At 41.3% G+C, this 144,179-nt stretch overlaps 2 protein-coding genes across 7 annotated transcripts in view; one reads left to right on the forward strand and one right to left on the reverse strand.

The window, feature by feature from the left end:
- Nucleotides 1-333: 333 nt before the first annotated feature.
- Nucleotides 334-97,326, reverse strand: ARNT2 (aryl hydrocarbon receptor nuclear translocator 2). Of its 5 annotated transcripts, none has more exons than XM_039723331.1 (20): nt 97,178-97,326; nt 72,565-72,676; nt 66,871-66,918; nt 63,724-63,768; nt 61,023-61,236; nt 58,943-59,156; nt 41,740-41,842; nt 39,703-39,768; nt 39,236-39,321; nt 32,114-32,190; nt 30,163-30,297; nt 29,290-29,364; nt 25,203-25,354; nt 19,315-19,387; nt 19,034-19,157; nt 14,964-15,060; nt 12,288-12,426; nt 9,678-9,843; nt 7,055-7,191; nt 334-4,731 (listed from the first exon to the last, which is right to left on the reverse strand). In XM_039723331.1, the coding sequence occupies exons 1-20, from the start codon at nt 97,206-97,208 to the stop codon at nt 4,633-4,635; spliced, it is 2,193 nt and encodes a 730-aa protein (XP_039579265.1). In that variant the 5' UTR covers nt 97,209-97,326; the 3' UTR covers nt 334-4,632. The 5 variants fall into 5 exon arrangements, with proteins under 5 accessions (XP_039579265.1, XP_039579264.1, XP_039579268.1 ...); XM_039723330.1 differs by having other exon boundaries at nt 14,964-15,063; XM_039723334.1 differs by lacking the exon at nt 97,178-97,326 and adding an exon at nt 78,809-78,830 and having other exon boundaries at nt 14,964-15,063.
- A 26,172-nt stretch (nt 97,327-123,498) lies between these two features.
- The window catches only part of CTXND1 (cortexin domain containing 1), a 35,017-nt gene continuing 14,336 nt past the window's right edge, over nt 123,499-144,179 (forward strand). For both annotated transcript variants that reach the window (XM_039722719.1, XM_039722718.1), the window contains exon 1: nt 123,499-123,705. The gene's annotated coding sequence lies outside the window, so the exon portion shown is untranslated. The remainder of the gene's footprint in view (nt 123,706-144,179) is intronic.

Raw genomic sequence — 144,179 nt, forward strand, 5'->3', positions numbered from 1 at the left:
CAATTGTGTTCTAATGAAATCCTCTACAATACAGCCACCAATTCACACACCTCAGCATCATCAGTAGAACAGGCTGTTAATTAATGTTTTTCTGGAACACTTTTAAAAGTTGAGCTCTCGAACTATCATTCCTCTCCTGCTCCCTCTGGACAGCCTTTACAAGACAGATAAAAAGGAACATCCTGTCCCCAACCACACACCACTGGAGGAGATTTCAAAGACAAAGATCAATGCCTCATCTTCTGATTTTTGGCATGGATCTTATAATTCAGGGTTTTTTCTTACTTGACAATTCCCAACAGCACATTTTACTTATTTACAGAAAGACAGGAATTAACAACAGCTCATGACATTTTTATTTTAATGAAATTTAAAAAGGCAGTTATTAGTTATACATACACACAACTGATTCTGTACTTGTTAGTCATAAATATAGAACATTCAGAAGTACAAAATACACTTTATCCACAGCACAATTTCACATCAATATGAAGAGTTTAAACAGATACGTAACCAAGTGCCTAACAATGACAGAAGCCCATTTTTGGAGTTGTTTCCTTTTTCCCCCTTTCCCTTTCTTTTTTAAAGACCATTAATCTACACAAAGTAATCAGTGCCCACAGCCATCAGTTTCATGAAATGCACTCTGGTTTAGAGTAGGAGAAGTCTGACCTTTTAAAGACAATTAGATGCCATCACCTTTTCTTTGCTCCATTAACAGCAACAAGCCCAAGCCCACATTCTCCTCTTCTCACAGTTAACAACTGTGAAAAATGGGGCTCTGGCAAAAATCACCTGAAGCCAAACTTGAGCACTGCCAGGAAAAGTGAAAATATCTGAACTAGAAATTAGTCCACTCGATACCTTGCAAACAAAGAGCAACAGCAGTATGACACCCATAAGGCATTAATGACAAAATGGCTGTATTATTCTTGAAAAAAGAGTACACCTATGTATAAAAATATATGTCATAGCAATTGGGTAAATCCAACACTATTTAACACTGTGCCAAAAGTAATTAAGAGTTAAAAAGGCAGTTCTGCAAGAAGTATTTACAGTTTCATACTGTACTTCAAAAGAAAAGAAAAGGCAACAAAGCTACAAATGGAACTATCTGGTTAAAGCATCACTGTAGGTACTGCCAGTAGCACTTGCACAAGTAATGTGATGGAGTCTTGGATTGTTCACCTGAATAAATGAATATAAATATTTTAGTATCTAAAACTGTCTCAGTCTACATGTCTGCTCCTTGAAATAACTCACCCACACCATCACTATTTGCAGTTTCTTGCTCCATGAGTTTAAACCCCAAAAGATTCCAATTCAAGAAACACTGTGTTTGCAACAGTTCAAGCAGAAATCACAGCTTTATTTCCAGCTTAGAAAAAATCCACAGAAGAAATGAGAAATCCACCACCTATGAAATTCTGGAAATTGGAAGCCAAAGTGCCAACAAAGCTACACCGACAGCACATAATAAAAACATCAGCATTCCCAATGCACCTTGCAGCTGCAGCTACAGGATAAGCCACGTCGCTGTAGCAGGGAAACACAAGATACAGCACAGCCAAGGCTACACAGCTCTGTCAGCCACAGCACCCGGGGAGGCTGGCTGGGAGGAGCAGGCAGGACCAGGGCAGCAGCACAGCAAAGCCTCTCCTGCTGCCTCAGAAGCACAAAGCTGCCAAAACTGTGAATTGCTCCCTCCTCGCCGGCTGGGAATGGCAGCCCAACGCCTCCACCCGGGCTGGGGAGATGGGGTGGCCAGGAATGGCAGAGGAGCAGGGCAAGGGTGGAAATGCCAAGAGTAAAGGGCTGCCTCGGGATGGCACAACAGAGAGGCTGACAGGGAAAACCCAAACCCAAACCTGGCACTGTCCACGCCGCCCTGAACAGAGCAGCCACCTTCCAGCCAGGAAGGCAGAGGAGCCCACAGGGTGAGAAGCAGTCCATGCTCTGATCCCTCAGGCATACTGATTTCGAAAAAACAACAAGAAAAAAAAGATGTGCTTAAATTTCTTCTAACAGTGCACTCTGAACTGCATAACCAAAATCTGTACACGGGAAGCCTTCTTCAGTAGTAAAAAACCCACAACACACTGAGGAAGTTATCATTGCTGATGTCAGGAGAAAGAAAATGGCTTTAAAAACCTTATTTTTAAATTGAATTCAGGAAGTAAAACTATAAATATACTCAGAGCAGTTTGTTGGGTAAAATAAAACACAGGAACAGCACTTTTTAGCTGAATTCATTATTCACTTCACGGAAAAATTTATAAAAATTTCAGAACTGACGTTTATCATGTCAAGCATCTTCTGTGGGGAGACACAAACTGCTCACCTACTGTTCCCTTCCTCATGAACAGCCCCTTTCAAACCCTGCACAGACACTGAGCACCTCACTGGTGCAGCACCCAGGCACCACTTAGAGACACCAGTGAACTTCACAGCAGAGCTCTGCCTCTCCAGTTCCATGAGCAGCGTGAGGGGAAAGGGGGATGGCTCCAAGAGAATAAATCCATGGATTTAAAAGCAAAGTGCATAAGCACATGGCTTGCTCACCTCAGATGGTATTTTCCTCATCTCTGGGGGAGAAGAGATAGGGAGATTTTTGTTTGTATTCAGTGTGATTTGGTGAGGCAAGTGCAGACCAGGAGATCCGAGGCCTCTCCAGTACCTCATCTAGAGATATACAAAACTGTCCTAAAAAAAAAGATTCCCTAGCCCCACTTGCACATAGGGTAAGAGATTGGTCCCAGATTTAGTGAGATAAATAGTAAGGAGGACTCTTCCTGGCTACTGAACATGACATGCTGATCTGGGAGAAGGCTGGGACAGCAGTGTCAGATGGGCACAGCCCCATCTGTGCCAGCCCTGTCCCTGGGCCATGCTCACCTGAACCAAAAATACGGATTGTGGTGATGTGCACCCACTCAGAGACACCCCAGAATTCCACAGGGGCCATGAGAAGGCAGAGTTTAATCTTGTGAAGTCTAAGAATCACTGCACACACAGATCTTCTGGATGGGGTCTCTGCCCTGGGGCTGCTTTCCCCAGGTCCATGACAGCCCCTGAAGGTCCAAAAGCTGAGAGAAGCTGATCCTTCCTCCTCTGCACCCAACCTCGAATGGTATGAACAACCTGCATGCAGGAACCTGGAGCTTTGTGAGTAATTCTTTCTCCTCTCATCCCGGAAGAAATGATCAGGATAAAATCCTCACAATCCAACCTCTGTAACTCATCATGCATGTGAAATACTGAACAAAAAGATTCCTACCACATCTCTCATGAAGACACATGGCAGGTGACTCGCCCAAGAGGAAGGTGATTAACTCACCTCCGTGGAAAAGCATACAGCATTCAGAGCAGTCAAGAGTCCTCAACAAACCTGGCATGCTGAAAATCCCATTTTTAACAGAACAGGGTTAACAGAAGCACTTGCTTGGGAATCCAAGCCAAAATTCAAGTTATCACTGTGTAAGCAGTGGACAATAGTCCAATCAATATCTATTACCAACTCACTTTAAAAAAATTATACACTACAAAATCATCTCACTGTTTGCAGCAAATGAGCTTGAACAATTTCCTAGTAACAGGCCACCACCTTCCACTGTTAAAATGTGAGGTTTCACAGTATAAAAAGTACTTCACAGAAAGGAAATGCAGCTAATATAGAAAATGCAATCTCGATGTGTTTACAGTCATTTTTTAAGAGGCAACATTTTTGGGAAAGCAAGAGCAATAATAATTAAAGCAGCCAGTGAGAAATGTACAAGGTTATAGGCCTCAATTCAGTGCAAAACCAGACTAATAGCTTATGTAAGTAAATGTTTGTTCTGAACAGAGAACCACCTGAATTAAAAGTAAGAACACCTATGTGAAGTGATGGAGATTCCCACGATATTCAAATCCTTCACATACATCATCAACCTTTTCAGTACACTCCAGAATGGACCCTTTGTAAAGGCAAAAGAAACCAGTACAGGAAATCACTTCATACAGCACAAGATATACATAAAGTACCAAAATGTACACACATTCAAGTTTAAGTTAGAAAAGGCAGAGCTGAATCTTCGGGTGAGAGAGGCCTACATTATGTTGCTTAATCTCAACATTTAAAGTGACCTAAAACCTACAAGAATCAAAGAAAACAGAATATTGTGTCTGCTTTCAGAAATTTAAGCTTAAAGCAAGGCATCGAAATTGAGCGGTAGGCACTGTAACAAGACACGACCTTACCTTTTCTCTGTTAGTCTTTGTTACTTTGTTATCTATTGAAAAATTACCATTCAAAGGAAATATTATGCATCATTCACATTCAAATATTTGAGACTCAGAGATATTTTTTTTTTAAACAAGCAAAATTTTTTATCTCTGAGGTAGATGACAATAAAATATAAAAAAAAAAAACAACAATGGAGCTGTCAATGAACACTAACAAGTGCTGGAGCTCCTCTGCTGGCACTGATGCACCCCAAGGAGGAGAGAGCAAGCTCTACACCACTATCTGAAACGTGAGAAATGAGTCTTCTGGTTTAGTAGCTTCTACAGAAATGCAACACAGAAAAAGCAGCGCCAAAATCACACTGAAATGGCCTTGGAGAAGAAGAACTTCCATTTCTGCTTCACAAGCTACTCAGAAAATGGTGGAAACATGCCCAGGTCAGCAAAATCTTCAATGTTGTAATTGCCAGTACCCTGTGTTGGATCCCCAGGCATCGGCAGCATGTCCTGCATGATAAGGAAAAATCAAAGTGAGGTCTCATTTGCCAACACATTATCTAGACACAAACTGTTTCCTGTTCATCTTTTCAGTGTAAAACCAGAAAGGGCCAAGTTTAGATAAATAAGGTGAAAACCAGACCTGTGCAGAGGGCTGGGCTAAAGTTTATGTGCTACTTTTTTGCTGGAGTGTTTCTGAACAAGAGGTGGGACTTAAGCAGGGCAGTTTTGGATTGCTCCTCTGAAATAAAACACATCTGAGCTGCTTTCTACTCCTCCCAGACTGAAACAGCTCCCCTTGGAATGGGAACTACATATGGAGAGAAGAAACTCTCTGGTTTCACTGCATGGGGAGTGTACAACACCTCAACTCCAACTCCATGTGTCAGGATGGGTTTGGGCAAGGTCTCACCTCCTACCAGTACTCTCTAGGTGAACGCTGCTCTGTGGAACACTCAAGCCTGGACATCTCCCCAGCTAACAAGGTGCCCAAGCAGCTTCATAAACGTACAGAGGCAGAGGAAATAGCAGGAACTTCTCAGGAGAAATGGGATTTCATGGTAATTTCTCTTTGTGTCTTGAGCCAAGTGAGGTCTCTGCAGGAGGCTTCAAAAAACACTCAACTGTTCCTCAGCCAGAGACTGAAGCCACAGGGAGAAGATATCCCTTGCTGGGAAAACCAGAGTTTATGCTTGCTTTTCCTGTCAGTCCTTAGAGCAATAAGCTCTTACCACAAAGCCAACTCTTGCCAGGGATGGTTCACTATCCTCACAATAAAACAAAACCAAAAAAACAAGTAAGAAAGCTCACGGGATGTGCTCTGTGAAAGAACTGAGAGCTGCTGAGTACTGGGAAGTTCCTCCAAAATAAGACTGATTAAAATCCATCCAAAATCTTCACAGCATCCTTGCCAATGTGGTGAAAGAGACTGTGAGCACTGGCAGTGTATGAGCTGCCAGGGTCAGCCTTCATCTTCTGACCAAAACATGGACTTATTTGATGTTTTCCCACATTCTCTCCCAGCCAAAGGGAAACTGTAGCTGCTCCCTCCTGTCTACACTTCCATCTCTGAAGGCATTTCTGCTGCTGGGACCTCTGTGGCAAAGTCTCCTCAGGCACAGACCCAGCAAGGTCTCCTCTTGAGTCTGCCTCTCTCCTTAAGCCCAGCTAACCCAGGGGAGACTCTGGGCACAATCCAAGCAACTTCTTGGAGGCCTTTAAACTCATCCAAGTTTCTTATCCCATCCAGATATTATCCTACCTCCCTCCAAACACATTGCAGATGAGCCCAGCCCTTCTTTTATCCCATGCTCTTCCTTTCCACTAACTTCATGAGAAGTTTGTTAAGAAACAAGCAAGACACTGCTTGGAGCCCCATGTCTCTGCTGGCCATCAAACCATGCTGTCAGCAGCACTGGAATTACCCTGAATATCCTCTTGGACAGCCATTAACCTTTGCTAACGCAAAGAGATGCAACAGACCAATCTTGCCTGGGCTGTGGGCTAAGAGCACACAGACAGGCAGTTACTCCAGATGAAGGGCTGTTTGATCTTGTGTGAAAGCAATGGTTCATCCACACAGGAATATTCCCATGCTCCCAGCTCTTCTGCAGCGTTCTTGCACACGAGCCCAGTCTTGCAGGTGAATTTACTTTCCAAAAGACAAGGAGGCACCCCACTTCTAAACTTGCTTGGGGCTTGAACTGTCTTTCCTGCATTTATCTGCATTGTTTTCTTGTAAACTGTCTTCTTCATCTAATTTAAAAACCAGTTATACAAGGACAGATATGTCATTAGTCAACTTATGAAGTCCTACTCTATAGTAGGACTTTGCCATCTGTAGTCAAGACTCAGAATTATAGTTAATTAGGTAGTTGAAGATGATTTTTTATCACCTATCTGATATCTGACCAGGTTTAACCTTAAATAATTACTGTCCACTATCTTCTGTGCAGTGTCACACTCCTTTCCTGCTTGAACTGTCAAAGAGAATGACATTGATATCTAATTGAACTTGAGATGTCAGAGGCCAGCACCAGGATAAGAAAGACATTCCACTTGGGAACACCTCATGGATTCCCTGCAAAACATGAAAGCCCTAAGTATAGGGTGCAAAGAGAAGGGAAAACAGCGTTCTGCATAGCAAAGACACTGTTGTGTGGCAGAGACCCAAACCACCTGAGGAGCCAAGGGCAGCTAAGGGCAGTGCAGGGCAGCACGCAGCAGCAGGGGAAGGCTCCAGGCCCTGCTGCGCCTGATCCTCAAGGGCCACGGCTCTAACTCAGAACTGAGAGGTGGCCAGAGGGACGCTGGGCTGGGTGGCACTGCTCACCTGGAACACCTCGCTCTGGTTGGGCTGCGGGTGCGAGTGCTGGTCCCCGCTCTGCTGGTTGTGGTGCTGGCTCTGCCACTGCGACCACACCTCGGACGGCCGGCCCTGGAACTGCCCGCTGCTCTGGCCGCCTTCAGCTGCACGGGGGAAGAAAGGGCACAAGTCAGAGAGCAGCTCCTCCACAACACCTGCCTGCTTTGGGGCGGCATCCATCAGCGCTGGATTGGCAAAGGAGCCTTGGAGAAAGGCCCTGGGTGACACCAGCCCTGCGAGGAGGAAGCTGGAGGGTGTTTCAGCCCCAGAGCAAAGCTCAGGGCCGTGGCTGCACAGCCATGAACTGCCCAGGGCAAAATGCACACTGACATGGTGAGCCAGGCACTGCAAGACAATTTTCAAGCATCCCCCCATCATTTTTAAATCATAATAAGGACTATTTTTCATTTCACTTAAAAACCAGACTTCACCATCTGAATGCTGTTTCTCTCAAAAACACTGAATTCTTGTGGAGCAGTGGCTGCACAGTTTGGTACTCATCTAAGAAGCATGTAAGCAGATCCAGGATTTTTTTAAGCAGATGTAGGAACAGTATGATCAACAGACAACAGCCTTGCTGATTAAATACAGGCATTTCAGGACTGTCCTGTCCTCCAGTGATACATCTGCAAAGTGATTTATTTAATATGCAGTTCATAGCAAATTATTATCCTGTCAATATGGTGATACTTCCCTAGAAGTCTCAGGCCATTTACATTTGACAGAGCAACATGAATAGCAAGGCTTCATTGTAAATACACTTTAAATGATGATTTCAAGGAGATTAATTTCTTCTAAATGGTCCACCATAAAAAAAGTATGTTGCCACACATTAATTTGGTTACCTATTACACATACATTTTTCATGAGTACAGTAACAGATGACACTTAAGCTGAACTCATTTTACCCTACACTTCTACAGACTGCCATTGCATTGTAATATTTTTGGATAATTTTCCATTCCTTAGTCACAGTATCTCCCTCTAAGAACTAGCATTTTAGAAAGCTTGCCACCAGGCTTATGCTTTTCCTCCAAACATTTCTTCCTCTTTTTTTTGTTAATGTTTTTCTCTATAACTGCTCCAGCTATTTTTGCTTGTTTCCCTCTCACACAGAGGGTCAAGCTGTGCATGTCTGGTTCTTCCTGAACACCAGCATCCTCTGCCAAGAGTGCCAAATTTTCTGTGCCAAACTTCCACACCTGTGCTATGCCAAGTCTTTGATATCCAGACTCAATCATGTCAAATCAGCCACTACTCATAGTCACGACTTCAGAAAATACAGACACATATTTAACCAAATCACTTTGGCCACCAGCTAAGCCATGCAAAACAGATAAAGGGAAGGTTTTACAGGAAAGTAAACAGGCTGTAGTGATGCATTTCTATCACATCTGAAGTACATGATTACAGTTCTTCCCTCACTGACATTACCACAACCAATAATCCAGCTGACTCAAAAACCCTGCAGACATTTTAAGAGCCAAAACAAAATTCATTTAAGTTACCCTTTAAAAGCAAGCTGCAAGTTTGTTTTGTTTTATTTCTCCTCAGAACAACACATTGAAATTAAGTGAGTGAAGCAAATGATACTTCTTTTCAGCAGAACAGCCCCTGCCAGCCGGCGCTCGAAGCCGCTCGTCTCCGTGAGGGCTGGGTTATTAATAGCACCCAAACTGATGTAGGTCAGGAGATGTTTCTCATTAAGTGAAAGGGTTCTTGCCAAGTAGCTTAAGCCTGAAATACAAGGCTGTCTCATAAACAAATGTACAGTGCCTGGTGGGAATGGAAATGGAGGGAGGAATAAGCTGTGTGGGAAGAGCTCCATCCCAATGCCCTTCTTCTAGGCACAGGTCTGTGCCAGGTCTGTTCCCCAGGGACAGGAGCAAACAGCACACATCAGCACACTGCTACCTGTGCTTTTTGGGATTGCACATTATTGTCACCCTGTGACATTTTCATGGAATCCATTATATATTTTATTCCTGAATATTATTCTTCTGGTGGAGCGCAAAAAATTTACCAAGGGGTTACCTACTGGGTCACGGTCTGAAAGCTACCAAATTAGCCTATAATAGGAAAAGAAAACCCTTTCAAAACATGGCAACTACTCTGATTAGGTTGGTAGCACTGGGGGCAAGAAATAAATCCTGTTTTCAGCCAAACTCTAATGTACAATCTCAGTGCAAGAGGACACCACCATGAAGACGAAAAAAGAAGGAAAAAAAAAAAGGCAAATTGAACCAGTTGACCACAATTTGGGAGGATGATTACTAGTCATATAAGCAAATTTTGAATCTTTCAGGACACCATTTACTGGGGGAGGAAAAAAAAAGTTCCCTCATACCATAAAATGACAATATTCTGAACATGTTGGATGTGGAGGAGATGGAGCATGGAGGGAACAGGTCAGTTCTGTCCTCTCTACTTAGCAGCAGAAAGCAAAACCCTTTCACCACCTGGGCTTCCCAACCAAAATAACAATAAAAATCAATTTTTACTGATTAAATATTGGAAGATTTTTAATGAAGTTAATGCTGAAGAGTTTCATTTCCATGTGCATTTCTGTGTTACACCATTTAAAACTCACCAAAGCCTGCACTTCGGTTTGCCAAGCTGGAGTAGGCATTCCCACTTGGAGAAGAGGTGGCTGGGCTGGACAGAGGGCTGTAAGATGATGGGTCAGCTGGGTAGGTGTGACTTGTTCCAATGCCAAAGGGAGATGACTGAGCCTTGCCAGACTGAGATGGAATTTGCTGAGGAATAAAACGTAAAAGAAGGAAAAAGTTTTATTGTTGGGAAACAGCACAGCAGAATCATAACATAAAGCAAAGACTAAATAAACTCTGTGGATGCTAACATGTTTCTCCTGTCTCAGCTGTATTTAATTTCTGTCCAGTCCAGGTTACTGCTGCAGAAGGAGTACAACAGAGTATAAACCAACACCTACAGCTCTCCTGCTGATTAGCTCACGGGTACTCTGTATCAGAGCTATGTGGAAAACCAGGATTTCTTTTACCACTATTATGAGGATTAATCTCAAACTCAACAAGTATGAAGAATTCATCTTTATTTTCCAGGTGTACTGATTTTGCAGTGCAACAGTGAAATCAGTTATCTGGATGTCCTGCAGGACACGTGCAGGACTCAGATGACCAGAGTCTCCAGTGCTTGGGACTAAAGGGCCAAAGCAGTTTCAAAGCTAATGTGCTGCTTTCTCTCCCTGCCTACGAAATACAGGCAGCAGTTACTTTGCCTTGTAAAGGGCTTGGAAGGGTGAATCACCAAGTCCTGGCAGAAGGGAAGAAACAGCCTAACACTGCTTTAATTGGGCAGTTTAATTCAAAAGTACTAAAATCCAGTTTACTGTCATTTCACCTACATAATGGCTCTGTCAGAGGATCTCCCAGAATGTTACACAAATGGTTAAACACTGCAGAGGCTGCTTTGAGACATGTACAACTGGTGCACTGGGACCAAAGGGAGTGAAGTGTTCCATCCAAAGCCATGGGCTAATGTATGGTGCACAGACAGGATCTGATTATAAACCATTTCCCACATGATGAGTAAGTCCAGCAGTCCCAAGAAAAACTCACTGCCTAACCATGCCCACAAAGAGAAACTGAAGGTGATTACATGATTACATCTCTGGATATCTGTCATGATGTGCACTGTTACTGGCAATCAGTGCAGGCAAAGGAAGCTGCTCTTCCCTGGAAGAGAGGGACAGGGAGCAGAATGAAGCCCCCACAATCCAAGAGGAGAAGGTCAGTGACCTGCTATACCACTCAGACACACACAGGTCCACGGGCTGGGCAGGATCCACGCAGGGCACTGAGGCAGCTGGCAAAAGTGCTCACTGAGCCACTTCCCATCACTCCTCAGCAGGAAAAACTCCTTCACCAAGAGCTGTCAAGAACAGGAAGAGGCTGCCCAAGGAAGAGATTGAGTCACCATCCCTGGAGGTGTTTAAAAGATGTGTGGATGTGGCACCTGGGGATGTGGGTTAGTGGTGAAATTGGCAGCAATGGTCGGACTTGAGGACCATAAAGGTCTTTTCCAAACTTAATGATTCTATGATTTTTGGGCAAATGCATTGGAGCTGGGGGAGGAAAACAGATCCCAACAGGCATATAACATGTGGAAGATGCTATTAAGTCTTCAGTTCAGTTCCAAGCTAAGAAACTGTACATTTCTGAAGGTTTCCACAATGGCAGTGGGAGCTCGGCATGTCACTTCTGCAAGGGCTTAGCTCCATTTTACTGTATTTAAGATGGAAGAATTAATTCCAATTTCCTTACACTCACATCCAAACTCGGTTGATTTGGACAGAATTTGTGCAGTAAGAGGGATGAGTAATTTGTTTTAGTCATTTTCAGCACCTTCCATATCATTTGAAGAAATGAGTTAATGTTGTAACTGGATTTCATTAACCAGGTGTGACAGAGAACCATGACACTCTGGGGCTGGGAATAATCAGTGATTAATGTGGAAACAATTCACTTATTGGAAATTTATTTAGTGACCACCGCAACATGCCATTCCAGCCTGCCAAACAACGAGAACTCAGGAGGCATTAAGAGCAGCATTATTAAGATCAAACTCATTTCATATTATTTGTCTTTTAATAGAGTTTTGAACCATTTTTTAACTGTTACACAGAACAAGAGGTGATTTCTGGGCTAACACTGACAAGCACAGTGCATCTGATGGAGGTATGTGCTGTTTCCTCCAGCACACAGCAGTGTGAGCTATGCTGGGCAGTGCTAATGGAGGAACACCAGGCTGATGAGCAGCCTCTGCTCCCAATCCATGCCTGGCTTTGCACCTGCCCCTTCTGCCCACCCTGATAACCATGGGTAACACTGCTGGGTGCAAGGTTGGCCCAAGAGAGATTTAATTCACAGGCTTAATACTAAAGCAGATGTGTCCTTCTTCCTTCATCCAGTGCACACATAAAACAAATGCAGGACAAGAACTTTCAGCGGGGTTTGGGTCAGTGCAGCCACTGCCACCTCAGTGACCACCACCCCAAACAAGAGCAGCCACACACAGGGCAGCTGCTCACACTGCCACACCCCCACCCCAACCACAAATTAATTACCCTGAAACCATAAACGGGTTTACTAACACTTCTGTAAAAAGCACAGAGAGTGCAGATCTTTAAAGCCCATGAAAATGAGTCACTTGAAGTGCATACCTGTCCTGGAAACGGTGGGCGATTTCCCGTCCAGGCCACCTGGCTCTGGTTGAGCTGCCGGGATATCTGGGTCAGGTTCTGGCCCGTCGAGGACGAAGACTGGATGTCGTTGACACCAGGCACATGCACCACAGATGAACTAAGGGGCCAGAACAGACACAGAGCCTCATTTGTAGGGCCTGTTCCCAACGCGCAGATTGTATCCCGGATAAAGAAACACTGACGATACATTAAAGCTAATTATTCAGTCTGTCTTGGTAAGAAAAATGACTGAGAACCATCACAAAACTATGAAACACACTGGCATTCTAAATGTCAGTCCTAATAGACACAGCAGGCAGAATTATTTTGAATTAGACTTCAGCAATCTCTTGGAAAGGGCTTCTAAGAATAAATACAGTCCCAGACATGGTGCATACACACTTAGCCCCACACCAGTTTAACATTTAATGCATAAAAAATCTGGCTAGCAGAGAGCATTCAAGCAGGTACTTCATCACAAATTTGTGCTTAAAGTCAACAGCATTTAAGCATTTGCTTAAATGCCATTCTAAATGAAGATGGGCACAAAAGACGATACTTATAAGCACTTCCTTATTTGTTTCCTGCCTGGGAAATGAAGAATTATGTACTACATATTAAAAATAAGGGCTTTTAATTCCTTTTTTCACCAACTGATGCTAAAGAAGAACAGGCAGTTATATACCCTGGCAAAAGAATAATCAAGCCAGGAAGTTAAATTCATGTAGTAACTTTGGAACACTAATAATAGTAAAAAATAATATTTTAAATTTCTTTATGTTAGCTGTTTCCTACTTACTGAATTTCACTACAGATAAATACCTAAAAATTCCTAATTTTAAGAAAAAATTTATGAAGGAACTGCTCCGCTTCACCATTTTATTCTCATGGAAGTCTTGAGCAATGGAATCTATACAACTACACATTGTGACTGTACTTTTATATATAAAACCATATTTTTTTACATGTCATATAGAAATGAATAGAAGTGAAGACAGCATACAAAACCACTTTTGTGGATCCACTGAAACAGCTTGTTCTTTTCTCCAATCCCATCCCTATTGTTTATTTTCACAATCTTACAGAGAGAGAAGAATGCAGATTGGGAAAAGAAGTAAACAAGGCTGAATCCTTGGAAAAGGCTGACAGAATCCCTCCCAGAGTGTAAGCTAAACGTGGCAGGCATGTGAATATGTGAGTTGTTATTCTGGATTTCTTTCTGCCTAAAAGCAAAGCGTATGTTTAGAAATGCTTTGTGTTTTCTAATTTTTTAAAATATGTGTTTTATTTTATATTATCACAGAGTCTCCAAAAAGGGAAATGTAGACCAGAAAGTCCATCTAAATCTGGCTGGAGCACACAGCAGCTGCTGGGGAGAGCTGGCCCTTCTGCCAAAACCTTCTCAGCTGGACTGGCAAGTCCCATCACCTAAGGAGCTTGGACAGTATCTGGAACTGTACTTTGAAAGCAGATTTCTGCAGAGCAGTGCCTAGAGGCTGCCCAGGCTCAGTGACTGAATGGCCAGGCTGGAGATTGTACAGAGGGCAGTGCACTGAGAGTGGAAGTGCTGGCAGAAATGCAAGCCATTACTTGATGTAACAGAATAGCAGTAGGAAAAAAGCTACAGTTAAAACATCAGGAATTAGCAAAGGAAATGAACAAGAACACAAGCCAAACCCCCAGATGGCAAGTCAGTCACCCAGTAATACATAATATCCAATTAAAAGACATTTCATTTTATTCTCATATCTCCCCAAGTTATACTTGGTTTTAATTTGACAAAACACACTCACATGGATCTTATTTCTCTTCACTCAGATTATTAGCAATTATGACTTTAAGAGCACATTGGTTTAAATAAAATGGGTGTTTGCCAATGTTTTCCAGTCTGAGGAAGTGGCAGGTTCTCAGTGGCTGCTCCTTCACTTTCACAGCCTTGGCTGGTTTGAACAGGAGAATTAAACTCCAGTAAGACAGTGGTGATATCACAAGGCACTAAGGTCAACATGATTGCTGTTACCACACTCTGCAAAAGCAACTGGAACCCATATTGCCAGCTGGTGGGCAATGACACACACTTAGAAGAACTCAAAAATGCCTTGGAACATTCCAGACCACCGCCTTACGTGTATTTGGAAGCTGCCTTAGAAAAGTATTGATGAGCCTGTCCCAGTCCTCACCTGGGACTATGGATGCAGCATCCCTCTGTTCCCTTTGACACCCACATCAATGCCCTTCAAGGCAGCCCTTCAGCAGGAGCACTTCAGAAGTGACAGCTGAAGTGCAAAACAAATCTTTGCACCTTCCCAGCTTGGTTGAATGCTCCTCAGATCTCTGACCCTGTGCTGTCACCTCTCTGAGTTATTTCCCTTCAGAATTTGTTGCTGCTCCTTAGCTTTTTTCCAATTACAGTATCACAGCAAAAAATAACTACTTATCAGACAGTATTTTTAAGAGAGATACCCAAATCATCTCAGCTTGTAAGCCCAGTGTAAGTGCTGAAACATCACCAGCAGTGAAGTGTACACAAAGTAAAATTCATTCATGTAAAGAAAGCTCTTGCACCTTGGGTTGGTTTTGTTTCCACAGTACTGCAGGGGGACAGTTTCCCCCTCTCAGACAGGAACTGACACATTCAGGATCTGCACCAAATACCTGAAAGTCTTTCCCGAGTGTCCTGGCTGAAATGGGCTTCCCTGTGAGTAAAGCTGCTGGTTCCCTGCTGTGGATGCAGAGGCCATCATTTTTTTATCTGCTACAAGAGAAAAGCAAATCACAGGAAAAGAATTAATTTAGGGGGTGAGATAATGAAGAAAAAATATTTAAAGACAATTGCAATGTATGTTTTCTTCCCTTCTTCAGGCTTCATGAAGAAGCCCTGTGGAACACATTAGGAAGGACACAAAGTGACAATTTGGTGTGAAAGCAGAGGCACAGCTGGTTTGTGTATGCTCTACACTCTCCTGAGAGGCTGTGGGTCGTGAATGCCACTGTTTGCATGGAACATTGTGCTGGTTGTGCCCTCTGGCCACACAGCCCTGACCTGCTGGAAGCTGCTCCAGGTGGGGAGTCAGGGGTGCCCCAGGCACAGGCTGGAGAGGGGAACAAAGCTGTTCTGGAAGAAAGGTGTTTGGGGCTGCCCAGGGGATGGCACAGGAAACTAGCCTGGTCTGGAGAGGGTGTGAGGCACAAGCACCTCTGTGGCTCAGGTGAGGGCACACTTCTGCCACCAAGAAAAGTCCTCCACTGCTGTAACCACAGCCTGTCTGCACTGAGGTGACAGCTGAGAGCCCCCACCCTGCTGGGTGAAAGAACCCAAGGGTGTCCAAGAGCTCTCTCCTAACCAGCTGACAATCTGCTCCCCAAGGAGCACCCACCTCCCCAGCACTGCCTGCTGATGTTGGGGTGACAACCTGCAGCCCCACCTGCATCCCAGGTGGCTGGAGGCCCTTTGCTCCTGAGTGTCACAAGACCTGTGAACCTGAGCTGTGCCAAGGCAAAACACAGCTCTGTTGTGGAATTTGCTGTCCTCATGTGGCTTGGGGGAGCCATGAAAAAGGATGGGGAACCATGAAGTAGAATGGAAGTACCCCAGAGGGGTGGAAGACAAATGAGTGTAGTGAATAAATTGCACAAAGAGACACCATTAACTTTTACAGTCTACCCTTAATGTGGGAACTGGAGATCCATCTCTAATTGAATGAAACAAGATTAGGTGAACAGCACCATTTGGTCCCTTAATTTAATTTTCTGGTACTGGATTATTCCAAAGCTCAGGGAAATCTCACTAGTACTTCTCTTAAAATAATTTACAGGTCTGCTACACCACCCTTTATTCACCTTCTCCATCTCCCCTCCAAGTGCAAAACACCCTGCAACTCGCTGATGGTTTTGCACCCATATGTTGCCATATATTTGACAGGCCTAGAAATCAAGTCTGCCCCCTCATTTTCCCCTTTGCTCTTTTCAGATTCCCACTCATTTCACAAGATGCTCTCTCGGACAAAAGACCCACTCAACTCACAAGTAACAGAAGTATTTTTTAGGTGTTTAAATTTTTTTTAGCTTTCCCTAGCTTTTAGAGACCTCCTGAGTGTGACTCACCAAAGGCCTCCAACACACAGCAGCTCTTCTCTGTTACCTAAGTTGTTCTTACATTATGTTCCTAACAAGAACCTAAGCTTGCCTCTCAAAAGAAAAAAGTCACCTCAAATTCCCTCACAGGAGTCTTGGAGTGTGGATGCCACACATGCAAGCTGGCATTGCTCGTCTTTGTAATGCAGAAATTTGTAGAAATTCCTCCCTGGCTACTTACTGCCCAGCACAGAAACCAAAGCTGGGCTGCAAAGCTGTGCCCTCATATTTAAAAACAACAACAGGGAGAAATGGGGACGAGGTGTAGAAAAGGTTGTGCATAAAGCAGGAAGAATTGAGAATGGGTTGGCATATCTCTGAGAAGAAGAACAGATGAATTTGTCTTTTTCTGCAGTAATGTCATTCTTGCATGAGATGCCCCATTTTCTAAGGCCACCCTTTGCAGGGAAACCAAATTCTCAGGGCTGGAAGAGTCTGAGCCAAAATCCTGCGGGTGCTTCAGATATTTGAGAACAACTCACCAGAAAAATTGAGAGTGCCCCAAATGAACTGGAATTCCTCAAGTGGAGCAGAGTTGCCATGGCAGCTACCAGGGTCTGTGCCACAGGATGAGGCCAAGACAAAGGGAACAGCTAAACTAATAGCAAGCAGCTAATTCTCCTTCCTGAGTTACCCTGAATGCCCTTTAGCCTCTGAATTTGGCCCACATCTCTCCAAGCTGTATTCCTACAGGATTTTTCACACAATTCTCTGCTCTCACCTTTGGTAGAGCACTGATTTTTTTTTTTTTTTGTGAATTTTACCTTTTTCTCTCTAAACTCCACTGGGCAATGATGTCCCTTCCCCCAGCAGGACGAGTATCTCCAATATTTCTGCCTCTTAAGTGAATCTCTCCCTAAAAACTGCATCATCCCATGCTTCAAATCACTTGCATGAATGGGTGAAGCCAGGCTTCCTCTCCCAACTTCTGGGGTTCTAATGAAGTGTGGCCACTACATGGAATTATAGCAGCACTCTCCCTGTGTCAGCCCATGTTCTTACAGAACAAGATCAGGTATCAACATAAGGCAAATGTCTGGCAGGCAGCACGCAGGCTTGTCAATATTGGTTTTGGACAGGGTACCTCATCCCTGACTGGGAGCCATCCTTTATCATTCAGAGAAGACCTTGATCACAGCTCCCATGAGACATTCAGAGAGGGAGAATGTCCCAAAAAAAGCACAGCCTGTAAATTGGTAAGAATGAAAAGAGAAATGGCATTTCCAAGAGCATAACCTCCCAGCTACCTCACAGCTTGTGACACCCTTAACCCTAACCCCTTCCCACAAACAGCTGAGAGCTGCCTGAAAAAGAGCCAGTAAGGCAGCCAAAAAGCAAGATGTTCTTGCTTGGAAAAACATATTCTGGTGTTTAGGGTTGGAGTCTTGCTACCTTCTAATGGACCCCTTTTATGGCCTCAGTTGTTGACTCCACTGTTCAAGTAAACAGAGAAGAATGAACAGGAATAGCAGAGAAGTCCTAGCAATGGGAGGACAGAGCATCAAGTACATATTGCAGTTACAATGTCTTCTCCAAATGAAAAAAACAATCCAGACACAAGAAACCAACAGCGAGGTCACCTTCCAACACCCCTGCAGTCAAACCCTGTGGGTTGTTTCCTCTCTGCACTGCATGACACTTGCACATTGATTTATTTAAAATAAATGTAAAAATTCCTCTTTTTCAGTGAGGACAGTTAAGAACAATAAACAATAAATGAGCTCTTCCACGAGCCATGGCATTGGCTGGATTCCTACAGATATATTTCATATGATGCCTTCACCTGCCAGTCTCAGTGGTTTCTGTCTGTTTGGGCAACAGGCAGCACAGGCTGGGGCTACTTTGACACAGCTCCATCTGTCTGACTGGCAAGCTGGGTTACCTCTTACAACAGGCCTGGGAAATCCTTTGGTGAGGGCACCAGTACGGACTCTGTCCTCACAGTAATTTCCAAGGAATACAGAACAACAAATTGCTCCTGAGAGTCCTATCACTCTTAGAAGAACTTGCTAAAAATTTTAGAAGTTGTGGGAAAAAGAGCAAGGACTCCTCATAACCAGGTAACATGACTGGAGATGCCTCAACTGACCAGAGAACAAGTATACTGCTGGCAGCATATGATTCTGAAAACACTAATACAGAAGCTGGTGATTTGATAAAAAACTGCAGCCTATCTTAAGACTATCTGGTAACTTTCTTGTCCCTTTTTTAGAGAAATATGTCCCTATTTAGAGAAATAAATTTACATATGCTGTTTAGGAAAGAAAAATATACTTAGAAATGGAATGTTCTGCTCAGTATATTTAGTATCTAGGAGCACTGCCTAAGGTGTCCCTGTGAAATGAAAAGAGAATCAAAACCAGGCAGCTCTGGTGACACTAAAGCCATCTTTCCCTCTTTGAATTTACTCCATCATCTTTAGGGAAACACCAACTAATGACAAATGCCAGGAAATGACCCAAAGACTGATGCTGCTTAGAAAATTCTCTGCCACACAGCAGTTTCTCTTCATTCTCTTGAAGCTGTGCTCTACACCATGTAACCAAGCTTATCACAGTATTATAAATTAAACATCAGGGACATTCACTTACAAGCAGTTATTCCAGCAAACATCTCAGCAAATCTAGGATCTCTCTCTTGGGAGAAGATAGCATCAGGCTTTTCCACAGACTTTCCACCCTCATGAACATTAGCTGGTATACTTGGAACAGGCACCTGTTGAGATACAGAGAGAAAGGTGATTCTCTCTACTGTATTTGACAAAAAGGAATTCAGGGACAGTCACAATGTACTTTTAGTTTTGCTGAAATGTGCTGTTGTTTTACATCTTAAATGATCAGAGGCACAAAAAGAAAAATCTGAGAAATTTCACCTGAGATAAGTCATAGGATGACAGCCCATCTCTTTGATGTACTTCGAGCTCTGCTTGCTGTTGCTGAAGTTGTCTGCAAGGGAGACAAAATGACTTTCTTACAAAAAACAATTAAGGTACAAAAAGGAATAGTCATGGTCTCCTATTTTACACTCCCAGTGAAACGTGTCTCAGACGATTTACAAAATCCTTTCCTGTGAGATCCATCTGTTTTTACAGCTTTCTCATTGAGAAAACCTGCACCACAGGAATGCAACAGAGCACAGGAAGCTGCTGTGACAGCACAGAAATGTAGGTGGGTAAGTAATGGAGGATGGAACACAATCTCCTTCTAAAGGATTTAAAAATTCACTACTCTTAATTCATTGTCTTCCTTGTGTTAAGGCCGAACACAGCAGAACCCCCTCTGATCCTGCTGAAGGAAACAGAAAGCTTGCTCTCCAGGAAGATGCCTAATGACAGAACACCTCAGCAGCTTGAAGTTATCCAGATGTTCTGCACCTCTGATTAACAGCTGCTTTTTGCTGCTTGGTCACAACAAGCAAGAAAACTTCTGGCCTGGAGATGCAGGGGTAGAACACTCACCTTTGTGAGGCTCTTGGCTCAGTTAGCAAAGAAGATATGAACCCCCACAATTATGCTAGAGCTCAGAGATTACAACAGGATTGGACTTAAACTGACAAAATACTTGGATTTGGTATTTGTAAATTATCCTTGACAATGCTCACAGTTTGTGTACATTCCTGGCTTCCTTCTGAAGGAAAAATCACCCAAAAAACAGGAATTACACACCATGTGTGTCTTTCCCCAGAGAGATGATACTTGGACAGGCAGGAATAGATGAGATTTTGCAAAACAGCAAGATCATGGATTTGAAATTCTGGAAAATGACAATGTATTTTTAGCCACAGGCTTAAATTTCAGGTTTTCATCCAAATCTTCTTTTAAATTTTGAAATATATTCAAATGCCAAGGGACTGAGAGATAAACTTGCAGTCAAAGTCAAATGACAAATTAGACACAAACTGGTGGAAATGTGAGGAATCACTCAAACAAGCTACTGAAGTAAGTTACACATTTTGCTATCCCTTGAAGCTTTTCCAGGAGACATTTGGGTCAGTTTTTATTCTCCATGGCAAAAATCTGTGTCCTGCAACAAACAGCAGGTCAGAGTAAGTGGCCAAAAGCCTTCTGCAAGCCTTACAGTGTGAGAACACATAATACAGGGAACAACTTTTGTCCTAGCAGTAACATGCAAAAAAAAGGCAGTCCTCCAAGCCATTAGAGAGACATGGATTTTCCCTATTATTTTAGCAAACAGAAAATTCCTAAAAATTACCTCCGGAATGCAAAGACATTCTTTATTCACAAGCATAAAATGCAGACTTTTCCAACAGAACTACGGGAGGCAACGGAATCGTGGGGAATCTATGGGGAAGTTTCTAAACACCACCCCGTGGACAATAAACACCCATTAAACCCCGTTGTTAACGTGAAAGCTAATTACACTCTTTCATTTGTTTTTATTACCACCGACTCCGTGCGTGTGTCAATAAACAGCACATTAGGCTCTGCTCTGTTCCTAATAAAGAATGTTTTCTTGATTCAGCCATATAAATACAAATGAGCCAAACCAAACAGCACACTCACTCGTTATTTGTTTTGTAGGCACTTCTCTAACTTAGTGCTCCTTCTCCCCTCTCTATCTTTCATCTCTAATACTCATTAAGCTGCACTACAACATAAACACCACATTGTGCTAACAGCACTGAACTTTGGGAACAACCTCCCAAAATCCATTTCCTATAAAAACAAAATAGTTGTGTGTATCTCTACTGAACCCTGTGCAAGCTATGCTGCACTTAATTAAGACTGAAATGCAAAGCCAAGGTAGCATCTTCTGTTGTTGTTGGCTGCTACTGCATAAATAGTTTAAATGGTGCTTGAAACCTGAAAGAAAATGTGCAGCAATTCATGGAGCAGCCGACCAGGGAGGGCTCAGAGCTGCTGCTGTGGCTGCTTCAGACCCTGCCATTCCACCAGCCCTTCTGGCAGCCAACACGGGCAGGTCCCTTCAGTCACCCAACTGCTGGACAGTAAGAATGAAACAGAACAAGGGATCATCATCAGTTTGGGCAAAACTCGAAGTTGCCTTCTAACTTTGAACCCAAAAATTGTCCTTGGTTTCACTTTCAGTTTCAAGGGTTCAAGGAGTAAATAAACAATTTCTTGGCTCTACAGTGCCAACACAGCAAGTGTGGCATTGTCTGGGTCAACAGTGGATTCTGTCTGTACTGATCCACAGGTTCAGTATGAAACTGGGAAAGCCCTTGGCTTGGACAAGAATGGTTCAGCAAAGCTGAAGGCTTTGATAGTTACTTCAAATTTACCTTAGTACATTCACATGGAGGAAAAAGGAAGACAGTGTGGAAGTTCTCCTGACATTTGAGAGGATATTGAGCTCTCTCTATGAAAACTGAAGTCACTGGTTCTCTTTTCAGGCATCAGAGTAAACAAAAAATTATTTGAACTTTAACAGGCTCTTTGGTGGGAGAGAAACAACAATCCTGCATTCCTACCAAGCTATTTTTATGTAATACAGGCACATATGTTTCCTGTGTCTGGTTTGGACAAAAGCAGAGTAGTTAAAGCCTTGGGGCGGTGGTTGTAAAATCCACTTTCAGAAATTCTCAGTATCTCCCTCTTTTAGCCTAGAGCTTCAACTCAGCCCTGTGAAAGGGTCTGTCTAACAGCAGTGTCAGACCACAGATGACACAAGAGCACGATAAAGTCCTTACCAACACCATCACCAACTGCAATTTTATCAGCATAGCTGATCTCTTCAGTATTTTGGCCCAGGAGAGCCCAGAGCAGAGAGCATCTCTCCCACAGGCTGATTCATCCAGCAGCAGCCTGGGCCAACTCACTCCAACACAACAATCTCGAGACTCAGGACAACCACAGGACTCATAAATTCACACAGTGCAGCCCAGGACTTGCGTCTTCCAAAAATGAAACATCAGATATTCCATACAGACCACAAAAATACATATCTTCTTTATTTTGATGTATACATATATATATATATAAAAAAAATATATACATATACATATATACACACACACATACATACATATAAGACCTTTATATAACCTGCCACCACAACGTTCTTTTATTCAAACACTGCTCTGTCTGTATAATAAATAAACAGTGATAACAATTATTTTTTTCTCTTTGGAAATCAAACAATCCCAACTACACAGGAAGACGTGGTCAAACAGGGGACTCTTCTTCACAGCCCAACACAGCACAAATGTGAAACGTTAAATGCTTCATTTCTCCAGGAAGTTTCTCTTGGATGACTACACCCAAGTGAAACTAAGAGAAGTTTTATTTTCTTTTTCTTTATTTTTTTTTTTTTTTTGCAAAGAACCAAGTGAACATTTGAACCTAATTATTTCCTTATCCTTCTGTACCAAAAGCAAGTTTGGACATTCCACTGTGTGAAGCTCCAAAGGAGTATCTTTATTTAAAAAAAAGGAGAAAAAAAAAAAAGAAACAAAAAAGAAACAAAAAAAGAAACAGAACAACCAAGCCAACAAATAACAGTAAAAATCAATAAATCCCTCCACAACTGGAATCATCACTGCCCTCTACAGTCTTTTGGGAAAATGCTGTTCACTGACCAGCTTGAGCTATTCTGTTAACAGACACACACAGATGTATGCACTGTGGCTTTAAACTATCCTCAGTTAAAAACTGATTCAAACCCACTTTTTTTGGCTACATTGTCTTTACGATTTCATGCTGAATTTTTAACTACCTCAAGCCTGTTTTTTATGGTGCTGCCTAGGTTACCACAGTGATAGGCATACCAAATCTGTCTCTGTGCCTCCAGCTGGGCAGAGCAAGGCATCCCAGCCTGGTCTCCATGGGAAGCACCTTGCTGGACCCAGAGCACCTTCCAGGAACACGTAAGGATGGCCACACACACCAGGGCTGGTGCCAAACCACCAGTCCCAGCAGCAGCTTCAAGAGCAGCTGGAAATCACCATGACGTACAACTCTTCAGGGCAGCTAGGAAATCAGAAGTCAAAACATGACCCCAAATGTAGGGAGGAAAAAAAAAATCCAAAACCAGGCAGGAACTGCAGTACTTTACAGTAAGTTCTCTTTGGAAATCTGAAAACTGGGAGAGAATAAGGGGAAAAACCAAAACCGGTTTGAATAATGCATTCTTTCTACTATTCAAAAGCAGGAGTATAATGGGCTGTATCTTGCCCATTTCAGAACATTTTCAACATGACAGGAAAGAGGGAACATCCTCTGTCAAAGTAGCAGCAGGCAACTTCCATATTAGGTCAGCATTTCTGGGTTGTTATTCAAACCTAGCAAGAGAGATGGAAGCAGAGCCAGGAGCTGGCACAGTGCTATTCATCACAGGGAGTGCTGTGGTGCCAAGCTGAACTGTACAGTGCAGGCTCAGAAAAAAGCATTCCCAGAGTCAACACAACATAAGCCTCCAGCCCCACTTTTTCCTCTGTGGCCTCTTGGGAACAAAGCACAATATTAAGCCAGCCTGGGACAAACCTCAGAAGATGTTTTTTACTTTGCAGGCCTGTTTTTGCATATACAAATTATCTGAAAAAGTATTATGGGACAGCAGAAATGTGGAAATAGCTATTTTGATGCACAGTGCAGACAAGCTGTCTGATTTTAAGACACATTTGCCTGTTTTCAATGAGCTTAACTATTCAGTTTAAGCCCAACTTTTTGGGTATGCAGAAAAACACGAAGAGGAAAACAATTGTGATGCTGGGTTCCATGTAAGTGAATGCACAGCCCTTCCAGTCCAGGTATGTGCCATGGCTAAAGAAACAAGACAAGGAATGCCCAGAGGCACTTCCAAACTCCAGCGCCAAAGCCCCAGAGGTTTGGTTTTGCAGTGGAGCTCTCAGCAGGCACCTCCAGCAGCAGACTGCTCGTTCAGCATTTCCGATATATGGTCTAACAGGCTGAGATCTCAAACACAGTCATTTCCTCCCAGCTAAAGACTTGGCAAAAAAATCTCTGGTCAGACCAGAAGCAGATTTAATTTTAAGAATAGATTAAGTTTATATTGGAAAGAAGAAAAAATATTAAAAAACCCTCACAATATAAAGCAATCAAGGCCAGATTAGGTTCTGCAGTTACTGGCTGAGAATTCAGCAGGCTCCAAAAGCATCTCTGCTCAGTCCACAGAGATCAACCTCCACCATACTCTGAGTGTGACCTCCTCCTAAGAGGCCATGAAATGAAAGATTTTTGAAAATATTAATTCCAAAACAGGATGATTTCATTTTCCTCTTAAGATAAGCAGTTGGATCACCCCCTTACTTGGAGATATTCTATCAAATCTAAACTATCAGGAACCCTTCCCAATCAAACCTCCTAGGAAATAATTCTGCCAGCTTCCTTAGGTCGTAAAATAGACACAGCTGAAGCAGAAGAGCCCAGAACTACAGAATGCTATGATCACAATGAACATGGACACAGAATTTTCTTTTGGCTCAGGAGTCAGGCCAACCTTCCTCCAGTATCAGGACAGCTGCTGTGCTGCTGGAAGCTCTGCATTAGTTCAAGGCAGCCTGGACTGAGATCAATGGCCTTGTCTAATGACATAACAGATAAGTGACGTTTCCCCCCAGTGCAGCCAGGCCCTGGAAGCATCACAGGATAATGACACAGAGAAACAGCTACACAGGGAGATCTCCTGATGCAGCAAAACCCTGCACTGTTAGACAGAAACAAAAAGTATCTGTAAAAAAACTGGGATGTGCTTCACAGGGAAAAAGAATGGTTACAATTCCTTCAAAAGCACAGAGGGGAGCACCCAGAAAGGCACATACTTGACATTAGTGTTGGTGCAGATGATGTATTCAATCTCATCAGAATAAGGGTTCTGAAACGTGAAGCTGCTGGTCCTGATCAGCATCCACTCCCGGTTTTTGGTGCGAAACCGATACATCACAGACAGGACTTGACCTTTCAGTTTCACCACCTGCAAAGCCATTTGGAAAGGTTAATAACAGGAGATTGCTATCTGCTCTGCAAATGAATAGTCAACAGCAGCAACTGGTGCATTTTAAACTTGAATTCCAGAAAGCTACGGGGACAGCAGAGGAATTTTTTATTTGGAGAGAATACGCAAAATCCTATCCATGTTTACAGCTATCTCCTTCAGGATGAAATCCTCATGCTTTGTCATATAAAATGCCAGTTTCCAGCCTGCTTACAAAAAGAATACAGACTCAGGACAATCATCAGGTTGTGCTGTTATCCCAACACAGGAACTTTAAGATTGTTTTAATGCAAAACACTATCAAGAGATTGACAGAAACCAAACTGAGGATCTTTTAAATGTGTATCTGTAAACCATAAACCAATCACTGCAGCTAAACAAAAGCCCACAAGAAAAGTCATTTTGAGGTTGACTGCTTTTCTGATTGGATACCCAGGAATACAATTAATATATGTGATAAATCAGTAGCAAAATTAGGACAATGCTTAAAAACAGTGGTGTTCATGTTTTGTTTTTCTAGAAACCACCAGGGGTTGGTTCCCCCCACCCTAAACATATTAAAAAACTCTCTAGGATGGCAAATTGCTAACAAGAATCACTTGCTTCTGGCTTAAAAAAAGTGAGCCAGTGTTTGAATGGAGAAAACACTGATAAGCCACTGGCCATTTTAACAGTATAAATTCCTTACTTGCACAGGCTATGTGTTTCTAACTAAGAATTCAGATGTCCAGGTTTGGTAACTGAAGTTTTGTTCAAGTCAACAGCTGGGCACCAAGTGAGGATTAAGAAGCAGCCAAATAAAGTACATTCAAAGCAATTTTCTCACACTGGCCCTGCAACTGCACTTCACGTGTTATCCAACAACCTGGGGTTAAGCCAGAAGAAAACTTTCATGGGTCAGCTGGCACTTACCTGGCCTATCTCTGTTTATATTTTACAGCTTTTCCACCAGGCTATCTCAGGGCTGCCTCAAGGAAGGAAAGGGAAGGTCTACTGCAAATAAATGCCACATCTTGTGGATTCTTAATCATTAACATCTGGAAATTACTTTTTATTAGCTATCTGCAGCCTGTATTCTCTAGAAGTGGAAGTCCCACTATTTACCCTCTGTCTTCATTGACAAGCAATTAGATTAAGAAAAATGTTCCAATCCTGCTTTTTTCAGAGGTTTGCACTTCAAATTAATCAACTGGATATGGGACTAAATGGAAAGAATGCAAATAGAAGACAATGCAAATATTAGACACAAGCTTTAGCAAAGCCCAGGAAAGTTCAAAATCCTAATGAAGTAAATGAATTTTGGTTGGTTTTCTTGGGGGTTTTTAATGCTTTTATAGGGTTTTTCTGAGCTCACTGAGCAACATTCTTTTATCAGCAATTTTCTACTACCACACCCAGGGCAGCAACCACAGAGCTGGTGTGGAGTGTTCAATCTGAATAGTATTCTACTGGGTATCCAACAGCTGTAGACTGGACTCTTTGATATTAACCTATATTTATTTGTCTTAGCCTTGGGACTATCTTATTCTGGCCTGATTTTTCCCACCCTGATGAATGAATTTATCTTCCCAAGGAAATAAAGCTCTGAGATAGATACTGGCAGTTGACCAAAAATTGCAAAACCCACCCTCTCCCTCCCTCCTCTGTTATGCACCAGCCTGGTTCTGATACTGTCAGCAAATAAGAAGTGTCAAGTTTTCAGGTTTTAGGAAGAAAAGAAAAAAGAGTTTATTTGAAATCACAGTTACCTTTTTAATTAAGAGACTTCTAAGTCCAAACTAACAATAATAAAACGAAGAACGATCTATTACCCTGAAACCCTGATTAAGCAAACAGTAATTCTGTAATAATCCATAAAGCAGAGAGATTGCTGGTGGGAAAATCCTGAACTGTCTTAAGACAGAGCACACAAACAAACCAGCACAAAAAATTTCAAAGCTAATGATTAAACTTTACTTTCTTATATTCTTTGGAAATAAAAACCACCTGGTGGAAAGCTAAACTGTTTACTTCAGTCTTTTATTGCATGATGGGAATAACAGCCCAAATGACACTGCTACTGTACGGAACCCAAGAAGGCATTGCCTGCTAAGGAAACAACACACCATTTTCATAGATTGGACATAGATTGAGTGAGCAGGAACTTTCACTTCTAATTGCATTTTTTCCTGCTGTCTTTCTGTATGACCTTAAGCAAACCATGTAGGTCCCTGATCCAGCAAATCACTTATGCACATGCCCAGCAGGGAGTGGTGACAGTGGAGTCCCCAGCAGCCGAGCTCAGGGACACACTGGCAGCCTGCCACAGCCTGATCTCCCTCCCAGGGAACGTGGGGAGGACCAAACCATTAACTGCAATGTTAGCCAGCCCTGCTGAAACCCAGGCAATCACTGGATGGATTCCCTGCAGAGGATGTTTGACAGGCCATTATCCGGCAGCTCTCTGTCACTGTCCCTTGGACAGATGAGTGGAATCAATCATTTGGGCACCACTGACAAACAGCATATGTGTTCTCACTGCTCCGGCGCCACTGGTGCCGCCAGGCAGCAGTTCAGGGAGCTGAACCAGCCCCAAGCTGGAAGTTCCAAGCAGAAGGAATTAGGGCCTCAACCCTCCCAGCAAGTCCATGCCAGCACCAAGGCAGCAGGAAGGAGGGGAGGGGGCAGGAGGGAGAGAAGAGCTGACTCCTGGTGACAGACCCTGCCAGGAGGATCCAGCATCACACCCCCAGCCAAGCTGGGGCAGAAGAGATGTTCTGGGTGCAGTGACCTGTTTAAAGCATTGAACTCTCACAGCCTGTGAACCAACATCTTGAATTTAAAACGGCTGCTGCTTGCACTCAGTCTGTGCAAGGGAACTGGAGGCACACTTGGCCATGGGCTGATATTCCCTGTTGAAGGGGGGGATGGTGAGAAACAGCTCAAGAGGAGAGTATCTTACACCATCTCCAACACTTCTGCAGAGACCATAACCTCCGTTTCACAGTCTGTTCTAGGGACACAGCATTTAGTTGTTTTTCCCCCAGAGGCTCTGTCTGTGCATGCCATGCCTGAACAAACAGTTGGCTATACAAATTACTTAGAAGTCACTTCATATCCACATTTCACAGCTGAAAATACATCTCAGCATCCAATGCAAGATGGATCAACACAACTCGGTTGAGCTATTGGCTGTTGCTAGAAAATCTGGAACCACTTAGATCAACTGAGCCTCAGCAATAGGTTAAACATCCCGTTCTGGGTGTTCTGGTGCAGCAGGAAAGGTACTGAAAAGCCCAGCAATAAGGAGACAGCTCAGGGAAAACCCTGCTAATGCATGAAACAGCAAGCTCTGCAATGGAATAAATGTCACTGATTCAGCTGATGTAAACATGGCCCATGGTAAAAATTAATCCAAACCAGTAACTCTTCCTGTATGTTGCATTTCTTTTGTTACTTCCCTGTACATTTCAATTTCTAACAGAGAAAAAGGGCCAAATTACATGTTGATGTAAAGTGATGTAACTCCATTAAAATACATGAAAAAGCAAATCATCTGTGCTAGCAGAGAACTCAGTTACAAACAATCGAGCATCACAGAGGGATGTAACTACTTTCAAATCAACAGCCCATCTTGGAAGGTAAATAATTTTGGTTACCACTTAACATAGGGGGATCAACACAGGCATCTCCAAAGCAGTTCACTCTGTGCAGCAAAAAACCAAATATATAACTAAAAGATTTATTTCTGAAAATACTGTCAACCCATGTTACCATTTATTATGCCGCTTAACCAATCAATAACTGACCAAAAAATTGTTTTGTATCTTGCCACTTCTTCTCCTGCATAATAACAAAATAAAATAAAAACTACTTCTGTGACAAAATAATAACAAAACAATAAAGTGTGGAACAAAAGGAGCAGGACACAGCACCTGTTGGAAACTCTCTCGCAAATGGCTTTGGTCTTCAGGATGGCAGAACTCTAAAATATCTTTCCCCAGAAGATCCTACAATAAAACATAAAGCTATGTAAAAAACCCAAACTACAACACAAATCCACATGTAGACCTGCAAGTCATTTTTGCAAACACAAGATCTACCACATTTAACGACACTACTCAGATAATGAGGGAAGAACCACACAAACAAGGTTTGTAGGCATCATGCCCCAAGTTTTTACAAAAAAGTTGAAGCTATTTTCTAATTTTTCTAATACCTGTGAAATGGTGTCTTGAGAAGACTGACATCTGCTACTACAGCTCATTTTACGGCACTAATCTTTGTAAAAACACTTATTATAAAGTTTATTATTATAAACTTAAAATTTAAAAAATATTAATAAGGAAATGAACAAGGAACTACTTTTGCATCTAAATTGCAAGTGCTGGGAGTTATCTGAGGGAGAGCCGTGGTTCATTTGCTATTCTACTCAGTTCTGGACTAGCCTGCTGTTCAGAGGAGCAGATGTAAGCCTAAAAGAAAATAGATGCAATAAATTATATTTGCTTACTGTTCAAGAGATTGGCAGAATCAAAGGTCTACAGGACTAAAACTCTCTCCAAGCACTGTTAACTTCCTATCACAGAAATGTCTTCATTGGAAAGCTGTGCAAGGTTCAGAGCACTCTGCTGTTCGAATTTTAATCAGATCTAAACAGACACCCCACACAGAGGCGTGGACAGCAAAGAAAAACAAACAGCATTCACTGCCTGATGTATGAATTATCAGCTACAAGTTCCTCATGTCTGCAATGGCATTTTCTGCACTAGCTGCACCCATTCTCCACACTCCCAGTGGCCACAGACCTGGGGCTGGTAGCCAATGACGCTGATGCACCTTGGGTCCACAAAGGTGATGACTCCATCCGAGTTGTGGCGGGACAGGAACTCCGTGGGCACCGACATGCCGTTCATGTCCATGCACACAGGAGAGCTGGTCACCTAGGGCCAAGAGAGTCACACCAGTCACCCAAAGCCACGGCTGACCCACAGCTAAAGGACAGAATCTGCCGGCAGGCTGCTAGCAGCTGAAGGAAGTAAAATGAAACAACAGCACAGATAAATGGCAGAAGAGCCTTCAGGCCAGTTTGTAGGGTAAATATCTCACCCCATGGCATCACTGAGGATTAACAGCACAGCAGAGAAACAAACACACCAGAAGTTCCCAGGAAGGGAGGATTTACTGAGGATGAATGTCCAGCTGGATTCATCTCACTTTGCAGCACATCAGGCATTGTGGTTCCTATCTCTGTCAACCATGAATGAATGACTTGCAGAGGACAATGCAGTCCACCCGTCCTAGGATATGAAACCAACCCATTATCTAACCAACAGAACTGCTCAGACTAAATACTCCTGTTTCAGGTAACATGAACCTCACTTGAAACACCTACAGGACCTGAAACAAGTCCTCCAGAGGCTGAGGTAGGGGATATCAGACTAGTAAGTGGCTGCTTGTGATGAAAAACACTGTTCTTTAAATATTTCTCAAATATTTCTCAAATCTCAACAGAGAGGAACTCTCTGCCTGAAATCTGTGCTATCAGGCCAATTCATATCCATTCTTTCCCACTGGAGATACAAAGGAGACCACTGATTTTTTTACAACTTCCAGAGCTATCTCTGCTAACAATGCAAAATGAGCAAAATCTTTTTTTTTTTTTTTTTGCTAATTCAGAGCTGATTAGCCAGTTAACCATCTGCAAGGTTTCAAATTGCTGTTAGAGAACAAGAGTTTTTAATTTGTGCACCCTGACTCCTTTCTGATTTAACCCACCACAGAGCTTCCTCCTGCCCGCCCTCACATACCACAATGGCTCCTCTAACGTAACAGACATTTTGGCATTACTTGGAAATCATATTTTTTTGGAAGCTGTAACACATGAACCCCCATAACTTCCTTCTTTCCCTTAGTGGAATAGATTACTCTTGATTATGAAAGCATGATTAACCTGCAACTCATCCTGCAGTACTTGTGTAGCTCTGCCGTGGCCATGCAGAGCCACTCTGCAGACGTGCTAACACCTGCAGGGTAACATGGGTATGGCTAACACCTGCTCACCTCGGGTAAAATGGGTCTGGTCCCTGTGCAAGGGTCATTCCACCTTGTCAGGAGGAGTGATCCCCTCCTAGCAGATGGCAGCAAGTGCAGGGGATCATGCAAGAGGCTCAAGCATGTTCACCCATGGCAGAATTCCCAGACCAGGAAGATAAAAACTGTCCTCCCTGCTGTGGGGAAGGAGATTCACCACAGCTGCTTTAGCTCAGAGCTCTGAACTCTGCTCAGCAATGCACAAAGGAAGAAATGCACTACAGCAATTGCAACCCTCTACACAAAAAAAGGAAGGAAAATGTTTTTCTCCCAGTTCCTTCAGCTCACATCTCATCTGAATGCATAACACAATACATGCTGAGAATAAAGCTATGATTTCTGAAGTGCCTCTTGACTGCTTTATCTTTACCATTTTCAGAATAACTCCTGCAACCACAGTTTTTCAAGCAGTTGATTAGTCAGAGAGTGAATGACTGGAAAAATGGCAGGGAGCATGTCCTGGCTCTGGGGGTCACATTAACCCACCACCTGCAGCACCTGCACTGCCACGTTTCTCACTACCTCAAACACCCCAGCCATACACACCCTGGAGGCATGTTAAAACTTACAGTCTAGTAGCAAAACAGCGTGCAATTATTTTAGAACCACACCAGAACAAGGATCATGCTCTCAGAAATAGTTTGTATATGGAAAGACTGGCATTACCTGAAGCCTTCCTATTGCCACGAGGCAGTATTTACTACCTTGTCCCACATCAGCATCTTCTTCTGGTATAGTCATTCCTGGAGTAAACAATAATAAATACTGTTATAATTAGGAAATTGGGATAAACAGAGATGCTGCTGTCCTGGCTCTGTACTTTTCTACATGCTCTAAATCTTACAAAATAACCTCATTTTCTTCTCTAAGATTCAGTCATTATTTCTGGGTTCAGATTAGATGATGCTTCTCAGTTGTGCTCAATCCTATATACCTCACATGTATACACAGTACTCACAGCAGCAATTTTAGCTGCTGAAGACAAAGCAGATAGTAAAATTTCATTATACACCAAGATGGAAAATAACATTTAAATGAGTGCTGCTCCACCAGCACGTTATGGAACCATGGGGTCACTTAACACAGTCAGTGAATGCACACTATGTTCAGTTTTCTTTGTGAAAAATATTTTATAATGAGCCTTAAAAACAAGGCCCAGCCTAAATTAATCACTGATTCTGTGCTCATATTGAACAGCTGGTTTTACTTTTTTTCTATAATGGACTAAACTTGCGTTGTTACGTTGAAAGACTGAAAAAAATGCGGATGCTTTGCTAACACTGCTCGTTCCAGCTGTGTAACAGGAGTGACTACTATAAACACAGGAACAGCTTCAAAACATACATGTGTACTATTTTCCATCTCAGTGTTTCACAAATAGGAACATTCAGATTAGCACTGTTTACTTGCTTGTTGGCTAAGCCTTGAGCTAAGGCTATTTCCCAACTCCAGTACTGAGATACCAAGTTCGTATAAAACACTTGGAAAAACTTCTTCCAGGAGTGACACCACTGACCTATTTTAAGTGATCTGTAAACTCTTTCACAAGGATTTTCAAGGAATTCAGTCATACAGGCAGTGAATCATTTAAGAGGCACTTAAAAGCATTAACAAAATTAATTACAAAGCAGCTACCATTTCTGAAACAACAGCCACTTTATTTTTCACATTTATAATCCCCAGTGTAAGCCAATCTTCGGACAGTCCAGAGGATGACAACACACCACTTCCGTAAATGACATCTCTGAAAATGACTAAAAATGCTGGTGAATGGAGTAATCTCTAAGGATGTTATTTTGTATCACAACAGTTGAATCTTACCCAATAATCAGCTTCCAAGCAGCATTTTACAGGTATTTTTTGGTCTTCTGACTATACACTGAACTATACAATAAAATAAAATACACCAAGTATGAAGGAAACCCCCGCCATGTTTTTGTATACTATGTGAAATTACTGCAAAACAAGTTTCAGTAATCTGGGGTGCACAACGTTACTTGCAGCCCCCTGATAACTGATAACTACAATTTTATCAAGGGGAGCATTACAAGGGAAGAGCATTATTATCTCATCCAACAAGTGTTGTTTTAAGGACATAACTCTAAGCATTCCAGTTAGACAACCTTAACCAAAAGATCCCTTTCAAATGGAGTTTTCCATTTGAGAAGGACACGTTTAAAGTATATTCCCTTGACCTCAAAAGCTTTCTCCAATAATTTCCTTAGTGGCACAGGGTATTGCAAAGGACAGCAAAGATACAGCTGGACAGCTTCCACTTTGCATAATCTTTTTTTCTCTGTAGCTTTCAACAGTGATTTCTTTTTAGGAACTTGGTCCATGCTTGCTACTGCTCAAATAAAATCAAAGTAACATAAACAGCCTCCAAAATTAAACCTAGTTAAGCAACATTATTTCTGATGTCACTCTGTTGACAAAGGGAGGCTGTTGTTCTAATTTTTGTAATTTTTTTCCCCTTTTGCCCAAGATGGATTACATTTGGTCTGTATAGCAAAATGGAAAATATCTTAGTTGGATTATGCCACACTCTACGAATAAAAACCAGTCTGCCTGGAATTAATCAATACATGACCCAGTGGATTGTTAACCCCTTCCCAAAGTGCCTGGAGAAAAAATATGACAAAATTTTTTCTGCTTCTCTGCAATGTAGGTGCTATTACTGGCAGCATTCCACAGTGAGAAATTATTTTCTTTATTCTTCAGCTGGTATTTCCAAAGATTAAACTCTGGGTGTCTTTATATGGGAGGGGTGCATTTGTAGATGAGATTTACTTTTGCTTTATCACACTTCCTATTCAACACACTCCAGTATGGACAGGTAAATGAAGATGTGCACTGCACTTTCTACCACTTTGTCCAGCTCCTAACACAATGCAGTATTGCTCCTTAACATCACCAAGTACCATCCTTATCTCCAAAAAAAGTTGTAAGAGCTTGAAGGAAAGCAGCCACAAAAATGACCTTTAGGGGATATCAACAAAATAAACATCCTTCAGTTATTCACATTCTTTATGTGTAACCCTGGGAGAGGGTTTATTTCTCAACACCAAATATACACCCCTCTCAAATAATAAATACTGTGCTGTGCTTGCCTGAGTTCACATCAACAACTGGCAGCTAAGCTGCAAGTGAGCATCACAAAGAGGATGCTGTGCCATCAGAGGTTATATTTAATTTCCAAGTGTCCTCTATACCAGCAAAGAGTTTCCCACAGGGCAACAGCATGTGTTGGTGTGGACATAAGGAAATTTTTAGTTTTCCCAATGAGCTTCCAGGCGGCTCCAACAACAGAAAAGTTTCCTTTTCTGCTTTCTTTCTCTACCCTTCTGCCCCACATTTTCTGTGAGACACAGAACAGTGTTGGTGGATTTATGGTTTTATTTCACTACACTAAAAAATAAATTATTTACAACTCTTTAAAAAGATGGAATTTAAGTGTCCAGTGGTCACTAGCAATCCCCTGATAATGCCTGTCTTCATTAGATGAACTGCTTCTTAGTTGCCTGGGAAGTAACTACACTGTGTGACTTTATCTCTCATAGAAAACAATGGAAAAAGGCTTTCACAAAAAAGGCTGTGGATGGCATACTAAGGATAAAAATCTCATGAAAAGTCCCAATAAAAACTAAATTAACCACTCTTCAAAAAAATAAACAAAGCCTTAAAAATGACAGCACTGCAAAGGATATTCAAGCAACTATTTTGTTTTGTATTGGAAGAGGGAGTACTTTGCACAAATGTCCAGATTCTGGCCAAAACTTTAAAATAACCTAACAGCTTTGGCATGCTGTGGTTAAGATGTTACCGTAAGTCTGACTTGGAAGACTAAAATGTTTCTTTTTTAACTAAAGAGAAAAAAGAGATTTCAACATTATCTGAATTTAACATTATTCTGACTCTTTATTCGAAGTTTCAAAACATGTATCTAGCTCTTTGCTTCACTCTGTGCTTTTGTACAGATCCTGGCTTTGATTTACAGAAAACTACCAACATCCTGACAGACTTTATCTTCTCTCTCCACCAAATCTTATGCCACAAAAAGAAAGCAAAACAAACCTATTAGGAAAATATCATATGGACCACAGAAGACTCATTTCCTTCCAGGAATGAGGTATTCAGATGGGGAAAAAAAATAGAAGAAAGTCAAATCTTGCTTAAGTTGAAAACAGGAAAAAAAAAACAGGAGAAGGTCAGCACTTCTCAGTTTTATGACTGGCTGTGAACGTGAAGCACTGTCTAGGCTGAGGATCACAAGTTCCATCTGAGCTGCTTCACTGGGAACAGAGGGACAAGGCTGGGATTGCTGCTCAGGCAGCTTCAAACAAGGGGTCCTTTTACCTCAATCAAAATAACCCAACACCACACTCTCATTATTTAGCCAAACATACACAATGACTGGCTGGAACATCATCTGAAGTATCTTTTTCCTTTGACTTCCACACCAAGTTTACACCTGATTACTTGAGGCCAGCATATAACCATGGGGACAGAAGTGTGTAGGCATCACATGCCTGGTTTTACACTTGATCTTAATTTTACCTGTCTTTTTAGGTGCAATGGAGAAAAACAAACAGACCATTAACACACAGCCCGAAGGGATGCTGAGGCAGGATGCTTCCTCTGTTTTGTCTTCCCTTTCTCAGTGAAGAAGGGGCTGATGACAGTCTGCCAATACATGAGCCTTGCTGCTCCACACAAGTGACAAAAACCACAAAGGCAGGCTGGATGTCCCAATGTCTCCATGCTGAACACAGACCTGAGCACAACAAATCTAGTCCTTAACATACACCACCAGCTGTCTGTAGCTTATTCATTTTCACTTGTTTGAAGTACTCAGGTTACTTCAGATTTGCACAGACACCTCCCTGCAGAAGCACTGTCAAATAGTCTATCACACCAATAATGATCACAAAGCAGTTCTTCTCTTGATGCTTCTGTATCAACACTGATTTGTTCAGTGTGGGACTAAAAAAACTGAACACTGGCCACAGACAATTCAACTCAAGCCAGAAAGAGAAAATACCAAGTGCTAAACAAATGAGACTAAGCACAGATTAAAGGCATTTGATAATATTGGTTCTTTTGCTTGTGAAAGTACACTTCACATTGTATATTAGCAATATAATGCACATGCTTTGAAAGAAAAGGACATGGAGTTTATACCAGTGTCCACTTAGCAACTGAAAAATAAATGAAAATCATCTTTTTGATCACTGAATTTTTAAACAGCTGTGATTTAGCACAAGCCCATTTATTCCCAAGAATCCAGAGACCATGCAGGGATTGCTAATTTCAACAAAGTAATTTTATTACAGGGTAGAGAAGCCTTGGCAAATTCCATTACTGCTGTAGTTATCTCATTTGCTTTGCAGATTATGGTTGGATTACCACTGGAAATGAGAACAAATGCCGTGATGCTGTCCCTTATTTACTCAAACATATAGGGGAACAATTCAGCCCATGGATATTCCCATCAACTCTGAAAGTCAATGGATACATGACAATCATCAACACAAAGTGGAGAAGACTGGGAAGGCAAATAAACACTCATGAAAAAGGCCCTGATTCAATTCTGTGTGCCCTGGAAAAGGCACCCAGACATGACTAATAGAAGTAACAATTTGGATGGTAACATAGAAGTCCAATGAAATTCCACATAAGGCTGTCAAAATCTAAAACATCCCTTAGGACTGTGCTATAGTTTGGAGGAATTAACATTGTGGAGGAGCAGTGGGATATCATAAGGAGCACCATGTGATTTTGAGGAGTGGAGTAATAGAAATGGGATGAAATCCAACATTACTAAATGCATAAGCATGCACTTGGGGAACAGTAACAGTCATAAGCTAAAGCAACAGAAATAGGATGGAACTTGATCTTACTAATTGAAACATCACACAATTCAAAGCAAGATTTGCAGCTGACAAGTGAGAAAAAGGCAACCTGGAAGACACATAAATTTATATCAGATGTCTTAGGAGGCCTGCAGGATGCACCACACAAAAGAGAAGGATGCTGTATCCTACACTGCCAGGCAAGACAGGAAATATTGTTTGTGTTATCTATCACTACAATCTCATCTGAAATAAAAACGTGTAGTGTCAGTGACCTACGTTTAGAGAAGTGAAAATATGAACAACTGCAGAGAAAAGTCACAAGGGTAAAGAGAATGCATTCTGAGAATGGAAAGTAGAAGTGGCCTGGATTGTCTTTGCAAAGCCCAGGCTGATAGGATATAACCTCTTCTGGAAACACAGCAGAACACTGGAGAGACACAAAGGCACTAGGCATGAAAACTCCCATATGAGTTGACCTTCAGTGAAATAAAAACTTCTCATGAAGTAATAAGCAGCAAGGTCTTGGAAGAGTTGAGATGGGGAAAAGACCTCACTAATGCCAACTGGGATTTGATACCTGGCCACTGGGCACTCATAGACCCAGAAGAACCTTTTAATCCCAAGCTGCTGTCCTGCAGAACTGGCTGAAGGGCACACACTGCCAACATCAGGACCTCGTGCTGACATCAATTCATACATCTGTAGTTCTGTATCAGCAACATACACCCCTGAACAGTCAGATGTCTTTAAACACCCCATAACATGAAACAAGATTCTCCTCCAGATTAAACAAAATCTTATTTTGACCTACACCTTCTTGAGCAGACACCCCAAAGATCAAGGTTGAATTCAATTGCATTTAGAATTTCCAATAGAAAAGTAAATCTTTTTGTAGAAGAAAACAAAACAGAAAAAACATCAATTTTCAGAGCACTCTACAGACACTATGGTCTCATACTTTTGAGATAGAAGCAAAATTGGAACATCTTAACTCCAATTAAATCCTATTAGCAATAAGAGAGGCAGTTTTCCTCTGCTTCCAAAACCGCATTTCAGCACAAAACCAACAAGAAGTTCACATCTGCATGCTGCTGTCTGCACACCACTGCACACATTTGGTACAAACCACCTCTTAGGACTCATAATCCCTGGATCAATGTGATTTATGGCCGCGGTGCACAACCACAAAAGGGCAGGACGATTCTTTGATCCGTGCCAGCAGGCGCTGTCACATCACAAACAACCTCTTCAACTCCTGCAAATGCCAAGGTCAGGTAACCCCACTCATCATGAGGTCTGGATGAGCTCCACTGTCTCCTCTTGGAATTTTTCAAAGGTAAATATTCCCATATGTAATATTGAGCTCCAGCAGGTAAGTGTTTTTGTCCGTAGATCAAAGCAGTATGCCAAGCCCTGATTCCCAGAAAAACAGCCTCAAAACAGAATTGATCACAAATACTGAACATTCTTAAGTAACACCACTACTGAGAACTTCCATGTGTCTGAAGTGAAATTACACATTTTCATACATAGGTGCTTGCAATTCAGTACTTAAGTATAAAAGCATTAACTGGTGTTTTCTAGAGGTACACAATCCTTTGTGCCCACCTTCTCAAAATGAGACCATTTTTATATTGGTTTATCAACATTAGTAGAAAACTGTTGGCCCCAGTTTGTGGAATCCTGCATTACTGGCAATTCCTACAGGTCCTCTGTGGCAATGAAATTGAGAAGGGTGTCACAGGGAAAACAGGGATGCCCTGAGTGAGTACAACAGCTGATTTCTTCTTACCAAAAGCTTCTTAAGGTGAGCTTTAATCAGCCACCCCACTAAAACTCTCCCTGTTTTTCTAGCAGCAAGGAAACCTGAGCCAGGTTTTCAGCTGTCCTAAGGACAGTTTGGTGCACACTGTCTTCCACAAGGGATACAAACCTGCTGGTGGCCAAGCCTTGATATAGCCAGTGCAGTGGACAACAGCATATTGTGCTTCACCTTCCTTCACAGGGCCCAGACCATTCCTGAATGAACAAGGAACACAAAAACATCACATTGACATGCAGAACAGCTTTATGCTTTCAAACCCTGGCTACTGATGGTTTACCAGTATTTGTAAGTTATGCTGGAAACACCAGAGAATCAACCAGGGTTCTGTACTGCCAGCTCTGTTATGCTGCTATTCAAGCTGTACCTGTTTTCTGAAATATTTCTCTGAGACAGAGATTGAAGATTGATTCAGAGCTGGAGCAAGACAAAGAATCTGAGTGACACATGCAAGAGATTTTGTTTGCAAAAGGATCCAGTGTGTGCAGGTAACACTCCTGGAGTGCGCATTAACCCAGTGGCAAATGAGAGGGCTTAGGGCAACTACAGCTGCTTTGTGGTAAATTAAGTAATAGTACCTGTATCTTTTTCTCATGGTAGTTATTCTGTTCAGAGGTAAATGATCCAGAGGAGCATTTCCACACCTAAAAGTAAATGAATATTTTAAAGGGCTCAAAAATGAATATGAATACACATGATGAAAATGTATTTTGAGATCCTTACTACCATATATAAGCAGACAATAATGGATACTTATTCCTGGCAAAATTTTGCATATTCATGTTTATGTAAAACATGCTGCTTCCACAGACTGAGATTTTTAGATGTGCTATAAAAATCTTTTTTATTTTAGAAAAATGAAAGAGACTAGAAAAAGATTCCCTTCCACACTTCCCCAGTACAAAGACTGTTTGAAATTGATAACCCAAGGGTGGCTAAAGAGTAAACACACTTCAAAATGCCAAAAAGCAGGGGTGAAAACTAGAGAAAAATATGTCAGGCCACCAAATATCCACACAAACCAATCTCAGTGTTCCTGTAGCTTCCCTGGACAGAAAAATTCCACTGCCATACACCAGCTACAATGTCTGCAGACATTAAGATAATGTTTGAAAGATCAAACTATTTACACTGTCAAGTAACTTTGTTTAACACTTGTTCATGTGTATTTTGTGATATTTATAAGTATGCCTAACTGTGAAATTTCAACAATCCATCTGAAGCTGAGTAAATAGTTTGAAGGGTAAAAGCAGTGCATTTTTAATGGAATAATAATAACAATGAAAGAAGAAACCACAAGGAAAATTCACATTATCTGAGGCCCATTCTTCCCAGAAGGTCTTCTTTTTATTCTTTTAATTTTTTTTCTTATCAGTCACTGCCAAGGAGAAGTGAACAACTAAAATAAGATTTAGAAATACAAAAACAGTGGGGTTAGGGGCATGTGTAAAGTCACTCTCGTGCACTGGAGTTTACAACATCAGGGTGCTAGGAAATGACTGCAATCTGAACTGTTTTGAAAGCTGGGGAACAACTGCAAACAGGACACTAGGCCTGGTTTTCTTTGAACAAACAAGTCCTCCTGACATGATGTGCATCTTGGGAGGAAGAAAAAGCAGTGTTCTCAGTGCTGCTCTGCTGGGCTGTATTTCTTCCCTCCCAGTTAAAGAGTGAAAGGTTCTATAGCTCTGAAGCCTGATCTTGCAGGTATAAAGTCTATAAACACCTTACAAAGGCACCCAAGAGCCATACATTCAGCACCCTCACAGGACTGGACAAAACCCACCACATTACCAAAGTACAGGTATCTGTAGTTTAATGTGTCAAATACTGTGCTTTGTGTTTCATTCTGTAATGAATTTTTCAGTGCTGTTATCACCATTTATACTGGACAGAGCCTACAGATACAGTTATGTACTTTCCCCTCCTAACCACAGACAAAAATTTATTGCAATATCAACAGGCATTTTAGCCTGTTAGCACTAAAACAAGAGAAGTGCTCACAAGCCCTCCCCAAAAAAATCACTGGGCAGACAAATCTCTTTAAAGAAGCCCAGACAATGCAGGAGAAGTTGGAAAATTGCAAACCAAAAACCCTCTAACAATTACTCATTTATCTAGCATCAGCCAGCTGACATCTGGTTAATTCATACCAGGTTTAGGCTAATTCCTACATAGCTGGCAGGTTTGCAACTGAATTCTTGTTTATCTTTAAGATTCTTTTAATATTCTTGGTTTGCTGAAAAAATACACAGAGCTGGGTGTTCACAACACTTGCGAAAGCTTCATTCCCAAGGTATCGATTTGAGTAACTTTACTAGAAAAGAATGGCTGCAGTTCCAGGGGTGAAACTGTCATGAAGTTCTCTGTAAAAAGGAACCTACACCCCACACTCATAAAAATAACTACAACAGAAATGAGGTGCTGTTTTATCCTTATGGAAGACTAGTTTCAGTTTCACTCCAGTTCCTAAATAAAGTATTCTAGAAATGCTTCATGGCAGTGTGTCATTACAGCTTTAGTTTGTAATCAAGGCCAAATTAGTGCCACAAAATGTCTGAAGTCTAAGCTGAGCCAGGACTGGAACGCTGGTGGAACACAGGGTAAATGCATACCTCATCCTGCAAATGAAGGAGCGCCTGGATCCCATGCACATTCTCATGGAGGACTGCTGGCCTTCTTTCTTTACTGTCCCCGTCTTCAAGTCCAGGATTCGTCCTAGAAATGCCAGGGAGAGCAACTGGTGTTCAGTACATAAATGTAATTCCATTTACTAGCAACTAAGATAACAAGAAATTCATGAGCTGAATGCCACTAGCCAAGTTAGGGGAAAAAATACAAAAAAAAAAATCTTGATCCTGGTCTCACAGGGGAGAATCAGTTATGTGCTGGTTTAACTAAAGATTTCAGCAAAGCTGACTCTGAGCCACAGGAGTGATGGCTCTTTCCTCAGCTGGCCCAAGACCAACTTCCAGGGCAGAGTCAAATGCCTGGAGGCAAACAAGGCAATGACAGCAGGAACAGCTTTTGACTTGATCTGCTTGCTCCACTCTTTACCAGAACTGTGGATAAAGCAACATTTACCAGTCCCCTGACAGCTGCTGTTCTTCCCCTGTGCCTGTGCAGAACACTCTCACCACAGCACCAGCTCAGTCAGAGCTGTCAGGATGGTGAGATGCACAAAAGACCAAACTTCTCTCCTTAATGATGAGATCCAGGATTTGTAACAACAGCCTTTGTGCTGGAGCCCTTTTAAAGTTACTAAAAAACTGACATGTCAAGAGCATTTGTAAAGTTTATTTTCAGACAGATCAGTGAGATGATCTGATTCACCACACAGCAACACAAGCCTGTGCAAGGTCCAGGGCCAGACCCTGCTCCCTACAACCCTCAGAATCACACATCACAGGCACAGCCTGGCAAAGGGATGACAGCCACCAAGTCAACCCAAGAGAGGACACGAGGGAGGAAATGCATGCAAAGGTATGAAGGGGGTAGCAGATTAATTATTTCATTTAAAACAGAAGATTGATTACTACAGACAGGTTCAGATCAGGGATTTGAGTATCACACAGAATCCTTCTGCTTATCTCCAAAGAACAACCAGAATGGATTTTCACATCTACAGCTCAAGTGCTAAGAGATAACTACAAAACCTAGCACAGACTAGAAATGACTCACTGGACCAGATCCACAATGCTCAAGGGCTGGATGCAGCCACAAAAGTGACAGTGGTCCAGAGAAATGCAGGGGAACAGCTGCCAGGCTCTTAGATGACAGCCACCAGTGCTGACAACACATGGCCATGAACAAACCCACGTGTTTAAGGTAAGTATCTCTCAGTAAATGAAACTACACAAGCCTAACTCTTCACTGTGGTATAAGTAGCCAGGTTTACACAATATAAGGCACCTATTCTGTCTGTACTGAATTGAAGATAACATGCAGAATACAGTCAAAGTCTCCCTCACCAGACTGACCTAAAAGTCTCTGTCCAAAAATGAAGTTCTGAAATAAACCTACTGCCAAACACTAAGTTCAGAATTACCTTTGCTCTAAATATTTACTTCCATCCATCACTACATAATAGTTTTGAGATATGGAACTAGGCAGCAGTATCTCAGTATTAAGGTATACGCCAGGTAACTCCTTCTGGAGGAAAGCCACCCCTGCCAACAGAAGGTCAGACCTCCCTTGGTGTTAACTCCAAGGTAACCTCAGATGGTTAAGAAGTCAGCAAGCCTGGGGAACAACTCCTGAAGGTGCTTTAAAGCACTGGGCTATGTATTAATCCTGGTCTATGATTCAGGTGTGAGCTGGGAAGAAATCACACCACGTTTCCCAGCTCAGCTGTGCTGACCCTGCCATGCAGGATGGATTTGAAGTTTAACACACTTCCCTCCCCTGCACTGGGCAGTCTGTCACATTTTCTATAGCCAAAGTCACAGTCAGTTTCTCCATCCCACCAACTAATCAGCCAGTTTAGAGAAATAAAATACCATCAGGCAGCAGAAAAATTCATTCATAAATGAAGGCATGATACAATAAAGCACATAATAACAGGATATATGTGCAGGATCCAAAGCTGTCCATGCCAACTGGCCAGTCAAATCAAACCAATAAAAGCAACATTCTCTTAGGACAAAATAACTTTGTCATACACACAAACAGAAGAAAAGTTGTCTTCTGTGCACTTCCTTTTTTCATTGCAATGCAAATTCTTGAAGAGACACCAGTATTAATTTATCTAGTTTTGTCATCCAAGAGCATCTATAACAAAAAAAAAAAAAAAAGAGAAAGGATATTTTACAATTACGTGGCCACTAAGTCTAAAATTGCTGACACATGTTCCTTTTGTCTGGAATCCCCAACAACAAAAGCCAGAGTTTTTAAATTTAGCTTTTTGTTGGCAATGTCTTTAAAATATGTACCAGATAACAAATAGAGTTCTAAATTTTGCCCTAACTTACAAAATCACTGCAGGGGGTACGTGAGTCAGAGAGATGTTTGCTGTACTGATATTATGACAAAGCTCTCTCTGCAGCTTGTTTCAATAGTCCAGCATGCACATGTCAACCTTGTAGAGCTCTAATAATATACCACAGATTCTGAAATAGAACAAGCAGTTTGTGTCACATCTGTTAATAGAATCTTATGATCAAATTATATTTAAAAAGAATTATAGATTAATCACAGCTAAATATCAATATACAGAATTATAATTAATTATAGATTATTACACTAAATCAAGCCAACTGGCATAAACTGCACCTTAGTCACATGCCCAGCTCAGCTGGCATATCCTGATGTCACAGAAATAGCTCTGTCACAGAATCATAAAGTATTCCTATCTCTGTTCCAGAATCCTCAGTGATAAATGCTCATTTAGGTTTCTCCATGGGACAAACACAAAGCATGTGTAACGCTGAACCTGGAAATTATATTCTTATTAATAAGAAATATTCCAGGATGCTCTGACAACTTCTGTTAACTGATCAGTGCATGTGTGTATTTTTTTAAAATTTCTCATTCCAGTTTCTTCAGAAGAGCCATTTAACAGCCCAGTGCCACCACCAGCTGGATCCTTTACGAGCTTCCCCATAAACTGTTAATTGCATGTAGCTCATTTTCATGTTAAACTTTTCCCCTCTCCAGCTCCAGACACAACCCTGGGATGCAGCAAGTGCAGGAGCACTGCTGTGACTGACACTGCTGTCTTATTGCCCTTTACAGCAGCTGCACAACTCAGAGGAAACCAGAGTTTGCTCTGCTGAGAAAGGGAAAGCAAATAAATGAGCACAATGCTGATTAAAATGGGCACATAAATCTCTTTGGCTGGTCTGGGTATGGTTGATAATTTGTTGAAATCTCCCCACTGCAGTCCCCATCCAGAAGGCAGTATTGCTTCAACTTGTAATAAACCAGTTGTTCTCCAAGCAGGAAACCACTGTGTGATCCAGGAACCTGATGTCAGCTGCTGTGCCAGGAAAGGGCTGGCACACGGAGCTGAGGACAATGGGCAAGTTCATTATCTGGGGAGAATTAGAGAAGCCACATAAAGCTCTTACCAGGAAAGAGATAACAGATTCAAGTACTGAGAACATGTGCCAGAAACATTTCCTGCAGGGTGTTTTTCAAAGATGCTCTAAAAACATTCTCATGATGATCAAGGGGCAAATGTTCACGTTGGCACTGATGTGTCCCTTGTGTGTGCAGCGACTGGATTATGCAAACCTTCCCCTTTTGGGTCTCCAGTTGCTACTGGGAATGTTCAAACTTGTGTTCTGCGCTTGCAACGCTTTGAAATGAACCTAAGCCAAGGATTGGCCTGGGCCTACTGAAGTTCATGGGGTTTCAAATCTGGGAATTTGGCTCAAATCCACTTTCACACAATAGCACCAGCCTGTTAGAAAATTTTCCCCCATGTTCATGCAATGCATGCAAAGGTTTATAGCCTGGTAATCAGACACAGTCTGTTCTTTTAACATTTTTCAGGTTTTCTTTTTTTTTTAAATTCAAAACTCCATAAGCTTCAACACCTAATTCTACCACAAATGCTTTTTTTCTCTGCTGGATCCCCAGTTCCTAAGAATGCTGCAGTCTTTAAATGAAAGAAGGGTTGTTACATAAGCACATTCTTCTGCAAGGATTTCAGTGCAAGTTGAAATGGTTTGGTCTAAAACAACCATACAGTGCCCACATCCAGTCTGCAGCATGGAAAAACCCAGCTCATAGATCTCAGAAGAAATTTGGTTTGGCCTCACATGCACAGAAATACTGCTGGCAAAGCACATGATACAATTTTCCATTTCCCCCTAACTCATCCATAGATGGACTCCTGTCTTGCATAGAATCATGGACCTGACAGGGAAACAGTTCTGAATTAACATATGGTCTCTCACCTTGACCTCAATACCTTCAGCAACCCAGCAAGTTTCACCTTTTAGATGGCAATGTCTTGTCTTACACAGAAGAAGTTAGATATTTCATAATTATTCTCAGCCACTGATTGTCCACATATTTCTTTCCAGGAAAAATAAAATAAAGGATAAACTAAGTTTGGGTTGGACAAGATAACAAAAGATGACTTTGTGTTCATCAAAAATACTCCACAGGCTGCTCAAGGAAGACAAACAGAACACAGGAATACTGCACCCATAAATCCTTATAAAAACTAAAACCATCTTTATTCTACTAGAAGAGCGGAAAAAGCAAGAGCAGGATGGAGGAAAACAAGAGGAAATAATTAAAAATAAAAACAAAGTAATGGTCAAGGTACTGTTGCTGCTGAACACAGCTCCAAATGTAAGCTCACCCTCAAACTGAAGGGTCAGAGAACAAAGGATTTCCGTGGTGATGTTCTGTATCAGTACATTAAGTCCTTAAAAATTAGCAGAAAAGATCAGCTTGAAAATCTTTGACTGCTCTACAGTTTGTAGAGAATCAAGATCCGGGTCACTGTTTGAGATAAACAGTCAAGTTAAAGACGACAAGGTGAAACTCTTCTTGGAACTGCCATATATCAGTTTACACTGACTACAGCTGAGCATTCAGCTTTACACCAACTGAGGTGCTCAGCTGACAGAGCTCTTCTTCAAAACAACAGATGCATTACAAATACATAAACAAAACATCTCCAATAAGACTAAATAGCCTAAATTTGATCAATTTATATTAAATTATTCTTGATAAGCTTATGCCAGAGCAATTCTTCTGCATTAATTCAACAATTAAAACAAAACAAAACAAATTTACAATGTACGCCTCACAACTGTAAGAGATACAATTTTATCTCATGTTCAGTGCAACTCAGCAAGTGCTTTAAGCTCGATTAAGTGTAATAAATACACATCCACCCTGTGGATTTCAATATTAAAAAATTACAGAACACATTAAGAATTACAACTGCTTTGCAAACACAGCATTTGAAGACTCTCCTTCCAGGAACTCCTGTTTACACAAACCAGAAGAAGTTTGTATATTTGGCAATATACAAATATTTGTATATTTGGCAATATACAAATAGAACAATATACAAATTTTAAAAAACCCAAGACATGGACAGCCTTTTTTTAGCATTCTGGGGTTTAATATTTACATAAAGGCAAGGCTCATAAAAGCAAAGACTTACCTACCACACACATACCCATCTCAGAGTACACACCAAACAATGCAATCCTAATAAAACTGTACTGACAAAAAATGCATGTCTCCGCCCCCTCACCAAGAGGAAAGCAAAGAGATGAGCAAGAGGAACAGCATCAGTACTAAAAACACAGGTGAACTCAAGATAATCCTAACTTCAAATGACAAACTAAGGGCAGAAGCACCAGACTGGCTTCAGTTACCAGTGTACCCAGAACCAGTGCTGAGTTTTACAACCTCTCTTGCTCACATCACTGTCACAGTGCAGCTCCCAAGGCAATACACACTAAGCTGCTGTTTACTGTAACATTCCTCCTTCACATCTGTCAGAGTGAATGGTCTGTTCTCAGGCTGTCTCCCGGGTGGAGCAGGAGCCTCTGGTTCTGCCTGGAAGGTGTCTGCCAGCACAGGTCATCCCTACTGCTGCCACAGCCTTTATGGACCAGAATCACATCTCCATCCCTGGCTTACAGGAAGCTGAGGATGTGGCAGAGGTGAGGTGGAGGGACCAATGACAAAAATGGACACACTCCTATCATGTGGAGATGGTTGATGCAATCTAAATCTTACTGAGGACATGGCAGGGGTGAGGTGGAGGGACAATGACAAAAATGGACACACTCCTATCATGTGGAGATGGTTGATGCAATCTAAATCTTCCATGATATTAAAATCATGATTCTTTCAGAAGTTTCAAGGACCAAGAAGCGCTGCAGGTGGAAATGTCTCTCCATGTACACTTCTCACTCTTGATTCCCAGCTGGCCTGACTCTGCAAAGGATGGACCTGCCCACATGGGACTGCACCCTCCCAGCCTGCTGTGCAGCAGAACACCACTTGTACCTCTCCTCTGCCATACAGGATTTTGTGGCTGGCAAATTCTCCACAAGAATGAAGCCAAGGGGACATTGCTGTACAAATATCCCTTGAGAATACAGTAGAACTGTAAAATCAGTCAGCTCACACAGCCTGGAACGACATCAGGGACCACACAGGACTTCCCAGCTGTGATCATACTGCACACATACCAACCAAGACACTTGTGGGATGGCAGGGATAAAATGCAGTTGCTCTTGCTCTTTGGCTCTTGCTCCAAAGCTGGCACTGCCTTCCACCCAAATGTTATGAGACTGCTTTAGATCCCCCAGGCTGGGGCTTCCCTGGCCTCATGAGCCTGTTTTATCCTGCAGCAGGAAGCAGCCCCACAGCCCTACCCCACTGCACACACCACTACAGTGCAATACACTGATAAATAAATGTAACAATATACAAAATAAATAACTGTCTTGGAGCATGGATTTGCTGTTAGCAGACATCACAGCAGCTTCCAGAGGACTTTGACACCTTTACTGTCATTTAAAAGGTGAGGACACTGAACCCAAAGGAATCTCTCCTGCCTGCAGCCAGCAGCAGAGGCGCAGCTGGGAACAGGGTTCCAAGCTCACACGACTGACAAGAGTTCTCAAAATGCTGCAACTGTAGATAAAAACACTCAAAAGTATAATGCACAGTGATTCTCAGTAAGTCCATATAAATCTCATGACACCTATATGCTTAACAGGGCACAATCAGCTTAAATTTATGCTTCTAAGAGAAGACTACAGGCTGAATGTCCTATTTATGTGTACCAGCCTCTGGATATAGCAGTATAAAACCTGAAAGAAATTAGCCCAAAGACCACGAAGATGCTCAGAAGGTAGGAGCACCTTTGCTATAAAGGGAGAGCTGGATTGTCCAGCCTGCAGAAGAGAAGGCTCTGGGGTGACTTTAGAGCCCCTTCCAGCACCTAAAGGGAGCCTCCAAGACAGATGGAGAGAGATTTTCTACAAGGGCATGGAGTAAAAGGACAATGACAAATGCCTTTAAGCTGAAGAAGGGCAGGTTTAGATTAGACATGAGGAAGAAATTCTTCACTCTGAGCATGGCAAGGCTCTGGCACAGATTGCCCAGAGAAGCTGTGGATGCCCCTTCCCTAGAAGTGTTGGATGGAGCTCTGAGAAACTTGGTCTAGTGGAAGGTGTCCCTGCCCAAGGAAGGGGGGGAGCATGGAATGAGACTTCAAGATCCTTTCCAAGCAAAACTATTCCATGGTTATAAATATAAACCATCAAAGCTCACTCTCCTCACTAGCCTAGCTTCTCAGGGGGATTACTTGAACCTCTCTAAATATGCTAAGGTTTACATCATCTAATTGCAAAAGGCGTTGTATAAGCATTAGAGTCAAGTTATGACATCCCTACAATAGAATGAAGAGTTGATCCAATCAACAGCAAAGTTTAAAAAAATAAAAAATAAGTAATGCAACTGAAATGCACCTATTTTTAAATATCTGTCTGTTCCCTACTTACCAACTGGAGACACTGACCCACAAGGGGGAAATTGAAAAGCTTTCTCACCCCCTCTTGTTTTTCAATAAGAAACCCCTCATGTTACACAGTTGTTTGCTTAATACAACTTGTTATTACAAAAGCTCATGAGGCTGGAAGGTCCCTGCTGTGCCTGCCTTCATGTTTGACTAACCAGTCTGCATCATGTCATTCTCCACAGTGTTGGGCAAATATGCATCATTTTAATTAAATTAAAAAGGAAACTATGTGGGCTTTTGAGCCTTGCTATTCAGTTAATTTTCAGGGACTATCTGAAGGGATTGTGTTACAGATCACATGCAAGTCTCTTTGCTGATGGACCTGGAAAAAGTGGACTTGAAACTGGAGCAAATAATTCAAAGCATATGTTGAAAGTTAAGTTATAACACCAAAAAAAACCCTCAAAAAACCAACCCATAAAACATTTTAACCAAATGTATTTTGAACTCTCAAGAATGGTTACTGAAAGTATGGGGCACATTCAGAATATTAAGTAAAACAGCTTACTGAAGCCCACACAGATCATAAATACAGATGTATTTATGTGTAGACATACACAGCATCTATCTGTGATCTCTGCAGGTGTTTTCATTCCCAAAACAAGTACCTATGACAAAGTTCATGGCTCCATGATTTGAGCAGTTGGGGCAGCCCTTCTGCAACAAATATCAGATGTACCTGAAGGAAAGACTGAGCTGGAGAAAACTATCACAGTAACACCTGTACAAACAGCTCCTCAAAAGACAGTTGGACTTTCTAGAAAAAGGGATGGAAACCCCAGACACTCCAAAGCACCATCAGCAGATACTCCCACGACAGAACAGCTATCCAAAACAACACTAAAATACGTAATTTACTCTTTTACCATTGACAGCTGCATAATAAATCAATACACAAATGTTGTAAGTAGCTTCTAAACTAACCTATTTGCTTCACTTGGATGCTCAACAAGAAGCTTTACTGAAAAGCCCTTTTGCCAAAAAAGCTTCAGCTCCTGGCATTCTATATTACTTGTACTTCATTATCAAACTCAAGTAACTGGGATTTATGCTTTGTTAGTAAATACTAGTATTGTCTGAAATCTGGCTGTGGTGACACACCATGGAATAGTTCATTAGAGGAAATAATGACCACAAGATGACCTTGTAAGATATATTGCTGTGGACAGAATTAAATTTAAACACATGAGAAGGGAAAGAGAGGGAGGAGAAAAAGGCTCAAGGAGGCAGTCTGGTGGTTTTTACAGGCTACTTCTTTAGTTCAATTAAAATAAGGTGTGTGGGGCAAAACCCCCATTATAGGTTTTAATTCTCTTTTTGAAGACCAGACACTTAAAAATCACATGCAAAAGTCTCCACACTATGACAATAGAAAGAAGACTGTTTGAAGAAATAAGTTCACATCCCAGGACTGCAACAAAACAGATCAAATTAAAGAACTCTGCCTGTGGGCCATGCTCCCACCCTCGTTGTGAGCTGCCACACGGGAGGCTTTTCCCTCCAGGCAGCTCCAAGCAGGGCATCAGAGAGGAGCCAGTGGGAGCTGTGGTTTCAGCAAGCTGGTGGGAGGCCAGGGAAGGACCAAAGACCTTTGCTGCCACAGAGCTGACCCTCAGCTAAGGATGGAGAGATGACAGCAGCACGGGATGACCAATTTTATGGGTGGAATATTCCTACACACAAGGCACTCCTCCTCCCCACGCCTCCCTAGGCTGCTACTACAGCTCAACACCAATAATAAAATATTTCAGTGCCTTGTACTGACTTCATTGAGACAACACAACAGTCAAAGCTCCTGTTCCACAAGGCAGATGTTAAAGCTGCATTCTCCCAGCATGTGTTGCCATCAAAGCACTGAAGAACCTGAGAGGGTTTCAAGTTTGCCAGTGCCAAAACCCTCCAGGCACACTTGGACTGTTTTATTGGCAATGTGCTAACCAAGGAAGTTGTTCAGGTATTTGTAAAAGTCCAGTATTTTTGAAAGGGGGGAAACCCCACCAACTCCATATATCTCATCGTGTTTAACAAAACAGAGGAGGTTGAACAAATATTGAACATTAAAAAAGTACCCACCACCCTTGAAACCCAGCAAGTGAAAGTGATCCAGTCCAACATCTGTGATAACAGACCCAAGAATGCAGCAGCTTCCAAGTGGGAAATTCAAGGTGAAGACTGAATAGAAACAGCAACCACAAAACCCACTTGCATGTGTATGTCCAAACACCTGAAAATTCACCCTAAAAGCATTCCCTAATGCTAATCAGGTGTAGTAAGTTTGTCTCAGGAGTACTAGGCTAAAGCTGTTTCCTTGTTTTGGTAAAAGCATGTACTGACCTCTTTAAACCGCCATTATAATTACCAAAGTAATTTTAAAAAAATGCAAGTTATTATCACTGGTTTTTCTTCCAGTACTATCCACCCAAAAGGAATGTGTCAGCAGTGGGGAGACCACGGGTCACTGTGTTTGTGTAAGAGTTGCTTTTGAACTGCTTTCTACATAGTTGGCTTCTCCCAACATTTGGGATTCTTTCCCCCCCCCCAAGAAACAGCCCTAAAGACCAAAATTCTCTTGGAATATCTGAGAGATTAAATGTACCATACATTTAAAATATGATCATTTGAAAGTACCAATTCTTTGAGAGCAGACTGTTTTTTCTTATTTCTGTGTTACTGTCCAGTGTGTCAAAGGGCAGGAATGGCACTCTAGGATGCCCTACAGTCACAGGTTCCTTGTTTCCTGCCCTATTTCATTTACTTGCAAACAGAATGGGGATGGAAGAAGCAGGACATTCATTTCCTCCATCCTGCATGTACAAATCCACAGGCTAAACAGACTAAAGCTGAAAATCCACAAATTCCTATGCTTGGCACTGCCCATGTTCTAAGGCCATCTCTGGCTGGCACTGAGACCTTCCTGTTAAGAAAACAAGCAGTCCACAAAAATATGGGCAGGTCTTTTTCCCTGGAACAACAGAACAGCAATGAGCTGGTGTGGATGGAAAGTCTCACATCTGAAACATCCTCTTCACTCTCAGCAATGCCAGTGGGACCACATAACTCTGCTGAAAAACAGGTATCACATGATGATTTGGTAGTTGTCAACAACAAGGCAACTCTCTTTCCAGATTTCACACTTAAAAGACAAAAAGATGCCTTGCCAAAATGGGCTTTTTCTACAGTAAAAACAAACTGGAACCCAAAATATGCTGTCACATCAACCACACATATACATTCTATACATGGCAGTACGTTTCAGGAATTGCTCCTTCTTTTTCAGGTCGACCACAGTGTCACAGCATCTATTTTCAGAAATCTCTGTTACCTTCCATTGCAGGTACAATAATCCTGACACAGCTGTGTCCAGCCTCCAACTCTCCAAGGAATAAAGTGGGGGCTGTGTGGGTATGTGTGGGTGGAAAATCCCATAAAAAACTGAGTCAAGTCTTGGACAGTTCTGCAGAGACATAAAAGAATTCAGGACATATCATGTCTATGGAAACTTCCTCTCCTCTCCATCCCACCAGCTCTGCTGTGCGTTGTTTACTGGGTGCCTGCTTGTCTTCACTCTACAGGTTGTCATGCTTCGTGCACATTCAGTGAAAACCTCTGTTGTATCCTGGGATAAAAAGCACAAGTAGCTATTAACTCTCCATAAACAAAATATTATACAACTCGTTCCCTACCTGCCCAGAGGCAACTGTCTTACTAGGTCAGTCACCCTGTACTAAGATGTTAAAATCAAAAATGCTGGGATCTGGTTTTAATTCTCTGTTCTCTGACTTCCTCATCTGCTGGGCTGGGCACGTTTCAGAGACAGATGGTTCTTTAGGGTTCATGCTCTTAAAAGAGCTCACAGACAGAAGTAAAAAAAAAAAAATAAAGAAATCAAGTGCTGTCAGTTGAAACAGCCCTTCACACGCGGAGTATCTTTCTGATGCATAAACCTCTGACAAATGTGCTCTTCAGAACCAAAGGCTACAGAACAAAGTCCCAGAGGAGCTCTACAACAGCTTCTTGTTTAGTCAACTGCCTCAGCGAAAACATGCTTCCCTGAAAAAAGGATTTTTTATTTCTTTTCATTTTTTTTCCCAGAGAGCATTAAGAGCTCTAATGACTGATACTTCTGATTAAGAGAAGTATCAATCTTTGACAAGTATATTAATGTCTACAAAAGACAGACCTTCTGACAATATATTTTTGGTATAGAACTTTTGGCACAAATACCTGCAATAGACATTTTTACCCCTTTTTTAAAATAAATAGGCTGATCCAATTTTAAAGTGGATGTGGAGAAACTAATACAGCAGTTTGCCAACAGAGTGCAGAACTCAACCCATATATTCTTTTGGTAATATATTACTATTCCATTAAACATGAGTTTTACTATTACTGATGATGACGTTTAAGGCAGAACAGGATTGCATTTGTCAGGACTGTGTTTCTTGTCATGGCTCAACTCAGTCTTTGAATTTCTTTGGAGAATTTTATATGTGAAGCTAAATAGGAGTCTCATCCAGCTCTTCTCTGTATCAGCTGGAGTTCTAAATAATTCATGGAAAGTCAGAGTTCAAAAAACACATTTACATTCACTTGGCTGGCTGTCAATATGAGAACCATCCTCTTCCTTCTAAGAAAGATCATGCAGAAATCAGAGCTGGAAAACAGACATGGCAGCGTAAGGCAGCTCACAGCATGAAAAATCCTGCACTTATTTTTCAGGAAGATTGTGTGTTGAGGAGAAAAGTTATCCTAAATTTTCTCTTTCACATGGTTATTTATCATCTGTTCAGTGCTGTGGAATGTCTTACTCTGCCTCTCCACTGGTGAGCCCCTGGTCTCTGGCACCTCCCTCTTTTGAGCTTAACAGTTTTCTAATTTTTACAAATTGACTATCTACAACATCTGGATTTTGTGGCTGTGTCTACAAACTGCTTGGTAACAAGGGCTTGCAGCTGGACAGAAAACTGCCTAAGCTGAAATCATCCCTGCAAGACAACATGTTATTAGAAGGTTCTGTGAGACAGGTTCCCCAGTCCAAATCTATGCTTTTACAGCATGGAGTGATGCTTCCATAATATACATGAACCACAGAAAATTGTCACACAATGCTTTTTTCTTCTCAAGGGATGCCTATCAGCTCAACTTTTGCTGTGGTCAGTCACCATTTCCATCATAAATTTCTACTTTGTCACACTTAAAAAATATGGCAATAAAAGATCTTGCCAAGACTAAACTTGGCATACAAGTTCTGTCCAGAAGTAACCTCAACTAATCCTTGTCAGCTAGCAAGTGAAGTGACTTAGTCATTTTTAAATCACTTGAAAATGAAAGCTGTAGAGGTTCTGGTTCTCATAATTTTCTTGCAGTCACTGCTCTGCACTTTCACCACCCCTTAACTGTTCAGCTGGAACAGTTTGCAAGGACTCCAGGAGAACCCAACTGTCCTGAGAGCCTATGTGGCATGGGTGGGATGGCAAATGCCTCACCTAGGCACAGAGGCTGAGGCTGAAGGGAGATGTTATAGCTGGTTTCTATGTGCTGTGCTGCCTGCAGCCCAGGACTGAGGATAACAAACCTGGGTGCTTCCCATTTGCACCACTGGAGATGCTGGGTGCAGGAACAGGGGTCTTAGAGCCCTGACAAGCACATCTCAGACACGTCATGGAATCACTGGGAGTATTTCCAGGCAACCATACAGAGGTGTCTGTGCTCATCACTCTATTACTTCATGAACTACTTATGGAGAATTACATCTGTAGAAATCAGTCCTGCAAAGTGCTCTGGAACACTGCATTTTAACAAAAGGACAATTTATTACAATACTTACTTAGCCATTTTTTCCTGAAAGCTAATGTAGCAGAAGAATTCTTCAAAAGTGGCTTTTCTCTACACTTAAATCTAAATTCTGTCTGTTCCCTGTACCATTAGAGATTTGCTGTCTGCATCTGAGAGGCTCTCACTTGCACTGGGACTGAGCCTGCACCTGAACCCAACATCCCCCAAGTTCCACCAGTGCACCCTGAGCTCAAAGAGGTCTTTGCTAATGGATCCTCCCGTGGGATCTGATCTTCATCCATATTTGAAGTGATTTATTTTGACATCTGCAGATTTTCAAGAACAAAGAGGGAAAATGAATTATCACTCTGAATATCTCTGCCCCATTCTGATTAATCATGCATATGACGCACATAAAAACTTCTTGGGAGCTCAATTTTTTGCCATCATCATGGCTCAGCTGCTCTTTTCTAGATCATTTCTAACTGTTCATACACTTCACAGTTCAGCTTTCCTGTTGCTACAATGTGTTAGCAATTAATGCACAATAAACAAGCAGACAATTGTTCCAATTCCAGGGAATAAAACCTCCAAGGACACAAAATTAAATATAAACTATCCATCCTTCCCCATATCCTAAAATTTCAAGGAAGAGCAACCAATTAACTCCCCAAACACATCACGTGGTTGAGGCCATGGTTAACAGGTACTTCAATTTGACATACATTTTACAGCTCCTGAAGTCCTGTCTCCTCCTAACTATTCACTTCCTGCTTCTCCTTGGTGTCAGCACTCAGAAGAGTTTGAGAAACCCCACGATCAGGTGGGCCAAAGAGCTGTCTCTACCAAAACCAAGGGGTTTTAACCTAGTTTAGCTTTCAGCAGGTCAACCCCTTGATGTGACTCATATGTAAGTACCACAGAAATGCCAAAGGAGGAAAGGGTGAAATGAGGTGAGGATTGCATAAGCTGTGTGACTGCCAAAGAAATGCTCATGTGAGCACAGCCCCAGTCCCACTCTTATTCCTGGGGGCAGAAATGTGAGCGGGAGCCTGCTTCCTCCTCTGGCTTGTTCTTTGTCCCTCCCCGTTGGCAGTGGCAGCCTCCCAAGTTCTCAGGGTCTGGAACAGCATCTCTGGATAAGAGGACTGCTAAGAGGCACTAGGAAAATCCCAGCAACACCACACTAATGATCAGCACTTGTAACAAGACAATTACAACCAAAGGACACTGCTCGGATCTGCTGCAGGGCAAGTGAAGTTTCTCTTTAGTCAAAATGCTGTCACTGCTTTCCCAGCTCAAGGGCTGAAGGGGGAGGTTATAGCATGGAGAAAATGGACCCTGAGAAAATGAGGAAGAGAGCAAAATTAAAAATCATACATACTGTTACACTTTCACTTGAAAATCTTTTCCCTAAACAGATCCCGTGCTCAACAGCCAGACGTCACTACAAGATGAGGAGATTCCTACTGCCTGAAGTGAACTTTGAGCAAAAAACACTCTAGATGCAGCTGACTGCCTTGTGGTTTCCATCCCTTTCAAGCTCCACACTGCCCTTTGTTCTGCATGAAACATGCCTTTGGAAAGCCAAGGAAAACTTGGTTTAATAAATACCAAATTAGAGGAAATGCATTTGCCTCCTTGACATCTTTTGAAATGTCACTAAGACACACATTATTTCAGGTCACTGCAAGATTTGATTCAGTAATTGTTACAAAGCTGCTGCTCTCAATATGGCCTGTGCTACAGCAAGGGAAGTGTAACTGGCTGAAAGGACTCTAAAATCACCTTTCTCCTAGAAAGGCATCTCATAGGAGCAAGAGTGATGGTGCCTGCAGCTTATAAACAAATTGAGGCTGGACTGACAGTACTTATAGAAGACTGCTTCTCTTATTTAGTAGTACCTTGTAGAGTGGAGGAAATACAAGTTTAAAATAATAAATCTAGAACTTTCTGGTGGTCTGTATGCTCCACAAACTACAGAACTACTTGTAAACAAAATTACTTTACTTTACCAGCCACATCTTTAAAACAAAAGTACTCAAAAAGCTGAGCAGGCGACCCTGCTTTCCTCATGCTGGGCAAACGTTCAGCTGTCCATGTACACCAAATTTACAGGCCTTCTGTGTCACTCTGACAACTCCAAAAGATTCAGGCAGGGAAAAGATTTAGCTCTATAAATACTATTGAACTTCTCTTTCCACTGGCCACAGATCAATTCAGTGCAGAAGAAAAGCTCATAGCTAAGGCTGGAAAAAATACAGAGTCGGGTTTTCAGAAGTGCTCTGCATGTGTCTCATCCAGCTCTAGTTTGATCAGGTTAAGTCCCATAACTGAGACCTTTTGGAAGTCAAAACATGACTGTTCACTGAGGCTCTGGAGTAATTGTTTCTTGGACAAGATGGTATGTATGCTAAAACGTATTACAGACTGCATAATAAAAACAGAGATTGTGCTCTTTTGCAAGTCTCATGGCATGAAACTCAGCTGTTTTGCCCTGCACAGGTTCCCCTAACTGTTCACTTGGTTTCCATCCATCTGGAATTTCACCACAGAATTTTGCTTTGAGCTTCCCATTTGAATACACGAAAGCTCTGCCAAAACCACATCACATTCAAACCACGGGAAATCATGAATTTGGCACTGTTTTGACATGGAAGCTGTAAACAGTGTGCAGGTTCACTCAAAACTGGATCGCTGTCCTTTGAGTTATGAAATTCAACAAAACTTCCAGCAAACCAGGTCAGTTTTAGCTACTAAAGCAAAGAGAAATTATGTGACTCCTGCAAGGATCAGGGGTTTTTTAAATATCATCTCCTACGTTTTTTCCTTCAGCTATAAACATAATACGTGAAGACTAAAAAGAGAAGTTTCCTCCTTTCCAAGTTTGAGTTACAACAGGATTTAGCTAATTCTCACAGCTCTAACATACACATCCTATTAAAGACAAGGTGGTTTCCTATTGGCAGCTTTGAGCATGAATAATTGTAAAAGTCAGAGTTGTAGATATGAATATGGTTTAGTTTTATGTGCAACATGATAGGTAATAAACTTTCAGGTAACTTACACTACTGCACAGGAGCCTCATGATTAAAATCCAGCATATTTTCAGTTGCCAAACACTGGATTTTTTCCCCTCAAGATTCCAGTTAGCAAACCACAAGGAACTTGTATGAAAACAGAAAAGTCTGAAGTATGATTTTTGACTTCAAATTAAACACTGCAGTCACAAGTTCACTGGGGATGAAATGAAAACAATCTACATTTCCAGACCAAGCCTGAGAACAATCCAGATTCCAAACTAGATTTTGAATGCAGAGCTACATGAAGGTGGTTTGACTGAAGTCAATGAATAGGAAGCAAAATGCAGTCACTCAACAAAAGATTTATATTACTGTACTGCCTGCAAGAAAACACAGCTTAATCTAGCCAAGTTTCACTTTAACCAGATTTTTACACCTGGCACTCTGAATGTCAGGAAAAGCTCTCCAGGGATCCTGAACACACAGAAGCAGCCATCAGCCATATCTGACCTGTCATGGAGTTTTCAGATGTACACAGTTGCTCTCGCAGCTTTTCCACATCATCTGGATGAACCTGCTCGTACAAAGTGCTGCCAAACCACTCTGACTGGGGCTGGTTCAGCACAGGAGTCACAGAGTCTGACACGTAGATCACTCTCCCCGTCTCAGCTGCAACTACAAACAGGAACCCATCTGCAGCCTCCAGGATAAGGTGTTTCAGTTCCTTCCAAAGAAAGGATTTGATTAGAATGCTGGCAAGGAAAGGGAATTAAATATAACATCTGTCACTGTCAGAGAATATTGTTTTCTTGTGATCTTAGTAGCTGAACAAAACTGAGACGAAATTTTCACTGATGTAACAATACAACTAAACTTGCAGCAAGGCATAAATTGCCCATCTCAATAACAAAAAATGTTTTATTTTCCATTCTTGCCTTTCATCTGGATCTCCATGCACTTAAGGAAAATAAACAACTAATACTCACTGTACAATCTGTGCTAGGCATCTAACATTAAAAAATAAAAAGATATTTCAGAGTGCAAACAGAGGAAATGAACAGCTCTAACTCACGGCACACTCATGCCTTAATTAAAAGTTCTGAATAATTTAGTTGGAAAGAAGGCAATAAGACTTTCTAGTTTGGTTCTCCCTGGCCCTACTCAGGATGAGCTCTGTTTGTAAATTAAACAGCCACCAGATAAAAGGCAGAAAGTGTAATGGGAATGAGGAAAGAATCCCCAGCCTCTTCTTCCATTAAGGGCCTTGAGCCACTACACAAGAAGGTTCTGGAGGTTTTCCAGCCTCTGAGTATGAAGCCTCAGCATCACCCAGAAATACTCCCTTTCCTTAACAGAGCTTGAAAACCTCTCATGGCAAAGGATGACAACTACCACTCCAGTTCCTGCAACAGAAGCTGGAACAGCCTTTGGTGGCTCCAGTGACCACCAGAGCTTGTTAAGATCCTGCACCTGGAACTCAAACACGGAGTCCCATTCCAGGCGGGACGGCTCAGCAGGGTTAGTGTGACAGTGGCAGGTATTGCTGATAAGGTGAGGATAAAAATCTGGCTAACCACTAAGAAATGGATAACTCATCTCAAGAAACACTCAACAGATTGTCAGCTTCTGCTGCTTTGTTACAGAGAAAGCACACTGACCCCAAATTACCCACTAAACAAAAAACCTCATAGCACAGCTGGCCACACTACACTGAGGACAGTATAATCAGTTTTGCACATTATTAAAAAAGATGAAAGCAAACTCTGTAATTCTGCAAGATTTAGAAAATGAAAAAATTGCAATAAGAAGTGACTAGGGTGTGCCACCAGCAGAATGGCACAGTCCCTCCAGAAACACACTCCAGGAGAGCTGGAATAAGCAGTCGTGAGCACTGAGAGGTCAGCAGCAGCTGCTGTTTATCTAAGAGAAAGAAGTATTGCCTCCAGCCATAACTTCCATGTGTAAGTGCTTAAATCACTTCAGACCACAAAAATGAACACTACACCCATAGGACTTCGAAAACAATGGAGGTGGGTAGGAATTTTCAAAGTGCTCAGTAAACACAGTTTTCCTTCAAGCACTGGGTGCATCTTCCTTCTTCTATCAAAAATATAACCAAGAAGTACCTCAGCCAGTAGAGATGGGATTCATCTCTGCCCAGTTCAGCTGCTGGGAGCTCCAACATTAAGACTAAATGATGTTTTCAACCTTCCTCTAATCCCCAGAGAGAGAGGCAGGTCTTTCCAGACTAATTTTTACTTATTTTAGAGAATCTCTGTTAGGATGGGAAGAACCCAGATCTGAAGGTGAAAATTCCTTTCTGTGAGGCAGTGAGTGACTTGTTTTTCAGATGGACAGATCGCAATGGTAAGAATACCAATTTGCTTTTCCAAAATGAAAGATCTGTCAGTGTTAAGATCAAGTCCAAACAGTGACAAAAAACTGTCTGTATTCACACCTTAGATATGTAACTGGTACCAGCTGCTACACTACAGTGAAGGATCAAGCTGAGGCTCTACTCCTCTCAGCATTTCTCACACCTTTTAAGACCAAAAAAACCAGGGTTAACCAAAATTTTTGTAAATTCTACCTGTTCTGTAAGAAAGGAAGGCTTGTAAGCTCCATCAGTAGATTTGTTTCCAGTGCCCCTCATGGACTTCATGTGGGAAACAGCCATGCGAAGAATGGTCAGCTTGTCGGGCTTTCGAGCCAGGGCGCTGCACGTGGGCACCATGTCCGACAGCTCGGTGATGTACTGGGTCATCTTATTTCTCCTGCGCCTCTCAATCTCACTGTGATTCTCCCTGAGCATTTAAAGAAACACCAAAGCAACAGAAAAGAGACGTGAGCGGTGTAAGAATCTCAGCTGGAGGTAATGAATCATAATGCTTCGCACTTGTTTTGCTGTTTGCACCCCAGGAGAGCAAAGTGCTTTACAAAGCAAACCACTGTTATCCCTCCGTTTACAGACAGAAAATCCAGGCCACAGACAGATAAATATGATTTGCCCATAGCTGTGAAAAGAACATGTATTTCTATTTATTGGCTTGTGGCCTTAATCTCTTAACCAGTTTAATCTCCTTTGGTTTAAGGACAAAAATGAAGTAGAAATATGTGAGGAACTAACATCTGCCAACTCCAGTCAAACTCCCAGATTTGCCGCGATGCATCTCTCAGCTGCTTATAAAAGGTGTCCTTTAGAGGAAACCTCTCACTTACAACTGGATCAGGTCAGCAGGAAACATCAGCACTGACTTATGAAAAAAGCCCATTCAGTAACAACACAGATCCCAAAAAATGCTGTTTGGAACACCCCACACCCCTGCAGGAAGTCACTACATGCCTGCAGGATCAGACTGCATCACTGGGACCATATATGGGATAACAATACATACAAAAAAAATCCCAATAAATAAATAAAATAAGTACGAAAGACAGCAAGTAAACAGCTGGCTTGTCAGACATAGACTGGAATTTATGTTCAGGGACAATTTAGCACAGCAGGGAAGCAACAATGACAGTACTTGATGCTGCCCCGAGTTGGGCTAGGCTGCAATGTTCTCATCCTTTAGAGGAATCATATGGCTGAGGTGGTGAGTCAAATTTGAGAAATCCCAAAATGGACACCCACCAGAATCTTTCAGAAATAAACATCTCAGAGCTCAGTTTTCCCATTCTGGAAATCATACCAATATATACATCTGAAATGGTCCAAATGGACCTAGAATGCTTCAGTGCCCAGCACTGATTCTTCTCATACTGTACCTGTCAGGTGGCAGCTAAATACAAGTACACGACAGGTAGATGATGCTTCAGTTGTCAAAGCAGCATCTTCCACTGATTTCAATGAGCTGTGCATGGCATTGTCTTGTGGGATCGCTGGCTGATCCAACAAGATGTGACAGGTGATCACTTGGAGAGTCCACCAGCATTGACTGATGTGATAACACAACATTAAAAGAAACTGCAACATTCTTTGGAGTTGACTGCTATGAAGACTGACTATGAAAGCAGAAGCTAGGCTTGGCACACTTTTTGGATACTTTACGAATTAAGCCTTTTCTTAAAATTCAGGAAAGAATTGTATGCTGCTTCCTGAAATAGAAGAATGCAAGGGCTTGCCCTGCTTTTTCCTGCCCCTGCACATACAGGTGTTACATGCATGAGGCACAGTCTGCAGAAACAACACTTGTCAGAGCTACATGCACAGTTGTTGTTCCAATGCTTACTGTGTGATATGCAGAAAATCCAGCCATGACAGCCCATGGCTGCTCAGTAAATTACAGCCAAGCCTTGCCTGAGGTCACTGTCCAGGACACTGTAATAGTGAACTTTTCACCTGGCTGAGGAACAGCCCTTGTGTGGGTCTGCACAGATGCAGGAGGGAACAGGGGGAGTTGGGTCATACACACAGCTGGTGTGACAGTGCACATGTACACAGAGCACACGTGTGTACATGCCAGCTGGTACATGCGGATAAATATGGACACAGGGAAGATAAAAGCATTTTTACATGATGAAAGCTTGCTCTAAGTTCAGCATTTTCACAGAAGCGGTGGTTAAGAAAAAAAGAGAGAGAGACAAAGAACAGACAGATTCAACATACATTTCACACTTATAAGTACATCATACATTGTCTACCACTCAAGTATTTTAGCACTTCTGGACATTGAAAACCACCATTATAGAGACTAAACAAAGAGACTCTAAAAATTCCTGAGAGAAAAGGAGTATCCCAATAGTCCACTTCATTTAAGATAGAAAGTAGTAGCATGTTAATCTACTGGCTGTGGAAATGTTCAAGAAAACAATACCCCAAAAGTTTCCTGAAACTAATTCAAATTTAAAGCCTTAAAAGAAAAAGAGGGGCTGTGCTGCTCTTCTAAAGTGTGTGTCCTAGGAACCCTGGCATTCACAACCTTGTACAGAATGATGTCCTAATTCTGTCATTTCAACTTTGTTTTTATAGTGAAATTACGAAGGGACATTAAATTTTGGGATACAGGGGAGCCAATCCAAAACCACTATGGGTTTGTATTTCTGACTTCAAGCAGTTTTGGAACAGCCAAAAGATCAGTATGAACAGCACCATATAAAAGAAAAATGGGGGCAAACCATATCTGACTTCCCTTTTTCCTACCTTTCCCTTCTGTGTCAGCAGCACTTTGATCATCATCCCACCTAAAACAGAATAACCATCTCTCTAAGCTAAGGCACACGTACTGAGATTTTTTGGACACGAACATCCCCCTCTTTTCTCTCAGCAGAAGACCTCTACAGGACACGCCTACCTTGCAAACTTTTCCTTATCACCAGTGATTTGATCACCATCATACCTAAAACAAAAGATAGTACATCAATCAACAGGGGTTATGCATTGGTTGACAGCCAACACACAGCAGAAAGCAAAAAAATCCACAACTGCAAACCATTACAAATAACAGCAAGAAGAACAAAACAAAGGTATGAGAATGATAAGCAAAGAAAACACAGAGCCTGAACCAAGCCATGCTGAACCAGAAACTTCATTTGTATATTTAAAAAACTAGAAGACACATTTCAGTGGATTTAAGCAAACACTTTGACATACACTGATTTCTTGGGAAACTTAACAAGCAGCACCAGTACAGAAAACACCAGTGAGCTTTTATCCACAGCAGGCCATGAAATATTCATTGCTGTGCTGGCAGTGAACGGGCTGTATCTGTTCCAGCTTGCAACCACAGCTCCCTCCATTCAGCAGAGGGCACTGATGGTCTACAGATAACACAGGAGGGCAGAGACACGGCTGAAAGGTGATGTCTTATGTAAAGGAGCCTACAGGAAAAAGTTCTGTAGGTATGGACACTGTACTGACTGTCCTGGAGGCTGGCAAAAGGCAGGCAGGTGAAACTGCTGGGTAAATACAAGTGAAATTTAAACTAGCTTAATTCCCTAGAAGTAAACAGGTACCTCGTTCCTACTCAAATCAACAGAAGTTGGATGCCCAGGCAGGTATGTGTGGTGTTTGAGCAGTACCTTCATGGAGGAAATCCAGACCAATGAGACTGGTCCTGTGGGACTAAAGCTTCACTGTTTCTAAAGCATTGTCCCAAAGACAGGCAGCAATGTGACAATCCAATAAAAAATGACATGCTGCTCCTCCTTCTCTTTCCTAAAAAACACACTAATCATTTGGAATTGGATTTTGCTAGTTATGGAAAGACTCATTTGTTTGAAACAAAACTGCTAGTTCCAAAACACAAAATGTATGTTTTGGAAAGCACAAAAATAAGGTAATGGCTTTTCTAGAAGTGAAGCAATTGGATTTTGCTAGTTATGGAAAACTCATTTGTTTGCAATGAAACTGCTAGTTCCAAAACACAAAATGTATGTTTTGGAAAGCACAAAAATAAGGTAATAGCTTTTCTAGAAGTGAAGACTATAACTGCTCAAGAACAGTTAAATGAGATTTTGTATTAAAATTACACCTTTCAAAAATGATGTAATTTGTTACAACAGACAGCCTATGAAAGTCCCATGTATCAGCTAAAACAGTAATACAGCCTAAACAAGCATGCTTTCCTCTTCTAAAAAATCAATAGTGAACTTTTTCTTTTCTTCTGTCTGAAATGCATTAAAACTAATTTTAAGGGATCCACCTATGCAAGTTCCTCATTCAAACAGTGAAGACAACACTTCAGCAAGCCTTGAGCTGTATTTCTTCATGCTGTGTTCAACACCAGCGTCCTCAGAACATTCAAGTGACAGCACCACTTTACTCCCCTTGACTCTGCCCAGAGAACAGACTGAAGCTGAATAATTTTCAGCAAAAAGACCAATTCAGTGAGGCATGGGCACATTACAGGGGAAGCACATGCACAGGCTCTGTGTGAGGATGAGGTGCCATGCAGGGATACCTGAGCTGAGCTGGAAGCCCTGAGAAGCAGAGTGTGTCACTGCCATGGAGCACTGTGCTAACATCACCTGCCTGGGCCTTGGCTACTCATCCTTCTCTGCAATAACTGAAGATGTTATTGCCTCCAAATACTGGTTTTTCCCTTCCAGTATCCCAGCTGACCTCTGCACATGAAGTGCTCCTTCAGGCACTTCAGTCAAAGCCAGCTGAGTTCGCATCAACATTTAAACAGCAGCTCTTTGACAACTAAATAATTTTGACTGAAACAAGCTAGGAGTAAGTCTGTGAGCAATCTGGAGATGGGAACAACTAGAAGAGGATGTCTGAACATAGCCCTGGGTGTGCCTGCATGGTTTTTCTGTACTCTCTAAAAACAGAACAATCTGGGGTCTATACAGCATTTAAGATTTAAATATCAGATTTTGATCTGACACCTAAAATCAACTGAGTCTAAGCACAGCACAGCATGCCTCTCCATTAAAAGCAATGGAATTATTGGTTCAACCCACCACCAAATTTTGAAAGGCCAAAACCAGAATGGGAAAGGACCAACACGTGTATCAGTGTGCCCAGAAACCCTGCTGCTTGTGCAGGCACAAATCATGTCCCTTCATCACAAATCTTGTTCCCTTAACATGTGTCTTCTAGGAAATATTAGGACTAAGCCCTCAAATCATAAGTTTTAACACCAGGGACTGGTTCTGTAAATGATTTTAACCAAACAGGAGTGCTGCTGGTCTTGTCCAATAAATGATGATATGGTGTCACAGTGGATCTTCAGCACACTTCTCTTTCAGACTGGAATGACCCTGTTAAACCCTACAGTGACAGCTGTGCTGCAACATGGCTGCTGCTACAGAGCTGCAATCACAATTTGGATAATCAGCAGTTACCCACAGGCCTTAAATATCTACACCCCTCACTGCAGCTGATTGGTCTCTAATGAAAAAATGCAAACAGTGTGACCAGGAAAAGAAAAAAGGAAAAGTGAAAAAAATGGCAATGAGGCTTTACTGTTTATTTCTAGCTTTTAATATCCCATGTTAATTAACATTTTTTTGTCATTTTTTACTATTCAGTTACACCTAATGGTACATAATGTAAAGCTCACTAACTTTAAAAAAACAATCCACCTCTACATCTGTCAAATTGTCTTAACAAGCAATTAACATCTGAAATAAATTAGAAATGAGATTTCATTTTCAGTGGCCAAAAGACAACTTCAGCAATGTCAAACAATCAAAGTTCATCTACAGCAGTTGAAATAATAAGCTAAAAATCACAAGTTTTCTCATTTGATATAGCTGCAGAGACACACACGCTGTCAGCTTTATAAGCCAATAACTACATTAGGCAGGTTTCTGCCAGAATGCCTAATTTTCAGAGGGAGCTGATAAAAAGAGTAACTAGTATTTGGGTCAAGTTGTTGGCAAGTTCTTCATTCATATTTATTCTGATTTTCAAACATCAGTAATGAGACAGCTGTCTTTCCCCACTGAAAGAAATCAGTGATTTGGCCAACTCTTTTGTAAATGCTCACCTTGAAAATTTGCTGGGCCCCTCCCCATCTTCATCATCAAAGTCCATTCTGTAAAAGCAAGATTTCCAAATCAGCAATCAAGGCGTTGGCAATGGTGGCATGAACATTCAAGCCAGCTGTTCTCAGTGTTGTTTGATGTGTGTTTTGCCTAGAGGTGTTAACGACTGAGGATTCCAGCCTTGCTCATCCCCTCCAGGCCTAGGAGCAGCTCATCAGCTGATTTATGTCCCAGACCTTCTCAAGGCTGTGGAAGAGCTGAGTTCTTCCTTGGGCCAAATCCCAGCCTGCCAGTTTGACTCCTCCAGGGAGCCACAAAAAGCAGGAACCTCTTTCTTCACTTCTTACACAAACAGACTTGGAAGATTATCTTCCTAATTTAGACATCTAAATTAGATTCCTGTATTAGGCAGTGTGATTGTATCACAGATATTATCACTACAAAATAATACAACAATATAATTTACAAAGTATTTTAGACATTTGTATACCTCTAAAAAGAGGTGGATAAATATTTATATCCCCAAATATAAGGATGTAACTCTGCCATTAGACAGCCAAGCTGATACAAAACTATCATATACAATTATTGTATTAGTGTATTTATTTTAATAAAAATGCATTAGTATGGTATACAGACCTTGATCACTTTTTATTTGTGTAGATAGGAAATTACAGTTTTGTTTTGCAAACATTTTCTCAGATTTCTTTAACTTCTAAGCTTTCCAGCCTTTCAGTGTAGTAAAACTTCATAAAACTGCAGATTCCATGTGTCTAACACTGTTCATATTAACAGGTATAAGTCCTATTAAGGGAAAAAACTCTTCAAAGTGACGATATCTATGTCAGTATTAAAATTATTCCTACCATAGACAATTTGAGATTTGTATGTCCAGAGTGTGGGAAAAAAGATGCAAAAACAGCCTCTAAAACTACATCAGCATAGAGAAGGAGAAGTGCCAGTCAGGCACTGCCTTCCTAAATTCTTCTAAATTTTTCCTTCTTAAATTCTGACAACCAAGACAGACTGGCCCATAAAAGATGTGTCTGAGTCACAGCAACCTCCATACAACTGGAATGAGGGCAGCAAGTCAGCACAGGAATTGGACATGGCACTAGAAAAGTTACAATAATATTTTCCAGATGGTAACAGTGATTATTCATTTCTGGAGGAAGCAAAGAGAAAACCATTCTCCCCAAAGAGCTTTAAGAAAAGCTGTGTGTTTAACTTGCTTAGCTTTGATGCAATCGTCGTTTTCACTATAAATCACATCTTTGCTCACCTAATTACCACCAAATCCGGTTCCAAGGTCCGTGATCCCTGCTGTCTCATGCAGAACAGCACCGACCCCCAGTGGCCACTGGCCTCACCTCTGCCGCAGGGCTGCAGCTAAGCCAGGACCCAGCTGCTGCTGGCACCCCAAATGTGCCTTTCAGGGCTGCCACCAGAGCCTGAATCGCCCCTGACCTGCAGCACTCCCAGAAATTTACCATTTACACATGTGCTATAGCCCAGGGTCTCCTCTCACCTACCTGCTTCCTCCCCACGTGTAATAATGTGACATTCCAGAAAAACCTTCCCAGTTATTTGAGTTGGAGTGTTTCTACCTGCACTGAAAATGCAGAAGTCACTGTTAAGGAGAGCTTTGTTTTCAAGTGGAGGGCAGCACTGGGATGGCTTTACCTGAAGCCACTCACAAAAGCATCACACCCTTACTTGGTTTCACTGGCAGCTAAAACACATCTGAGAGAAACACAGTTTCAAACTGGGGGGAAAGGGCTGCAGAAAAAAATTATACACCTGTGGGGGAAAGCCTTTCTTCAGGGATTTTATGATACACTGCTTTCATCTGGGACAGATTAATTTTGTTACTCTTTTCCTTCCTCTCCAGTACACTGAGATCACATGCCTTGGTCGATATGATTCTATGATTTATTCAGATTCCAGCCAAATACTCCAGCTGAGTGCTAAGGGATGGGTTTTCACTAAAATCAAATATTAGCTGTACTACATTTAATCTGGAATACAATGCAGGGAATTAGATATGATGATAACAGTTTAAGGCTTCAACCTGCTGCCTGCACTCTATCACCACCTCTGAGGGAGTGAGGGCAACTAACACACCTATTTATTTAGATGGCTGGATATCAGCTTCTTCCTTCAGGAGATTCTTCATGGATAAATATCCTCAGGTAACACCTCCCACATTTACAGTGGGCTCATCACAGCAGAATCTGAATGCATAGGGTATAACATCAGTCTGCACCAGACTAAGTCTTTAAATAATGCCTTTGCTTTGTTAAACTACTCAAACCCCTTTATTTCATATGGAAATTCAACATAAATTTCATTTAAAATATCAATACTTTAAAAAATGCAACAGCAAACGTATCTCTGTTCCATCTTTGTTAATAACACATTTCCTAATTTTACCGTGCAAAATGAAAAACCCTTTGAAACATTAAAAAAACCCCCTCAGATATAAAGTCATTGATTCCAGTGTCCTGCCTGATCCACTGTGCTTTACAGCAAGGCAAAAGGAAAGGCAGTGAATCAGTTGTAACCTTTAGCAGAACACAGCAGAACAAGTAAAATTAATATTCCATCAACCTCCTCATACCCTGACAGATAAGATCTTCTGTTTAGATAGAATATACTGCACATTAGCAAAACAGTAGAAGCAGCCTCCCAGAAGACAAATGACATCATTTCAGAAGATTCAGAAAGACTATCTTTTATCTTCATTTAAAATTCCCATTAAAAAGATGCTTTAAAAAAGAGCTGCACTATGCTCTTTTGTTTTGAAGAGACAGCATAAATCTTGTTTTCCTCTTTCATACTGTTCACATCAGTCGTGAAAAGGCCTGATGCATGAGGAACTTATTAAAATGTATTTTCCTTAGAAGATGTGTGGCTACTATAAATGCAGTAATAAAAATACTTTAAAAAAATTAATTATTCTCAATTAGAAACATTTTCATTAAAAACCCCAACAAACCAAAATGCTTCCAAACAAACTGGACCTGCAGAGGTTAAAAAAATTGACCTGCAAGAGTATTTCAACACTGCAACAAAATTACTATGTAAAATTCCCAAGAAATGTCAAAAGATGCTTGCCATGATTACACAGTGTAGGAAGAGGGCAGGCAGGAATGGTCAGGAGCAAAGGCAGCTGAGAAGCAGATGGGGCTCTGTATTACAGCCTTTTATTCAGCACAATACTGAGGGGCCGAATGGTGGAGTGAGGTCTCTTTTCTCCAGATTTTGACAGTTCTGGTTCTGAGAAAAGGCCAAACTACACCGTGAACCAAAACAAAACCAATGCAACAGAAACCAACTCATAAAAAAACTGCAACCCTCCCTGCCCAAGCACAGACAGCCCAGGAAGGTGAAAGAGCCTCTTATCCTCTAACACATCAAAGCCTGAATTAAAACCTCATTAAATAAAGAAGTGAGGGTGCAATAATCTAAGACAGTCATTGACCACTGCAGTGCATTATGTTATGCTGTCACTTTTTTCTGTGAAGTAGTTGGTATAATTTATAGAAAGGAAAAATATTTTTCCAAGCTGTCAATGAAGCCAAATGCCGACAGGGCAGAAACATCTCCAGGACAGCCAATGAGTTTAAACTGATCTGCATTCAAGTCCACACAGCAATTATTCTGCCAGCTTGCCTCAGCAATTATGAAAAAAGAAACAATTTTCAGAGATAACCAAATCTGGGAAAGATGGCTGTGTACGCCAGCTCCACTCCTTTATGTTTGACACAGAACACTCCTTAAATGCCCAAGGACTGAGGTGTACGAAGATGTATCACCAGAACAGCAGTGAAAGGACCAAGTGTTAGTTGCAACTTTGTTCAAAGAGAAGCTCAGAGGAATTAGACACAGCAGGCATTCTTTCCCTCAAGGTCTGAATATATACAGAGCGAACATTAAAAAAAATTTAAAAAATAATAAAAAAAAAAAGCACTCTCAGCTCAGGCTTAGAGAAAGGCAATTAGTTCAGAGCTATGGTGCACAGATGAAATACCATGATCCAGATATAAAAGTGAATCTATACTAATTTACTCACTGAATTAACATGTTAAAGACATTTAAAATAATTTGGTTTTATGTTCCTCCCACCCTCCCCTCACTTCACCTTCTCACAAATAGATGACAATACTTAAAATGCAACAGTTAAAGCATTTCAATTACTATCAAGTCAGTATTTAATATCAGAATATTTCACAGTCAGCAGCATCAAACCTTGGCAACAGTAAATTTCAAACTGATATTCAGAGCTGACATGGTTTTTGATCAAAAAAGAGATCAAATATCCTGCAACTCAAGTACAAAACCTTATCTATGTTAGGTAGCACTGAAAAGATGTTAATGCTTTGTCTTTTCTTTTGAGTGTGAATTTAAAAAGGTTTTCTCATTAAGCAGCTGGAAAATAAAAACGTGATGCCTGTCAAAGACAGATTTTAGGAGTTTCTCAAACCAATTTGATAGTTAGCTCAGCATAAGAAGGGCACTCAGTGGGGGGAGATATTCAAACAGTTCTGCCCAAAGGAACACCCCTGAAAACAACCATCCAGAGGGTTCACATCACACCAACCTTGCTCTGCATTCGAGACAAGGTCAACCTTCCCCCTTCTTAATTCACTCCAAGGTTGAGACTCCAGCACTGCTACTGGAGCAGACACACAAAACTGTCAACATACCTTGGTGAACAATCCCTAGAGCAGCTCCTGCAAGGAATAATGTCCTCCTTAGGTGTTCGCCAGTGAAGATTTTACTCACACTGTTGATCCTGTTAAGCCCTACCACTGCCTGCTTTAGGACTAAATATAAGACTAATCAATCTCTTTTGAAGAGACTCTCAGATCAGTGATCTCTGAGAAAGCATCATCCAAAGACCATTACTACTTGTGATCAACCTTTGATAAAAACAGGAGGGAGCTGTTAACAGTAGAGAGTAGTTTTCTGTTCTCAAGCTCTTGCTACACTTTTCTCCTAACACAGAGAATTACTTGGAGTTGCCACAGAACAACCTGATGTGGGCAACTACCCCATACACCACATCAGTCTCTCATACTAGATAAAACAATTTTTCTTCTTTAGCAGAGCCCTCAAGCTAGTGTAAGGGCTGAATTTGATTCAGGCCCTTCTCCCAGAAGAAGACTGTGCTGCTTCCAGTGAGACCTAGAATATCGCTGTCCACAGTCTCTGAAGAGTGAGCTCTCAGGCTATTTCTGTACCTGGAACTATGAAGAAAATATCTTTAACAGGCCTCTCTTTAAGAGCTTCCAAGTGTAACCTTCAGATGAAGTTGAGTAAGTCCTCATGCGCAATCTTGCTACCTTTTTTCATTTGATAAATCACTGTGAGATTAAACAGATATAGGCAATACACATTCATTACATCTACAACAGCCACAGGATCCAAACTCCTTTCTGGATGCTTTGCCAAACATGAAAATCTTTTGAAACAAGCAAAACAACAAGCCATATGCTTATCAGCAAGTTTGATCTTGCAGGAAGAACAGATGCATTGAAGAGAAAAACAAAACATCAGTGACTAATGTCATAATGCAGCTTACATAAATATAACATTACATAATAAACACACACATGTATTCAGGTGCATTCTGAGTTTTCTAATACAAGTAATTTCTAGTTTCAGACCTGAAAAAAAAGGAGATGGCTTACCCAGAGCGACGCTTTCCTCCTCTGGAAGGCATGGATCCTGCCATCCTCACTTGTCCACTCGCCATGGGAGCCACTGGCAAGGCCACCGAGCCAGGAATATCTGATGCCATTTCTGTAAGGCAGAGATGGGGAAGAGGTGGGGGAAATCCCTTAATCCATTACCTTCAACGAGAAACCTCTGCTGATAACATTAGAGACAGGCCCTTCCCAAAAGAAACAAAGAAAGCTTTCCTTTTTATTCTAAGGAAAACTAAAGCTCTCCTACTAAAACCCAGCAGATTCACAGATCCTTTTCAAAAAGCCCAGCTAGGTCAACAGACATTATAGTGCCTGGGAGACAGAGAGAATTGCAGGTAGGTATCTCTGTATTCCACTGACCAAATGGTGCTCATTTTAAGTCTCAAAGAGGCTGACAACCTTCTACCACAGTTAAAGTGCCTTTTACAGAAATGCAGAGCTGATTCCCCAAGGCAAATGAAGCTGCGGATCATGGTACCAGGGTACCAAGAAAAATAAAAGTTCAAAAACTCAGTTTGCCAGAGAGGCCAAGAGTTGAGAGCAGAGATGAATTATCAAGTGATACTGGTTTTTATTATTTATATTCTGGAGGCATTCAGAGGGCCAGACTGAACTTGGAAGAGTTCAAAGGCTTCCTGCATTTCTGTGTGGTGTCTTGCAGAGCAGAACTGAGCCCAAAATCCAGGCTGATATTCATCTCTCTGCCAGGGCTTGAGGTATAGCCACAGGTTTAATCAAACCTCAAAACTCTGCTGTGAGAAACTGCAAAAGTTCACCTTATGCAATGGTTTTCAGACCACTAATGGCAAGTACTTCTAAAGTCTATTAATAACAATTCATTACACTTCAAAAAAGAAAAGTGGAATATAACGTATTTAGACCCTTTTCTCCTATTCCATTATTAAGCATGGGATTAAGAATGTTTTTCCTCTGTATAACTCTTATAAACTATATGAGAAATTAAAACTTTTTTCTAATGCACATATACTTTATTCACTCTGGAGGAAAAATCTACAGTCAAAACATTTAATTATCTTGAAAGAAAATGCATCTTCTTTCCAACTTTAAAAAAAAAAAAAACTTGGCAAGGTATCTGGAGCTACAGCTAAATATAATTACTAATGGAAAGCAAATCTGTTTAAAAAATCCTGCTATTTTTTCCCCAACAGATAAGTATGAAATAACTTCAATTATGGAAACAGGAATCCATGTTCTTTCATTATGTCTGGAGTGCACTTCCATCTCTGCCACACTTTATACACATCCATTATACAACATTATGCATTTCAAATAATAACATTTTATCTGTTCACTGATTTCATGGATTTCTTCTAGTACATTTAGTTTTATTAACTCCTTTTCAACTAAAAAGCAACAGAGCAATCTAATATTTTTTAACAAAGTCTGCAAGACCAAACAATGAGACTGCTGCCTATGCCCCCACATCACAGAAAGTGCCACAGTGGCTAAAGCTGCAGCTATGTGGAAACACAGCATTTATGCACATTAGCATATCTCCAGACAAATAAAAGCATCAGCATGCAAACAACTGGTAAATCACTATTTCCAGAATAAGTACCCTTAGCTGTCTAATGCCCATAATTCACTCAGAACATTCAAACTCATCTCTCAGGGGTAGAACCGAAGGTCATTCTGAAATGCTCTGCTCACTCGTTTATTAAAGCAGATGGTAAAAACCACAATAAATCTACCTGCAAAGTGTCCCCGTCACTCAGAAACACATTTCAGTATAGATCATCAAGGAGATCAGATTTTTTTAAAGTAGTAACTGTAGGACAATTTCAGATGATCTCTGAGCAATATTTTAAGAGCAAGAACAATACTGTACTGTGATGAGGAACTCTTGTAACCTCATTTTCCTCAATCTAAACCAAAGATGATGAAAAAGCACACCAAGGGTTGTAGCCAAAAGCCAAAACTAATTGTTTAAGGTAACTTTACAGCTCACCAAAAAAAGGAAACAAAGCCCCCTTGCTTTCCTTTATGCATTCCATGCTTAGAGGTGCATCCAAAACAGGTTAAGCAAACCTCTTTCTGTAGAGCCCTTGCTCTTACCCCTGACAAGTTAGGGAGACCTAGACAGATAGTTTTGAGCATTGTCCAATTTAGGTGGCTGTGGATAGGCAGAATGAGTTGATTTTCTGCACTTATTTTCAGCCTTACATGTATAAAAATATGACAGGGCAAGGGCAGCTATCAAGATTCAAGTAGGAAGGACAAACAGAACTGTGTATTTTTTATAAAGAGGGAAAAAAAGGTAAAAGGAATGGCCAAACCAGAGGTTCAGTTATGTCAGTGCCCAAAAATACAAGAAAGAAAACATTTTACAACAAACAGATCATCTGTCTATCATGGTATAAGCTAAAGAATTAGATATTTTGATTTGTAGATATTTTGATTCTACAGAATTGCACATCAAAGACAGTGCAATCAAAGACAGAAAGTAACTTCTTAGACAAATCAGCCTTCAGATATGTCTTCACAGTCCTGGGAGAATGAAAGCAAGCTCATTGTGCTTTAGAAGGAGGTCTTCAAAAATTTCCATTTCCAAGATATGAGCACAGGAAGAAAAAAAAAATCATCAGGGGACATATTGACACTCATCCACATGAAAGCTCAGCTAAGAGGGAGGAAAGGCTCAGGCCCTTCATATCACAAGACTTTCCATTCTGCAGCACTGTGGAGAAGATGTGGCAGATCTGCACAGGTATCAGTGTGTAAGACACCCAATTTACCTTTCCCTTTCAGAGCTTCACATGTCAGAGACATCACCCACAGTGTGAGCTACTGCAGCTCTCATGAGGTGCTCGAGGTGCACATACACTGCTGAGAAAAGCAGTCAGCTTTCCAGGCTCTCTCCTGACACAACAGAACTAAAAGTTCTGCTGATGGAGAAACCAAGAGGCTTTGGTGTCTTCCAAGCCACCCAGCAAAGGAAGCAGCTCCGAGGGAACTCATGGAGCACAGAACACCTGAAGCTGATCCAGGCAGGGCAGCAGTGGAGCTCCTCTGTACCAACAGTGACACCAGAGCACTACAGGGGACACCAGGGACAGAGATGACAAAGGGACCTCAGTGCTCAGCCGCAGCCAGCTGGGTCAGGAGCTCTATCCAAGCTGGATGGCTGTGCAGAAATGTAAACAACAGATCGTGGTTGTAAGAACCTAACACACAAGAGCTGAAGACTGCAAGAACACATGGACAGAAGAAGGAATGGATCTGAAATGCTTCACAAATTTCTTTTAGCTCTACTCATTCATGAGAATATAAAAAGGAAGCAGATCTTGATGATATTTTTGCATTTATAAAATATGCCTGGTGAGAAAAGTATAAACGTTGACATGTTATCTCAAAAACAAGGGCCAACCTAGGAAGGCAGAGCCAAAAGCAAAATCTGATGGAACAATCAGCTGCTTCTCTGACTAAACATCTGTGAAGTTACCAGTCTATGTATGCTCTGGAAACAAAACGAGAGAGAAGAAAAATGGCACTCATAAACTGGAGTCTCAGATAGAAATACTGTGGTAGAGAAGCATCCCAAGGAGCCTATTAGCAGAAACAAAACAAAAGGAGCATGCATCAGACACAGACCAAAAGAAAAAAATAACATAAGAAATTCTTAAGAGTAGCTCACAATTCTTTAGAGTCACATAAATTTCGGGCAGTCCCAGTCACTCTGTTGGAGCATAAATTAGTATGGAAGCCCAGACCTGCAGCATCAAGTTGGTTACAGATATATATAAAAACAAACAAACAAAAACAACAACAACAAAAAAGACATGCTGAGTGAACAATCATAAAGATAATTTTTTCAGGCTTTTCTAAATCCATGTCCAGATACACATTAACACTGATGCTCACAGAAGCGTTTCAACAGCAACAAGTGTTGGAAAACCAGGTGCTCTCTTTCTGACATTGAATTTTCAGAGTGGACTTTCCTTCTGCCAATGGCAATAAAACAAGTGTTGTTTACTCTACCCAAAATTAAAGTACAAACATAAGGGTACAATTCTCAGGAAGTGAAACAAGGTCAAGCTGAACATTCATGAAAATCATCTGTAACCATCAAGGCAGATGAACAAATCTGAACAAATTTCTTTATAATCTTTAAAAGGTGTTTCTTAGTGTCAAATAGAAATAAATTTTTTGCTGAAAAAATGCATGCGGTATTTCATTTGGAGGTCAGAGAGTTCCTAGAGATCTGCCAAAGAACACAGAAACATTATTAGAACAAAACCCAGCACAACACTCGCAATCTTTAGTGAACATTCCTCCAGCTGGACAACGTTTAGCAGCTCTTGTCTTATCACTGTCATGTCTGGGAGCAGGCCAGATCCTGCCACTAATATTTATGTTCATCTTGGGGATCTCTGAGGAGCCACATTAATCCAGGAACAATGTAAAAGCAGAATTAGTCCCTCCATTTCTGTCCAGACTTAATTTCATTGCTGAACATTCAAAGTTTGGACATTACACTTTACTTCAATGCCACATTTAGGACAATCCCAAAATATTCATGGATATTCCTAAAATAAAAGATAACCAGCAAATGCACATTAAAATACTGCAATAAAATACAGGGATTTATTCCCCCAAAAATCCACATTTGTCTCAAGCTGTTACATGTATCTGCAAAAGAAATAGCTGCTGTGAACTTCACAAAGCAAAGCACAAAGAGCAAGCTAAATGCTGCACAAGGACACCATGAAAGTGCACGAGAGCCCCAATCAGAGCAAGAATTACTGAGAAGTGCAGCATGCCAGGATGAACCTGGACTTCTCTTTTTTGCTAGGGAATTATTAAACCACAGCTCTCCAGCCCAAACTCAAAATCTTGAGCCCCACCCCAGATCCAGCGCCTGAAATGCAGATCTGACACAGATTTGTGACTTGCTGAGGTATCCCCCAGAGAAGGGCAGCTCTTGGCCAGGTGTCCTCACAGGGAGCATCACACATCTCCAGGGATGGTGGCCCCAGCTCTGCTCCTCTCCACAAACCACAGCCATGCATCCTGCTGGGGAGCCTTGAAATGCTGTGCATCACAAGACTTCCTAGGTCTATCTTACAAAAGGTCCTGTTAATTTCACTCTTTTCAGCTATACTGCTTAAATACAGCAGACATGGACAGGGCCAGGTTCAAACCCAAAGTCCACTGGAGAAATGGTTCTGCTGACTCCCAGAGGGTCTGAATCCCTGACATTAGCTGTGGGGACCAGCTCCAGGTTTGCTATTCCGTGCCAGGTACCACTGAGCATGCTCTCCACAGGGCTCCTTTATCCTTCAGCGTCTACTGTAATAAACACGACTAAAGTCAGGTACCAACAACTGACTAAACAAGAGGAAATTCTACTTTTATCAATACAAATGCGACAGATTTTCAGCCTCTAATCCACAGAATGGCTGAGATGTCAATCACTCCAAGAAAATGTGGATCTAGGACTAAACACAGAATTACGAACGCGCCCAATCCTATCAACAGCACTGTACACAGTGATTTCAAAATGTTCTTTTAAATATTCTCAGAAAGCAGATTTCAAAAACTTCTTTAGAAACTGTATTTTTCATTACCCTGAAGTCATACGGGAGTTAGATGCATCTCAGCTAAATGGTTTTGATTGCAGTCAATTGCAAGGGGGATTTTCTGCCTAGCATAGAGACATTTAAGAATAAACTATATCATAGCTCCTACTTTAGAATATGCCAACAAAAATACGAAGCCATCATGTAGTCAAAAATACTTCACAGAAGCACTAATGCTAAAAATCTAGCTGTATTATTTAGTCATTGCTTTTATGTATTAACTACAGAGATTACAAAACAGAGCTCACTCTCAAAGAATATAAAAAAAAACCAACCCCGTTTTCATTGTTCCTGGTAACTCTGTTAATACTGTTTAACTTGCATGCCATTGCCAGACACTTTAAATAGATTCCACATCAAAAACATCTACTGTACAGAGAGGATATGCAGAAAAGCAAAAACATTCCGTGCCATGCTCTCGACAGAATTACGATTGCAAATAAATCACAAAATACAAGAAATCCCACCTTTAAGGAAGACTCTTACAAAGATGCTATTTCTTTCCTGTGAACAAAACCTTCTTGGAGAGAAATTTTATCCGCATATAAGAAGAGTCAGAAACCTCTGGGAAGAAATGTAGCAGCATTGGTATTCTGCTCAGAAAATGTCATCACAGATCTGTTTACCTTAACTGTGGACCATGATTCAGCCGGTGACAACCGTCTTGCATACTGATCAATTTATTTGCAGCAAAATTACTAACATTTTCTTCTTTAACCATTTAGGTTCTGGAAACAGCTACTAAGACAGGAATAATACAAAAATCCTAATTAACTAAAAACTTTCCCCTCCACCACAATGCCCCGTGCTTTGGGGTGTGAGGGGGGCCCACCCCTAACCCTGAAGATAAATTAGGGCATATGGTGAGCAGTTACCAGAGAGACGTTCTCTTTTTCAAAATGAAGATCAGAGCTTTATCCTCTGCCTGCATCACAGGTGAATGTTAAGCACTCAAAGGGGGGAGGTGATGAGATTGAGCTGCTCAGTTGAAGGGGCACTGTCTGTTCAGCAGAGACTGGGACCAAGCATTTCAGAGAGTGGCCTAACTGGTGTTCCAGAGGCCAAATCCAGTTACCTCGCTCCCTGCCTTCTCTGCTGTGACTCTGCAGGAGATGCAGGGCCAGTGACACACCTAAGCAGACTGGAAGAGCAAGTTTTGAAGTCAAAAACTGGAACCATATGCCCCACCAGTAGACTGGAAGAGCAAGTTCTGAAGTCCAAGAGATTAAACCCTCTATGGTACCTCCACACTTGACTGCTGTGTTCACACAAGCCCTCTATGTGGGATGTGCTGGGATCTCACTGCAATCCACACCCTTTTGTGTGCCCCACAGCTCAACAACACCACCTGGATGTGCAAAAAAAGGTGGGATGCAGACAAAGAATTGGAAGTACATTGTGACAAAAGAGACTTTTGGTCTACTTTAGGGGAATTCTTGCTGCAAGTTATCAGCTTGAGGGACAATGTGAGACCAATCACAGAAGGATGAGCAGCCAACAATCAAAACCAGGATCCTCTGAAGCATCCAAAATTAGATACAGAGTACCCAAAAACCCCACTGTGGAAACATTAATCTTATGTCCTGTAAAACCAAAAATTTATTTCATACATTACTAGCTGATTTTGAACATTATTTTGACAGTACTTCTTATTTTAATTTCTAATTTTCATGTTAACCACCTTATTAATTCCAGTCATGTTGGTAACTCCATTCATCCATACCTACCCTGTGGTCAAGGCACAAAAATTTGCAGAGACATTGTGGAGTAAGGAAAGGATGTGGTCCACATTCACATTCACTGCCTAAATGACCAACACAACCCATATAAATTTGAATAAACTCAGAATCAATTAGCACAATCCAGAAGAAGACAGGACTCACACCTCTGCACCCACTGCAGAGAATGTTACAGACTAAAAATTGAACTTGAAGCAACAGACAGAAGATGCACTTGCCTACTTAAAGTTAGCCTGGGAAGAAGGGAAAAGGCAGCTGCTTCTTCATTCTTCCTATCTTCCTGACAAATGACATTGCACCTTATGCCCCTGCATTTTTCCTTGGCTATTTTTTCACTTCTTATTCATAATTCTGTGTTATCTCTTCTTGACCTATTCAGCCTCTGACTGAGGTGAACTATTCCTTGTACTCTCTTTAATAAGCCAATGCATCCAACTTCTGACAAGTCCTGCCAAACTATGACCATTTACCTCAAAAGAGGTTGCTGAAATTCAGAATAGAGAGCAAAGGTTAAAAAAGAAGACTTAATGGCTCCTGTTCTGAAAGCATGTCTCTAGTCCTGGAAAAATAATAAACCCTCTCAGAAATAAAACAAGGTTTGTATCTGCATTGCAGAATGAAGGCGAAAACTGACCTGAACCTAAGCACCTGGCCTGCCTCTAAAATTTGATAATCCTTCCCCTTGCAGAGTGGGGCTTTATCTCAAGCAGAAGAGCACCCAGGTCTCCACCATGATTATGGTGGACTGACACATTAGAAGAAAAGTACTTCTTACATCCAAAGCCTGGAAGTGCATGAAGGAGTGAGCCAGAAGCAAATGCAAGGACCTGAGGTAGACTCACATTGATAACACAACCTGAGCCTCCAACTTGGCAAATGTCTCAGATATAAATAGTTACAAGTGGGAAAGTGCACATGCAAATCGGGCAGGGAAGTAGGGCAGCTACTGTAAAAGACCAGTTTACAGAGAGGATGAAAACCTGACTTGGAAAGGCTGCTTTGGGATTGATGTAAACATCATTAAAAGAAGAGAGGCAGGTGCTTAGCTTACATGAAGGGTCACAGTACAACAGCAGCCAACACCAGCAGGATCATTTAAGGTGTTTGAATGTGACCCTACCTGGTTTTCAGCAACTACAGACATGATAATGCAATCATACAACAGAATTCCACATTTAACTGTCTCTGCATTAATGTACCGTGGTTTTATTGACATTATTTTGGCTGATCTTACTGACATGTGGCAAAAGTACCAAGCAAATCAAAAAAGAGGCTCAAACTGTGCATCATTTCCATTTGAAATGAATGGTGATGCTCCCTCCTCCTCTGACATTTTGTATTTGCCAAAAGTAACTGCATAATTGCAAGTTATGTGCAAGAAACAGAAGGTAACATTCAGTGTTATTTCCCATACTTTTTACTGAGCATCAGACCAAGCAAATAGCATATAAGGCTGTTCTGTTATGTACAACTGCCCACAGCTGACCCATTAATGAACTCACAAAAACTGCAAGCACATACCCAGCCTGGGCAAACAAACATGAGGAAAAAATAATAAACTCCAAGGACTTTCTTTCAAGTTTCTCAGAGACAGATCATGCTCAGTCCATTAATTCTTCATTTAACAACTCTGTTTCATTTATCTTGTTTTGGTTGGCACTCAATTAGAAATTCATGTACAGGACATTTTTTCCCTTTTTAAATCAGAACACTTGCTGTATTTCATCCAGTAAAACATCAGGAGGTAAAGTGGAAGCTGCAAGACCAGCTAAAGCTAGGCAAAATAATCCTGAATTAGGCAAAACACCTGCAGACAGCCCTGTCCACATGATTATCAATAATTGTTAAAAGGGCCTGATAAAATTTGTTGCTTAGTAAATAAGCAGAGTGTTACCCACTTGGCAAGTGCAAGTTAAAACAAAAAAAAAATAACCCACACGGCCTTTTTCTCAGCTTTACTGTGATTTCAGTTATGAATATGCTTTGTCATATCTGCTTCTACATTCTTAAAATTTATGGAGATTGGAATTCTGTCGACAAAGAAAGAAAAGCCCTCTCATCCAACCAGTCCTCATCTGCTGCCTTGCACAGCAGCCCATTTTTGCTGGCTACTCTCATGACTACATATATCATAGGTGTATACATATATATATTTATATATATATATACACATAGAGATACACACACATATTTATATGTAAACACCAGAAGAGTTAAGCCTGGATTCCTTCTCCCACTGCATTGCTTGTCCTCTCTTGGGTGTCACCCCAAGCCAGTGCACTCCTCAAAGGCAATGTCAGCATTTCAGCCACTGCCACCCCATCCCACAACTTCCCCCTTCTCATCTTTCTCACCTCCCCACACCCTCAGTATTTTTGCCAAGCTTTCCTGAGCAATCATGACTATCTCTGGATGCCCCAAACTCCCTACAACGGGCAGCTGTGGATGCCAAAAAATCTATATAGGATTTATGTAGAGCCTATCTAAAGCTATGGGAAAGAAATTCACTGAGCTCTATGAAACAAGCATCACTGGCTGGCTGGAGGGTGGGACAGTAGCTAGGGAAGCACCACACATACTTACTCTGATTTTATACTCCTTTGAGCACCTGGTTTTGGTCACTGCTAAAAAAAGATATGCTGGGCTTGAAAAATTTTACTTTCAGGACAAGACAGCATGTTTTTACATCAGGAGCAGCAGAAGTAGCATTTCTTAAGTGTGTTTCTTCTACAAAGGTACAAAAGATAGGAAATTAGCCAATTACTGCTATTACTTTATTTCATTAACAATAAAATCAAGCATTTTCCATTGTATGCCCTTGCTCTGGATCACTGATTATTAATTTTATACCATTACTGCTATTTGTTCTTTCCGAAACACATCATCTCTCTTTCCCTCTTCTATAATCGTCAAAAAAATACTTGCAAGCAAATTTCCTTTTATAAATTCTTATGTAACTATTTTATAATAAAGAAATAATAACAGCAGTAACTGCTCAATAGTTTATCTGCACTATCTCATCATTTGAGGCTTCATTTTTGTTCATTCATCTTCAATCTATCTCTTTTAAAATAATATTTACACAATCTTCTATCAAGTAGTCTGGCTTCTTACTATCTATCTAGCAATTATTTTCCAGCAGTAGAAGCTGGTTTAAATTTCAAGCATTTTCAGAGCTTCATCACAAATCTATTTTGTTCATGTACAAGTTCAACTGCCAATTTGTGAAAATTATTTTAAAGTACTTATTTTAAAGTATTAAAATAGTTGCAATGGTACACATAAGAAATTAAACTGCCTGAGATCAATACCATGCCTCTCCAGAGTTTACATCATAACAAGATGACAGCACTCTAAACACAGTCAATAGCTGTATACATGTAAAGAAATAAAGCTAATTGGTAATAAATCTGTCCAGAACATTCATCAAAATGGATTTTAACTAAATGCAGATCAGGGGCAGCCTAGCTTCCCCAGGAATCCAATGTCATCTCTCAACTATTTCATTTTTTCCTCTAACCAGAAATGCACAGAATTCACATGAAAGTCACTGCCAACATCACTTGTCCGTATTTTCTGTTAATTACAGAAGAAATCAGCAATCAGATTTCATGAGCATGAGAGGCAGTATTTATGAGTATAATTTTGGTTCACATTCAAAGAAATTTTACAATATACTTCTTAAATAACGAGCAGAAACATTCAAGTGAATTAATAAATTCTTGCTCTCCTCTTATAATTGTTTCATAGAAATATTCTTATAACTCATTTTCACTGAGCACTGTTCTAAGTTCAGAGGTGCAAGTAGTCATATAATTTATCCTAAATGAAGAAATTTTAAAGTGCATGGAGCCGTACCAAACCAGAAGTGTTATCCTGAACAACAGAGCACAGGGCAATCACCAGCAGGAACATCTGCAGACACTGAGGGGCTGGTGAGGAAGACCATGAAGGCTTTGAAGTGGTGACTGTCAAACTCCATCCCACCAAACCCAGCACCACTGCTCTGGGGTGGCCCAAGAGCTGCCCTGCCAGCCACACTGTGGTGACAGGCTGAGGTCTTTGTGGTGCTCCCACCACACCAGACTGAGATACCCACTCCCCATCAGCTGCAGAAAGCTTGGGAGCAACACAGCCCAACGACCAAGGTGTGAAATGTGGACCACTCTGATCCTAATTATCCACTGAAAATTGCTCACTCGTGTCCTTCAAATGCCTTTTTTATGTATTACAGAGATTTTTAAGTGTGCCTCAGAAGGGTCTGTCAATTTTAAATTTCATTCAGAACAGCAACTTGCGTTACCAAATACTTAATTATCAGTAAATTTACAGTGTCCTTGGGCACTGTTGGATAATCAGAATGCTATTGTTTTCATTAAACAGCATTCTATTGATAGCACTAATGACTTCAGTTCTGCCTGATCAACAAGCAAATGATGCTTATTTGATGTTATGATAATTAATTGGCCTTTCAGGTGTTTTCACGCCCCAATTCATTACTAAGAATAAGAATTTTTATGTGAAACACCTTAAAAAGAATATCAGTATTTGTCAAAAACATATTCTAAAAATAGGGTGTGGTTTAGTACTTCTTTCTTTTCTCACGATTTCTAATACAACATTCTCTGCCTAAAAACTGCAGGGGAAAAATCCCATATTTAACTCCTTTCAAAAACCCAGCCTGAGCTTGAGCATTGTAAATACTCAGTTCATTTTATGCCTGTCTGAAATTCCTCTAAGCCAAAGGAGATCTTCTGATTAAAATTTCTTTTATTTTTTTTTTCACAAAAGACTGAAGAAAACAGCCAGCTGCACTTTCCCATAGTAGCAAGAAGGATCAAAAAACATGACTCAAACGGGGTCTACAAGTGAACAGCCATTATTTTTCAAACTCCTTGCTCAGTTTACAAAATATTGTAGTCCAGCCTTCAGACCATGGAAGAGGCTAAGAAAATTCCAGATTCAAACTGAACTGAATCTTGAAAAGGCAGCTGAAAAGAATGCACCAGAGTTCCCACAATGCTCATCTGGCACCTGTCACCAAGCTGGATGTGTTCAGTTTAACCTCCCAACAAGGACAACCTTCAGTTCAGAACATCTTCTGATGTCTTCACTAATCTCATACACCAACCCACATCAGCAGTTACCTTCCTCTTTGCAGAAGAGTTTCCCAAACTCTGAATTTTTCTGCAAGCAAAAACCACACATTTTAAATAAAGGTCTTAGTGATTTTTCTACTTTTCACTGCCCCCTCACTATATGTTTTTTAGAAGATTCCTCCTTTTAGGTAATTTCACGTATTATGTCTTTCATGTCTGCAAATTAAAAAAAAATTAGAAATTCACAAGCTTTTGGGTGCCCAAAACAGCATTTGCTGTTATTGTTGTTGTTACTTGCTAGAATTTTTCATTCCTACAAATATTCCAAATGGCACACCCCAATGTTATTGCATAAGAGAAACCTTCATAGGCATGTAGAAAATACAAAATACTACAAAGCTCTGCTGCAAAATATTCCTTAATGTTACTTTTAGTTTCCTACACTCCCGAGAATTTGTCATGAATTTTGGAACACTTTTTTTCTGCTTAACTTCTTCCCAGAGCTACTTCCTGAACATATTTCATAAAACAGAATCTCTTGCTTTCTTTTTAAAATTATCAGTTTTAACATAAGAGAAATGCTGTTTGCAGACAGGCTATGCTAGACTTCCTGATGTGATCAGCAGTTATAGCCATGCTCTTACTTGCTTTTTCAGAATTACAGAACACAAGATTTGCTGGATATTCTACCAGTGAACCACTAAACAATTTTAAAAAAAAGCATATAACAACAAAGCATTATTTTTCTATGTCCCCATATTCACATTAAACATGATCTGACATCCATTACAAGCCACTTGTTCCCAAAAGCATACAGACAGTTCTGTGCATACATCAAATGCAGAAGTGAAGAATGATACTTAAAAAACCCTCACTGTAAACAAAGTGGATGTTTGTCAAAAAACAAGCTGATTGTTTGTCTGTAAATATTGACCAAAGTAAGGTTTTAGCTTTGCTATTTGCTGATGGAAGAGCAGCACAGGCAAGTACACAGGACACACAAGATTATTCTGAATTCCAAACCTGGCAATCAGGTTCCAGCTACTAAAGGGACTCTACGCACCAAAGCAAACAACCAGTGGCAGCCACACGCATTTACCAGGAAATCACTACAAACACTTTATCCTTACATTTCAACATCAGAAAGAATCATGATTTCATTTTTGAAAATGTATTTACTTCCAGGGACAGCTCATTGATTTGATTTAAAGAGCAGTTTGAGTTAACCCACTAACCAAATACCCCCATATAATACATTTTCCTACCTTTAAAATTTCACTTGCAAATGCACAAGCAACACTTGAAAACTATCTCATAATTTTCACTCAGTGCAACTGTGCTTTTCATATAGTTTGATCATCTCTTTGGTGCATGAAGCAATGTACATTTTCCTCTCAATCTTAATACAAACTGTAACTGGATAAGAATAAACAAATGCATTTTCAAAGGCAAATTTAAGTGTCAAAAGCAACCATAAGACAACACAATATAAGTTGTAAAACCTATATTAATACTTTAAAGCCAGTGGATTGTTGCTGGTTCAGCACTGAAATAACTATCTATCGTGTATATTCTGCCAAGACACTTAAAAAGCACATTATCCAAATATCATACCTACTCTGTAAAGAAAATACAAATTAATGGTTATTCATGTATTATAATAACTGCTGTTTCCCGAGAGAAAGAAGCTGTATCTTTTCCTTTTTCTCTCTCTGTTTCTTCCCAAAGGGAGGAAAATTTTTCGTTAATCCAACATAAACGTGATTGAAATAAAAGTCTATTAATAAAACATTATCAATTAGTACATCACAACGAAACATATTCTCAGCTTGTCCCAGCATAGGCATCTTACAAATATGTCATTTTTACAACTGATATGTATGAAAATGTACATTTGCAGTCTTACAAACAGGACTTGCAAACCAGTGGTAAGATAAATGAAAACAAAAGTCAGATGACTTAATTGTGGCATGTGAATGTTATTTGTCAGTGATTCAGTAGCAAGCCTGTAATATAGTTGAACCCTGTCCAGGGCTGTACCATGAGCCTGCCTTCTTGCCCTGGTCGATTCTCAGACACGAGGCAGCCAGTGATACATGAGAAACCTGCAGCCAGGGTGCGGCAGCCAGGAATTCTCCTGCACAGTGGCAATTCATGGGTCTCTGAAATTCTTATTCCTAATTATCACTTTCATTTCAAATTTAGCAATGATGAAAGAGTATTTTGTCCGTAGGACCATCCTGAAAAACCCAGAGAGGGGCGTGGGTGGAGACACGATGAGCCCCGGAGCCGAGCTTGGATCCACCACCATCAACCTGCACTGTAACACTCAGAGATGAGCCAAGGCTCCTCAAACCCTGAACCATCTAGCACACGCGTGCCCTTCCTAGAGCAAAGTGAGGATTGGCATGCTGCCCGTGTCTCACTCAGCTCTGCCAAGGGCAGAAAGGCTTTTGCACATCACTAGATGAGGCAGAACCAATTCCTTAATGTCATATCAACCTTTTCATCAAAGTCGTCAGATACTACTTTAGAGAAGGAATAAAGAGGCATGTGCCAGCTATGAGACTAATGAATAGCTTTCCTCCAGCAAAACATAATTCAGCATGAACTCCACGTTACTGTTCTTTCCACCCACTCACACATCTCCAGCTGATAGTACTCAACCCAAATGCCAACAAGTAAAACCACACACCTTTCAATTCAGCTACTGTACACCAGCACTAAGATTTCATTCCACAGTGCCATCCTACAGCTGCCTAACCTCTAATACGTAAATAAAATATTATTTACATGCCTCCCTTTTTTAAAACATGCATGGAACCTGGAGGGAGAAACACAGGTGACAAAAGGGAACACTTAGCAGGGCAAAGATATTGAAACTGGCAGCTTCTCCTAAAACATTAAAGACTCTTGTAAGCCTCAGACCCATTTACAGTTCAGAACCAAAGAGTTCTGAAGCAGGAGAAGAACACCACTAAAACAAAATATGATTAATTCTTGAGTCAGGAAACACTTAGGGAATGTATAATGTTAGCTTGTCTGAAAAGGGAAAGAGTATCAAGATATATTTAAGCAAAAGACTAATACATCTCAGAAAGGCACATGTTCATTGAGTGTACCAGAAACAGCTCAGAGAGTACAGAAAGTCCAGGAACACTCAGGTTTTACTTAGAAGAAAAACAACGCAACATCTGTGATCATTTGAGAACCAAATCTCAAGTATGAATAAAACTCTACAAGGAGCCCAAAAACTCATATAAACCCAAGTACTTCACAGTGGCCATCAACAACAAAGAAGAAAGAAAATGCCCTATTGCTGTCTTATTCTGTAGGTACCCATAATGGAAATTTTATACTTAATTTTAAAGTGCTTCTAACAGGCTATTTTTGGTAGGGCTTCCATGTAGTCTGATCTAGAACTTGTTTTTTTGTTAGTGAGAATCCAGTTCCAGAGAAAGAGTTTCACTTGGACCAACCCTAACTCACAGATGGCAGAGAATCCACAGAGACACTACACATTTTTAAGAACTTGTTTCAGAAAACTGGGAAATTTAGATCTTGGCATTTGGGGAAAATTGTTATGTTCACTTAAGACATTCTTAATTCCAGCAGTCCACTGTCCCCTTTGCTGAAGATGCAGCTAGAAAGTATTATTTTTTTCCAGTTCTCATAAGAGAGTTTGAAAATACTCCTACACTTTTCTTAGTGATGGTTCATTTACTTTAATGTCAACAATGAAAATGCATATTTCAAACCTTCACTAGTAAGCAAAAATGCACAGCAATTGCTATTCCCCACAAACCTTACTGCACACCAAATAAATTTAATTTTTCTTTTTTCCCTTGAACTAGAAATATTTTAGATGAAAACATAAAAAACTTAGAAGAGGAACTTTTATCTCTGAAACACTGAAATCCTGACATAGCATCAATAATTTGCCATTGTATTCTTACACTGAAAATCTCATTACAATAAAAGAAAGTTTTAATTATACAGACTTGATTTCTACTGATCAAATCACTACTCAGTAGATAAAGTGCAAAACATTTTCAGGGTGAGATATCTATGTGCAGAGGGCCAGGATATCTCTTAAAGATGCTTAAAAAAAAATTAAATCCAAGGAAAATGCTGGTGTCCCATATACTGTGACATGAATATGACTCACAGGAGTAGTCAACAGAGCAACCACAGGTCCACCTCCATGGACTGATGCTTAGAGACTGGGAACACAAGAATTTATCACTTCAAACTAAGCTTTTGTAGCTATTACTACTTTAACTGTTTAAAGCTGGGCTCAAAATTGAGCTAGGAACTTTGCTAGCAACTTCACTGGACACAACACAACGGAAATCCAGCTCAGCCATGGCCTGGCTGTGCTAACAGCAATACAATTTTTTGTGCATGAAAGGATGGAACACGATGCAGAGGGCAGTGACACACAGTAGCTAGTGCCTTTTAAAAGCTAATTTATGGCTATAACCCCGCTTCCCACAGCTACTGTTACAATCAGCACCTCATTTCAGGGGCTGACTTCTGCCATGTGTGTTGGGCTGATTAACCATTTTCCATGTGGCAGAAGCTCAGCAAATTAAAATACCAGTCTCATACTCATAGGCTGGTCACAGCAAACTTGCCATGTAACTTTAGCAGCCCGGCCCTCTTCAGGACACTTCTGGATGACTTGCAGACATACCAGACACAGCCTGCTTTTACTTATTGCAATGGGATGTGGAGACTGGGGATGCACTCTGCAAAGAACAGTCCAGAAAACAGGAGGCAATCTCTGCTCCCAAAAGAATTTAACAGTAAATTGAAAAAAATCTGAGATTACTGCTGTGATTTATTCACAAGTTATTTTAACTCTTTTGCATTCAAAATAATTAGTTCTATCCCAAGTTCTAAAAGCACTTCCAATTAAGTTCAAATTTTCCATCCAGATATTACAAGCAATACAGTTTTAAAATATATACATTTCAAGGGCATTTAACAGCACCCAGATGCCCACCTAGCTTCACTAATAGAAACAGCCAGCAGTAAACAAGTTCCTAAAATTAACTACTTGCATGGAATTGTGCTCTGGGTTAGTACTGGGAAAGTATTAGAGATAATTTTTCAAAATCAGGCCTGCAGGTTGTTCCTCAGACACGCAGGTTCCTTTGCTTTTACCTCTGAGGAATACAAATATGCAGTGTTTTTGTTCTTTGCAGCTCAGTGATTTACTGGCATGCCTCTTCCCATAAAATATTTGCATATATCTGAGAGTCAAACTGTTCTGATACATTCTGTGTTTGCCAGGAAGTGAACGCTTCACTTCAGTGTAACTGAACATTTAAAGAACGACAGGCACCAGGACAAATGGCAGCATAATTAACATACCAATGAAGAGCCAGTTGTTAATTACTATCCATTTTAGGCATTTTGTATGAGCAACTTACCTGAAAAGCCTTTCCATCTGCATGCTGGCAAAGCCCGTAATTAAACAATTCAACACCCCTTTTGCTTGATTAGAGAAAAAATTACAATTATTTTATATTATTCTACTTGTCACATGCAGTTGACATTTAGATGAGAAAAACCTGCAGCAGCCCAGATCTAAGCATCTGAAATTAATACTATGAGCTGTCCTTGAACAAAACAACAACACCCATCCAGGGCAGATGCAAGCTAATAGAGGCTCCTAATTTGACACAGCTGATTACACCTCCCAGTACCTGCTGGGCTGCAGGGAGGCAGCACAGAAAAAGTACCACTTTTCTCTAAGGGGGACTTCAGATGCTCTCCACAGAACAAATCTGAATTCATAAGCTGTTGAAAGAGTTGGGAGTAGCACCAGCACAATGCCAGGATTCATTTACATTTCAACAACACTGAGAAGTCAATACAAAGCTCAGCACAGAGAAAATAAAGTAGTTACAGGAGTTGTGAGAAAGGTAGAGACACCTAAGCGTGAAAAGCAGGATTGAAACCACAGGACAGAAATACCAAAGATAAGCAAAATGAAAACAAATGCTCACAAAAAAGAAAAAGGAAAGTTTAGAAACATTCATCAATATGTTGAGTATCCACAAGAAAGGATTTCTCTTTCTCCCTGTGCAGATGGCTTTGCTCAAGGAAGAGCCAGCGTGCTTTGGGTACAAAAAAAAAGGAAATTACATCTATCTTTTAAACAGCTTCTAGTTCATTACGCATCGCATGACTACGGCCACTAATCCATGCCAACAATAAAACTGAGATCCATTTGAAATTTTGACTATCCAAAATAAACTCTGAATCAGCTCTTGCTAAGAAATTGTCATTCTCCATTTCATCCTGCATTTTTAAACTGTGTAATTTCTGCACATTAAAGGCCAGATCTTGCCAAAATCCTGTAACATTTTGTGACAAAGTAGTTCTTCCCAGAACAGACAGAAAGTGCATGGTCCATGGGGGTTTATTCCATCTATTAATTTTCATGTGGATTTTTATTTGAAACAATGAACAATGACGAAGGATTATTTTTCTTAAGTTTTTCCTTTCCATTTATCTTACTTGGGTTATAATCAGAAGGCAAATAAAATGTACAAACGCAGCCTCATAAAATTTTTCTTTTCCTCCTTGACAGAATGATTGATACAGATGGGGTGACAGGAAATGCTTTAGAGCCGAACAAAGAAAACACTGTTAGCAAGAAGTAAACTGTACCAATGGTTCCCTAGAGCAAGCACCCACCCACCATCTCTGGAATGTCACATTTTTGCCTGTGTTGTCCAGCAAATGCAATGTTTTGCATGAAGCAAGTTTCAGAATGGTGAAGGAGCACCTCTGACTTTGCTGATTTCTTTCCCACATAACCTTCACCGAGCACAGCCCTCCAGCCAGAGGGGCAGCTGGGGCTGGTATCTGCACACATCTCTGCTCTCCCCGGAGCTGGCCAGACAGAACAGCTCATCCTGAGCTGATTCATCCCTCTCTAAACACTGCTGGCCAGCCAAAGACACTTTGCTATTGATAGACTGGAAAATCTGCCAGGGATCTACACCAAGAGCCGTGATCTAAATTCCCATCTCTTAAACTCAAGACCCCTCTTTCTCTTTCCCACTGCAAATTTTAATAACACCGTAATTTCTGCAGGTAGCACTGAATTAACACATTTTCCATTCCTGCTTGTCAGTTCTGAAGCAGTAAGCCCCCCAAAATTACTCTGAGCGACACACATATCTGATCTTCACAACCATTTAAGCATAATCTCTGAATACATCTTCATAATGACAGCCCCATTTCTGTCCTCTTAATAACAATAATCACTACATCAACAGGGTTATTTTGCCTTGACTATTTTGAAAAGGCTATTTTTTTTTCTTTTCTACCTAATCTCTATTGCAATTTTCCTTACTGCTAAGAAGTATCAGCAACACCATATGGTATTACAGAAATCAGCAATATCTCTTTTGTTTTGCATTTTTATTAGAGGAATGGGAAAACATTATTCTATTGAAAAAAATATTTGGAACCAACCACAAGCTACATATGCAAATTTTAAATAACTATTTTGTGATAGAAGAGATGAAATCTTTTGTATACCCTATACCTATATATTAGAAATATAAAAATAATGACGTTTCTTCAATGCCAGTTACTGTTCAGTACACAGTCCTGAAGGACAAAACATTATCACAGAACAATTCAAGAGGCATTGGCATCTCATACCACATTTTGACTGAATTAAGGACCAATTCTGCAGTACCAGAGCTATGAAAACACAAGAAGAAAACGATCTGCAATGTAAACCTCCCATTAGCTAATGAGTGTTCTAATTTTGAGACCCTTTTTTTAACTTTATCCTAGAATGATGACTACTTTTTTGCATACCAGAAATATCAGAGCTCATTATAACCTCCATCACTACAACACTCCATTTACTCCCCAGGATGCTGTTAAATTGATTCTTTAGTTTACTGGATAGCTTGTGTTGTAATGAAGGGCAGAGCAGCAGCAATAAAACACAACTTTTGGGCTTTGAGTTGAGTGATTTTGAAATCTAAAACACTTTTTTTAATCATCAATTTCAAAGCTGTTGGAAATCTAAAGAAAAGAATGGCCAGATTGTCAGCAAGTCAGTTCCTTTTGGGAAAATGAACTGGGCAGCATCAAAAAAATTCTTCCACAGCACTTAACACCTTAGGAACTTCAGCTCCAATGTAGGACTGAGTAGGACTCAGAATATCTAGTTCAAATAGAAGAATGATTTCTGTCCAATTAACTCCCAGGTCAAACAAACACATAAACCCCAAAACCACCTCCCAGAACCCAATGCACTCACCTAACCAAGAGCCCAGATGCAGGGCTTACAAGTCTTCATGAATATGACAGAAAATTTCCTGTTAACTCACTACAAACTGAAAGTAAAGAGAGCTTATTTAATAATCTTTCTTTAAGTTAAAATGCCAATTTTTTCATAGTTTGGATTAGCCATGGGCTGAAAGTACCCCTCATGAGCTGCTGTGGTTGCAGCAATGTCCTAAGCCCCAGCAATTCCTCTCTCTCACATCACAACATCTCTCTCTACATATTTCTAGTAGATGCCCTTTGGAGGATATATTCTCTATACCAGGAGCTTTAGGGATTACACAAACAACTCAGTTACTTTTTTTTTTCAATTAAATATAAAAATACAGCCCTAAGGATTTATAAAATTGTAAAACATCACCAAAAATGCATCCCTCCAAAGTAACTCTAGATAAACTGCAAAATCTCATGATTTCTCTTGACTTGACTTTTGAGTTTGTGGCATTTTGGCAATCTGTGTGTACAACCTTCCATTCCGGAGTACCTCAGTGGGAGAACTGAAATGATGCCTTCAGTTCATTTCTCACCAGCTGACCACAGCATGAAGTTGCTGCTCACCCATCAGACTGAGCCAGACTGGAACTCATCACCCAAAACCAGCTGATCTCTTAGGATAAAAAACTCCTAAACTCATGAAGAGTTTTATGTTTTCATCCTACTCTGGCTAATACAAGAATCACCCCTTCATGTGTTGCACTCAAGTTAAGTAAAATCCAAACACAAAGTAGCAGCAGTTACGGACAAAGTTTGCATTCCAAAAATAACACCTTTCAAACAGACATGGCACCAAGTTACTTTGCTGCAAGCAGTAATATACAAAATGCTTGTAACACCTCCACAATTTTTTTGTTCTTAAATCGCATTTAATATGCCAATCTTATTTCAGGAGGAAATAAATTAACTGTGATGCTTTGTGCCAATGCAGATGAGCTTCCCACACACCTGTATTGTTTCACACTTCAGTTTGTCACCCAGAGTACGAGGAACCAACCCAGCACTCCCAGCCAGACCCGTTCCAAGGCTGAGCCTGCAGCAAGAGGAAGCAGCTTCTCCCACACAGCCCCTCAGCTGTGTCAGGGTGATGCCCAGCTGCATCCATACACCCTCACCAAAAAGAACCATCAGTGTACATCTAACACAGCCCACAAAGCCACAGAGGTGGCCTTACTGCCACCACAAATTTGGTCCCTGACACTGCAGTTCCTGTGAGCCTCAGGAGGGAAAGGATCCAAACTGCTCCCACTTCTATGAACTTCACAAACTGAAGCTCTCCATTAAAAAAAAATCAGCGGGGAAAAGGATAAAGGATAAATCTGCATCTAACACAAGAGAGAAGATGCTGTCACAGAGCACTGCATGGGTCTGCAGCACGAGATCCCACACTGAAAGACCCTCACATGGTTAGAGAACACCCAGCTCTTCTCTCTCCACTAATCCCCATTCCACTATCTAGAATATGACTAAAACCACATGTATTTGTATTGTGGTAGCTGCAAGTTAATGTCCTGCCTAAATTACCAACTGTTATTAGAACCCCAGACAATTGCTTAATAAAAATTTAATCATATTGTAATTTCTAATCATCATTAAAGATGCTTAACAAGTTAATCCTCTATTGTGGTCCCCTAACATTGCAGATCAGAAAGTCAACTGGCACAAGGTGGCACAGCTTCACCAATACTAATAGGGCTACTTTCATCTTACTCCAGCTGAGGATCTGTCCCCAAGAGAAAATAACAGGATTAAAATCATTTCGCTACAGATTTTGCCTGTTTCGCTGCATTGCTTTGCAGTTACTTACTAAAAGAAAAAAAGAACAGCGACAAATTATGATTTTAAAAAGCCACAGTACAAGTGCAGGTATTTCACACAGCTCTACCTTCTGCTGTCCGTGGTAGAGCAAAGGCAGCACTATGCTACAGACCAAGGGTCTCCTCTCCTCACAGCTCCCCACTTCCACTTCGCCCCGGTGTCTGACAACAACACTTCTCATGCTCAGAAAACGTGGGAGGCTCCCTAACAGGCAGCAAGTCTGCCTTTCAGCTCAGATCTGCTGCAGCCACCCAGACAGGAGCAGAACGATGCTCTGTAACCCCAGCCCTGCAGAAGGGATCTTGGTTCCCTTCAGGAAACCAACACCTTTCCTTATCCTCCCCAAGGACCAGCAACCTGTGCTTCAGAGAGTGTGAGGACCACACTGCAGGTCAACTTTCACAGAGATGCCCACAGGCAACACACCTACCCGGCCCTTCTTTCCTCTTTTTTATGCTTCCTCAGTAATCCCATTACAATCCCTCAATTCACCAAGTGCTCACAGGAGAACAATTGTGAAGCCCAACTCAGTTTGGAGCATGCTGTACCTCCTGAAACCAAACCTTTTCAGGGTTCAGCCTCAGGCAGGTGTACAGAAAGTGGGAAAGGCTGGTGCCAAAGGGGCACGGTGAAGCCCTACTCAGTTTGGAGCATGCTGTACCTCCTGCAACCACATATTTCTGTGGGTTCAGCCTCAGGCAGGTGTACAGAAAGTGGAAAAGGCTGGTGCCAAAGGGGCACTGAGCTCTGCTGTAACTCAGCAGTTTCAGCACTGGCCCCTAAGCGGACAGGGCTGTTCCTTCAGCGTGTAGCTTGGAGAGCACACAGGAGAATGGCAAATCAAAGACAAGTCAAAAAATGCTGTTTGTATCCTCCTCTGCCTGCAAAATTAATTCTACTGAGTGCACCCAGTGAAACTTTCTGTTATGATGCACAACACGGTACCATGAAAGCTAAACAGCATTAATTTCATAACCTTCCCTTAAATATTGATTTTAATTTAATATGTAGAACTCTGATATTAAAACCTACTCTGACTGACAAATATCAGTTTCTGCTTAGTGTACTGGCGCTTACTGAACCAAATTCATTGTTTATATCACAATATTTACTTTCAGCATGTCAACTACACTACCAACTACAGCAGGATTTGATCTAATGAACAAGCTTTAAACATTAGTTGGCATTTACTCAAGCAAGCCTTTAATTGTCAGAACTCAACCTGACTCTACAAAAAATGACACCATGCAAGCACATATTAAAAACAAGTAAAAATGAAATTGACCTTTAATAGCAATACTCTTCCTGAGTACTGAGTACAATATCTGTCATCCCAATTATTTTTAGTGTCAGATACTTGTTGATCCACACCAAATTGACCCAAGTAAATCTCCAAAATACCACTCTGGCCTTTCACCCAAACTCACTTTATTCCATCAGGCACTGAACAAAACAGATGTTACATCTCACAGACACGCAACAAAACGTCGGGGAATTCCCTCACGAAAAAACGGAATGGGAAAATGTTTGTAAGTTTCTTTTGTCAATAGCTCTGGTACTAACAGCAAATATTTACTGCATCCTTTGGAAAGAAAACAAACACAGGGCACATGCCGAGGTTTCTCCTGGTCAGTTTCCTGACCCCCGGTCAGTTTCAACACCGTTTTTTCGGCTTCTCGAGCCGACAATAAAGCTGACAAACGCAGGGCAGGGGAAGCCAGTGTTGCTACCGATCCCCAGGGCAGGCACGGCTCCGCACGGCGCTGCCCTGCCCGCCAATGCTTATGCACCACTGTTCGTGTCTGCACGGCTGCAGCCGGGGCCAGAGGGGCGGCGTGCCCCGAGGAACCCCCACGGGCTGCCGGCTCCGCTGGCCCGGCTCTGCCCGGCTCTGCCCGGCCCGGGGCCCCGGGAGCGGCGGCACCGCTGTGGGGAGCGCGCCGGGCCGGGCGGGGGCAGCCGGGGCGGGGGCGTGTTGTGCGGCGGGGCCACTTGGGGCGAGACGGCAGCTACTCACCGGGAGGGTTTACCGCCGCCGGCGTTGCCATCTTGTCTCTGAGAAGAATTAAGACAAATGCAAGAGGGGCGGAGGGATGCTCAGAGCAGCCCGGGGGAAGCGCGGGAGGGGCAGGCAGCCGGCGCCAGGGCGGGCGGGCGCTCCGTGCGGGGCGGCCCAAGATGTCCGATGGCCCCGCGCCGCCTCTGCTCATGCGCCGCGCTCAGTGAGCATGTGCCGGGCGGCCGCACATGTGCGCTGGGCCCGCGGTCGCCGCTGCCCGGCCGGGACCCCCGGCAAGAACCGGCGGGAGCCGCCCCCGACACGGCCCCGGACCGGCCGCCCCCCTCGGGGCTCGAACCCGCGGCCCCGGGGCGCGAACTTCCCTGAGCCGGGGCAGCCAGCGCAGCCCGCGGGCGGGGCCGGGGTGCGGCCCGAGGGCCCAACACCGGCGGGGAGTGGGCGCTGACCTCCGGCACCGAGCGGGAGGGCTGGGGGGGCTCTGTGCCACCCCTAAACTGAGCGAGGAGTTTGGGGTGCTGTCCCTGACCTCTGGCTCTGAATGGGGAGGTCAGGGTGCTCTGGGACACCCTTAAATTGAGGGAGGTTGAGGTGCTGTCCGTGGCCTCTGGCTCTGAACACGGAGGTTGAGGTGCTCTGTGTCACCCTTAAATTGCAAGAGGAGGTTGGGGTGCTGTCCATGCCCTCCTGAACTTAAGGGGAAGATCGAGGTGCAGGTCACCACCCAGAACTGAGCGGATGCTCCCACCATCCATGTTGTCCCCAAATAATCACATCCCTTTTCCCCTGAGGTGACAAGGTCCTCTGGAAGGTGGAAGGGCGACAGAGCCCCATGAGTTCACTCACACTCATCAAGTGTACAGAAGTATCCAGGAATTCAGACATTCTGTTCCCCTCCAGGTGGAGTGTATGAGTGGTACCATATTCCTCTAAAAGCCTTGCTTTGGCTCCCACTGGACTCGCTTTCATGCTAAGTAGTGCAACTGAACAACTGATCGTTTGTAACTCAGCTCGCATTTCAAGGCTTTGCATTGCAAACACAAGGACAAAAAATACACTTTCAATGAAATTGGAGATTCTGCTCGTAATCTCATAACTCGGGTCTTCAAGGGGAAAAACCCCCCACTATCCCAGAATTAAACTGCAAGATTTCTGAAAAGCCACTGGTGTAATAACTGCAGCAGTCACGTGTAATGTGTGTGAAATACTGGGGAAAAAATAATGAATTTTGATGGCTTTGTCATCCCCCTGGAATGCTGCAAAAGCCTGTTAATCTTTAAATGCCTGCGATGGCTGTGCTCAGTTGCCCTGAACAGCCCTGCAGAAGTTGATGGGAGCAGTCAAGATGAAAAGTTGCAAATCAATCCCTTGCTTTGCCAAATGAGTAACTTGAACCAGTTTATCCATTAAGATGTAAATTGGCAGAAAGGCAGGGAAAGCATGGAGGCTGTGTTGACTCATTTCCTGTAGAGGAATGGCACTAAATGCTCCTGGTTATCTAGAAAGTTTGCCTTATCTTTGATTTATTGTGCTTTTCCCTATCAGATGTGGAGCCGTTTTTCCAAGCTTCTTGCTGCTTTAGTGCCTGCTGATGCTGTGGAGTTTTGGATGCTCAGCAGGCAATCTTAATTCTTATCTCCAGGCATTTACCCTGCTAATACTAGACTGTTAATATCAGCAATTTTGTAAATGCAACTTACTTCTGTTCAGATAAAACATTGTGATTTGAGGAAATCTTGGTCATAGTTTTTCTGGACCCTTACCTTTTATAAGGAAGGCAAAATTTGGAGTGACTTACCCTGCTGCACAGTCACAGCTCAATTCCTTCAGGTTTCTGCCAAGTCTGGTGTTCAGATTGCACAGGTAATGCTGGTCATGAAAGCTTTTCCATGAACCTCCATTATGGCAGGTTACATATGGGCATAAAGGTTAAAAGGTCAAGTTCCTAATACACTAATGATAGTAAAAAACCTTATAAAGCCAGAATTTATAGCATTAGGCACTTCTGAAGTGTCCTCTGAAGACCTTTACAAGTGTTCAGAGGTTAAACCTTATCTCTCTCCTACCAGAAACACACTAATATTTCTTATTTCGTTCCTATTTTAGAGATAAGGAAGCCACCCTAAAAAAGTGGAGAGATCTGACAGTGCAGTGTCGCAGCTTTCAACAGACAGATGGAATAAGTCCTGCAAAGACTGAATATAAACCAAGGAAACCACTCAACTGCCTGTGCTGTCCTTTTGCGTGATATCCTGTGAGATGTTAGATTAGCCCAGAAAAAACACATTACAGCGTATTTGATATTGTGCTCTGCCTAAATAAGACCTTGGGGCTTAGAATGGAACAGGTTCTGTCAAATCTTCAGTGATTCAGACACAATTATGCAAAATAAAGCTGCTTTTCTTTTTTTGTTTGGTGTGAGCTTTGTTGACACGCTCTGTTCAGTTTCACACACAATTCTTTGTTCACTTAAATAGATTGAGAAATGAATTGATTTTCTCTCCTCCCCATCTTCTCTGTCTTAATAGCCAGTATTAGCAGAGTCTTTCAGAATCCCTGAAACAATCCATAAATGAATGGAATTATTCTTGTTTATCTGTAATACACTACTTCCTTGCTATCTCGTCCTGAGCCTTTCCAGATCTGTGGGGAGATCCATAACACTGGCAACTGCTGCTCATAAAATTGTGTTCTACTTAAGGTGGAAGTGCATGCTCTGTGTTTTACTTGCACTGTAATTTAAGGAGCATGTACACAGCAAAGCAAGAAATCAATTTAGTTACAGAATGAATTCATGTTTTGCTAAGTGCATGCTGAGCTATGTACCTTGAAAGCCTAAATCCCATGGAATGGGGCTCCTCCCAACAAAAACAGGGACAGGGCTGGACTCTACCCTGGCACTTGCAGAGAGATTGAGCAGGGCTGTATCAATATCAAGCACAAAATATGATGGATGTGCAAGATAGCAATATGCAAACTTTTCACTGCTCCTGCGCCACAACAGGGGGTGCGTCACCATTTTAATAAAATTACAAACAAGTGTTGACATCATGTGTAGCAACAGGAAAATAAACGAATTAAGAAAAGTGATTTTTATCTCAATCTTGTTGTTACATACCAGAAAATGTCTGTTAGGTGTCTTTAGAGTGATTGTTTCCAATTTAAAGGGCTATTACCACTGATAGCAGTGCTCAGCATTCATGTGCATTCTGTTTCTTGGCTGGAGAGGCAGAAATAGATCAGCTGAGCACTGCAGCACACAGAAACTGCTCCCCATTAACACCTTTCCTTGGAAAGCTCAGCACCACTCTGCCAGTTGGGAAAAACTGGACTTCTTACCTTTCTATGTGTTCATCTCATTCATGTGTTCTTATTTCTTTTAAATAGAGGAAAAGTAGGGGTTTTTATTATGATTTCCTTTGAAAATCTGAAGTCTTTCCGAGATGGATGTGAATGACTAAAAGTCAGATACAAAAATCACAAACAAAAAAGGAAATAAATTGAAGCAAAAGAGATTTTATATTCAGTGTCAGAAATTAATAAAAAAGATCTTTGGTGTTTTTTACCAATTTATGAAAAGTCCACTTTAATAACAACACTGCAAAATAAGTTCTCAAACTGTGAACTTATAGAATAACCCAGCAGAATTTTCTTTTCAGGGGACATGAAGAAGTTAAGTGAAATTTCAGACACTTTAATCCAGTATAATCAAAACCAGTGACATTTTAATGAAGTCTCATACTTTAATAAGACCTCCCAGCTACATTCTTTGATCTTTGTTTCCACTGTAATTGAGTTAATATATTGCACCCAATTCATCCAAAGGTCTTTGATAGCTTGGAAGAGTATGATATATGTATATTAAAGCAACCCCATCCACCCAAGTACTCGAAACTAGAACATTATGTGCCCTTTTTAATTTGTTTCGTCACGTATGGGTGGCCACACTTGCCTAAATAAGCTATAGAGACAATGATGAAATTTAAAACATGAACTATCATAGGAAGGTCTTAAAAGCATTTGTTAAGGAAATTACAACCTTGTTCTTTAAACTATCCCATATAATTTAAGAGAAAATGGTATTCTTCCTATAAAATGCAATAAAATACCTCAATAGGAATGTGTAAGTTATATTAATCTCTATTCAGTCCTGCAGGTATAGAAATGTAATTTCTGTGATGTTCTCTACAGCTATTGCTGTTAAATTCCGCAGTGGTTTTCCTTTAGGGAAAATGACATTGAGTATTACAGAAACCTTTCTAAAAGTGAAATGTGTGTGGCAGATGTCTCTTACCTAAGAAATTCAACTGAGATCAGACAAGTGTTTCTATGCTAGTGGAAGTATGGACTGGGAGCCAAACACCTGACAGACATCTTTTATCTCTTCATTTCATCTCTATCATTTCGAGCTTCTTCAAAGTTTGTTTAAATTTAACCATGTATGGACAACCAAAATTTAAACAACAAAACTTGAAAATAAAGCCTCAGAGAGCAATACCTGGTGCAAGCACATTAACACATAACCTGTTTTCTTTGCAGTGTTTACTAAGCAGATTTTATTTTATTTCCTGACATTAACCTCACTCTCTGGCAGAAGCACTGCCAACAGTAGGCATCATTAAGCTGAGAGAGGCAGTTGGTGGTTACCTCAGGCAGAACTGACCAAGAAGCATCTGGGAATACACTTTTCACACTGCTTACCTAATTATATCCCTGAAACCATTCTGTGAAGCAAATGGGTGAAAAACCAAAATGGTATAGAGAATACTGGTCTACTTACCTAAGCCCAAGACACGAGCAAAAAGATAGATCCCAGGAACAGCACTGAATCAGCACCTGAGATCAGAACTATGCAAGTCAAGACCTTTTTCCCCGAATGCCATATATCTCATGTTGACCTAAAAGCTTTTTCTTCTGAAGGGATGTGTTGCTGGTAAACTTTAATCAGGATATAATGATTTAAAGCATGGAGACCTGTTGGGTTGGAGACACAGAAATAGAGTTCCACATCAGTAGAAAGTCTTGAACATCTTTATCTCTTTTGACCTTCAGAAATAAGAAACTAAATTCTGCAGAAACAAAAACATGCACTTCACTAGTAGTTCAAATAAGGTAAAGGCTTTTTCTCCAACAGTTTTGTGTGACATCACCTTACTAGTGCTGTAATACCAGCTGGACTAAAAGATCAGTCAGTTTAGTAAAAATGAGGGATAAATCCAGAGCTGGGCTTTTGCAGGGAAAAGGGCCTTTTTCTCTCACTGCTCAGTGTGGGACCAAACTGCCTTTTTCCCAGATTCCTGCTGCCCCATCCGCTCTATGGCAAATTCTTCAAATGTAGTAAAGTCTAAAGGTTCAAGTAATGCAACATCCATACTACAAGTCTCGAAAAAAGTTTTCACATTTTTTCATTTCTTGGTTTCTGATTTCTAGTTTTTTAATATTTCTAGACTTGACCTATTTGTAACCAACAAAAGATTGATATGTTCTGACATACAATAAAACCACTGGTGGGACCAGAACACGTTTACATTGATGGCAAGGCTGTTTGAAAAACATACTTTAAGAACATGGTACATTAGAAAAATACTGCTGCTAACTTATGGGACAACTTTGCCTTGTTTGAGATGAGAATTTATGAAGAGTGTTTCAGTAAGTTGTATAAACAACATTCTATCATCTTTACAGGGTTTTCTTTATGTCATCAGAGAGATTTAATGAGTATCATAAGCTGCAAAGAGACTACAATGGCAGAAAATCTCTAGCAGTTAATTGCAGCAAAACCATCTGAGTCCCAGGAGACACAGAAAGCAACCTCTGTCCTAAGGAAAATGAGAAATACTGAGGAATGTGGAGCATGCTGTGCTATTTCAGTTGAGCTCAGGACAGCTAGAAAAAACAAATATGTGAAGGAAGTGACTGTCTGATATTTTCCCTCTGTTCTAATGCTAATTCTATTCTAATTCTTCTCTGTTTTCTTTAGCCCCTTTTTCTCCAGCTACACAAGATAATGATTTCCAAGAACCATAAAAGAGAGCAGAAACACATGCATTTAATTGTCTTATAAATTGAATTACGATTTATGACAGTTTTTACATTTCACAAGTAAGATATTATGCAAATTTTCAGCAGACCCTTTTATTTAAAGAGCTTGAACAAAATATTTTTGGTAGCTTGCTACTTGATTTTATTTCTGAAACAGACAAAATGAACATGTGTACCTGTGTCTCAAAGACCAGGCACCACACGCTTAATTATGTTCAAAAATCTAATCCCTGAATTATGGAATGCAGCATAATTAATTTCTGCATTAGCTGAAGTGTTCTTTAAAAGTGATGGAGCATCCCTTACCATATGCTTTATGGTTCTTGCAATTGCATTAACAAGAAGGAACAACTATTTGAATAGCTGAATATATAAGCATGGATAATTTTTCTTTCCTATCTATTCTTCCAGATCACCTTGTATAGAACAAAATTCTTCTACCATATCTGCTAATATATATAAATAAGATTGTGTCCGTATATACTTACATCAAAAACAGTTGCCAACATATAAAAAACAATCAGACCAAAGATGCAGCTGGTTGAGCATTTTGTTTCTGAAAATGCCCACTAAGTCTGAAACAACTGAGGAAAGAAGGCAAATACTGAGCTATACTTCCCTCTGCTGTACTCTTGCAGCTTCCAGCAAACTGCAACTACAAGAATTCATGCAGTAGAGAGTTTCATTTGCAAAATAAATGCACTTTGAGCATTAGCCCAGTGCTCTGAATGTATTGTAAAATGTCACATCAATTAATTTCTATCCATCCAGGCCAGATCATGTATTGATTCCCCTCAAACAGGAGGCTGAGTGTCAGGATTTTAAACAGAGGAGTGATAGAGTTGGCACACAGATTCCTGTTTGGTAGCTGCATCTTATGGGGTAGGAAGTAATAGTACAGTGCAAATAGCACTGCAAGGCAGCTGAGATGAATGCTTATAAAGAAAAGACTGTGGAACAGCAATGCCTGAGATGTGTGCTTTGAAGTGTACAAAATAGTGAAAAAAATTGTAACTAAATATACTGGGTATCCAGAGGTTGAAATGCATTTTTACTGTGTTCATCTCATCTGAATTCACAATTTCAGTGTTCACAGCCACAGAGTTTTGAGGATAAGGCTCCAAGGCAATATTAGGCAAATGACTTTTGGGTGTTTGGAAGCTGGAAAATCAGCATCTTCTTTTCCCACTCATCCTGGTCTAAGAGAACACTAATAAAAAGTAGAAAACAAGAATAAAAAGTAGTAAGCTGTTTCACAACTGTCTCCATATTTCAAAATGGAATGTGATGAGGGCTGGGATATTATGTTGGGTTTCTCCTGTTGGATCGTGGGACAATTCACACTTCTGGAAGAGCCACTTCCTGCCACTCCAGAGCAACATTTTTCCCTGGGTGCACATGGATTTTACTGTAGGGCTGCATGTTCACAGCCAAGCTGGAAAGGACATAGCTTTAAAGCTTTGTTGGTAAGGGGTAAGCAGGACACTGGTTTTTCATACTGCCTCTTTCATGGTGTATTTTATTCTGCCCATTGGTGTGACAAAGCAAAAAAATCAGAAGAATGCAGAGCTGGGGCCTGATTCCTCAGAGCCTGAGCTACCCTTTTGTAATGTGACGTTTACAGGTTTTGTCAGGGATTTCCCATTCTAAGCACGTTGTGCTTCACCTCAAAGTTCCCATCTATCAATTAGAGTATTGAACGGTGGTGGGAGGCAAAATCAGAGAACAGGATTTTCCAGAAATGCCCTTGGTGCATTGGAGCTACAGAGGAGCACAGGGATTATGCTAATTCCCAGCTCCCAGGAGGGAGGATGTTGAGGCTCTGCAGCTCTGTCTGTCTGTCTGTCTGCCACAGGTTTCCCCCTTGTTCCAATTACATGGGCAGAGTCCCTGGCAGTGACTGTGCACGATGGAGACACAGCAGAGCACGGAGCAGCTGCAGGGGGAGCTGTGAAATGTGGTTAGTCAGGGCATAAGCAGTAATATGGGATCACAGGAACATAATTCCCCAATGTTTCCAGCTGGAATGGTGCTGGTCCTGATCTAAATTCACTTTTAATCATGCTCAGCATCAGTCTAGTATTTCCTTCTGCTGCTCCTGTTGCCTGAAACAGATTATTTCCATGGAATCAGTGACTTCCCAGTCATTATCTGACTGCCTGAAAGCTGCTGAATGTACAGAGGCACAAGGCTAGAGTCACCTCTGGAATGGTCAAGGTCTGGGAATGAGAAAGTTGGTTAAGACATTTTCCAATGCCAAAATGTGGATTGGTTGAGTTCTGCCCCCTCACTGATCCTCAGACACCTTACTGAATTTATGATCTTCAAAAAGCCTGAGCAAATCAGGTCTTTGAGAATCTCCTCCTGAGATGAAACACAGCCATTAAAAATGAATGAATACTCTGTGTCTCATTCCCAATGAACACGTTCTTCAGTATGTGTGTGAGGTATTTGCTGTACCTCTCACTGCCTTCCCCCTGAGCACAGGTGACTGAATAGTAGGAATGTGTCCCAAAGACCAGAATCTGCAAAAAGCATCTTTTCTTGCAGTATTTCCCATGGAAAAAATATTGACACAATGTTTTCATACTACCATGACTAATATCAAGCACTGTTCTCAGACATTTTTCAAATATTTAAAAAAAAAAAAGAAATTAACTTCTATTACTACCATATGGAAACAGATTAGCCCTGCTGTTAAGGTATGTGCAAAGAAGGCAATCCCTCTATTTTCTCCTGCCCAAAGCAATAGCAAAATGGAAATAAGCTGTGTGATTACCAGTCCGTGGGTGATGGAATTCAAGGTCAAGTTTTGCTACTAATCATCTAAGCATCACTTGTTGCACATGCTAAGCCAACTCTGCTGTGTTGTGCTACAACACCACAGAGGTAACACAGAAGAAAAAGAATTTCTTTAAATAATAATGATTTTTCTGGCACTCACTCTATATGTACCCCACATTTTTATCTACAGATTAACTTTAAATTTTCTGGTTTTCTGATTGTATCTTCAGAAAAAAAACTTTGCCACAGTTAAAAGAAATTTTTGTTATCCACAATTCAAAGGCATGAGTCAGTGTTTTTAAATTCTTAAGTGTGATGCTATGGGTCATGTCACAGGATTTAAATAGAGGAGAGCTCATTAGTAACTGCTCATTTATTCCTGTCTTCACTGCCAGGCAGCAGCAACAATACTCAGAAAATTCCTGTCTTTCCCTCACCATGGGATCACATGGGGTTGGAGCTTTGCTCCCAAATCACCTGACATCCATTGCATAGCTCATCAGCATCACCATTTTCATCCCAAGGAGCACAGGAACATGTTCCCTACCCACCTGGGCTTTCTGCTAATGCTCGGGGCTGCTACAGTCTGAGATTAATGAACTCTGAGCTCCTGTTCTAGCAGGATTTGGATGTCAGACATGTGCCAGGTGTGACCATTTATAGGAATGGTTTCAAGGCACTCCTTTAGCATCCAGTCCTGCACAGAGCTGCCCTGGGTTCATCACTTTTCAGGCATACATGGCCACGTAAAGAATGAGAATTTGAGTGCCAATTAACAGCTAATATCAAGTACTTGGCATGATGCCACAGACGTCCTGCAGTGTTAGAGTTCTAGTGTTTTCCAAAATTAATTTCCCTTTAAAAAATGTATCACTAGTCCTTCTTGATTACAAGTGTTAGCTTTTGTATTCATTAAATTGCCTGAATGAGCCCCAAGATAGAGGTGATGACATTTCTTCAATGCAGCAGCTTTTTCCAGAATCTGCAGTTTCATCAAAGTATTCCTTTGGAACACTCTGCCTTTTTTTGTTCTTTTTTCCTCCAAAAACAATAGGTTTTTGCAAAAAGGTGGAAGCAATTTTTACTCACAAATTTTATTTCTGTCCTATCAAAATCATTAATTTCAAAAATCAGCATCAAATACTTCCATCCTGTTAAATGAAGCAAGTCATGACAGCTTTCTGGATTTGAGTGCATTGTTGCCACATCAGCCCCTCACCTAAAAGTTAGGGGTTTTAAACTGATACTAAGGAAAGTCCTGGAGATGCTGCAGTGCCCTGAGGAACTGCAATTTTATTTTATCATCAGCTTTTTGAAAATAATACTTTGTCTATCTTTCCAAATGCCCGTATTTGGAATTGATAGTGTTATTGAATTGTTGACAGTGTTGACATTTAATTAGTGCCATTAGGTTTCAGAGTAAACTATTAAATTGCTGTTATTTTCAACAAGTTTACCTGGCTGCTCTGCTTGTCCAATGGTCCCAAGTGGCTCCAGCCTCTGTCTAATTGCAGAGAAACAGCAGATATTCCTGAGACGACAGAAAAGGGTCCACAGAAATTAACAACATGAACAATAATGAGATGCTGAGATTGTGGCAATGGCAGTAAAAGATTAAAATGGAAGTAAATACAAGTGCAGTGTATGTATTACATCATTCATCTGCATTCAGTGAGATTCTCAGTTTTAAATATATACTAAGCTGCTGCACAATTTCCTTTTTACCAGAGCAGATTGTGAAAGAACATCTAAATTCTTCCACAAAATTTATGTTTCATTCTGCTGCAGAGCACAAAGTGCTGTAATGCACAGCACACAAATTGTCATGTTCTTGTCTGGGGAACAGCCTTGAACTCATTAGTGAGTTTGCCAGCATAAGGAACATCACACAGAGCCTGTGACATGCATATGGTAACAACTAGAGTCTTATGACCAATCTGGTTTTTGTAACAGTTTGTGAATACCTCTAAAGTAAATTAGATCTATTAATCTATCTGATTTTGGATATTTTTTTAATCTCATGTCAAATGGGTTTTTTTTGCAGATTTGGATGTTTTCCATTTTAAACGTATGTGCTGTAATTAGAATACCAGAGTGATAGGGATCATTAAAAAAACATTTATCATCTTAAACTGTTATTGTTGGGTTTAGTGCATATCTGGCCATTTTAATGTGCTCTTCTTAAAGGGAAATAACTTACTTCATTTTCCTGGGGTAGCCCAGTCTGGTTTTTAGGAGGTCCTGCCTCAAGGTTGCCTATGCTGTCTGCTTGGCTCTCACAGTGCTTGTTCTTGCTGTGTTTGGTGTGGCAGTGTCCACCTCCAGGAAGGAAGGTTTGCCTCTGGAAGAAGTCTGACACGTGGCACACTGCAGGGAAATGTGCACCTTGCCAGAAAGGTGGAGTCCCACAGGAAAAATTGTTTATGTAAAAGTGTGCAGCACAGCTTTCCTTTGCTCTAATTAAAGCATAAATGTCATTGTTCTCAGGTTCTTTAAATTAGGTTTATTAAGGTTTATGCCACATTTTGGAATGCAATTAATGTATGCCTAAGCTTTCCATTTCCTTTAATGTCACAGGGGATGTATTTGATATAATAATGTTATTTAATATTTTAACAGAAGCTAAAGAAACTGAGATTAGGCTAGTTTGTTATAAATTAAAAGCTAAATAGAACCCAGTGAATCAATCTTTTTTCCAGCAAGAGTAATTTCTTCTGCATGTTATATTCCTTCTGTATATAACTTACATTTCAGAATGCTATCCCTGACATCAAGGATTTATACACAGATCTCTCGCTTTATGGGCAAGATAATTTTTGTTGGTAATTACATGAACTCTAACATTCACACAAGGGTCATGGGAGGTTATTTAAATTATACAAGTGCCATACAGAGGTAAATGAATGCCCAGATACTGCTTTCATTGTGCAGGTTCGACTGTTTGTCAGTCCCTGAGCACTGGAATGGAGGGAGGTGTTACTCTGAACACAGGGTGTAAATGCTTAAGTAAAGAACCAGCTCCCAGAAAATTGCATAGATTTGTCATTTTAGAGGGAAGACTTCATAGGCCAGTTCTAAAGCAGGTTAGCAGCAGTGCTTGCAGGATTCCATGCCATGCAATGCTTTCATTAAAAATCAAATGTAAGGATGAAATGCCAAACTGGACCATGGCAGGCTGGGGTGTGGCTCTCCCAAAGTTCACACTCACCTGTGGGCAGCAGCAGGATGGAACTGGAGGTCATGGAAGCACTGGACAGACTCCAAATCCCTCAATGGGTGAACAAGGAAGCCTGCAGGATCAGCTCCTTTGGACCTCCAGGAGTTCTGAGAAAACCAAATTACCCAAAGATAATATTATATCAATTTTTGTACCCTTGGTACAAAGGATGAATATAAGGCAAATAAAAGAACTAAGATGCAAAGGTAATACAGTCCCTGTGCATTTGTCATGATCACTAATTGATTTGTCACTGATCACTAATTCATATTTGTAATGAAAGAGTTCTGGATCCACAAAAGTAAATTCTGGCATTGGTTATGTCACCTCTCATATGCTTCTTGGAGACAAATATCAGCCTGGTAGTAAGAGCTTGCTGAAGCAGTGATCCCTAAACATGAGGAATGCACAAACAGTGGTATTGTTTTATCACTGTCTTATCTGGGAAAAGAAAGAAGTAGTGTCTACCCAGATGTGAATTCGGCTTTGACACACAACTACAGAAAGACAAAAAAAATTTTTTTCAGTCCAGTGGAATTACATCTGACCAGCATTTCCAGAAATGCTTTCTAAAATTCCCCTAATAAACTCAGTGGGTTATGATGTTGGATAGCAGGCACAGAACAGCAAGAAGTAATAATATACATTGTTGGATTTGTTTACTTATCACATAAGATTACTGAAATATGTGCTGGGAGAGGAAAATGCAGGAACAGATACAGAGACACTGTTTCCATCCTGTGGATCGTGTTAGAACGATGTGGGGATAAAACAGGGAGCCAGATTGTCAAAACAGTGTAAGTGGATGAAAGCAATTGCTTTCTGTGAGCACCTTCTTTGAGAATGACTGTCAGGAGACAGAGCAAATACAATTTTACCTTGATATTCAGTGACTGTGTGTATTATTAGATAACTGTGTGAAAAGATATTTCAGAATTTCATGGGAGATCCTTTCACAGGACAGCCTTCCCTCTGTCCTGCAGTAAAATTGGAGATCAAAATGAAATTTTTTTTCATACATATCAAGGTACTATGTCTAGTGAGGGAAAAAACCCATAGAGGTAGATTGTCCTGATCATGTGCTGTCTCCTGGACAATATATTGTTCCTTTTGCCAAAATCAAAAATTAAGTTTTTGAGTGGATTGAGAGTCTTAAATGTCTTCAGCAAGCTGTTTTGAAGTTCCTGATAACTCATCCTACCTATTTAGGCATATTACCATTATTGTATCTATTCAGATAATTATTTATCTTTATCTCTGCCTCCCATGTTCTATGTCACTTTTCAACAAAGCAAAGATTTTTTAAAAAATTGTATATTTAACCAAAATGCATAATTTCCTGTCCTTTATCCAGCTATAAATGATACCAGTGTCAATGGGAAGATTCCTAATGTCATCAGTCAGAGATGCTGAGCATTTTTTGATGATTAAGAACATTTCATTATTTATTTGCAATTCCCTTTTTTCCCAAGGAGGAAGGTGGTGAGTTTAAACAATTCATTGCATTTGAAAATGAAATACAGTGCTTGGTCCTGTCATGCAGAATAAGAGTAAGAAAAAAGCAAGAGAATTCATGGGAAAGGGTCAAGAGCTGGAGCCAAAGCAAAACTGCAGCAGAAATCCTGAAAATTGCTATTCATAGAACACAAAGAGCTGCCCTGAAACCAGATGTGCTGCTCCAGTTCCCACACCCTTGAGCTGGCACCCACAGGTGCTGCAAGGGACATTTCCCTGTTTGCAGCCCCTGCACAAAGGTCTGTCCTCATGGGAAAAGGTCCCTGAGCCTCATGGCTGCTTCAGGGCACTTGAGAATTAAAGAAGCAAAGCCACAGGTGAGTCCAGAGCCCGACCCACGCCTGCACACCCTGGGCAGCTGGCAGGGAAGGCTCTCTCTGGGTGCTGTGCACAGCCACAACCATTAATGCCATCTCCTTTTCTCAGTCAAGGCTCACTTTTCCCAAGTCCATGTTTCAGCCAGGATCCTGCTGAGTGACGAGTCAAAGCAGTAAATCTGTGATGATTTAAGACCTGGCCTTCCTGTGGCTTTCAGGAGGCTGTCAATGCCTCCACTGTGATGGCATTTCCTTGGGAGCAGCCTTTTCCCTTCCTTCTCCCTGCCTTGGGCTGAGAGCATGCTTGGCCCTCAGCCAAGGTGCAGAGACTTGCTCAGGTGGATGTTAATTCTGAGGAGGCAGATGGACAAGGATAATGAAAACTCTGAAAACTCAGTGGCACAGGAGTTCTGATAGACTTCCTAATCCCCTGCTGCACGAGCTGCATCGTTTTACCTTCAGTGGGAACATTAAGCTGGCTCTCTGCAGAGATGGAAAAACCCAAGCCCCTGCCCTTCCAATATTCCCAGCTGACATTGATCCATGGGTGGGGCTGGACATGGAGCCCACACTGGGGCAGGCGTTTGGCTCTGCATCCCATGGAGGAGAGGGGGAATGGATTCAATAACACCACGAGGGCCTGTGGGCAGCTGCGCAGCAAACTGGGCTGTTGGCAAGGTCCACTGGCAGAATTTGAAGCACCCATAAAAATACAAAGTTTATTCCAATATTCATCAACTATTCAAATAGAAAATGCTGGTGGTTAGACACAGTTTAGCAGCATAACATGGAAGTCACTATCTGGTACCCCTGTTCTGCTGTGGGCTATGGCTGTTTACTGCAGAGGAATTTCCTCTCAGAAAATGTAATATTTTCCTGAAAATCTGAACAAAAATTCCAAATTCAAAAGCAATAACTCAATACTTAAGTGAATACCACTTGGATGAGCTGTTATTATTGTTTTATAGCAAATATTTTTGTAGCGTGTGGTGGGCAGCTCATTGAAACATGAAGATAATGACAATCCATGGAGCCTGAAGCTTGGCTGACAAGCCATAGCAGACAGACAACACAAATCTGTGGGATGGGGTGGGAGGCAGGCACGATGGGATTTCAAAAAAATCCCAAACAAACCCCAGTCAGGGAAACAGCTTCCAAAATATTTATTAAGGTTTTAAAGGCTTCAAAGATAAAAGAGTCATCCAAACATAAACTCTCATCCCACACAGACAGTGCTTGTACTTACATGCTGTTGTCTCAACAAGCTTTTGTTTTCAGTAGAAAACCTTATTGTTTCTAAATATAATTGCCAGGAGATGAATCTGGAGTTGTGACACTGACTTCAGGGAAGTGCTGCATGTGGATAATCACAATTTACCAAAGGGCTGAGTGTGCCCTGTCTTGCCCTGTATGGCACAGGAGCAGTGTTAGAGGAAGGAAAGAAGGAAAAAGAGGAAAAAACAAAGTGTGTCACAATCCTGTTCAAAGAAAATGTAATATTCAGAGAAGTTCAGCTTAAAGGCACTCGCTTCTAGACAGTTTCAATTAAATATATTATTCTACTTACTTAATTTAAGCGTATCTTGAAGATTTTGTTTTTCCTGTAATGGATAGAAACACCAGTTATTACTGCACCTCAGCCAACACATGGTGGTTGATGGACATTCCTTGATGAACAAAGATATTAGCACTCTACAGATCCTTTTCAGTAAACAAGAAATTTCTCCACCATGTGGAAAGAACAGTCTTGCTTGCTCAGTGAAATATTAGCACAAAAAGGTGAATTCCAAACTACAAGGGAATTTCAACTCCAGTTTTAGTTTGGACTAAACATCCACAGAAAACCAAACTCCATCAAACCCCAGGTTATCAGTGCAAATCCCTGTGCTAATCAGGTATTTCTGGTTACTGTGTGCCCAGGTGTGCTGGGACTTCCACCTGCTGCTGAGATAAGATCTCTGCAGGAGTGAGGTTCCAGCCCACATTTTCCCTGCCTGTCCAGTTATCTGCATCTTTGGGTTCAGCTGCATTCCCTTCCTTTTTCAGACTCTTCCTCTCATCCCCTGGCAACTGCTCGCTCCTCCCTGTCTTGTTCCAACACAATCCTTTTAAGATTCATATTCTTTTTGATCTCCAGGCTCTCAGACTTGGCAAGCCAGCTGTAACTGCCCGGGGCCTGGAAAACAGCATTTTCCCAACTGATTATTGAATTATTGTTATTTTAACTCCCTTGAAGTTGTTTACCCCAGGTATCATGTCGCGATCGCTGTTTTGTTGCCCAATGGTTTCCATCTTCTCCCAGACTAAACAGCTTTCTTGGACTTAACTCTATAAATAATCTTCACATGCACAAGCTGAAGAACATAAACTCCTCATGGAAGCAGTACACTTAATTCCCCTGCTTCTCCAAACCACAGGAGTTAGGATTAGCTATCTAGAACGTTATACTAACAATTCCCAGATTTATAGGTTAGGTCAGCAGTGGAAAAGGTTCCTGTGCTGCAGTCTCTGACTGCTGAATTTCCTCTCCTTTGTAGGTTTTCTCAGCTGTTCACATGAATAGGGAGGTGAGGGAGTAGGTGAGTCGCCACCCGAGGTATTGTGTGAACAAGTATTTTCCTTCCAAAAATTCCTAGCAACCACATCTTTCATGCTTTGTACATTCACTTGCTAAAATTGTCCCTTTGTTTAATATTTTCTAGTTTTCCAACACATCTGTTTCCTTATCTTTCTTTTCTCCTCCCCTCTAACTCATATTTTCATACCACTTCTTTTTATAAACCATTTTAAACAAAGAATGTTTTTTGCAATATAGCCTGAGGTTTCTTAATTTGTTTGTATTCCTTCTAAAAAGTGGTGGGAACTCCTGAGAGAAAATGGAAAATATTTTTCAAGACTTCCTAAAATAACTGTTCATGGGTAGACCAATGCACTGAAAACAGAAAACACTGCATCTTATTTGTTTGCCTAATTCCCCATTCCTGCTAGTTACAATTAAGACCTAAAACCTAAGGAAATGAGGATAAATTCCTGGAAGAAGAAAAATAGCTTACAAATCTATTTCCATTTTCCTGGAGAAAGTTTAGCTTGTATCAGTGTGTATGTCATGTGTATCAGCTGTCATTTATCAGCCAGCTTGTATGGTGAACACCTCTGATATGATACCACAGGAAGCTGCAGTGTGAATGAAAGAGGAGATGAAGCTGCACCAACTGTCATTGATTCCACCTGTCCAGGTCCACACAACACTGAATTAAAATCTTTTGTGTCTTGGGGAACCCTGACACCCCTGTGTCCCCAGCTAACAGGGTGACACTGAGAAAAAAACCTTCCTTAAGCAGCCTGGATCCATCTGGAGTCAGCTTCCACTAATGCCTGGGGCTCTCTTCATTCTTGGTGCAAGGTAACACTTTTCTCCAAATTTAGCACTGAGGTGGAATTGCAACAGCAGGAGTTTTTTGGCACTTTGGAAGAAACTTTTGGAGCCGCTACAAAATCCACCCAGACAAAGCATCCAAGTGCTAGACAAAATGCAGAATCCCATCGCAGGGTTAGGAAATGTTCCTTTGCAATGCAGGAAAAGCATTCAGCATGCTGGTATTTGTAAGCAGCCACACATCCCAGTCATGAACTTCTGGAGAACGCAGTGTTTCCAAGAGGAATGTCAGTGTTAATCCACTGGGGAGCGAGTGGGTGAGTGAGACACAGCGTGGATGTGTGAGCACAGTGGCCTTTGGAGGGATGGAGCTGGCTCTCCTGCTGGAGAAGGGATGGAGCTTGGCTCTCACACAGCCAGCTGCCAGGGCATGCTCATCCTCTGGCCCCCAGGAGGTCCAGCAGTGACCCCTGGCTCTGGTACAGCGGGGAGCCTCAGGTGTTTGCTGAACTGGGCTGTCTTGCTACAAAGAGAGGGGTGAGAGCTGCAGCACTTACAGAGCTTCAGGACCATTTCTGTGCGCTGATGCTGTGGCAGGGGAAAAGTCCTCTTCCAGCCTTTGAAGGCTTTCTCTTGAAAAAAATTTGGGATATGATGTGAAAACATTTTTGGGATGCCTTTAAGTCAGTCCTATGTCTTTAGATTGTCCTAGACAATGGGACTCATTGAGAGAAATTAATTCTCTTTTCCCTGGCAGATGATGAAAAAAATCCATCAATATGGATGTTACCCATCATAGCAGAAAGAAAGAAAATTGTTATTATCAATGGGAAAGGCTCCTCCAGAAAGGTCAGAACAAGCTCTGATTCCTTTTGTAGCTGAATAGTGAATGGGAAAGTCCATGGAGGGATTCCCATGAAGATTTCCATCAGTCACATTGGAATGGCTACTGTGGTGCAGACAGGCTCACACTAACTGAGGTAGGATTCAGATCTTCTGGAACCTGTCTTGTCATTATATTGAAATATTTAGCAACACTAAATAGGTAACAAGCATCACTTATATTTTCAAATATGGAAAAAAGTTGCAGGTCACTGAAAAACTAAAAATTCAAAAGCCTGAAAAAATGGTGTTACAATAACAAGGCTGCGATCTAGATTTGTTTTCTGGTCTTTCAAGTTGTAAAAGAGATCTAAAAGCTATTTCAGTAAAGAACAGATAATTCCAATATAAGCAAAAATTAAAAGAAATTTGTTCAGTACTGAGCCATTCACAGACACTTGGTCATAAAACAGTAAACAACTCGTCATTCTTAATGTTATTTTTCTCTGGGGAACTGAGTTTTTTGTTTGCTGTAATGAACTGTTATAATTGAGCTCAGTTTTACTGGAGTAAAGCTTTTTTCTAAAGCAGAAAAGAGAGATGGAGATTTATTTTGATTAAAAAAGATGGTTGCAACAGAATAAATATACAGGCAATATAGCCAGGACTTTCTAAGTATAAAAAAACCTACATTCAGTTAATTTTATTTTCTATTTCATTTTTCAAGGAAAGGCATTTAATTTTCATTGCTGATATATGCTGGCATAGAAGATCAGCTGGCAGATATTATAATGAAGTGTTCTTTGTTTACAGAAAAAAATTGTGTTCATGATTTTTTAATAATGTTTGACAGTCTCGTCAGAAAGAAATGGAGGTCTCAACTGGAATTGTTGTTTGTCATATGCCTGAGGCCTAAGGTTGATTTATTTTGTTCCCCAAGCTGAGCTGATTTTATTTGAACTAATAACTGAAAGTTTTCTTGCATCTTTTGCTGTGACAGTGCAATGAATGAAGTCCTAATGAATGACCTGCATTTCTCAGAAAACTCCTCATTACCTTCATGCAGATTTCCCCTGCACTGCCTGGTAATTTTCAAGGCTGTGATGTTTTATAAGGAGATACAGGTAGTAGGTAAATCAAGATACAGAGGTAACTTTGCTCTTCCTTCTACATCTGCAGCTCTAATCAGAGCTGATCATTTGTGCCAAATCAAGCACTGACTTATAGAACAGACTCATACATAATGGGCACAAGAGTGAAATATAAATCCTATTCATGCAGCTTCATCTCAGGCCCACAGTGGGGTTTGTGGTGTGGCTGGATAATAAGCCCACAGGTGCAATTTCAGTATCTTACCAAGCACATCAGCTAGAAAACCCCAAAGATAATAGTTCTTATCTAAATTGGGCTTGGCATACTGCTTTACTGCACCCCTTGGAAATCACAGAGGATGAGCCTGGAAAATTATTTTGTCTAATGAGAAAAAGCTGGGAGCATTAAGTGCAGCCTTTTAGAGGACAAAAAGAAATGCTCTGCAGAAGAAACAGGACTATGACAGCAAAGCCATGTCCCACCCAAAGCTCATCACCTCTCAGCTCACTAGCTCAAGGCCAATTCCTGGCTTCATTCCACTTCCAGAGGAGCATCCCAGCAACTGAAGGGCATTCCAAAACAACCAGTGAGTTTGGGGTTTATGGTTTCTCCATTTGGGTCCTAGGTTTTTAGATATTTCCTTTGGCAAAGGACATTCTGGAAGGTTTCTATTTGAAGATATTTTCCCTGCAGTTCTCTGAACTGCATCAAGATGCCTGCTTCCTGCACAGAAACCCCAAAGCAGCCATGGCAGGAATTTGCTCTCCAGAAAAAAATTCCAAAAAACAAACAGCTTGCATTTGGCATGATGAACAGTTTTGTGTTCCAAGTCCATATTTTCATTTTGATTCTCCCGGTCATAAATGTCTTGTGATGCTGAGTAACAACAACATAATCTGAAAATTATGCCCAGCTGAATGAGGTTGTTCATAGCTGTTATTCCTCATCCATGGCTTACACATTTCAGATATGATGCATTTTTTACCTGCATGCTGTTCCAAGGGATACGTGCCATGGACAATGGCAAACACTTGCAGGGAGCCTCACGTAATGTCTGAGCCCATTACCCACAGTCTGATGATCCATCCTTTAATAACCTACTTTTGGTTTGAGATTTTTCCCATCTCTTAAGAAGGTCTAACTTGTTGTAATTATTTTTTGATTTAGTTTTTCTCCCTCGACGTTTTAACTCACAAGTTTTAAGTTGTTGCTTAATACAAAGCATTAAAAACAGATTCACACCCAGCTATTAACTACTTGATGTATTCAGACATTAGCTAATAAGCTGAAATTCATGTGTTGAAACAAATTCTAATAGTCAGTGTCTGCCCACAGACACCATCTGAGATGACAGATGAGTCCTGCCCATCACTGTAACATCGAGTCCCAGGTCACCAACCTCCCAGAGCAGGAACCACACTCATTTGGGCTGTTCCACTGAGAGACTGAGCACATTTTTTGCAAAGCAGCAGGAGCTCTCTGCTTTCAGGAGGGCTCATTAACTCTCTGCTCAGTGCTCCCAGCCCCACCACACAGACTGTAAAGACAGGAGCAGCCCAGTTCTGCCCTGGATCAACACTGGCCATTAATCTAACTCAATTATTATATTAAAATATACAATATAATATTATAATTACATCATATTGTAATTATATATGCATATATATAATATACACACATAGAAATATTTCTTAGTAGATTCTTCAAAGCATTACTGGCACAAGACAACCATCAGCCTTGTCAGACAGCTTCAGAGAGCATTGTGGACCCTCAGACCTGAACTCCTCTCTCATCCCAGCTCCTGACTAAATTAAGTCAGGAGAACATTAATGGGATGGCACAGGCACAGCACTGGCCTTTCTCTTTGTAGAAGCTGGCTGCAAAAAAAACCCCATTTTGCTAACTCCTTCATTTTCAGCCAGATTGCTTTCTTTGCTATTGCAATTCTTTTGACCCAGGCTTTTGAATATTTGACTTCAGCTCTGAGGAGAATAAGAATAAAGATGCACAGATGAGGAGCTCATCAGATCATACATTTCCCTAAAGACACAGGAGAAAGAGAAAAAAAATATTGCCCCCATGATCCCATTCAATTTTTATTCTCCTGGAGGCTTTTAGGGACTGGCTACATAAAATAATTTGTTTCATTCCTCAGAATTTTCAATACCAAAGGAAGCTTGATGGGTAGAATTAATACTGTTCAAATGGGAAAGAATCTTCATTTCCTCTCCCTGCTGTGCAGTGAATGACTATCACAGAAGAGCAGTAAGAGGCCAGTGGCCTGTCCTGGCTTCATCCCATGACCTGTATCAGAGTTGTGAATTTCCAGCCTCTGCCTGGCACAGTCTGGGAGAGCTGGGGTTTGTTCACACACTCCAGGTCTGACTTTCCTTTTTATTTCAGCATATCCAAGGGCTAAACCACCCTCTTCCACACCCCCAGCCCTCTCCTCAGCTGCTGTTCATGGCTCTCAGTAATTCCAGTCTCAAGTTCTCCCCATGTTGGCCAAATCCAACCTGCACCACATGGTCCCCCCTTTCAGCCTCTCACTGTCTCTTTCCAAGTCTAAACCACTTCCAGAATGAACACATGAGCCTTCAGTTCCCCAAGAATCCCAGTGGCAAATGCAGAATGTGTTTGGAGAAAAGACATTCTCTGATCTCATGGGCAGTCAGGGCTGTTGCATACCTCTCTGTTCACATCATCTGCTCTCCTCACTAACATTCTGCTCTTCTCCCTCTCATCCTGAAATACAGAACCACAGCTTCCCATGGCTCCAGCACGTCCTCTCAGAGCACATATCTTCACCAAACTGATGGATTTTTTTAGGGCTGCCTTCTCATCAGCTGTGAAGGATCTAATGCAATTTTGGGCACAGAGACTACAATTTATGTAAATAGATATTAAATATTCCACTAAATCAGGTTCAGATTCCATGATCCCACTTTCAGTTTTAGTGGGGACATGCCTGGATTTGTGTGCCAGGTGGATTTCTCCTAATTCTTGACCTCAGAAAGAACAACTGTATAGAGAGAGCAAGGAGAGTAAAGTTGAACTCATGGGTTTAACTGAAAGCATTAGAGATGAAAAGTTGTGACTTAAATAATGCATTTTATTTGTACAGTAGGAGTACGAGCACCCAGAGAAACTAAAGAAGAAAAGCTGAAAGAGATTATAGAAGAATATGGAATCTGCTAATTTAAGAGAAAAATATGAGCTAATTAAGATACTGATGCCCACAGTTAAGTGTCCCATTAAATTAGAAAGCATGTCTCTAATTCAAATGAGATGCTTTGCTGGCTAAATACTCAGTTCCTTTTTCTCCTCATCTTCAAGAACTGTAATATCTCAAATGGAATACAATGAAATCAGTTTAAAAAATATTTGGGAATCTTTCCTGCTAGAGGAGGCAAGCATAATTCCCATGCATTCACTTTTGCAGGGTCTGACTATGTAGACATATTCAGTACAATTCATTTGAAATAAGTAAATTCCTAAATTATTCATTTGTAGCTATATGCCTATGTTGAAAATTAAGATGTTTATAATTCGTCTTAGGTTAAATTATTCTGGAATAATAAAATACAGATCATCAGCACTAAAGGTAGGAAATGGTGTCCTTCTCACACATTAAACACAATTTAACTGTGACAAGTTAATTCAGTGTGGATGTAAATCTGGATTCACACATAAAAGAAATTAATATTGTCCTAACCCTTAATGTGCAAATGTCTATTTTTTGTAACTATTTTTTTTCCTAGAACACATTAGGCAGATTTCCCTCTAATTACTGTCACAAGATGTGTAGTAAGAAGTCCTTATTCTGGTCCTTGATTTCTATAGGTTGCAGTGAGCAGCTGACCATGGAGCCAGCTGAAAGATGACGAAGCAAGAGAATAACTCAAATTTGAATTACAGTTCATTTCAATATCTGAGGAAAAAGGATGATCTTTTGCCTGACTTTGGAAGGAGACACAGAACACTCTTGGCTTTTTGTAACCTGAAGTTCTGCTCTCTGAGTCCTCTGAAGGCTCAAGTGACTTGAGCAGCCTTTGCTCAGAGTCTTTCCCCCAATTTTTCTCTTGCCCAGCAGAAAGAAGAGTGGCAAGGTGATTTTCCTGCAGACACTGGCCTGCAGCTCAGCTTCCCTCTGTGCATGCTCTTCACCCTGCAGTGCAGTAACTACCACAAGTTATCCCAGCATATTCCTAGGGCTGTTCCATGCCACCACAATTAACCTGTAACACTAATTCAGACTGCTCCCAAAATTTTAAAGTGTACAGAGCCTGTTCTTGACACAGCTATACTGTTACTGTATAAATATTTCCATATTTATGACAAATAAATAAATAAATTTACAAGAAACATAAATTCGTGCCTGAACTGGTTTATTTTTCTCAGAGAAAGCCCTCCGCACTATATGGCTCTCTTCAATATTACACGTCCAGAGTCAATTATAAACCCTTTATATTTCTCTAGCAGGAAGGTTAAAATTCAATTCTCCCTTATTGCAGTTTGCAAATACAATATACTCTCCAGCTGGCTAGCAAAAGCTCCTCAGTTAAATCATTTTGTGCAACACTGCTTCTTAGTCACTGGTACCTCCCTAGACAACAACAGCCTGACAGCCCCACACTTCCAGGCTATTTATTGGTCTGTCCTTAGATGGAAGAGTTATTTTATACCATATTTGCTTTTTACTGAAACCACTGCAAAGACAGTTTTTTGTTTCTTTTGGTTTTGAGGGGTTTTTGGGTGAGGGCACAATGGTGCTTTTAGGTTTTCAGTGTCTCCTGGAGGCTTTGAGTCCATGCTGTCATGCTTTGTGCCTCTCCCCAGTAGATCAGGTGCCTGGTTCTTTGTTTTCAGGGTTTAAAATACTGTTACTGACAGAAAGTGAAGTGATGTGTTAGCAAAGCAGAGTTCCTGCATTATTGAACTGAGGCAAGGAGCCCAGAAAACCAAAGGAAAATGGTCCACTGGAATCTATATTCCTTCCCTCGCCACAGCTCCAGAACATGAGATTATTATGCTTGTTAGAATAACTACTTTTCTGCCCGTGGCCAGGGCTGGTGTTTCCTGGAATGTTGAGAAGGTCCACACCTAATTATGGTGCTGGCTTGATTATTTTTGTCCAACTCATACTTTAAAGAAATCCATCATAGCTTATCCCCAACCAAGGAAAGTAAATGAACTTACTGGAAGGATCAATATACTCCAAAAGGGTGAGGCAGGAATAAAGAGGAAAACTGGAGCACCTTTCTACAGGGTCCTAAAAAGCCTGAGAGCCTTCAGCGTGAGTTAATTCTGCTACCAATACTGCAGAATACTCCCAGACCCATCCAGGTTTTCCTGCTTTGCTTACAACAAGGCTGTCACCTGGCAATCCTGGTGTTACAATTTGCATCATTTTGTCTGACTTGACTGGACTCTCCCTGGGACAGGGACTGTGCCTTGTCTGCATTTTAAAAGTAAAAACACACACATAATACATAATTATTATACAAGACCAACTTAACATTCAAGGCAGCTTTGTTGGTTTTTGCTTTCTATGACTCAACAAATTTATTACCTTGAGGTGCTAAACACAGTTGTGAGAACAAGAGTGAGAAAAAAAAAGTCAGTTTTGCTACTATAGAATTATCTCCTCATTCCACAGGAATCCACTGGTGCTGACACTGATATGTGCTGGTTTCCCCTCTCCTCCTAGGTGTTATTTTTGTGAAAGTGCAAAGCAGCACCTTCCCAGCAACATCTGTCAGCCAGGAAGACTGAGTATTTTTGGCATTTTCACAGGCAGAAATTATAGCACAAAAAACAATAGGTACAGGACCAATGATGCTGACAGGTATCATAGAAAGCTGCATTTATATAGGAATTCCAAAAGAAACTGAAGTCCAGCTAATAAAACACTTTTCAAAGGGGAAATGGGCTCTTTCTAGATGCCTGTCCTTGACTGCCCTTTTTCTAAAGAATCCAATTAATAATCCTGAAAAATTTATTAGCCACAGTCTTTTGGTTGCTGGGATTTCCCTGTGCTATCTGAAAGGATAATCAGCCCCTGGGGATGCTCAAACCCTTTGCTAAGGGGGTCAAAACCTTCCCTCACCAGCAAAAAGCTGCTGCTCTTCTCCTGAGGTCTTAATGCCCCCATCAGTGGCAGAGAAAATCTCCCCTGACCAAGAGCTCTGGGGGATGAGTGAATCAACACCTTACACAACACCTGATCTTAGAAAATGTTTACTAATGATTGCTGTGGTATCTATTGGGGGTGCCTATGTGGAAAAAATATCCCCATTTTTGCCCGCAGGACTGCAATGCATTTGTTTTCCCGGATTTGCCACACATGGTTAGGCACAATTAGCATTTGCAGGAGGCCTGGGTAACAGGTAAGCACGGCCCCAAAATGGGGCTTTTCTCCTGAGAGCCCCTCTGAAGGTCAGGGCTGGAGCGGGCGGCGGTTCAGCTTCACAAATCCGCTCACTCCAGCTGGTTATGGGGAGAGCAAGTGCAACTCCCCCATGGCTTCCCAAAGGCACCGAGTCAAACAGCACAGCACAGAAAAAATTGGGGTCCCTAACGAGAAATTAGAGGCACTGTGGCTCTTGGTCATTCTGCCTTTTTGTTATTACTGCTCATTAATTCTGCCCCATCTGCCTGCAGGAGCCCCCATAAGTGACAGACACTGTGCAGACAAAGGACAAGGGTGGCAACCCCTCCTTCAAGACTAGAGCAATGCTTGGAGCCTGTTAAATCCGAGATGTTAATCCATGAAGTTTTAGGCTTCTACTTTTTTGACTGTATCCAGCAGGGCTGGTACAGTGCATTTCAGAGCTAGGAAACCCCTCCCCTTCACTTGTACTTCTGAAAAGCAGAAGGTTTAGTTCAATTGACAGAGTGCGTTCCTCAACATTTAAAAATGCATGGGCTTGAATTTCTATTGTTAACTTGAGCTCTCTCTGAAACATATAAATTAGTGTTTGGCTGAGAATTCCAGTGCGAGTTGCAGAATACAACTTGCACGATACAGAACTGTAAAGCACGATGAAGCATCCCCAGCCCCTTTGCCTTTAAAATGCCATGGCAGCACAGAGGCTCTCGGCAGAACACCTTATCTGCTCTCCAGAGCTGTGACTCTTCATCCTTTCCTTATGAAGACCCAGGGGATTGCTTACTTAGCATACACCAGAGGCAATGGATAGGGTGAGCAGCCACTGCAGCCAGAAACCCCCAGCACCGAGCACGGGCAATTCCCTCCACAGGCAGAGACTTTGGAGCTGAATTGTGCTGGACGGAGAGCCCTCGGCCGAGCCGTGTGTGCCCGGGAAGAGCAGCCCCTGGCGCCGGGCTGGAAAGCAATGCAGTAAGTGCCGGGATATTGCAGCAGGCACCGCTCCCCCGGGCTCGCCGGGGCTTTGCAGCTGCTGCTGCCAGGGACACAGCCTCCAGGAGCCGGGGCAGGGCTGCATGATTTCTGTTGTTGTTTCTAAGCGAAGTGGAGGGATGGGTTTGCAGCGCCGGGGACGGTGGGGTTTGCTTTGTGTGCCCGTGGGGGTGTTGCAGGGCAGTGCTCGCTCCGTGTCCTGTGCTGAACTAGGGCTGCTGGCTTTGGGGAGCTCTCTGTGCTCCTGCTGGACAGAGATGTGCTTAATAACTTCATGCCAGCAGGCATTTGTGTTCCCCTTAATCATGCAGCATGTTTCCCGTGCTTGGGTGCAAACTATTTTCTGTACTAGTACTAGGTACTGTGGTGCTGGGTTTACAGGGGCTGTGCCTTTGGGTAATGATGAATTGTAGATTGAAACTGTGTGAATGAATGAGTGCCCTGATGGTGGGTAATGCTTTCATTTCATATGGCTAATTTCTACTTTGTGGCAAATTCTTCACTGTGGTGTGGAATTGCAGATGCTTTTTTGGTAGATTAATGTTTGTAAGCAGTACTTTATCATAGCAGAGCTGTGGCTTTCTTCAGATTCTGATGTTGTTACTGTACTCTGCAGTAGCAGCTTTCTGCTTGTACTGAGTAGGAGAGGGAAAGCATGAGTTAAAGTTTGCTTTATATGATGAAGGATTTTTACATAGTTTGAAAGTGTTTTGCAAAATTAGCATTTGGGCAGTAATTGCAGGCCTTTGGAATGATCTGTGCAGCATTTAAAGCAAATTTAACTGTACAGTTTTTGTTCTCTTACTTGGAAACTAATACCAAGCTTAATTCCTCTGGTTTCTTGGTACAGCTTCCTCAGTGACTTATGAGCTTTAGGATAACTGCCTGCCTTCAGCCTCACTGCCATTTTGGGCTTCAGGCATGTTTAACTCTTTAAGGCAATGCTTGCAAAATTCTTTTTAAGAGAGCAGTACATGCAACTGCCAAAAGTTAGGGATTCTCTTTTTGCTGCTCAGTCAAATGTCAATAATAAGTAGCTATTGGTCTCTTGTGAAGGAGCACTAATGAAACCATTCCTTGGTTTTCCCACTCATTATTTGTTTGTAAGTTGGGGTTTATTTAGTTCTTGTAAAATATTCGCATAACGAAGAGAGAAATATTCCTCTGATATATCTGTCATTTTAGTTTTGAGCAACATTTGTAGCATCACTAATTTGAAGGTATAATTCTCAAAAATTAGGCAAATAAAGTTCAGCTTCTTCTAAAAGAGTTTTTGCAGAGATGCTGCTGAAGATGGGTGTAATGTTTAGTCCCAGGCATAGCTGATCAGACCAAAAAATACCCTGGAAATTCTGGCACCTTTTCACTGCCATGCAACACGCATGTGCTGGAGTTTTTTCCTTGAGATTAAGGTTCAGGTGCTGAAAAGAAACATTTCCTCTGGCACTGAAGTCAAGAGAATTTTCTCTTTTCATCTCAGAGAAGCCTTGTGACATATGCTGTTATTGAGTTGCAATTGCTAAGACAATGCAAAATTAATAAGTGATAATTATTCTTCATTAGCTGTACAGGTTTGAAGGTGGACAAATCTACAAGGAGGGTGGATCACATCTGAATCTGATCTGCTCCCCTCCTCCCTTTCTCTCCAACCCCTACCCTTCTGTTTATGAGCCTTTGATAGGTGCTATAGCTGCTCTCATTTAAGGACCTGAACCTAAGACCCGTGCAATTTTTCCAGTCACAGGTTCACAATCCGTGTGTGCCTCATCTGCCCCTGCTTTTTCCATCTGGATTTCCAGCAAAGCCTGTAGCAAACTTGGAAGATATGAGAATTTATTATAAGTTATCTCTGACTGAGAATTATAAAGCTGGTGTTGGTATATCTGTCATGAGGAAAGAGCAGGGATTTAACCGCGCTCAGAACACAGTTTTGATGACATGATCATCAGATATTTTCAGGTAAACTAACTCCAGTAATTTAACAAGCTATTATTTTCAAATTATTTCCTCTGAGGTACAAAACAGGAGAGGGAAAAAATGCAAAGAAGGAGTTGGATGTTGGAAAGTCACTGGATTCATAATGAGAATCACAAGACTAAAAGGAAGATTATGTCTGGTTTTATGCTTTCATGCAATTCTGAGTCTTTAATCAAAATGTGTTTCCTGAACTGGAACCTCAAAATTATTTGCCAAATATTATTATCTGTAACTAAAACGTGCTCAGAACACAGTTTTGATGACATTATCATCAGATATTTTCAGGTAAACTAACTCCAGTAATTTAACAAGCTATTATTTTCAAATTATTTCCTCTGAGGTACAAAACCTCTGAGGAGAGGGAAAAAATGCAAAGAAGGAGTTGGATGTTGGAAAGTCACTGGATTCATAATGAGAATCACAAGACAAAAAGGAAGATTATGTCTGGTTTTATGCTTTCATGCAATTCTGAGTCTTTAATCAAAATGTGTTTCCTGAACTGGAACCTCAAAATTATTTGCCAAATATTATTGTTCATGTCAAATGTAAAATGGAGAACATTAGGTATAAAATCTAATTTCTCAGTCCAGAATAAGCATATTAGTAAACATTATGTTTTCACCTCACCTTGTCTGTAAGTAACCCTGGCAGGAGCCTTGCCTCACAAGTCAAGTTCACTTTATTGCATCGCAACCTGAGAGAGAAACACGCAAAGGGAAGTTTACTAATTTTGTCCTACCTTGCCACTAATGAGCTGCAAGTCAATTTAATTAATGAAGAGTAGCTGCTCAACATTTGTAGTCACCTGAACTACTTTAATTTGCATCACTGTATTTCTACCAGTTTGTGATGTGTAGAGGCACGGGCAGATTTCCCTGACAGTAAGAAAAACTGTCATTTAAGTACCAGAGGCAAAACTCCCAGTACAAAACTGGATAAAAGAATATCCAGTGGGTGGATAAACATGCTGCATCATTTCAAAGCCCAGTGGAAGTGTGTGTCATTCTTGCACCAGGAAGCAATGGCACAGACGATGTCACATTAAAAGACATTCAGCATATTCTCAAAGAGATAAGTTAACTGTGTTTGTACAAGAGTGGGGAATTTTTGTACCATGCTTAGTAGAACTGTCATGTTTATAAAGAAATACTTCTTTCAGCTAGTGACATCCAAAATGTGCCACATACATAGTCAACACTTTCTTTCTGATTACAAAAGAAAGGACATTTTCTTCCTTTCTTGTTTTTCAAGGGTAGACTCTGATGGCGTCAACTACTTAGATATGCTGCATAGTAATTATTTTATTCATATGTATGAAAGAAAATCTCTTAGAATCTTCATTATACTTATCTGCTGTGAGCATCAAGATTGAATTTAACTGGGATTTTCAGATATATGCTTAGACAGTCCGTTTTCAACAACAAAATGAATATGCTATTATTTTCTACTATCACTTCTTTCCAAGGGCAATTACTTAATACTCTGTAATAGCTACAATTTAGGATACTTCATTTGCCACGGTGACTTTCCTCACTTTCCACACCCACACAAACCCCAGAACCTACTGTGAGTAAAGCAGCAGTGCAGTAGCATTCAAGGAGGATTAAAGGACTAAGATTGAGCACTTCCTAAAGCCTGCAGCCTGAGCTGTCATTTAAAACAGGAGCCAAAGTGATGTACCTTCCTTTCCCAAGTGCTGCCCAAAAGGTGTAGGGATGCACACAAAAACCATGCAGAATTAGAAAGATCACACGCTATGTTTGGCAAAGTATCTTCAAAGTGCACCTGGTAAGGCAGGGTGACCTTCAGAAAGTGCAGAAGAGCTGGCCCACGATTCTGTCACCTTCTGCATCTATTCCTTAAAGCTTTAGGCAAGAATTCTGGCATCTGGCTTTTTTGGAGGATAATTCAGGACATTGAACTTTAAAAGGAGGCTGTGGAAGTCTGTATTCTAACAAACTTAGTCGTGAGCAATAAACTGCAAATCAGCATCTGATTTTCACTGAAACATCTGGAAGAAACTCCAAATGCCACATGCTCAGCTCTGAATCTTCACAAGTTCATGGAACCTTTAATGATATTTTCTTTCCTCCTGGACAGAAATGCAAAGGAAACAACATATGAACTAAACAAGGGTTTGCTTGAATGATGGCTGCAGAGACACACACCTCTTCTCAGCATTATTTTAGCATTTGAGTTTCAAACCTATTTCATCCAGCCCTGGGGAGACTAAGCCTCTGGGGATCCTATTCATGATACTCAGAATTCACAGTACTCAGCCAGAGAGATTCCCAGCATTGCATCCCCCAGTGTCAGTCAGGACTTTGTTCAGAGGAAAAGATGAGGAAATGAGACAGAAGGTTGCTCAAAACACAGATGCTCACATTTCTTCTGCTAGATACAGGGAATGATTTATTTCTTTTTATCATAAATCACAGGTTTTCCTTCAAGGCTTTGCTTTAGACTTTCAATCAGTGCTGATAGCTGTAAAGAATCATATGCCCAAGCAAATCTAAATTACCTGGTGGAAAAGCCTTCCATTCCTTTCCCTGCCCCATCTGATTGATTTCATGATTACTGCAGAATTTGCTGCTTCACACATTTAGTTTGTCGTATAAATTGGTCCAAGGCAGCTGATGCCACCCATCCAATTTTGTTTCCATATTCACATTCACGCTCCCATTCTCTCTGTCTGCATCACCAATAAATCTAAGATTTCTTACCAAATAACCATACCACACCATATGTTGCAGAATTGATTGGGATTTTCACCAGTTTAGTTTAGAATTCAGCCCTTAGTCTGAGCATAATTCAGCTGGGAGGAGGAGATCAATTCTAGAATCACAGAGTGGTCTGGGTTGGAACGGGCCTTAAAACTCATCCCATTGCAACTCCCTGCCATGAGCAAGGAATCTTCACTAGACCAGGATGCTCAGAGATCCACCCAACCTCTCCTTGAACACTTCCAGGGAAGTGATTTTTAAAAAGCCTGGTGAGAGCCATGAGCCAAAAGCCACATCAGATATTACAAAAAACAGTGAGAATGAAAAGAAGGGGAAACTTCAGTTACCAATACAGAGGGAGCCAATTTTTGTCAGTAAGATCTTGTCAGGAAAGTGTCTTCCATTACTAGAAGTCCAAATGATGATAAGTCATAATTGCTCAAACTCAAGGAACTCAAAGTAATCAAACCAAAAAGACTGAACTCTGAAAAAATAAACATTGCATTCATTTTCTCTTTCATTTTGGGGTATTGTTAAGGATTTATGCTTCAAAGCTTTCATCTTCAAACATATGAGAACATTTTAGAATAAAGAGTTTTATATCCTTGCACAGTAACTTCAGAAGAGCTTCAAAAGCATCGCCACGTATAAAAACCACACAAGGTTAAAATTTAGGTAATCCCTATATTGAGAATCACAACTTGACAAAACATCACTTGCTTCTTGCTTGTTTTTATTTTTTACATTACATGACCATCTTTGTGTGTTACAGCCAGCAGAAATGTTTCCCAGAAAGAGAAATTGAGAGATGTTCTACCATCTGCATCAGCAAACCACCAGAAAATGATGTTTTCTGGATTATATTCTGCCTCTGAGCTCACTGTATCATCTCTGCAGTTTTGCAAGTTGCAAGCAAAAGGCAGCCAGAAAGGAAATACTCAAGTAAAGCTGATCCAATTCTTGTTCAGCTGCAAAAGTATTCAGAAATATCTCTCCTTACTCTTTTCATGTGCTATATTTGGTCAGCACACTGAAGTTGACTTGCATTATATTCTCTCCCATTCAAACCCTGTCACACCATTACAGCACTGACAGTTCTCATCTCCATGTTCACTCGGGGTATTTTCTGGGAAGAAGCAGATTCTCCTGTTTGGAAACACCTGCTTGCCCTCCATATCACTTTCCTTCTGCCACATCTCAGTAATAAGCTCTTTTAAGAATTGCCTGGAGGACGGGAACAGGTTGGTAATAGCAAGAAAAAAAAACCAAAACAAACTCAGAATTGCATCTGTGAAGGAGGTTTTCCCCAGCTGCCTTCTGCTTTGGGTGTTGATCCCATATCCATGGGAGGCAGTGAGGAGACTCCCACCGACTCTGCATCAGGACCCGAAAGGCTCCTATGGGAGGTGCTTTGGGAGTGGTGGTGATGTTTATGATGCAGAAAGAAAGAAGTGCAGGAGCTCGTGACCCTGCAACCCTGGCCGTGGTGAGCAGCCCCTCCTGGCAAACACCCAGCTCCCCTCAGGGCCTTTATTTGCCTGAGTCCCACACACATTAAACATTCATAGCTGGGCTGTTAGACAATGAAGTTTTGTTCCTTCCTCTTGTTTTTTAATATTTTCTTGATTTAAATTATGTGCGGAACAAAGGAAATAATATTTTAGAAGAGGAATGAAAGCATAATACAGGCATAAATAAAATTTTGGTTGCAGACAGAATTAAAGTAGATGGAGTAACTTTTCTTATGAAGAAATACTGCACCTGGGGAGGGTGTTTTGTATAATACTCCATAGCTTAGGATTTGATTTTAAAAGCCTTTTGGACACACTTAGATCTCAAAATGTAGAGAAAACCAGCAAGGGAATGTGTCTCCTTTTTTTTATATTTAAAGCATTTCCTTCATATAATCCTTGTAAACCCGAGATTTTGCTGAGATAATAAGTGCATACAAATGAAGTATATTCTCTAAAAGAAGCAAAACCCAAAGAACCAAATAAAGATCTGGAAAGAAAATGCAAGCAGCATCTATTCCACAGTAAGTTTCCTTAAGCAATATTCAGCGCTAAGGCATTTTCTGTTTAATGTAAGAGCAAAAGCAGCAGGTCCCAGCTGGATACACCTGTCTCTCTTGACGAAGCAGCTGAGTGTTTCAGCAAGCAGCCAAGGAAGGGGTATGTCCATGTGCTGCTCCATTTCGAGCTCACTGGACAGACGTGTACAGCAACCTGTCAGGGTTGCTGACATCAGTGTTTGTCTCCAAAACTACCCTGTGACACTGGGGTTGGCTTTAAAGGACACTACTGAGCTGTTAGGAAGCACAGTCTGCACAGAAGCCATCACTGTCTGTAAGAGGAAGAGTTTGAGTAGGGGTAAAATACAGAGAGGACATTTAAATTATAATTGTGTACAAGTACACACACATACAGATGCAAACCTTAGGGCTCATTTTGGGGTTTCCACCAGCTGCTCACTAAAAAGAAGGACTTGGGAGCCACTGGAGCCCACAAACCACAAGGTTTTTGTAGTATTTGTCTACGTTATGAAGACAACACACTAAGTTACTCATGAAACAAAAGAAGCTCAGAGCTTTTCTATGCCTCTTTTTTTTTGTTTTTAACACTCTGAGTTTCCTTCCCTGAGCCTGTAGACCTGAAGGAATAGCACCTTACAAGTGCTGCTCCCTAGCCCTGCCCATGGGCACAGATTAAATGCAGCAGAGATGGAGCTAAATTATTTTAAATTTTGCTGTTGACTCTACAGAACAGTTTTCTGGTTCTCCTGCACCTGGGGTCATGTCATAAAAGTCATGTTATGCTTTCAGGTGATATTTAATCAGTCACCATCCACAGGAAAAGACCTCAGCTGACTGCTAGGCTTTTTTCCCCTTGTGGTTAGCATTCAAGTGCCCTTCTACTGATTGTGGAACAAATTCTTCTGTGATGCTTGCCTGGGTTTCAAATGTCTGGACATTCTGCATGTGTGGTAGATGAAACTTCTCAACCTACTCATTGCAAATACAGGGGATCAGTCTCACCCTTTGCCCTGCAGTTACCATTGCTGTCATAGCAACTTGGCCCCACATATTCAAAGTTTGTTTGTAAACCTGCTGCCCTCAAAACCATTTCTGTCTCCTCCAGTGACTTCACTGGGCAGTTTGGCAGCAGAGGGCCACATTGAATTCTTCTCAGTTAAAATTCACAGGAGTTATAGTTTAACACTTAAAGGGTCAGACTGGCTGTGTAAGGGAACCACAGGAGCAACCAACCTAGGCTGAGGTTTTTTATGAACTCTGATTTAGTGATTTAAATTTATTTGGTTTTCTGAGATGGTCTAAAGCTCATAGGCAGTGCATTACTCTGTCGTGGCTGACAAGAGGTAACTTCTAAAGATGCATGACCTTAGTTTCTTGCTGTCTTGGAAACATAATAATATCTCTACCACATTGGAAGTAATACTTTTTATTAAGTTCCCTGCCCCATTTGCAGTTATGGCCATGTTATGTGCTCTGCCACAGTGATAACAGAAACACATCAACATGAACCTTGCTGGAAATAGCTCCAGCACAGCTTTGAAAGCCATTTTCTCAGGTGAATGAAGTAAAGAGAAACTTTCCATCTCCAGGAACATATGAGCCTTTCTAGTGCACTTGGAGGCTTGGCCAGCTGGAAGCAGGAGCTGTATCAAACTGCTGTGGAGCCTGTTTGGAAGCTGACTCCAGCACAGGAATTGAAATAAATGAATTTGGCACCTAAAAGGAGGTTTTGTGGAGTCAACGCTTTCTAAGCAGAGGACAGAGAGAGATTTGGCAAGGTTGGTGCATACATTATTGACATTTTAATGTCACAAAGGGGTAATCCCAGGTCTAACTCTGAGCCAGCTGAACTTGTCGTGGTCTTGAAGCCCACCCTTCTCAGGTGCAGGGCTGAAGGGATGCTGAAGTGACAGCCTGGGTGGGCAGGGGAGTGCTAGACACTGTCAGAAAATAAACACATGCAGAATAAACACCCCACCCTTTCTGCACTAACCTGTGATTTTCTGCATTCCCTACTACCCACCCACCAAAGATGAAGCTTTTATGTTGATAGTTGTCAGAAAATGAGCATGAGAATGTTGAGAAAATAAATAATTTATGCCTGCTTGTGATTGTTCAAACCAAAACACTTTTTTAAAGGAATCTTTCCGAAATGGAAATCAATGATGGTTGGCATCATTCTCAGAACATTGCCTTGGGACACTGAAGTGTACAAATGCTTTGCTGATATTTTGGACACAGTGCAGAAGAATTTTCCAAGTGATTTTCCACCTCCCAGGAAAGAAAAATATTGTATTTTCCTATTTGCATTTGGACAACTATTTGTATCTTAAAGCAAGTATCTGCAAAACATTCATGCCTGCAGCATTTTTAAAATTAATAGCACAGAAGGAAATAACACTGGCAGTCTAGCAGATTTTTTCTGTTGGATTTGGTAAGAATGGGATACTCTGTGCAAAGAAAGTCTTGTTTCCCTGTTTGCTTAGGGATCAGAACCGTTGTCTTTAGCTTTCTTTTCTCCTGACAATTTGTTCCTGTAATCTCCTTATGTTCCTACATTAAAACCTTTGGCTAAATTGAGAGGTAGCTTAACCGACAATTTAAACTACACATTAGTAAACATAACAGGAGGCAGTGGAACAAGTCACCCCAGCAAGAGAGAAAAACAGTCAACAACAGGAATCTGTGCTGCCTCACCTACTTTTTATTCATTCTTTGAAAATTGTTTCCTGCAACAGCATCTTTCTTCCTGCATTTTCAAATTACATCTGCTCACACAAAGCTCATGATATGCAGAATAGTTTGCACCATGGTCAGGTCTGTTCTAAGGAGATAATAATGGATTTTAATCAGTGGCAAGCACAGGAACTGAGTGTCTGGAGGACACTGAGGGTCTGAGCACATCCAGGGGAGCCAAGTGGCAAGATTTGGATGGGCCCAGTGACTTGTCTGGGGGCACACAGAGCTCCTCAAAACGGCTCAGCATCAGCTGAAAGCATCTTCTCCAAGTGCAAGGTGTGTGGGGTAACAAACCCCTACCCCAAAACCACCCAGCAGGGGATTCCAGGTCACCCTTCCCTGGGATGGGGGAGGACAGGCAGAGGAGCTCTGGGAACCTCTCAAAGAGCTTTGCCATCACTGTTTCTCTGAGAAAGGATCATGCTCCATGACCAGCACAGCAGACACAGTACTGCAAATCTGTTTTCTGCAATAAAACCAGGACTGCCTCACCCAGAGCTAGAGCAGCACCACCAAGGTGCTCAGCTCTTCAGGGAGGAAGGGGCTTGGGGAAGGAATCATTCTAAACCATCAAACTAGAGCCCCAGCTCCTTGGCTAGGACATTTTCCTTGCTTTTCCCCCTCTTCACCACGTGATCCAAAAAAGAGTCTCACCCCTTGACTGTCTGGGAAATGTGATAAGTTAGATCAGGAAAAGAAAAATTTCTCCCCCAGCTCCATTAAATTCCATGGGTGTTCTGAGAGAAGATGATCTTTAGACAGCAGCAGAATATATGAGTGCAAGCAGACAGTAATTTTATTACACAACTGCCCAATAGCACTTCTCTGAAATATTTTGAAGTTCTATGGCATAGAGAAAGTCAGCACTTCTTAAAGCAGTTTAAACCATAAACCAGAGTGGTAACCAGCAGGGGAAAATAAGAATAGCTGTTCCTTCAGAATTTTTGAGTGATTAGACTAATTTTCAACCTTTCTTGTACATGATCTATTATTTAATCTCCCACCTTACTTCATAGCAGCACAACAGTCTATTTTAAACCTCTGTTTTTCCTCCATTATTAGAGCATTACTCTCTAGAAGAATGGATTTTTGCAAAATGCTAAGAGGGAGGAGAAAGCAGGAGCAGATCCAAAAAAGGTTCAGATGGCTGTGCCAGTCCTGCTGCTGTGCCATGTCACTGCTGCTGTCAAGAATATTCCTCACCTTGAAAGCCAAATCAAAGAGAATTTTAAAATAAGGAATAAAATTAGAAGATCAAACATGTGAGGTGAGGAAAGTGGGATCTGGTCCAGTTCTTACTATTTTCTTTCCCTTATTGTGTTATCATGAATAAAAATCAGTAAATGCTCTAACTGCAATTTATGTCAGAGTAAAAAAGAGAGCAACAATGAAGTTTCTACAATATTTTACTTTTATCACATAACATTGGCTAACTACTGCATTTTTCCCTCACTTGATCTCTTTGTAAGGTTATCTTAAAAAGTTTCCTCCCTCTTTACTTGAAAGGATGAATTCTATTTCTAAATAGATTTGCTCAGCAAAATTTTCTGATTTCTGTTCTTACAGTTTCTTCTCATTGTATTAACACTTTGAGTTTTTTTTCCCCACACAGCTCTTGCTAATATATACTTGCATTAACATGTTGCTTATTGGGCCCATAAACAAATTAATAAGCAGGGTGGTAAATAACTACTAAAGGTCTTGTAGAAATACATTTAGCAGGCAAGAATATGTTTGAATTAATAATATTCACATCAAAAGAGCAGAGATGATTCTATATACCTCTTTCTTTTAGATATTTTTTAGATCTCTGTAACTTGCTGAGAAGCTGTGCTTAAAACACCCGTGTGAATACAGAGCAGAACATCTGAAGTAATTTACTTTCAATCCTTCTCAAAAATGCTCTGCATCTGCTTGTACAGCAGAGCAGCTCTGGGGACACTGAAAGGGTGCTGTGAAAATCACTGCCCCGTAAAGTCCTTGCTGGCTGCTGTTTAGAAAAGGAATTTGTGAAGGAATAAAGGCACATTTTCACCAGGTTACAAAAAAGGAGAAGGAAGAAATAGTTTCCAGTTGCTGGAACTAAAAAAGGCAAGGAAGTGCAAGTGCATGCAAAGAGGGAAAACCACAATTCTCCTTTGCAAAAAGGAAGGAATGATGTGTAAAAGGCATTCAAGAAAATACTTCTACCCCAGCCACAGGGAAGATTTGTGTATAATCAACTTCTGTTTGCTGCAGAGCAGTTGCCGACGTATTTTCATGCAAGCTGATGTTGTTTTCCCTGCTTGAGTGGCATAGCAATAATAAATACATTTATTATTCATTAAATGCCTTCAAAATATTTTAATATGCCTCAGCATTTCCAAGGTGTTCAGATCACAGCATAAAACACCCTGCTCACATAATTTTCTGCCTTAACAACTGAATATTGCAGTTTGTAGTTTAAAGTTTCTGAGTGCACGTTTTCAGACAGAGTAGAGAATCACTTTAGGTATCTGGAGCCAAAAGCCTAAAGAGAAGCTTTCCTCTTAAAAATCACACTCTACCCCCTCATCCCCCCATCAAAAGAAAGCTGGCATTATACACAGTTCTATTCTCCCATATTTTATAAAATAAAATTTCATAAATAAGGTTTCATAAAATTCACCAAGTTCAGAAGTTGTCAAATGAGGAAAAGGATTTTTTTAAGGCAAAGACAGACCAATAGATAGGTGCTATAGTATCTATAGTATGTGCATACATTGCTTTGTGTGATTTGGCTTGATTGTTTCTTTTCTATACACAAAAACACCCCAACAAACCAAAAAAAAAAAACCACCCAAAAAAACCCCCCAAAAATAAAACCAAACCAACCAACCAACCAAAAAATTTTAAAAAACCACACAAAAACCCCCAAGCCCTGCCCCCTCCAAAACAAACAAACAAAACAAAAAAACCAGGAAAGGAATGAGGAATCAAGATTTAGTCCTATGAATTTCTTTACTTGCTGTTTGGAAGTAAGACTTCACTGGCCACAGGGTCCCAGCCTAGATTTGCATGATGGAGAGCTCTGCATAGCATTTCCTGAGTGCCAAAGCAGATGGAAGGTGATTTATGGCCTTCATTGTTTATGGGGATAAAGGACGAGAGAATTATGCCTAGATCACTGTGTCCCAAATAATTCCTTAAGGTTATCAAGTTTGCACAGCTCTGTCTTATGTTAAGTTTATGCTGGAAAAAGAAAAATAAATCAAAAGAAGAGGAAGTGAACCACTGAAGCAGAATGCCCAGGGAATGTACCAAAGCACATAGTGCTTATTTATCTACAGCTGAACCACCTCAGCCAGGGAGAAGTTTTATTCCCAGTCTCTGCTCAGAGCTTCCAGTGAAACCCTCACAGATTATATTATTGTCACCAAATCCAGCATTTGGTGATTATCTACAATTAGAGTCTGGCAACCTGTAGGCCATAAGCAAATAAATAAATCTGAAAGCTAAATAGTTTTTCTTCTTTAAAGATTAGCACTTGAAACATCTAACTGCAGTTACCAGTGCTGAGAAATACACAGAGGGAAATCCTCCAGGGAGCAAAGAGCAGCCTGTGGTCCAGTGAGCAGTGCCATGAGATGCTCAGCCCCTCAGCAGCTGGAGATGCCTGCTGCCATCCCTGGAAAGGGCTCAGAGGCACTGGAGACATGATCCTGACTGGAACTGGCAGAAACCTCTCACCAAGATGCAAAATAAGGCTAAAAATGAGTATGTGCTGGTTTCCTGGATGTCTCCCAGGTAAGAACGTGGAACTCCAGGGGGATGATTCCCAGAGTTCTGGCAGTGACAGAGCTGCCACTCATGAACTTCAGCACATCCCAGCAGCCAAGGCTGGTTTTGCCATTTGCTAACATTGCTGCACTTTGAAACTTAAAATGGAGCTTGTTACAGCCCTGGCTTGTGACAGGGAGTTCTTGTTTTGCTACAAGAACTCTTGCTTTCATATTAATAAAGTCAGGCACTGACAATTTTGCTGTTGTTTAGGGTAAATGCTGCTGCAGGGTTATGTGAGGCTGTGGTCTCAGTCAATGTGGTATAGGATTTACCATTAGTTCCAAAATGAAAAGCGCAATTAAATGCTCTTGAAAATGTCCTGTGATAAGAAGAAAAGCCTTCCAAAATAGATTTATATCTACTTGGTCCTAGTCCATGGTTCTCTAACCTTTCTGTAAGCAGTAATGGTTTTGTCCTGCAAGACAAATACCCATTGATTTGAGTTTCTAATGACTGCTAGGTCAGGCTTCCTATATATTTGTTTAATTAATTTTTCTGACCTTCCTTCCATTTAATACTTGGGATGACAAACTTGCATTTTAGCAGCTGTGTGGATGTTAGTCTGAAGCACCCATGATGTCAAAGGCTTTGTATTCATTTACTAACCAAGTTATTTTGAGCCTTTTTTAAAATAATATGCATGGTCAGCACAGATTTATGATTTGTTTTTTTTCAGGTCAATCTCATATCACTTATCACATGAATTAAAATTAATTCATACACATTAACCTACAGGAAAGTGATGGTTACTGTTTCTTGAGATATGAGGAAAACATCTGAATTCCAGGGAGGATTCCAGATAAATGTATTAATTTTTAAAGTTGAAAAGTTCCTTCCTACTTTAATTAGGAATGCTTCAATTTCCTGCCTGAACACTCAATAATAAAGGTGGAGACTGGAGAAATGCCATGTCCAGTACAGAGACTGCAATGCACAGGCAGTTCCAGGTGCCATCCAGCAAACCAAGCACATACCTGAAATCTGACAGCACTGGTTGGGCTTAGGTTAAAAATCAAAGGCAGAGGAATAGTTTGGTTCTTGAATCCTTCCTAGAAACCCCTGTTCTCATTCAAATCTCAGCTGAGCTGCTTTGAGCAGGGTGCTGATAGCAGCAAGGCTGTGGGCTCGATCCCCATGTGGACCCTTCACTCAATAACCCTCATGGGTCCCCTCCAGCTCAGAACATTCTGTGAATTTGTGAAGTGTTAAGCAGGTCTACAAGAAATTAGGAGCCTAGATGCAATTATATGTCTTGTCCTGACTGCTTTATTCTCAATCTGCCCTTAGTACCTATTTAAAGCCAGGCATGTGTTTAAATCCTGCATGAAAACTGCATTCAGATAAGTGATCTAAAATTAAAGTATCACCTAGCTCTTGTATATTTGCAAATTAAATTTATTTTGACAACAGGTTAACATAATACACAGATGAGACACAGAGCCTACAGCAAGATTGATTGGGTTGTGTGATTTAAGGCTCTGCAATTAAAGACAAGGCCCAGGGATGCTGCCTTTCAAATGAGAGGGTTCAGGTTCTGCCAGGACTCTGCTGTCTGCACACCTGCCACTGAACTGGAGCAGTTGCCATGCTACTTCATGGAAAATATTTATTAAGTCAGTGATTTATTTAGTCTATTTAAAGAAGGTGGAATAAAACACTGGGCTGGCCATAATGATTATGCTGTTGTTATTTATTTTTTAATTAATATTGAGCAGCCTGTACTGCAGCCAACTTCAAGACACTTCAGAATTGCACTCCTCATTCTCTGGCTGGAGAACAAAAGCCTTGATAGGATAAATAATGTTTTCATTCTAGGATCCTACAGAAAACTACTTTTCCTAGTATCTTCCTTGCACAATGAAAAGAACTCTTGATTTTTCTACCTCATCTTACAGGGAAAATACCTTTTTTCCCCCATCTCTGAGATATGAAATATAAAACTCAGAAACAGATGCAGTCCCATGTCTGAAGTTCCAATAGAGGAGAAAACCAGTTCCTGTCTCACCATGCTTCTTTAACTCAATGCAATATTTACCAGGATAGAGCCAGGCATGGTCCCCCTCACCCTGCTGGCCTGGGATAAATTGTATTTTCCACCTGTCCATCCCAAACCCCTGTCCCCTCCCCTCCCTGCAGTTTGCCAGTGTGGCTGATCCTGTGCTTGCTCCCTCGCCTGCTCTGGGTTATTGAGGGGAAGTTTTATTAACACATTCAACCTGAAACACCCCAGAGTGTTATATCAGAGATTTGCCATTGGGGTAGAGGGAAAGAAATAAAGAGAAGAACAGCTGGGCACAATGCCCCCAGCTCAGCATGTCTGACCACCAATCTCTGCCTATTTCTAGAATCTGAACACTATATTAACCACTGGGGAAGACTCTTTCATCTTGCATGGGAGCCAGCAGGGTTTTGGTGCTGGTTCATTGCATTTGCCCCTCTGTGCAGGTCAGTGGGACAGAGGAGGTGACTGTCAGTGCCCAGTGACACTCCCTGAACTGTGGGAAACCCTCTGACCCAGACAAGAGACACAAAGCTGACTACAAACTCCTCCTGGTGCAATGCTATAATACCACGTTGAGTTAAATCCACAACAGAACAGCCTTCAGAAGCTATTTTAATCAATTAAGAACAGTTGGACCCTTTAGCACATAGTTACCATCATCTACTTATTATGCACTTAAAATGCAATTATAGACAGGAAAATAATGTTCGTTTTCTATTGGCCTCATTTTCCTTGAGTGAATTAAGTCTGCTTCTCATCTGCATTCACAGTCCCAGCTGCTTCCTGACTGAAACAGATCCTGGAGGCTTTTTATATCCAGTAGCAATGCAGCAAGGCCATATGTAAGGCCAGGGTGTGTGTGGGAGCTGGGATGTCTCCTGGCTCCTGAATTATTAGGCTGTTCCAAGCTCCAGTGAGGAATCATTCCCTGTGTGGTGATTCATGAGGTAGCAAAGAACCTAGATCCAGTTCCCAGGCTGTGTGTTTAGGGTTGGAAAAGCAATGTTTCTTCTCAAGCTTAAAAAGAACATAACAGAAGGGAAGATAGTTTTTAGAGTCCCTGCCTGTAACAGAGCAGGTCTCTGAGGCTATTAATTATCCTAGACTGGTGGTAAAGTAGAAAAGGTGAGTATATCGCACAGGAGTTTTCCTAAACATATATAAATAGCAAATCATTACACTTGCACTGCAAGAAGAAAAATTTGCAGACAGGGCAATGCTCAAGAGCTCCCAAGCCCACAAATGCTTGTGTTCCCTGAATGTCATTGATGCAAGTCACTTGCTGCCATAATTAGCTGTGTCAGAAGACCTGAAATAGAAGGGGAGAAGGAGAGGAGTCCCTGCAGTATAAACTGACAGGGTGGGGTGTGGAGAGGATGCTCCCAATTCCTTAAATCTGCTTTCCTCCCTGACCACAGCATCTACAGGGTCATTTGATGGACAGATATGCATAGGCTGGCCACATTGCACCAGGAGATTGCTCCATATTTTCAAGGTTATATTTATGAAAGTCCTGCCAAATGCTTTAATTGGTGTCTACTGCAGTAGGTCACCAAGAAAAAAAAAAATAAAAAATCAAACCCACCCCAGGGCAGCATAGAGGAAACTACTTCACAGTAGAAGTTTTAAGTTGTGACAAGACAGCCTGTCAGACTTCTGGAAGACTCACTTTAAACTCTACCTTCAGTAGATGCCAAAGGAATAAATTGGATACTGTTCTTTGTGGTCAAGTGCAGGTTTTTATGCTGCTACTATAATATTTAAACACTTCCTATTAAATATTGCATATCAATAGAACTGGCTATATCAAACGGCAGATAATTGCTGGCACTTATTTTTCAAAGTCAAAACTCTGCTTGAACTTCCCTTTGAGAAAATAAGGGTTTTATTAGCTGGCAGAGAGGGGGAAGTGATTCCAAGGGCAATTTGGCTTGGGAATGCAGTGTTCCCATCAGAGCATCCTTTCTGGCAGTGAGGCTTTCCTGAGAGAGAAAGTTCAGCAGGGTTTCCTGAGACTGTTCAGCTCTGGTTTTATGGAGCCTTGGAAGATGCTGAGATGGTCCCTTCAGACACATGAACCCAGCAAAGCACAAACCCCCCTGCCTTTCTCACTGTAAATTCACTAGTGAGTCAGTGCATGGAATAAAAAAGGTTGAGGAGGAGAAAGTCTAAAGTTTGTTTGTCACACCACTGCACAGTGTGGGAAATGCCAAGTGTAGGCTGCCAGCCTATACCTCCCACTGGTTTCATGGAGGTGTCTTGGAAGCACCAAGTTTACTCGCTGTCACACTGTCCCCAGCCCTGACCCAGCAGATTTAAACAGTGCTGCCCTTGATCTCCTGCTCATGAGGGACATTTACCTCAGCCATGATGGCATTTGTGTTTTGCTCAGCCCCAAAGCACTGGGTCAAAGTGAAGCAGGCAGAAGTTTCGAGCTGCCCACGCTCTGCCTGGTTGAAGTCAATGCAGTTTTTATGAGGCATTTTATTAGTAAAAGAATTTCTCTAGAAATCAACCCTCCCACTGCCTGTCCAACATTTACAAAACTAATTTAGTTCAAGGATGCTCACAGTCATGTAAATAGAAGCCAGACATTTTTCTGTGCTAGGGGACAGTCATTCAAAGAGAGGTACCCAGCCATGTGCAGGCCATATTTTACCATGCCCATAAAGAGCTATTTTCTAGCTGAGTGCTGTATATCTCAGTGCTTTTTAAGGGTTTGCAGTTGCAGTGTTCCCTCAGCCCAGGAAGGTGCCTGAGGCAGCCCCATTATTTACTCTGTGTCACTCCAGGGCTGCTGACCTTGGCAGCAGGACATGCATCAGGCTGTGTGTCAGCATCTCCCCAGCCTCCTTCCCATCTCCATCTGCCTTAGCCACCAGCCTGGACATCACTTCCCTCCTTGAGGCTTGGCATATTTACAGAAACTGAATTTTACAGCACTCTCAGCTACTTTCCATTGCTGCCCCCTCAGAGCTGAGGGTGCAGCTCGGGCAGCCATGCACATGGACAGAGGTGCTGGAGGAAATCTCCATTTGCAAAGCTCACTTTGCAGAGCAGAGAGAAGGCAGAGCCCAGACTTACAGACTGGAGGCAGTGTTGAGGTTTCTGCTGTTAAAAGAGCTTCCCTGTATCTTTGCTTAGCATCTTCTCAGCTATTAACTTCAGTAATTCAGAAAAATAGAAGTAATAAGGTGTTATTTGCCTTCCTTTGTAAGGGTTGACTCCTAAATCCTGCTAGAATTGAGGTCTGGCTTTGCTGTTAGAGGTGGCTTGAACAATCCTGCTGTAAACAGACAACTTGAAACAAAACAAGGTCCCTTGCCTTGTCCTGCCAAAGATAATCCCTGTGACTGTGTTAGCTCCCCTGCACAAACCCTGAGCATCTCACACACCTCTGCATGCCAGGCTCCACCTACACAGAGGCTTCCACCCGAAAGAGAATGTGCATTTTGGTATAGAGGGAACCATCTCCCCCAGCCACAGCATCCAGATAACTCTTTGTGTTAAGCTGCAGTGACATGGGAGAAGATCTGAGGCCTTTTTTCTGTGAATCAGAAACCGCAGAACTGGGCAAAACCCTTGTCCTTGTTTGCCTTCTAAGAGAAGACCTAGGCTGAACCACGATGGAGTTATAAATCTCCTTCTGCCACCTCACTGCCCCCCTTCTCAACCAAACCCTTGCTTTAAGAAGTCTGGCTGTTGCTGGCACATGAGCAGGAGCAGCTCCTGAGCACAGCACTGGTGGAACAGCACCAGCAGAATTGCAGCTGAGCAACTGAAAAGCAAGAGCTGCTTTTGAGCTCAGTGTCCTGCCCTTCCAGATGCTCCAGGCTCAGCTGCAGCACATTGAACCTGTGGGAGATCTGGAGTCATTCCCTAACCAGGAGGATCAGCATTAGAATCATCTAGAAGACCTTGCAGGGAAAATAGTCCAAGGGGAAACAAAGAATACTTGTTTAAACAAAACCAAACAAAGAGTTTCAGATCTGCATTTGCACATATATAAAATTTTGCCTTAGAAAAATCTAGTTCTGTATTGAGTCATGACTGCAATCCTGTTAGTTCCTGTCCTAACATAAATCTTCACACAGAAGTACACCAAATGAGGTAGGGAAATGTAGTTAATCCTCCTGGTGTCATCGTGTCATGCTCCCTGCACAGATTTAAAGATCATGGCTGGATGCTCTCTGCATGCCCGTGAGATGGTGCTCAGAGGTAATTGTCTCCTCCTCAGCACTCACAGATGTGGGGATGGAATTCCTGCATGTCAGATGTATGCTTGCTTCTGGCCCAAAGTCACCTGTACTGCAAAGCAACTCTCCATTTTCTGCATTTGCAATTAATTAAACTTCCAGGAGCGTGGGCATAAAACGAGCCTGTGACAATAAAGAAGTAGCAGCCATGGACAGGCAGAGACCCACTGGGACACATCTCACCTTATTATTCATAGGACTGAGCTGTTTCAGTTTAGTTTCTTTTCATGCATGAAGAGCTTTTGAGGAACCTCATTATTGTACTGAATATAAATATATTCAGTAAATATGAAGAGACAGAGTTAAACTAGAAGCGAAGATCAGTGCTGGTTTTAAAAGTATTAGAGCTGTATTACTTACAGATACAAATAGAGATTGAAACTGAAATTGGATCAGATCTTAAATATCTTCTCTTCTCTTAAAGGGACTTTCCAGAGGCAGCCCAAAAGCATCCAAGAAATAAGAGCATAAGAAACCTGTTGCTGGGGCAGCCCAGTGGTCTGAGGGGAGATGCTACTTGGAAACACTATGTCACATTTGGCAGCCCATCCTCCAACCCCCACAACTGCTCCTTGAGGAATTCATAGGGAAGACCCCTTATTAGTGTTTTCAGGGTCTTTTTCTGGACCAGTTGTCTGTAATTCATCCAGTTAAAAAAACCTGCAGGTGCTGTCTCCAGTCCTCTGTGTAGCAAGTTTTGGGAAGTCACTACCTGCTGAATAAAGCAGCTGTTTTCTCTATAACAAGCTGGTTATCTACTACTGCATTGAATGCCCCCAATTACCTGTTTTGAAAACAGGTGATTATTTTTTTTTTAATTGGGAGGAAAAAATTTTCCTACTCACTTGATCCGGGATTTTTATATAGCTCAAATATGATTCCTCAGCCACCTTTTCCCCGTCTTCTCCAGACACTTATAAAGC

This window comes from Passer montanus, unplaced genomic scaffold (assembly GCF_014805655.1).
Source record: "Passer montanus isolate IOZ18808 unplaced genomic scaffold, ASM1480565v1 scaffold5, whole genome shotgun sequence".
Taxonomy (NCBI): Eukaryota; Metazoa; Chordata; class Aves; order Passeriformes; family Passeridae; genus Passer; species Passer montanus.

What these genes read in the sequence shown, in the direction of transcription:
- ARNT2 (XM_039723330.1), bottom strand. Translation starts at nt 97,208, where the DNA reads ATGGCAACGCCGGCGGCGGTAAACCCTCCCG. An exon ending in GGAGGAAAGCGTCGCTCTGG is followed by an intron (nt 66,919 to 72,564) that starts GTAAGCCATCTC and finishes TTGCTTTTACAG; the next exon opens with AATGGACTTTGATGATGAAG. An exon ending in CATCCTATGACTTATCTCAG is followed by an intron (nt 19,158 to 19,314) that starts GTGAAATTTCTC and finishes GTATCTCAACAG; the next exon opens with GTGCCTGTTCCAAGTATACC.